The sequence below is a fragment of the Anopheles nili genome, chromosome 3 (genome assembly GCF_943737925.1).
Source record: "Anopheles nili chromosome 3, idAnoNiliSN_F5_01, whole genome shotgun sequence".
NCBI classification, from domain to species: Eukaryota; Metazoa; Arthropoda; class Insecta; order Diptera; family Culicidae; genus Anopheles; species Anopheles nili.
The window spans coordinates 49,471,625-49,608,392 of NC_071292.1; the positions used below are offsets into that span (position 1 = coordinate 49,471,625).

The window sequence follows — 136,768 nt, forward strand, 5'->3', positions numbered from 1 at the left end:
GTCACGACGCGGCTAATGGAGCGGAATGAAGCATTCCGGCAATGGGGATGGAGAAACGGTACGTCGTGGCCCTTCATTTCCCTTCCCCCTTTCGCACAGTAAACACAAACAACGGCGGCAATATTGGTAGAATATTGCGTTTCCGGCCGGTCGGCGGAAGACGGAAAGGATACACCGGCACGGTGGGGGCGGGGTCGGGGGTGAACAAAAAGCTTTTGATCGAAAGAAGAGAAAAAAAAACACACACACACACTCCATTCCCCGGGGGAAATCAATTGACCTTTTACCTGTTCGGCGATGGAAGGGTCTGGCTGGGAAGGGGGGGGGGGAGGGGTGGGTGGCGTTTCGGAAAATGGGGAAAGGTTTTAGTGCGGGCGAAGTGAATTCCGCACGCGTGGCTGAGAGCTGAGTATCCGCTTTTTCCGCCACGGCTTTTTTTTGCCACCGTCGACTGCCGGCACAGCAAAAGGACCTGTTGAATGTTGCGTTAAAGGATGCGTGCGAAGGGTGCTTGCGGCACAATTAAGAGCGAATTTGGTACGCGGGGAGCGAGCAATTTAAAGCTCACATAAATGGCTGCTGACTGAAGTCGATTTGTTTCGAGTCAATAGCTAACTCTAGCCGCATTTCTGTCACGCATTATTCGTACATTTAATAAACCTCAACTGGCCAAATCGAAGAGCCATTTTTGTGCGAAAGTTAACCCATTGAAATGAGCATTTTTTCCACCAAAAAAGGGCTTATCTTCAAGTCGCTTATTTGCAAAAAAAACGAAACGTCTCATCGGTGAGAGCGTTTACAACATTGAGTTTAAAAGTGAGAACAAAGTAGGCTGCATTTAAAGAAAACACCCACGGACTGCCGTCGTCGAGGCAGTTTAATTAGCAAATGAAGACAATTCGTCTCCCACTTTTGTTTTTGTTTAATCTTTTTTTTCTTCCTTCGGAAAAAAAGCTGCCTATTAATTCCCTTCCCACTCGAGCCATTAAAAAAATGCCGCACAAATTCGATTACAAAGACGCGCTTTTACAGCAACCGCGCGTTCTTACACACAAACACATATTCCGGAACAAACCGACGAACACGTTTGATTGACACTTTTACGACTCGTCGCGATATTTTACGGCCCACAAAGGCAACAATTAACGGCTTTTCCGCGCAAACCCAAGCAAAAAAAACCTCCCATCGCTCCACCGTCTGTGGGGCCGAATCAAATCAGGTGTGTGTTGAGAGGTCCAGCCCTCTGCTCTGTTTGAAGGTGTTGGCTTTGCGATTCTAGCCGCGATCGTGCTGCGATTATTAGCGCACTTCAGACCGCGGAATTTATGTCTGGAACGCTTTTGAAGGCGCTTTTCTACGAGCTCTGGGCCAATGTGGCAGCTATCGACATCTTCCATAGCTTCCTTTTACGCTCGTTGGGCAGAAATGCAACCCATTTTGGGGTCTGCTTCACGGTCACGTTTATCGTTGCTTCTTCGTGCGATCTTTTCGACATTCCCAACTGCTCTAAACCCCAGGAAACCAATCACACGCCCCAAGGGAGCGAGCGAAAACCCGCGTTTGTTTGCGTTTTGCAGCAGAAATCGACCCATTTTCCATTGGCGACGATGACGACGACGCCGCCATTGGATCGAATTTCAAAAACACATCACCATCGCACGCACCGGAACGGCTGGAAAATTCGAAACCCGCACGTGCCATCGATGCAACCGAGACATCAAAATGCAACCACACGCAATAGGGCAATAAAATTGCTGCGGCTCTTCGTGGATCTTCCTCTCGCGATCGCTTACAGCTGCCGGGATTTTAACGATCGACGGCACAAAATGTGCTGCCAGCGTTTATAGTCCGCTGCTGCTGCTGCTGCTGGATTTTCCCGCTGACTCATGCTCAGCGATCGTAAAATCGTGCGATCACTCGTTACTTTGGTGCTACTGAGATGCCTTTAAAGCGCACGCTTGTTTGGGGCATCCATTCGGTCATCCATTTAGCTCCTTCGAGGGCAACCAAACTCCACGCAGCAGTTGCAAGCTCTCCTGCAACGACGAGCTAGCTCTGTGACCCACCGTAAAGACATTCCCGTTCGGGTGACCTCAGCAGCTTCATCTCCTGGAACGATTTCGTCTGCCCCGTGGCGAGTGTGTTTTCTTATTTTTCCGCTTTTTCTCTCTCTCTCTCTCTCTCTTTGCTGTGTCCTCGCTTCCGTTAGACGTCCCAGGAGGTTACCGGTCTCGGAAACCACGCAGGACTGTTGGGAAGAAGGACCGAAGAAAAGGGCAACCAAAAAAAAAAGGGCCAACACTCCACGCCACTTCTAACGGAATGACACACGGCCAGATGTTGGAACCGCACACACACACACACACACACACACACACACACACACACACACAACACGACAGAGTACGATCATCTCCCCTTCGAAGAAGGGCTCGCGAGACCGCACCATGGCGCAAGGCTCGGCAGACGGGAGGCACGGGAGACAAGACCGCGGGAATCGCTTTTAGCACTCGAGCGCAAGAGGTCGTAGTCCTTTCGGTAGCTGAAGCGATAAACATGTGTTGTCGCACGGTCGGTCGCCCTTTTGGCCTCGGCTTGCGCTGGGAGTGTGTTGTGCAAACCCAGGCTTTGCCAGAGAATGGTTCTTCACGACTGGCGCGTCGTTGATTATCGCGGCCCTGGCGGGCTTTCTCGCTATCACAAAACCAGTGCTCCGCGTGCAGCGTGCTGTCTTGGCCAGCCGGGTCTATCAATCGGCCTACAGCAGCCGGTCCGAGAGTGTTTCGCAATCACACTTTCGCAGTTGGACGTTGTCGAGTTTTAATCGAACGCATTTAATTCGCATCATCCGCAGCCAGTAATTTTGATTTTGAGCGTTCATTCGACAGCCACTACGGCTTAATCCATTGTTCTAGACGCAGATTTAATGATGATGATGATGGTGTTGATGATGATGATTCACTCCGGAAGCTGGCCGAAGCAGCAAACACCGGCAGCAGCAGGCGGCGCCAAACGAAGTAGAACGAACGGTTCTCGACCGGGCGGAGTACCGTAGCGAAAAGCGCAAATTTTTCTCTTTCTTTTTAATACCCCCCAAACCCGATTGCCGCATTGGAAATTGGGGTTTCGTTGGGTATTGTTTATGCAAAGCAACAGCATGTAGCATATGCTCAAATTACACTGTCCCGCGCAGAGAAGCAAAAGCAAAACGGGGGGTAATCTGGCGTGGTTTTTAATGAAGCATTTCGGAAGCTGGAGAAGAATAATAGCTTCGGCCGATCGAGAGATGCGAGAACGAAAGCGAGAATGACGAAATGTACTGGCTGGAGCAAAACAACTGGCGGAATAATGTGCAGTTTGTGGTCTCTGTGCGTGTGTGTGTGTGTGTGTGTGTGTGTGTGTGTGTGTGTGTGTGTGTGATGAAACAACACAACGGGGGTTGTGTTTTGACTTTTCCTTTTCCCCGATGGGATGTTTGAGGTTTGATGCTTTTTTTTCAGATCAATAGCTTAGAAACAGGCGTAAAACGAAAAGTAGTAGGATAGTGATCGTAGCGAGTCCATCGAGATGTGTTCTTTTGCGAGGATGGAGGATACGAAATGGGACAAATTTAATGTCACTAGATAAGAGCCAAACAGTTGCTTTGAAAATTTGTATGATAAAAAAAACAAAAGCTAACTATTCTGGTCTACACCCAGTTCTAGTTTCTAAATTTTGCGATAAAAATATCTCAGTTGCGGAAACTAGCAAAATCAATTTCTGGCACATAATTGTTCACCTGAAAAAAAGGTCAAAAACAACGATAAATGCATTTCGAATTACGGATTAGAAAGGATTACATTATAAAGGTTAAAGTGCTCTAGTAATTGATCATAATATATTATATATTATGAAATGTATGAAAGGGTTTTTGCTCCTATTTTTGTGATTCAGGCTAGATTTTATTCCATTTTTTAAAATTGATCCTCTTGCTCAGTTTGTTGGGATTTGACAATTGATCTTCTACAGCTCAAAAGCCCGCAGCTTAAACTCCAATGCTTGCATTTGCTTCAAGAGCCTAATGGAATGCTTCTCTTCCTTCTCTTCGTGAAGTAAGTAACACTAAACTAAGAAGCCCACTTTACATGTTACGAAATTTCAAAGCACAACCAATGTTTATGAACAAACAAGCATCATAATTAAGAAATCCTTGCTAAAACCGCCGCTCTTTCGCTCAAAAAGCTGGAATAAATTAACTTCCACATCCCTACGTTGTGTGCGTTGATCCGTCCAGGGGGGAGGGATTTTGACTTTGCCTTTTTTTTGGGCACCCCCAATCCAACCCCACATCCTGAAAACACCCTCATTTGCAAACGATCCTTGCCTGACGCTTTTTTTTTTCCTCAACGCACAGTCCACGTCAGGGAAAATCCTCAAACCGTGCCCCATTTGCTGGGCGACTCAAAAACTTTTCACCACCCACACGCGGTGTGTGCGTCTGTGTGTTTGTTCGACAGGCGACACCTTTCGACAGCTTCTTCTTGCGCGAGATTTGATTGCGCAACTAAACAAACCAACGCGTCGTGTGAGGGAACCAACCCGTGAGGAGATCGGAGGTCAGATGGGTTGCGCACGAAACGGCACGACCGCAAGGAAAAACAAGGAAAATTAAACCCGTGGGCCGCGAAGCGCGTGTAGCGCGAGTGAACGAATTAATATTTCACAGCCGGCAAGGTTTTCGAGAAAAACCCCACCGAATGACAACAGCACGGTTCACGACGAAGCAACAACAGCCTTAAAGGGATGTGTTACAGACAATTCGGCGCGTGTTTGTTTGTTTACCTGACGTAACGGCACTGACAGGTAAGAGACAGGATAAGAGTGCCGTTACCGAAGGGACAGGGAAACATCGCAGAGATGACGCGGTAAAAAACGGCCATCGCGAGGAGGCCATTGGATTTGAACCGATTTCAACGGAAAAACGCCAGAGAGAAGACGTGAATTTTTTTAACACCATCGCACCATCGCACCATCGCACCATCGCACCGCGCGCGTTTAAAGAACGACCCAACCGAATTAACTTGAATAAAGTGTTAGTGGAATCAGTTAAAAGAACACGTCAGTAGAATTTATTATTACGAACTTTAAGTTGGAGCCGAACTCCAACATTTTAAAAAAAATCACTCGCTTTCTACTTGTGAATCGGTGAACACCAGACTGAGAATGAATCGCGAAAACGATGTACCAAACCCCACCGCGAATTCCACAGTGCGACAACTTTCCGCAGTTCAGCTAGTGGAAGACACTGTTTCGATTCAGGAGTTGGTACAGCAAGCCAGGGAAGCGAACGAAAGCTTCGTCAGGCTGACCGCGCAGATCGCTCAGTTGAGCCCAAGCGTGTCGAGAGGGCTCGGAGTGTCGCTGAACGAGCAACGTGTAGGCGCGATATCCCCGTGCATCCGCACAGGAACCGTCGAAGAAGTGACATTTCCTTCGGCCGCCACCCTGCCGCGGAGATCGACGCTTGGGACGCCTTACGTCGGCGGCACCGACCGTGAACCTGGGAGCGCATCGTCGCGACCGGCCATTGCGTTTCCAGATTTCCTTCGTTACGACGTGCAAGCCGGCCCGTCAGGAAGATCGACGCTAAGGACGCCATACAATACCGATACAGAGCGTGAAGCTGTTAACGCGTCGCCGCCACCGGCCTTTGCGTTTACCGACTCTTTGCGCTACGACGCGCAAGTCGGCCCGTCATCGGCTCAGCACAGCGAAGCAGAACGGCGTGGTACCACTGGGAGAAGGACAACCGTACCCTCCCAGGGTGAACGTGATCTTCGGCGTGCCCTGGAAGACATGGAGATCGAGCATCTTCGGGAGCGAAACCGCTTGATCCAATCCTTCGAAGCAACGGATCACCAGAGAAGGACTCACCCGCCATCACGTACCAACGCCACCGTGGACAAGGGTTGCGACGAACGGTGCCACTGCGAGGAGGACGGCAAATGGCGCTGCGAGGCCCGTTGCGGCCGGCCATTCGTGAAACGCGGCAAAACGGCTCTGGCAGCCGGTTGCTACGAGAATCCCTCCAAAACGGACGAGTGCTGTGCCACGCTAATCTGCCCTTCAGAGCGGTTCACCGATGGACGTGTCGAACCGACGCCCGTCTCGGAGGAACCGACCACCGCCAAGGCGATCGTGACGAGCTGCATCTACAAGAACCGCTCGTACGACATCAACGAACGGATGGAGATCGGTTGCGAGCAGATCTGTACCTGCAACAGCGATGGTGAGATGGAGTGTGCTCCACGCTGTGCTCCACTTAACTCGACCCGCCCAGAACAGTGCGTCGTCCTGCCTGACCCACACGATCCTTGCTGTAAGCGCGAGTTCTGCGATGTCACGCTGGACGACCACGAGCAGAGCAGCGGTGTGATGATGATGATGGCACCGGCTTCATCTTCATCGTCACCTTCGACGACGGTGGTGCCGGAACGGGATGGAAAAACACCCGGACCGGAAGCTGACCACCGGTCCACCGGATGTAAGTTCAAAGGCCGCACGTACCAGCTGAATGATCAGTTCCACGACGAGTGCAACGCGCTGTGTCTGTGTACGGAGGCTGGTGTGCACTGTGCCAAGATCGAGTGCCCGTCTGAGTTTGGGTTGGACGTGCTGGATCCGCACTGCCTCAAGTGGGGTCCGGATCCGGCCACATTCCGTGCGATCGCACCCCGCTGTTGCCCGGAGCGGATGCGTTGCATCGACAATGGGACGTGCGAGTATAAGGGTCAGTTCTTCGATAACTGGTCGGATATACCGAGCAATTTGACGGGTTGCGAGCAGCACTGTTACTGTGATACCGGCATCGTCGAATGTCGACCGGCGTGTCCTGCCGTGCCAGCGACGCCACCTTCTCATCTACCGTGTAGCCCACGGAACGCCCGGTTGATGCCGATTCCGGGTGAAGAATGCTGCCAGCACTGGACTTGCAGTGTCAACACCGATAACGGTCTGGCCAGCGGCAGCGACGTGTTGAAGCCGCTGCTTATGCCGGGCACGATCGGGCAATTCCTGCCAACGAAACCGCCTCGCACGGACGCGAAACCCCCACCGGACGCGCCCGGGAAGGAACCGACGCCCTTCTACCCGACGGTGGACGGAAAACCACCGAAGGTACCGCAGGACAAACCCCACAAAAAGTACCCCAAGGAGTTCGCCGGTAAGAAGGATCACTTCAACAACATCTTCGGTGGCGCCCAACCTGAGGAGCCCGAGCTGGACGATGGCAAGTACGATTACGGCAGCTACGAGGACGCGATGAAACCGGCCACGCTCGGTGTGCAACGTCCCGGTCCGCCCGGGTACTATGGGCCGGAAATCAAGCCCCACTACGGTGCTGATTTTCACCCGTATCTGCACCCGGCTTCGGCAGGCGTCCAACCGGCCGGACAACCCGTTCCGACGGCACCCGGTCAGCCGGGACTACATCCTGGCCAGCATCAGGCGAGTGCGCTCGATAAGCAGCTGTTGAACGTGCTGGGACCAAACGGACCGGGTAGTTTACCGCCCAACATCCGCATCGAGCAGCTGCTGCAGCACATCCACGGGCAGGATCCGAATCTGCCACCGCAAGGACCTCCATTGTTGCATGGCCAGAGCCTCCCGAATGGGCCGCCCTTTGGGCCGGTTGGATCGCAACCATCGACGGGCAACGGCATCAACTACAACCAGTACGGTGCCGGCACACCCGCTGGTGGGCTAGCGTTCTCCGGACTGCAAGTCGACCTGAAAGTGCTCGCCCTGGACGCGATCGATGCGAACACTGTGCGTGTCATTTTCCTCGTGCCGCAGGTGTACGTGGGACTGCATGGTCGCGTTGAGCTGCGATACACGCGCACTCGCAACAACGACACCGCCACATGGCAATCGCAGGTGTTCGCACCTCCGGACGATCTGATCGCGACACCACAGCTCGAGTTCGAGCTGCCAGGACTGAACGCCAACACGGAGTATCGCGTGAAGATCACGCTTATCCTGCGAGACGTCAACTCGCAACCGTCTAGTCAGATCTACACCGTCCGTACTCCCTCGGATCGCGTGATCACGCCACCACCCGCGATCGGTTCCGGACACTTCCCGCACATGAGCCACCCAACGAACTTTCTCAAGGAGATCATCCAGGATCCGGAGCTGCGAGCTGCCGAGGTGAACGCGACTTGGGCGAAGATCGCATGGCGCAAGCTGGATGATGAGGAGCTCGATTACGTGGACGGTATACAGCTACGGTACCGTGAGATCGACAGTGTCGTGTACCATGCGACCCCACTCATCCACCGGGCGTTGAGTGAATACACCGTGGAGGGTTTGCAGCCACAAACGCGTTACGAGGTGGGCATTTTCTTCATACCGTTTCCGGGTCACGGTGAAGAGGTGCGGGCTGGTGACATGCTACCGATCACCACCGCCGAGCGGATCGACGTGTACGGATTCGAGGTGGTGGTGAACGCCAGCAAGATCAAAGCCACCAGCGTCGAGGTGAGCTGGTTGGGTGTGCCCTACCCTGAGGACAAGTACATCAAAGGACCGAGCTTTCTATGGCAGACGGAAAAGGAATGGCCAACTTCCTCGACGCTACCGCATGATACGACGGAAGAACTACGCCGCAACCTCCTGCATCATTCCAGCACTAAATCACTTATTCAGATCGACCGATTCTCTAATTGGAACAGGCTGCTCAGATCTGTTGGATACGTTATTCGGTTTTCGAATAATTGTATGCACAGAAGAAACGGGAAAAAGACCACGACAGGACCGCTCACTAAGGGAAGAGTAGTGGCTGTCGTCAGAGCCGCCGACGGACAGGTAAGGCGAGCAACTGTGCAGACCGCTAGCGGATTGATGGAACGACCTGCAACAAAAATAGCGGTGTTGGAAGTACGGAAGTAGACCGAGGATAGGCACGGTACAACCAAGCTTACCAAAGTAGACGGACTGATAAGGCGATAGGGCGTGCTGCCGAATTGTTTATCGAACAGATTGCGCACTTGAAACAGGGTAAATTGCCCATCCGAGCAAAGTACCGGGTGGGAGAATGTTACAGACAATTCGGCGCGTGTTTGTTTGTTTACCTGACGTAACGGCACTGACAGGTAAGAGACAGGATAAGAGTGCCGTTACCGAAGGGACAGGGAAACATCGCAGAGATGACGCGGTAAAAAACGGCCATCGCGAGGAGGCCATTGGATTTGAACCGATTTCAACGGAAAAACGCCAGAGAGAAGACGTGAATTTTTTTAACACCATCGCACCATCGCACCATCGCACCATCGCACCGCGCGCGTTTAAAGAACGACCCAACCGAATTAACTTGAATAAAGTGTTAGTGGAATCAGTTAAAAGAACACGTCAGTAGAATTTATTATTACGAACTTTAAGTTGGAGCCGAACTCCAACAGGATGAGAGTCGAACGAACGCACTCTTTTGGTCGGTTTTGTTTTGTCGAAAAGTAAACCTGGGGGGGGGATGGCGTTTTCTTTTTAATGACCATACCTACTTCCCGTCGATGGAGGAAGATCACTTGAGGGCCGAAAAAAAAAACACACTCATTTCGTTACAGTTTCGTTCAACGAACTTTGCTTCCACCTTTTTTGTTTCGGGTTTCCCTCCCGATATCGGATCGGTCGGCTGCCTAAAAGAGAGCCCTACCAAAAGGGAAGAAAGGACTCTTCGGCCGGCGGATGGAAGAAATTTAAAAACCAGATGCACTCTTGGCGTCCCAAAGTGCGCGAGGCTCATTTGTGAGCAGCAGACATCGCATAAATAACGTGATGGCACGATCTTTTTTCCGCACGTGGTGTCTCGTTGCGGTCTGCTGGGGGAAAATCCATCCTTGCGAGTCCACCCTCGAAGCCATTTCCAACGGAACTAATAATTTATCATCAATACAACAACCGTGTGCCAGCGAGTTCGATCGCGATCGTGGGGTGAAATTGGAAAGCGAATTTCCACATTCAAACTCGCGACTCACGAGCACGTGCGCGCGCGATAATTTTATTACATTCCCTAACGGGGTTCGGAAGCGTGGTGTGCCTTTTTCCTCGTCAGATTTTCCACGATCCCACGCGCGGCCAGGTGACAAACAACACGCGAGCAGGAAAACGCGCATTTTCCACCAACATCCGGCGTGGGGATGCGTGTGTGTGTGTGCGGCTATTGAATTTCATGGAAATTGCCAAACCGAGCGGTTTTCGTTTTTTGTTTCGACAGTTTTGCTGTGACATTTTTGTTTTTCAGCATCTCCTTGTGGTGATTTTCCACCGACGTCAACACCGATAGCAGCCTGAGCGCAGGAGATTTTCCATCTCGTCAACCGCACACAACCGGCGCTGCGTTGTTGACTTTTCGGGCGATAAATATCGTCTCAGCCGCCCGGTTTGAGGGTTGAGAAAAACAAAACCCTCCCACAAGCTGCTTCTCGGGCTGCTGATTGGCATCGGAGGAAAATTCGAACCCCCGTCGACGCGCGCGGGAGGAAAAATCGAAACAGGCCTCCCCGAAGGCCGTCGTCCCGGTCGTTTCAGCAGCCGCTCGTTCTCGTGACATGTTTCATCCCGTTTGGTTTGGTTTGTGAGGTTCGCAGGAGACCATTTGCCACATGCCCCTCGGCCTTTGCTTCGTCCCACTCACGGGTAATTATGACAGCGCGTCGCTTCCCGTCACCAAACATCCTTTTCTTTTCCTTTCGGATGGGTGGTGAACGACACAAACGAGAAGGCAGAGAGAGAGACACGGATTGGCGGAGAATGGAAAGTGGAAACTTAAGCGCAACCGGAAAACGTGCACCCGAGACGAGAGCGTGGGTGGAAGTGAGAGGCAAGAAGCAAGAAGAAGAAGGAAAGAAAAAGGGAAAAGCCACACGACGGGGCGCAAGATCGGCGTCAATTTAAAACGTGCATGTCACATGAAACCGCCACCGGAAACGCATTCGTCGTGCGGCTGCAGCACGCGCCATCCTCGCGGGATGGGACATCGCATGCGGAGGGGCGAACATGAAAACGACCAGCAGCAGCAGCACACACACACGCACACACCCGCTCTGTTCCAGACGCTGAAGAAGGGCGACGTACTCCCGGTAAAGCCAGCACGGCAGAGATGAAGTAGCAATTAGGAGCCTCAAAGTGATCGGAAAGACGCACCCGAGTTTTCCGACTTTCCGCGGGGGTCTTGAAGGTGATCCAGGAGGAAGCAAGAGAGAGAGAGAGCGAGAGGGAGAGAGAGAGAGAGCAGTAGGATGTCTCGTCACTCGTCTCCGGCCCCCGAATTTCCCGAATTCACGATCGCTCCCTTTTTGCCCATCCGGCCTTTTTGTCTTGCTCATTAAAGAGTAGAAAACGCCAGAGAGGCGCACGCGCGCATTACACACGCTTTTCGAAAACCCCAAAACCCCGCAGGCTGTGTGCAGTGGGGTGGGGGGGGGGTTCCTTTCCACCCCATGGTGAAAAACAAACGCACGCTCTCGAGTGTTTCTCGAAAAACTCCTCACACAAACCCGGGCGAGGATGCGCTTTTTCTTCATGCGCGCAAACCATGCACTCTTCCTGCGCAAAGACGTGCACCCGCGCGCACGTGTGTGTGTGTGTGCGTTAATGAACTGGCCAACCCTCCGCTGGCTGTAGTTCCTGCGTCTGGAATGATTTACCGACGACCGCTGCACGCCACGGCCCTTCAGCAAGCAAGCCCTAGCGAGCCACTCGAGAGACCGCTAAAGCTGGCGCTTTGATTTAGTGAGATGGCACGCGTGCGCATGATCGCGTGCGCGTGTGTGTGTGTTCTAAATTCCCCCAACTGCCCCAGGCTGGCTAGCAGGCTGGGAATGGAAAACATCGGGAAATTATGCGCACGCGTGCGTACGTCCGCCTGTGCGCGTCTTTTCCTAAACCCCCCAACTTTTCCGTTTCGTACTGGGAGAAGACTCGCGTTCGTGAGATTGGAATGGATTAGGAGGTTTTTTTTTTGTTGGTGCTTCGTTTCCCAACACGATCAAGCGCAATGGCTGTTACGTGCATTTCCACCGGTTTGCGGGAGAATTTTCCACGGGGCTGATCAACGTATGATATGCGTTTCGAAGATCACAAATCGCTTGTTATCGGAACCATTTAAGCACGAACATTGATCACCATTGGCTCGATCATCTGGAACCGAATGGTCACAAACGCGCACGACTCTTAAAAGCCCGTCGAGGATGGGCAGAAGGAAGAAAGCCAAAAACAAAAAAAGACAACCGCCTCTAAGCCCTCGTGACCGGTGACGATCACAAGGGGAGAAATATTTCCCTTCTTTCCGGACAGCTGCACGCAAATGCCCAACGCGATCGCGCCAGAGATCGCAGACAGACGGAAGCGTGTGTGGGGAAGGAGACGGAAGGAGAGGAGCACTCCTTGCGTGTTCCTTGCGACAGCGTGCATATCTCTATTCTCTTGCCTTCCTTTTCACAAGGCTTAGCCGCGGAGGAAAGTTGATCCCCGATCGCAACGAAGATCGCCCGTTTTGCCCAAAAGGCGCATGCGATGCAACCGATCGATCCAGCTGCCCAGCGCTCGGGGGGTAGAAAATGGAAAAACACTCCCCGAGCGAGAAGCAGCAGCAGCAGCGCCCCTTAAGGTAGAGGTGGGAATGAAAAATGACGATCCTCGGTGGTGCCGTCGTCAGGAAGGCAGGAAAAAGAGACCAAAAAGGGGACGAGTGCACGTGAAATGAAACACTTAATGAGTCACCTTTCGCGCCACTCGGGAAGATGTAAGAGAAGAAGTTTTCCCAACCAAGCGTAGGAGCGCACGAACACGCAGTTTTCCAAAATGGTTGCGCTTGTGTATGACGCACTCCCGATGGTCTCTGGATCGTGGAAAATCGTGCAATCCAATACAGCCGTAATACCATGTGGAAAAGCCATTTTCCACGCACTCACACACACACACACATACAAACTCACTCACCTTTCGCAGCGCACCGCGTGGCAGGGCTCTAGAAAACCCCTGGCAAAACGATCGTTCTCGTCCTGTTCTCTCTCTCTCTGTCTCGTTTTGCTCACTTATTCATTTTCTTTTTGCTGCCCGCTCACTTCCCAAACCCCGCTTGCCATTTGACATTTCGTGCAATTTCGTGCGCCAAAGCCTGCGCGTCTCAAGCGTTTGCGCAGCTTCTCCTAAAAGTCACTTGTGTTTTTTTTTCCTTCACCGCTTTGTGTTGCGAGAGCAAGCAAGAGAGAGCGAGATAGAAGGCTCCCCCCCCCCCCCCTCTATGCTTCCCCTATGCTACCTGGCCACTATAACCCCACCACAAGCACACACCACCACCAACTGCGCTCACCAGGTTCTGACGACGACGACGACGAAGAAACGACACGGTAACGTGCGGGTCGAGCTCGGTACTGATTTTCCGTTCGATTTTCCACCGCTATTAATAGAACGCCGCAGATCTGCGCGATGCCCTGCCCGTGTTGCTGTTGGTTCGGCTTTTTCGTCGTCGTTCGATCGTCTGCCGCCGTTGGATCGTCTCCCCGCAGGCGGTTGGGCGCGCGTTTTTTTTTTCTTCCTCCCCCAGGGGTTTTTCGAGCGCGCAATAGAAAGACCAGCGTGAGGGACCGATCGGAACGAGCGGTGTGTGTGTGTGTTGTTTTCTGCGCCAGAAAGGAGTGTTTTTTTGTTGGTTCTTTCGTTCATTTTCCCGAGTCCCACACGACGCGATTTTCCCGCTCTCCTGATAGAGCTGGACCAACGGTGATCAGCTTGATCCACGACGACGATCGGAAAAGCTGAACAACTACACGACCTTAGCTCACCTTACTCTCTCTCTCTCTCTCTCTCTCATTTCCTTCTACGTCTCAGGCGATCGTTTCCACCCGTCACAAACGATTCGGTCCTTGCGAATGGGTCCCTGCTGCGCATGTCACATTCCGAAAGAAAACGTCCCAAAAACCCACCAACATCACACCGACAGATCACCACCACCACCACGACGATCGCTTTGGTGAGCCGGGCAGTTCGAGAATTTTCACGATCGCTCGGAAAATCACACAACATCTTGGTTTGGGGTGGGCAAAAGATCAAACCGATCAAACCTTGGGGTGGGGTTGAATATTTATCGCACCGGCGAGTTAAGGCGAGTGCGCATGTTTCTCCAACAAAAACACGCCAAACCGTGATGCATGATCGAGGGTGGCGACTTCCTTACTGGCATGGGTGAGTGACTAAGTCGTGAAGGAAAACGCAAAACATACCGCGTGCTGTTTCTGGCCGTCGAGAGGATGCTGTTACATCATTTCCAAAGCGCTGAAAATAAAGGGGAAACGAAATGATTACATTAGTAATAGATTTAAGGTATAAAGGTATTGAAAGGAATCAAAGATGATTAAGCGGAAAAATAAAGTCATATAGAAACATAAGGATTGATCAGGTTCATGTTTGAGAATCGATAAAAAAAGGCTTGCCAACTATTGCTCTAAAACCCCAGCAACCAAATGCTGATTTACGATCAGTTCAATTTCTCTAACCCTTGGTGAAAAACAAATGGCAAGCAAAACTGCATCATGCCTCTCGCTTTTTCGCATGTGAAAAATCTTCCTCCCAGCAACTCTTTACCATCCACCGAGCAACAGCTCGTGCTCTAAGCAATGTCTAGTTTAGAGACGGTCTTGGGCGAACATGCGGGGAGGGTGGACACGTCTAATTCAAAGCACCACCACATACGAAACACATCAGGGACTTTAGCGTGATGATGGCGCAATGCGCAATAAACACACGACCTGGCAATCCGTTACCGATCTGTACAGCGCAACGTTCATCTAACAAACATGATGGTCGGTTTTTAACGGAGTGCTGCACCATTGCTTTGACGCTAATTAATGGACGCTCATAAAAAAAAAAGGATGCGGAAAGGATGCGTGCTCTTTGGATGCACTGGAAGCTGTAGCAGCACCCAGTTTTGCATTTTCATGAGCAAACCCCGAGGCCCGGGATGCGCAACCTAATTCATGCGCATCTTGCGAACGGTTCGTGCTCATCTGAATGTCATTCGCACGTCTCGCCATTATTCCCGCTTCAACGACGAACCAAAGGATCTCTCTCTTTCATTTTATCGCTCTTTTTCGTTCTCCCTTTCGTTGTCTTGGGATGCTGCTGACGCACACGCGTGAAGAAGGAATCTCGTGACGAAGAAGGAAACACGTTGACATTTTTTCTAAGAACGCACCATCTCAAACGTCTCGCGTAGCAAGATGAAGCACGAATCAGGCGAACGCCGGCGCATGTTGGCATGCGTTCAGACGGGTTCGCTAAACATCCATCTCGAGGTGTTCACTGTTTTGTTAGCAAGGCAGAGAAAAAAAAGGACCCGCCATCATTTGAATCTCGCAGAACTGTTTTGTTTAAATCGTCGTAATATTTGGTTAATGTAATGAAGGATCCAAATTCGCTTGCTTCAAACGTTTGGCCTACTTCGATTGGTAGCGTGTCAAGCTTCCTTCAAAGGGAATTTCAAACGGTTACATTCCATTCCCGCACACGATATCATTCTCACAACGTTCTCAAAGCAGTTAAAGCATGTCACTTCTCGTGCGTATGGAAATATACCTGTTGCGATAAAACCCCGAGTGGAAACGCTATAAGAAGACGGAAGAAAGCCTCCCCTAACGATGGGGTGGCAGAAAGGTCAAACAACCGATGGGACAAACGTTGTTCCGACCTGACGTTCGAACGTTCTGCATCACGCCGATGTCGCAACCTTGAACTGGCTGTCAAGAAAGAGCAAATCTCGGCAGAGCAAAGCGACCAACGAGCGCAAAAGCTGCTGGAGGTTGCTATATGTTTTGCTGTCGGGGCGGTCAAACTGGTTGCTTATCGTGGCGTTTGACCGCTATGACCTTGATCCAATGGAAGCCTAATTCTGCGGGCTGCAAGATTTCGGCTCTGATACGGGTGGAAGACTAGTTTTGGAGTGTTTTTTTTTGTGGTCGCAAACCTAGTGATTTGCGCGTCGACAGCCGAGAGTCTCTTAGAGCTTCATGAGTGGTAGCTTTAGGAGAATAGAATGTAAAAATGCATCACTTATTGAGTGACACTCAAATGATCAGAAGCTCGATTCTCAGTTTTTGGCCCTAAAACATCCTTTTCCTTGCCATTCCGTCGTTATATGGAAGCTAATTAACATAAAAATAAATTTTATTTTGTCATAAACTCAAATATTCTTGTCTTTAGAAAGCTAACAAAGGTACTGCTTAATAGGTCCTTATCCTACATATCCTCAACGTACCCTACAATGTCTACTGTAACTCTGAACACGGGTAATTCTTAGAAGATGGTAGGCTTGGCTAAATTAAGAGGAGAAACGTTTCATTTACTTCAGGGAAATGCCATTTATGATCTTGGATTCCTCGGGAATTTAACCACCAAAGAAACAACACAACAATCCTGGACCATATGTGTGCTAAGATAAGCAGAATTCTCCAATTGACAATCGAGCTGATCTGCTCACATGTAGTGTTCAAGAAAATACTAAGTAAAAAGCAGCGCCGAAAGGAAGTGCGCCTATATGCCGAATTTTGTGTAAATTTTATTTGATGAACACATTTTCTTTACGACATATCATTGAATAAGGATATTCTATCCTTAAGTCTGTAATGTTCACCATGTGCCAATGGAATTTAAACTCGAGTAATTTGCGGTCAGAATCCGACACACCAATCATTAAGTTTGCTAACATATTAAGGAACTGTAATATCAATGATTGCATTTGACAATACTTTTATTCAATTTAAATTTTCAATATACAGCTGAATTTTGCTCACATACCCGGTGCACGCATATCTCAAACCTGCTGCTCAACCTGAGCTTGCCGCAAAGCACTTCTGTCGATGAAAAAAACGTTCCAAAAACAGCCTTAGAATGCTGCACCATTCTGCGTTCCCCGGAAAACTCGTACTTTAATAAGTCATCTACATTGGGCGCCTCCACCCTTGATAAGGGTAATAAACCACCAGCCCCCGAAAGGATAATCCATCCAGAAAGCAACCCCCCCCAGCAGGCGCTTTAGGCTTCGCAGTGTGGGCTATTAATTTTGTGTGTCTCTCGTATCAAATGCCACATTTTTCGTCCATCCCACAGGCGCGCTCCAATGCGAGCCTTGCTCTTGGATCTATTCTCGGCACCGGAGGTCACCATCGATGTGTGTGTAGCTTCTGACGACAGATGCCGCTAGCTATTTTCCTCCTTTTTTTGCATTATCCGGTTTCACTAGCTTTCCACCGAGCGCCGAATGCACGCGCTCTGTATCGAGCACCGTTGCTAGGGTTTTTGGATGTGATCCTTGATACATATAGACGCGAGCAGCAACGGGAGAAAGCGAAAGACAGAGAGAAAAGCTCCTACCAACCGTTTTGTATGCGTGCCCCAGCATCGGTCCCGAATAAATGCTAGACATCGGAGCCTGTACGAGCGCAACAGGTGAAAAACCGGACGCATGGAGACGAACCATTTCCCGGAAACGGAGGCCACCGTTTATTGTCCGTGTCAGCGTGCGCCAGGTGCGCATCACGCCCTCCCTCCTGCCCAGGACCTCTCCCTATAACAGGGGCGAGTGCTATTTTCTTTCACCGATGAATTCGGTTTCTTATTTGTTTTTTTCAACAACGCACGCTCGCGCGCGCTGTACGCGGCGTTGCGGAAACCTATCGCATCATTATCCATCTCGAGTTCGTGGAATGGTCTTGATATGGTCGCTTCGATAAGGGCAAGGATCTTTTGGTCCGTTGGTGCGCCGGCCACCTGAGATCGAGAGGTTGGAGTTGTTGGTGCGAAAGTGGACTCCTTCTTCGTCCTGCGATGGCGGTGAAATCTGCTCGCTCGCGTCGGAATGCGGATTTTTCGTGTCGTGGCGAATTCAAGCGAGCGCACAAAAATCGAACAAATCATGGCTCAATCGATGATGGAAAGAGCAGTGAATGTGAAATGAGAAATCGTGAAAAGCTCTGCTATATATCATCCATTCCGGCGTGGAAAAGCGGAAACGGAACACCTTTTTCGGTGGGTGCCATCGAGCAACCGGAGGAAACTGTTTCAATACAAACACACACACACGTGGGGGTGAAAAATCACATGTTCTGTCGCCCTCACACGCACGCGAACGCACACCGGTTGGCGGGCTTCGAAAGCTCCCACAACATCGAAAGCAACGAAACGCAGCACAACTGTGTGGATGATTGCTGCGACAAGAGATAAATGTCAGGGCGTATTTATGCTGTGCGTTGGCGTTGCGGTTGCCCACGGCAACGGTCGCAGGAGTTTGGAACATGAAGCAGCATTTATTTATACCCTCCAGACGTGTGGCGGTGGTGTGGCTGCTCCGAGTGATGGAAGAAAATGTGTACATCAATGCGCACCTTTCGGCAAAGCCCCCGGACATTATCTGCATACCAGCCTCGCGGGAATCGAGGCAATCGAGAGAGAGAGAGCGAGTGAGAGAGAGAGAAAAAAAAGGAATCTTCCACCCAGCCAGCTATTGAAAGCGAAATTGCAAGAAAAGCGGGAAAAAAGCATCAAAAAACGCGCGCCATTCCGTCTCCATGGCAACACGGTCGGCGTCACCTTGATTGTCTGTTCTGCCATATTGGGGGGATGTTTGATTTGGCACACGCGCAAACGAGCCTTTAATGCCTTTCTTGAGCCTCCTGGTGTCGTTATTTTTTTCTCTTTCTCTCTTTTTTTTCGGGCGCCAAGCGACCGGTAACATTGAACGACTAGAAATGGTTTCAATTTTGTGAGAGTGCTTCTTTTTTTCATTGGTACACTTTTCCGAGTAATGAGACGACTCGCGAGCACTTCAAACGGTTGCTTGCGAAATATCTCGAAATCGTCATGAGAACGAAACGTGGGCCAGGGGGTGTGTTTTGTGACTGCTTCTTCGTCCCTTTGAAGGGCACGGGCGGGCCAGAGATGAAGGTTTGGATGATGGATACAATCGCGGTCCAGTGCACTCCTTCGACATCGCATCGGAGATCAGGAGACGAAGGAAAAGCCAGAAAAGCAAGGAAGAAGGTTCAATTGTTACATTTTTCGCAGCGAATTTTCCCGACAGTAATTCCGCCCTGGGAGGAGGAGATGATCGCGAAAGGCTGCTTTTCAGAAAACGATCAGGACAATAAACGATGTAAAGTTGTTTTTCTTTTTGAAAGCTCTAATGCCCATCTTTCCCGGTTTTATTTGCCGTTCGAACACCCTGCACTAGACGAATGGAGCTTTTTTGGACAGTTTTCCGCACAATATTCATCATCATTTTCCACTCGAGCTTCTTGTACCTTGTATGCCCCGCAAAGACTCCGTCTCACACAAACTCAGCTCGCAAGAAAAGCTAACGCGCAACAAGTGCCTCGCTCAGGAGCCTAGGGCATGTGCGTTCGAAGGGAAAAAAGGCTTTCCTCTCGAAATGCGTGCAGCTCGATCGATCTGCCCAACCCAATAGGTTCAAATTCGATTGCCACCCTTTCTCCTAGCTACATGCTAACACTCTCTCACTCTCTCTCTTTCTCTCTGTTTCACGATCATTTTGTCTCCCACAACTCACCGTCCGCGGTTGACGTCAGAAGGAGGGAAGTTTTCCCAAATAAATTTTCAATGAACCAACCAAACGGCACATCAGCCCCAAAAAGCACACGAACGCGATGTGGTGAGGACTTGCGTCAAAGTTCAATTACCGTTAAGCGCAAAAGCGACCCCTCCTCTCGTTGATCGGTGCTGCCAATGGCCGCGGTCAGCCAGGTATGTTCCGCTGAAACGGAAAAAGCAGCATGAAGAAGCATCGGATAGCTTTCTTCGGGCTGTGGGCTTCGAAAATAAATGGCAACAAAAAGAATGGCAATGATCTTGCGGTCTCTTCTGGCCAGCCCGGGCTCGGAGTAATTGATGCTCTCCGTTTTGATGAGGAATCCGTCTTGACTGGCGTTGCCAGTTTCCGCGAAAGCAGAGCCCTACCATTGTTGACCATCGGGCGGTTTCGGTAACCAATCGGAAAAATTGATCCATTGATGGATGTTTTGGGGGGGGGGAAAAACATCCGGAAAAACGGATAAATAATCACCCAAAAAAGCCCCAACACCGCTCGGTTTGATTTTTTTCCAAAGCGTGAGCTGTTTTTCCATCCAAAGAAAAATTTTCCCCCTCCATTGCGTGCACGGGAAATCAATTATAACGAGCATAACGAGCTGGGAAGGATGTAATATTTCTCCCGCAATATTCCACCATTGGGGGATGCAATTTGTTTGTGTCTTTAACAACAACAAAAAAAGACACACCAAACCAGATACGAGTTAGATGCTCTCGCTTAAAGGCACCCAAAGGGCCAAAGGTCAACATATTGGTTTCGACGGTTCGCGCGATTCCTGTGATGGGTTTGTGGCATTATTCAACCGCCCCCTTCAACGGTATGTCACCCGTCCAGCTGTTGGATGCGATAAGATACAATAGACCGGGCTCTCTCAGTCCGCGGTTTTAACCATATCCGACTCAATCTGGTTCCGATTGCAAAGGGACCCAAGAAAAAAAAGGGCGCCCGGGAGAGGCAGTTTCCATTTGCACAACAAACCCTTTATTCTCATTGTTCGATCGGGCGCGACCGGTGGCCAGTTTTGGTGACCCTTTTTGGTTGGCCTTAGACGAAGAAGAGCGTTCGATTTTAACGTACAGATGGCCGTTCTGTTGGGTTGTTTATTATTTATTTATTCGCTCGTTTTTCGCTGTTGCTTCTGGTGATGTATTTTTTTTTTCGCCCCGTGCGCACCCGATAAGGACCGTGAAATGGAGTGATAAAAATAAAAGAACGTTTGGAAAAACGGCGGGTGTGTGATAAGCGATTTTGCGAAGCGCAACCATCGCGCAGATAAGCGAACACTCTCACGCTAGACGGTGGCACACGCTCGAGGTGCTGGGATGTGCGCGAAATAAACAAAAATAAAAGGGAGGGTTTGTTTAAATCAAACGAGATGGTGGAGCCTTCGTGCGACCTTAAAACCCTCCCCGAGACAGCTGGTTGGGTGGCTTAAGCTATCAAGCAAACGGGCGGTTTGTTGTGCGAAAATCCTGACGACACTCGCGTGGATTTAATAAAAGCCAACCTTCCCATCGTCCCCCCCCCCCCCACTGTCATACTCAAAATGGGGAATAAAAAGGTACCCGAATCAACCGGCACGAGATTAGGCGCGAAATTCAAACGCGCCCCGCGTCGGTGACCATAATTTTTTTTTGAGTGAAAATTTCATTTTCCTCGCAATGGAATTCGCACATTCCTTCCGTGGGCGCTGGAAATGAAATTAGCGCGCCCGGTGAAACAAAAAGTGACTCCCTCGCGCCGCCACTTGGCTGGGAATAGCATTCGCGGAATCGTCGCCTAGCGCCCTTCGCAGAGCGAATCATCAGAAGATGGTCTAAAGGTTGCGTTGATTCGTTTATTCCCTCTGTACGGAAGGTTTCAAATTTCGAAGGGCTCCAACCGAAAGGGCGCCACGACGGGTTTAAGGCACGTGGAAAATGGGCAAAGTAACCCCCCTCGGATTTACTGGGGGGGGGGTTTCCACGGGCTGTGGGTGGTGGTTTTGGAAATGAATTCGACAAGCATCGATGGCAGCGATTGGAAGCTAATGGTGATTAAATCTAATCTACTTCTCATCGTTTTGGAGCGACGAACGCAAGCAAAGGACATGCCTCGAATGTCCTCTTCCTCGGTTCGTTCGCGTGTGGGAGTTGTTTTTCTCGGAAGCCGCCATTTTTTGTTGTTGTTGTTGTTGTTGTTGTTGGCATGTGCGTCCTTTGGCATGCGAAGGATAAATCCCCACAACCCCCGGGGGATGGAGCCGTTCTCGATCTCGAGCAATCGTTAATGACCTTGGTAATGATTCTTTGCCTTGCTTCGCCCGCTGATGGTGGCCTCGCAACTTTTCTCCATCTCTCTTGCACCTCTCTCTCTCTCTCTCTCACTCTCTTACTCGCTTTTTGGAAAAAGTTTTCCCATCGACGGCAAATCGAGGCATGTTTTCGATTTCCTCGTCGTCACCTGGCAGCGCGGAAAAGCGCCAATTAGCAAATTACAATCTCGCTTGGCAGCGCGAACAGGTATTGGAGAGAGAAAAAAAAAATCACCATCGCAGGATATCGGCTGAAGGACGAAATGCTCACCATCCGGACGGAGGAGGGTAAACGTTTCGCATCGTTTGCTTGTTTTGATTTGCAAAAGATAACACTCGCTTAAGGCTGTTGGCCCTTCGCAGCCATCCTCGCTTGCGTTGTGCACGATGGCGAGCCATTTTCAAAACTATCGAGGGTCGTTTCCTCAACTAATCGCGTGCGCCTAGTAACAGCACTTAAAGTACACCACAAAACAACGAGTTTTTGTGTAACGAAGTTTTTTTTTTTGGGATAAATCACCCGGCTTTTTACTGCCAATTGTGTGTCGCGCACTGGACAACTTTTACATCGCTGCGGCAGATAATTGCTTTTTCCACACAATGTTGCGTTAGTTCGTTCGGTGGGGGTTTTGGGAAAAGCACTTACAAAAAAAACGATCACTCACAGGAAGCCACTTTGCGCCACTACACGCTGTATGCGTGTGTGACTAATTTATTATCTAAAAAACCGCCTCGAACCGGTGTCGATTTCAACCCCCCAAATGCATAGTATCTGGTTTTTTTCTTCTGTTGATGTTGCCAAAAAACGCGCGTCACCCAAAATCTGAGACGTGAGCGAAGGTCATCGATGCGAAATGTTAACATTCCACACTGACACACACACTCACACCAGCATGGTTTTTATGCTCGCCCGATAAGCGATACGCGATCGTCGTTTTTTTTTTTGCTTGGCTTGCCCCCCCATCACACCAGCCCCCACCAATCATCATCAATCTCGGGCGGTTCGAAAACAAATCAATAAAAATTGCCCAAAATTGCTCTCATCGCGCAGCGTCGCCGGCTGAAGTGCATTCGGAGGTGAAGGTTTTTTTTTTCTCGGTTGTACAGCATAAAGAAAAACTTTAAATGGTTTAAAAATTGTGTTACGAAATACGCGTGCTGTGGCAGGCAGCCAGTCAGCAAACCGATAGCAAACCGTGTTAGGTAGCTGCTTTATCATCGAATCTAATGAGCCAGCAGCATCTTCTACCCTCGAACGTTCGTTTTGAGGGTGATTGGAGGGGGGTGGAGGTGGGATGGTGGGGCATGAGAGCGCGCAAACAGATGATGATCTTGCGCGCGAGGCGCCGTACGCAAGCAAATACGCGCGCGCGGCAATGTTCGCCTTTTTTATGACGCGCGCGAAGGCAAATGGGATTACACGAGCCTCTACGGGGGGGGGGGGGGGGAAAGGGGGTGATGGAGATGAGAAGGGGTGGGAAGTCGGTCGCAGATGGGACGATATGATAAAACAAAAAGCCACACAACTGCCCCTCAGAAACACAACAACGCGCTTTTCGTTGGTGGTGTTGGCGCGCCCACACACACACACACACACACGCGCATTTTCGCGTGAACGTCCGCAACATCACCACACCATTTAGTGACGCATTCCTTGCAAACCTTTTTCACATACCCATCATCATCCAGCGAGTGTGTTTAATCGAATTTCATTGATGATCACACCACCCAGCTCAGCGTAGTGATCTTTGGTGAGCAAATTTGCTCACCATCCGCTTCTCACTGGTCACGGGGTTTGCGTCGCTTGCGAACGATCGGACGCACGCACGCACACCAGCACGCATCTCACCCGCGAAACACACATTTTTTTGTTGCTGCTCTAAAGCCGCCTCGCACCACAGATTAGTAACGCGTGTGTGTGCGCCCATGCTAGAGCGAGTGCGAACGATGCTCTCACTCTGTCTCACTCGCAAACAACGGCACTTGGACTTGGACTCTCGCTTCCTCGTTTGGTGCGATTCGAACAAATCAATGATGTCATAGCTACGCGATCTCCCCCACGAGGGTGGTGTTGGCCTTTTAGCTTGTTTGGGGTGCGCGCGCGCTTGTGTGCGCGATCGACTTTGATCGAGCTCTAGCCGACGAACAACGGGGGCCGATGCTGATGCTGGGGAAAATGAGGGAAAAAACGATGATGTTCCCCCCTTTCGAACGGGCTCGATAGAGCGCCGATCACTCGACTCGAAACGCTCAAAGAATACGCTTTCTTTCGAACGTAATAGCACGAATCACGCGCCTTACAATCACCCTCCCGAGAGAACATGCTCGTCCTTGTGGCTGATGATCGCGGCGAGCCAGCGACAACAGCGCGAAGAAAACAACACCCATCGCTCCCCCAGACGGGCGCTCATGGTGCTTTGGATTTGTTGTGGCCTCCCAGTGTGCTTGACACGACTCACACACGGAAGAAGAACAACAAAACTCCTCGCAAAGCGCGCTTTTATTCGGCCGAATGTGGTGTATGACGCGCTTGCGCATCTTTTTCAACACCTCGAGCAACGGCAGCGGCCATCGTCGCCGGGAAACGCTCCGGGAGATGGAAACAGGCAGCACTGGTAGGGGACCAAAATCGTGCTGACGATAAAGAGGACGACATGATACGTTCTAATGGTTGGTTTGGGGTTTTTTTGTGCTACCCTTCAAGATGAAATGAATGTCTGACGAAGGATGGCCGCTCTTACACGTGCACCAGGAGGTTGAATAACTCCTGCGACTTGCTGAAGAATCTCCTCCGATCGAGCGAAAAAAGGACTACGTGGAACGTTCCCGCAGAATCTCCGTTTCCATGATCAAACCCCCAGCGCAGCGTTTCGGTGCAGTTTCACTTTTACGGGTTGCAATTGCAATCTTTCCCATTGCACAATGGCGGGCCCCCCCACAAAACGTGGTTGTTGCTGAAAATCGGTCGGACGAAAAATTCGAAAGGACGTGAAAGTAAACCTTCTCTCGCAACAAGCGTTCCATTGGATAAGGTTCGACTGTTTCTTTTGCTACTCCTTCTGCTCCTAGACATCCTTTCCCAGGAGACGAGTTTTTGGTGGCCGGTTTTTGCGATGGCATTGTTGCTATTATTCGTGGCTTTTTGGCGCGACGCATTCGCTTTCCTTTGACCATGGCCAGGGAGAGGTTTGTACGGCAGTTGCATTAACGCAATATGTTAATGCTCCGTCCGAGACCGGCGAATGGAATCGTCTTCAGCACGCAACATCGTAAACGTTCGTCCACGGTTTCGGAGGTTAGAGCGCGATGAAATGTGGCGGTTGTTTTTTTTTCGTTTTTTTTGTTTGCCTTTTTACACCATCAAATTTCGATTTCTCGTTGGCGAGAAATTCGGCCACTCGTGTTGCGTAACCGACGACGACGGGGGTTTTGAATTTTAAGCTCATCCAAGTAGCCATTCTAGGTATTTTTTTTCCCATTACCTGATATTTTTTAAGCAGGTGAATAACACGTTTTACCCAACCTGTTAGCTTCGAGATCGTTCTCGGGATCTGCTGGAGCTGAAATAAGCACACAAGTGTCCTTTACCAGATAAATCATTCAATACCCTCGTGCCTGTGAAGGCCAAAAATTCGATTAAAGCAAAGCCCGGCCAGCTTCTTCTGTACGTCCGGTGCCCAAAAAAGGTAGCAAAACAACAGGCGCCATATCGCCAGCTCTTCCGAGGAAAAATGTGTCAAAAACACAAATTAATCTTTTCCCGCTAACTCCGGACCGCTTTGCTTTCGTTTGAAGATGCCAAATGCCTTCTGCCATTACCAAGACAAAAAAAAACACCTCAGCACGCGCGTGAGGATCCGCAATAAAACCCTCAAAGGAAAGGAAAAAAACAAGCGCGCGCCTTTCCAAACCGTTTTTGATCTTTAATCTTCAAACCCGGCCGGAACACACCCTCAATGGGCAACCGGCCGAGGCGCCATGACGACGATGGAAATGGAAAAACAACCGACGACGGTTCGCAAATAAAACATAAACCCACCGAACGCCAAAAAGCACCCTTGCAAAGTGGTGGAAAATGCTTCACCCCCAGCATGCATCCTTGAAGCGAAGGTGCGACAAGAAGACAGAGCGACATCCGTTTGTCGGTTCTATTTGCTCAGGTTCATATCATCGAAGCTAGACACATGCGTAGAGAGGTCAAAGCTTCTTCGAAGAGGCACTCCAATGCCTGGCAAAAAAGGGGCTCCTAAAGGACTCCAGCCACAAGAACTCAACCCAAAGCACCAGCAAAAAAAAAACCGGCCAACAATCGTACGCATGAGTTTGCACTTTTCTCCCTCTCTCTCTCTCCCCGGAAACTGGAAAAGCGAGATGCCTTCCGCGCACGCCTGTTGAGCACGATGACCTGTCCACTATCCATCATCGATCATTAAGCAAAGGCATTCCCCGATCCCGAAAGGGCGAACTTCTCGATCGCGATTATAATGAGCCTCCGACCACACGGGGGGAAGAAAAGAGGGGCAAGAGAAGAGAAGAAAAAAAACCAGGGGGGAGGGGGGTTTAATAATTTGCGCCACCACAAGCACAACCAACCCACCGGGGGGACGGCCTGACGTGTGGTCAGATCGAACCAGAAAGCGGGATCCTCCTTCCCAGCTGAAGCTGTTCTGCTTCTCGGTGCCGCGGTAGGGAAACCAGTCTTCGGGTTCTGATTTGGAACTGGTTCACGCATCGAGCAGGAAGATGGCAGAAGGTGGAAGGAAGTCGGCTGCTGAAACGAGATCGTGTGTGGAGAAACGCGACGACGACGACGAATAGTTTCATCTTATCGAGCGTGTTTTAATCTCGCACAGAGAGTCAACGCAAGCTTGTCTAGGTGGTGCTTGAAGCGAAGGTTTGAGACGCAACAGAGGATGCAACCTGTCGAACACCTTCTGCAACCTGAGCGTGTGTGTGTGTAAACCAAAGCACATTTCGAGTGCCTGAGGCAAACAAAAATTCGAAGGCAGGTGATTTTTCGTTCGTTCGTTCGTTTACGAGCACAAAACCGGTAGATCACCAAAACGAGTGGTTGATTGAAATTAGCCACTTTTGGGCCATCCATGCGCGCATGCTACCGATGTCCTTTCGATTTACCATCCACACGCAGGATCAGAAGGAATGAATGAGCCATTCTTTCGCCCCCAAAGGCCACCAATTTCCCATGATATAATGTACCAACTCTCCCGGCCGTCGGTGGCATCAATTGCACACAAAACATAATAGGATGCCTAACACTATCCCTCACTCTCACGCTTCGGTTCCCGGGTTCCCCTTTTTTTGGAAGGACACCAACAACCTAAAGAAGAAAATGGCACACACACACACATTGCAAAAGCGAGCGGAAGAAAGGCGAAATAAATAAGTAAGTGCCCCAAGGGGAGAGAGAGCACTCTCTAACGCCGCGTGTGCCGAGGCTTCTTCGCAGGGTGTAGGGCTTCGCAAAACGAAAGAAACGAGGAAGACTTATCTAAGGATAATTTTTCGTCCCCCCCCCCCCCCCCCATTGACCAATCGAGACCCCCGCCAGTAGCCACAGTGGGGGGAGGGGGAATGGAAAAAGGAAAAACCGCATCGCCAACGACGGCCTTGAAACTCTCACCATGGGGGTGGGTGGGGAATGGTGACGTTAGTATCGATACCGGGGGTGGGCCGGTGGGGGTGGAAGGTCAACAAGGGGGCGGGGGGCGCTCTCGTTTGGCTTCAGGCAGAATAATGCCATTCCGAATTGCGATTGTGCAAACACACAGGCACACACGCAACGTGCGAAAGAGAGAGAGAGAGAGTGTGTGTGGGAGTGGGAGGGTGGGGGTGACACGGAGAAAAGCGAAAGGAGCGGTTGATGGTCCATTTTTTTTTTTTTGTTCATTCGATCCACGAGTGAGAAAAGTGAGCTCCTGAGGAGGGTCCTTCTCTCTGCTGCAAAGGATGCTTCTCTTCACTTGCCGCCTGAGCCCTTATCACTCATGCCCTGTGAATGAACGACCGAACGAAGCCAGAGAAGCAACAAGTATTTGCATACGTTTTCTGCTCCTGGCGCGCTCTGTACTACCTGTGCTGGTTTTATGCTGCACTGCTGGCTGGTTGGTTGGTTGGTTGGTTGGTCAGCTCACATACAAGCGCGAGCGCGCACCTTTCTCCTTTTGCTCTCGAGGGAGGGGAGAGGGAGGGGGGAGAGGGGGGGCTTTTTATTATGCTGTGGGTTTTGTGTTGAGGCCGGTTCAGAACGTCAACCCACGGGGGAGGGTTTGTTCTTCTACACCCATACACTCAAAAGGTGCGCGCAGGTCGCAAAAAAAAACAACGCGAGCAAAATCCCCACGAGAGTCCTTACGAAAGAGCCAACTCGCTCTTCCTCCTCCACCCACAACAGGTTTATCGCCCCTTACCCCCACCCCCGCATGCTACTTACCGTAAAGCTCGCGAAGGTCCTCTTTAGTGGGGAGTTTTTTGGGGTCTCCCAAGAAACGGTCCAAAATCAAACCCCGGTGCGCCCGGGTTTTTGGCTCGCCAAATCAATCTCCGAGGCGGAATTTATGCTTCTCTCAGCCAAACTCACCCCCAAAATCCACACAATGCCAATCACCCGCGTACGCACACACACACACAGCCACACACGCACACAGCTGATGCTTGTCGACGTTGGTGGTGAAGGCGACTTTGCTTTGCTGGCGATTTCTTCACAGCATCCTGTTTCACTCTCTCTCTCTCTCGGTCGCGCGCGATCACCCGTTCGATGGCACACGCACAACGTTCACACACACACGCACGTTATCACGCACATGAGATGGAGCACCATCTCACGGAATATCGCCCGTCCCCAACCAGAAAGTGCTCCTGTTCGTCCTCAACGCCAAAAACCAAACCACACGCGCCGCCGGTGGCTTTTTGTTGCTCCTTCTTCCTGCGTGTGTACTGTTGCACACCAACGAGACGTGCTTTTGTGTGCTGTATCCCGGGGAATTATCGGACAAACTGCTGCTGCTGCTGCTGCTGCTGCTGGTTTGCCTATAGTAGGCTGGGCGCCCGTTCGCTTTTTCGCTTCCCTTTCGTGGTCCAGCTTCGTTGCGGCGAAGCTACGCTATCAATAATTATCACTTGAGCTGTTTCCTTTCTTCACCCACCACCCCGAGGAGGGTCTTCCTCTCTGATTACCACCCTCCCCCGCCCAACGGTCTCTCTCTCTTTCTCACTCTTTCGCCTCGGTGCTGTTCCTTCGGTGGCGTAAGACTCGCTTTCCGCGCGTTCACTGCACTTCCATTTGGCTGGCTTCTTTTCGCGTGCTAATTCATCTGCCACTGACCACCCCCCGCGTTTCCCACCCACGTCACGAAATCCTGCCACACACGCACGCACACAGCCACGACCACCAGAGGTGTGTTGCTTTTTGCGTTCGAGAACCGTGCGTCGCACTTGTTGTTACGCGAGCACACCGACGCGTCAAGTGCACATCCCAGAAAGAAAGAAAAAAACGGGGAGCCGTTTTCGAAAGGTGCACAAATTCGCACGGGTTTTTGTGCCGCCTTCAAGCAAACCCCCTTTTCGGGCCGACGATCCGCTGTTTTTTCGCGTCACTTCCGTCACAAAACAGAAACAGCACTTCATAAACAAACCCTCACATTGTGTCTGGCTCACCGCGTGTGTCTGTCAAAAACGCGTATCAGCTGATGCGACGAAGGGTGTGGGAGGGTGTGGGAGGACTATCGGACCCGTATATTATCGGGAATTTCCGTGATGCTGGGCACTGGGGGTCTCTGCTGCGATAACGAGAGAGGTCTCCCGCCAACGAGGTTCATGCACGGATTTAGCCTGAATTTAAGGACAGTTACCGCCCGCCAGTTACCGTTAATTACTGCTGCGAAAAAGGGTTCCCTAGGGTGCGATTGGTTTCCCCGCAAAATCGGTGTAGCCACAACACATTCCTCCACCTTTTGTAGCGCTATGTGCTGGATTGTGTTTTGCACTGCCTGTGGGAGGGCTTTGACGCATGGTTTAGAATTTGGCTTGAAAGGTCGACCCCTCGACCGGGGGGTGTTAAACGTCAGCGCGAGCGCACTGACAGCTTAAGGTTGCTAGATGACGTGTGCGCATGAGGTGTGCCGTTGCGTGATGATAACGATGAGTTTTATAAACAAACCGACCGACATGAACGTGGAGGCGGAATTGCGAGAGAAAATTGCGCAAGCTTACCGGATCGTGCAACTTTACAGGGGGCTGATAGATGCGTATATTGTGGTAATGGATTGCGCCCGTGGAATTCTGTGAAATTTTCTGCAATAACACTTCATAATTTTAGGATTTCTACCGTTTAAGCCATTGGAACCGCCTTCCGCCCTGTTGGAGTCGATGTTTCGCGGACATACCGATTCAGCAATTACCGGAACTGCTTTCGTTCGATCGTAGAGAAAATGAGGTTCACGTGTGGCCTTTATCGGTGCTTACGTTGAGAGCACTTTTCCGCCAGCTAGTGCACACAAGATCTCAACCAACGGAAAAACCTGCTTCACATTCGAACGTAGTGTTTCGGCAACAGACGGCTTTGTTTCAAAAATCGGTTAAGCTCAAAAAGCGCCACGAGGTTGAGCAATTTGCAATCAACTGCTTTCACGAACCTTTAGGTACCTGTAGAACGCTGGTCGATGTTGGTTCGGGTCAGGGGAATTTAGCGCGAACACTTGGCTATGGATTTGGGTTTAGAATGTGCGGGCTGGAGCAGGAGGCATCCTTCGTCCACGCAGCAAGGTGTGGTTGGGAAATAGTACCAAAGTAGCACATAATAGCGGGATGTTTTAAATGCAATTTCTCTTCTCATAGACAAAAAGATGCTGAGCTATGGAGAAGGCTAACGAAAAACGATCCAACCTTGCAGCAAAGCCTTATAAATCCGGTGCATCTGCAGGCACGAGTTGACCTGCAGAATATTGACCCAATCGGGTTCGAGCAGATGGTTCGAACTGCGCTGAATCTTGAAACCGACGGTAGCCCATTCCAATTCGGACTAATCGGTCTTCACCCGTGCGGTGATTTAGCTCCTTCCTTACTTCGACTCTTCCTTGCTTGCTCGGGGTGTCGTTTCGTTAAGCTCGTCTGCTGTTGCTACATGAAGCTTTCCGTCACCGATTCGGTGCTCAAAGCAGCCGGAAACGTGGATGGATTTCCCCTCAGCAATTTTTGCCGCAACTCCGACGTACGTTTAAGCTACGAAGCGCGAGAAATCGCCTGCCATGCGATCGAACAGTATCGCGAAAAGCTCCGTGCTGATTATCACGAGCTTAAAGTGCACGCTTACCGGGCCGCTATCGAAAGTATCATCGTTCGATCGCGTCCCGATTTGCAGCGCTCAGGGCTGAAAGGAGGCATTAAAGCCGCGGATGTTACGTTCGAGGAGTACTGCCATCGGGCGGTTGTTGGGTTGGGGTTTTCAATCCCTCCCGAGGAGATCCATTCGGAAGAAACCCTCGCAAACATCGCCCGGTGGGAGGATGTCGTGAAGTTCTACACGCTACGGTTGATGTTTGCGCCACTGATTGAAACGATCCTCCTGTACGATCGGTTATTGTTTCTACATGAAAAAGGTATTTTTGCGACCCAAGGAAAAGGGATCGTTTAGAGATTTCTTTCACACAAACTTTGTTCCACTTCCCAAACAGGTCTGAAAGCCCGCATCGACGTCCTGTTTGATCCTTACATTTCGCCCCGGAATCATGCCATCACCGCGTACAAATGACCATCGAGATATGGGGCGTTCAGTCAGTTCGTGAAATATATTTAAATAAACAACCGTTATCGCTATTAAATACCCGCATAATTGCACGCATATGCAATTGCACATTGCCAATTGTGTTACATTAGCCCTTTCAGTCCTTCTGCTCGTCGTCAAGTCGTGTGTTTGGAGTGTTTCAAGTCAATCGTCAAGTCAGTCTCGATCACAGATCATACTGTAAATATAGGTTAAGGGATGTTTTGTTGTTTGGGAAATGCTTAAGTACCTGCATCCCTCATTCGCCCATATTCCGCAACGGCACTTCATCAAACTGGGACGGTGAAGCTCCCGAACGGAAGCATATAACTCGCGCCATCAGGATCACCAACAAGCTGGTCACGATCAACGTACTTACGATGGAAAATATCCCAATCGATCCTGCGGTTAGATCACTCGTGCCTCCCATCGCTTCTTTGTATGAAGCTTCCGGTGCATCCACAAAATGTCCACTAGCCGTTTGTTGTTCCCGCGGGAAAGTGGGTGATGGACTCGACAACACACGCGTGCGCCGAAATTTATGCACCATTTGTGGATTTAATTCCGCCACATACACCTCCGCACCATCATCCGTCACAGCCAGCTCGTGTGGGTTGCTGAACGCGTGCACCGTGTTGTTGGGTTGAAAACGACCCACAACACGTCCACCCACCATTTCGATGATGTAACCACCGACGGGTTTCGCATCGAGATCGAACTGTGGTCCATTAATCGTGTACAACAGCCCACCCTCGATGGGGATGTATTTTACGCTAAATAGCCGGCTACCAATTTCCGGGCTGCTGTACTGCGAGTGAAACGTTCCATTGCCCGTGTGGAAACATTGTACACGTCCTTGTTCGCGATCAGCAACACACAGCAACTCGCGATCGTTTGCCAATGTTAGCGCGTGAGGGATAGCAAAAAAGCTCTCCGGCACTGGTCCAGGAGGCAACGTAAAAGTGCGGGTTAGGGCGAATGAATTACGTCCCCAGGATAAAATGGGCAACCCATCAGCGGAGTACTTCACGATCCGTCCATTACAATACCCATCTGCGACGAAAAACTCGCCCGTTCGCATCACCGCAACCGCTGTTGGTTTGCAAAAGTGATACATCCCATCTCCGGGCTCAAACCGAGTGCCCAAGGCTAGCTCGGGTTGCGTCACCGATTGGTTTAGATTGAATTTAAACACCTGATGTAACGCCACATCCGTTAGCCAGTAGTTTCCCTCATGATCGATCGTCAAACCGTGCGGCATGTAGAAAAGCTTATCGCCCCATTCCTGCTGAAGTTGGCCGGTTTCGTGGTGAAATCGCAACACCGTGTGTTGATCGATGGGACCACCTGTTGCTTCCAGGTATCTGTTGGCCGTGTCGAATGAGCTAAGTGTCCAGACGTGCGATGCGCGGTGGAAAATCACGATATCGCCTGCCCCATCGATGGCTACGGCTGATACGGAGCCGAGCTTTCGTTCTAAAATTGGCCAGCTGGATACGTAGGTGTATTCTGTGGGTGGTGAGAAGTGAGAGCAAAAGAAAAAAGGGCCACAAAATTACACACAAACCTGGTACCAACGCCCAGCACTATTACTAGAGCTAGCCAGGCGTGAACTGAGAAAAATATTACCGTTATTAGTCGCGTTGAGCGATTGTGGAACTGCCTGTGGTCTAGCGTAAACGGTGTGGGGGTTTTTCACGAGATAAATGCATAACACTTTCAGGAAGAATATAATTTTGCACGCATTTGCACCACTCGAGACCGAGGTCATTGTTTTCGCCTTGCGATGCTAAAAGCTTATCGGTGAATTTGCTTTTACACGATTTCCTTCGCAACCGGAACGATGGGTTTGATAACGAAGAACACAAACACGGCACTGCTAGACGGCACTAGCGACGGTACATTCGAACTGTTGTACTTTGGTGTGTTGTTATTGCGGTGAATCTGTATCACGAGCAATTTTGAGCGCTCCGTAGACTGCGGGAAAATGTCGGCTGCTCGTTGGAACGAATTGGAACATTTTTCAAATCAATCCCGCATGCGTTTTGTGCCGATCGCGGGCGTTTTGTGCGATGGGTTTGTTGTTTGTTCAACTGGTTGCAAAAATCTAGCAAGAATACAAAGCACAAAATGGCAGCAGCGAAGAAGTGTGATTTCTTTCGTGATGCGTGCTTATTGTACAACTTTTCATTCTTTTTTTAACACTATTTCACGGCTACATTTTTTGTTGATCAAATGTTTTTTCTTGGAGATATTCTTACGAACAACTATGCGTGTTGATCACTTGAGTTCTGAAGCTTGATGAATTCCAAATATCATATTTATGTACAGACCTGTTAACCTGTTTACAAGTTTAGTTTTGAACTCGTCGTTTATATTGCCTGGTTTGAAATTTACCACAGTGGTTGCTATTTACGATCGTTGATTTGGAGCTTTCTAAGCTCCGCCGAATGTATATAAAGATCAACAATAGGTAAAAAAAAACCATCAGGTTTTCTCCTACCATTTCAAATGATTTCTCCTGTAACGCTTTTTTTTCGGAAAAGTCATCCTAAACAAGGAATTTACGATACTTCCCGCCATGATTTGTGATAAAAATGTATTTCAAACAGCATTTATTGATCCATTCAGGTTTAAATTTATAATCATAAATTAAGATAACATTCTTCGCATTCACAATCCACTGTCTAAATAAAGCATGCTCATTGTCTAAAGGCTAACCGCTCATTACTGTAACATCACACTTCGTTCCATATTCTCTGGCGTTGAATTCCCCCTCGTAATTGTATTGCACCATCCATTCGTCCATCCATAGTGATGGGGAACGCGCGTCTATTTTCTTATTTTTTTTCGTTTTTTTTTCGACCACTGATAAATCGATGCACATAATAGTTATGAATCATAAATCACAATAACACACGCACACAGCCGTACACACACACACCAGACACGGCTCATGGGACTAAATCTGTTAGCCAAACGTCGGCTCAGTCGTTCAATTTAAAACACATTCCCACAATCCATTGCTCCACACGCGTCGATCGTACAACAGGACATTTTTAATCTACTCCCGCAACCGCATCATGAGGAATGCTGTATGCACTTTGCGGGTGGCAACTTCTGCAACAATTGTTGCCCACGGCAAGGAGAAAAGGATGAACTGACGAGAAAAGCCAACCTAAAATTAGCTGTTTTTCAGTTCATCAGAATTCGCAAAAAAATACTGAAATCAATCACGCATCGTATACTCGCAGCCTCTCTGGATAGGCTTCGATATCTCCATGACAGACTCACGAGTTAGCTTCAATATCGCTGCCATTACTACTTGGCGGAGGGGATTTTTTCCAGAAAGTCAAGCGCCAAAACGTACTCCACCTCCTCCAGGCATTGCTTGGTGTCCTTCTCGGTGTCGGTGTATGATATGTGCGATGGCCAGCGCATTGAGAGGGTCGAGAAAAATCCGTACAAGTCCTGCAGCGTGTTTATCGCTTGGCTCGTCAGCATTATGTGGCTGCCTTTTGTCGTTTGCGTTTTCTGCAAGCAATGTGGGTTGAAAAGCTCCATTAATGACTCGGTACGGCACCTAAAATAATTCTACAACTTTTCTACTAACCGGTGAATGCGATGTGTAGCGTAGATCCATTAATTGAGATATTCTAGAGACGTGTGGTATGAACGCCATTTTCTTCTCATCGAATCCACACGATTTGTGAAGGTTTTCGTTCTGGCTGCTCACGAACGCCCACCGGTACCTGTAAAGACGAAAATCGTCAATTAAATGAACTAAAATCGTATCTTTCAATCAAATTTACTTACATCTGGAAGTGCGGCAAAATGGTGGCCGGTAGAACGCACCCTAATTCCAACAATTTGGCCGTCTCTAGCTGCACCATTCGCCAATGCGGATGTCCGTAGGAATACAATCCGTTGCTTGTGTTTGTCACCCAGGCCGTATCCAAACCCGAAAGCATGCGAATATGTTGGCTAATGGAAGCCCGGGACGGGAAAGAAATGCGAATATTAACACCAGGCTTACTGCACATTTGCAGGACGAAACGCTTTTCTCGATATCCCTTCCCACCTCAAGAAAACTTGCTATTATAAACAACCTATCGCTGAACTTTGGCTCATTACCAGTAGTGAGTTTTTAACACCCAGGATGCTCTTACCTCGATTGGGACCTGATTTTTTTTGAAGTTTGGGGATGGTGGTGATTTCAGATTTCAAATGACGAAATACAAACAACCAATGAAGAAACAGTGATTTGGTGTGTAGGTATGTGATACAGTGAAAGAGACAAAGAAAAAATTCGCATATTTAGTTAACGATCGGTTCGTCCAACTCCAACAATCAGAGAGAGAGAGAATAATCAAACGTAAAACGAGGCAAAATAGCGTATAAACACGAAAAGAAAAGTGAGAAAATAGCAAAAGAAAAAAAAACAACAGAAAATCCTAATGTCTACAGTACTAATAGAGGGCTCTAAAGAGAAGCTTAAAGTAACACCACCGAAAAAGAAAACAAAGATTGCCGAGTTAGTAACAAAATGGCGGTGAAAAGAAGTTTGCAAAAACACGCATTAAATCAATTGGCACCATCGCCCGTATAGCTTACCTAAACTCTTCCGTGTCGGTCATCAGCTCCTGCTCGATCGATATGAACACCTGCACCATCTCGGCAATGATGATCGGCCACAAGCTGGTCACATGATCCGCCGACATTCGTAGCAGCAGCACGCGGAAGCATAGGAACACTGCCGATTGGATTAATGGTACGACCTGTGGCAGGCGCAAGCTGTTGGCAAGTTGTTCTATTGGAAGGCAAAAAGGCAGGTAAATGCAATGCACCTCATCAAACACACAAAACATCGTGCAGCTATACCTTGAATTTCCGGCATATATTTATGGTACTGATCGACTTCGCTGCAAAATATTACGAACGCCAACCGCTTCAGCAGCAGGGCGCGCTGTTCGTATTCCTGCTCCTTGGACGTAAATATGTTTAGCGTTCCCGTTTGCGCTAATGGTAAACGATCTGTAAAAAAACACACACCAGTTAATTAAAGTTTTCCAACACTATCAGGTCGCATGCTGATCTTACTCATTAAATCCCTAAAGGTAGTGTTATCACAGGTCATCAAACTATCAAGAATAGTCTTCCAGTACGGCAAGCAACGGCTGTCCATTTGAAAAAAGGCCGAATCCAGCAGCAGATCGAGAGCGTCCTTGCGCCAGGCTTTGCGAATATACTGTTGATGTGAAAAGAAGAAAAGAGGGATGTAAAATGCCAGAATTTCCTGTTGGAATTAAACCACCTACCTGATACGTGCTCAAACTGGCCAGCAGATTCGAGCAGGCGTGAAACGTGGGAATATTCTTCACCGTGTGCGTTTTGAGATAAGGCACGATGTTGTACATAACGCCGGTAACGATCGTCGTCACCTTGTCCTTCTCCTGCGAGCTGAACGCCACATCCAACAGCGACGCCAGAATCGACGCCAGGATCGACTGAGCCTGTATCGAATAATGCTGACTCGAAGGCATCAACAACCCATCCTTGCCCGTACTCTCGATCGAGCTGAACTCCTCCTTCACAGACAAATTACGCCGCAACCAGGTCGTTTGCTCAAGGCACGACCCAGCCACATTCGAAACGGCCTCCACCAGGCGCGACGTAACGTCATGCAGATCACGCAAATCCTTCTTGTCCGAGAACGGCATCGTGGGGCAACGTTGCACGAACTCATTCAATATCGAGAGAGCCACAAACTGAGCCGTTATCTGCAGCGCCAGACAGTCCTTCAGCAACGCATACAACGAGCTCCAGCAATCGGTGTACTGCGCCGGTGAAACACCCGATATAAGGAAGAAGTACAGCAGCTCCAGCGAGCTCACCTCCAAATTAAGCCCACACGGTGGCTGATAGATCGGTGGCGGATTCTTGATCACCTGATGCATCGTCTGAATGAACGAATCCACCGACATGATCCGGATGCCTGTGATCAACTTCACCAACAGCAGCTGGTTGTCACTCGCTTGTGGCAGCGCTTTCGTCATGATGTCGAAAAAATCAATATCTTGCGCCTCACTGCCAGCATCACCCGACGCTGAGGCTCGGCCGGAAGTGGCCGAATCTGCGCCACTTCGCTCGTACCAAGCGACGGCAATGGCGGTTAAAAAGTTCGTCCCATAGTGCATCGAGATTGGGCTCAGAAATTCCAGCAGTTGATGTTTGCCTCGCCGGAACTCGCTGATGCTCGTCTCCCACAGTGTCGCGATTGTGATGATGATCCTTGGCAGGTGGCTAAGGATGGCGGCTTTCGCTACCTCCTGGTGGTTCTTTTTCACCTGCTGATTGATGCCACCCGTTAACAGGGATGACGAGTAGGAGAGGAACACGTTCACGATGTTGTTGATGATCTGCCCCGATTGATTTGCGGCTGCTGCAGCTGCTGACGCTACCAAACCATTCCCTGTGGAGGCGTTAAACATGCTAGCCAACGAGATCTGCTGTGAGCTATCCAGCAGACAATAGTGTGCCAGCACAGTGATCGCTTCCAGCTGCGATACGATGTAATCGATCGACTGCACGAGAATACGATCCCGTCTCGTCACACGATCCAGATTGTTACACAGCTGATGGATGACACTGATCACGATGTTGGTAAGGTTACCAGGTGGCAAACACGTCAGACAAGCCGTGATCATGTCCGTCCAGTTCTTGTGCACGTGCTGAAGCCGATCACACGCCAGCGCCGAGAGAACCGTCGAGAGGAACATCGGTTGTTGAGCGAGCAGTTGATTCGGGGAGTACCGGTACATTCGCTTCGTTTCCGGTGCAACCTTTGTCGGGGAAGCACTACTTGGTAGTCCCGCAGCACCACTTTTACCACCTGAAGATCCTGACGATCCTCCTGCGGACGTTGTTGAGGATGCTCCTGCCACCGAGGCGGTCTCAGCTCCATCAGCACGCTGCAGCGTGATCTCGTGCTCGAGCTTCAACAAAGCCAGCAACAACCGCAACAGTTCGATTTGATATGCCTCCGCATTCTGGCGGGTACTCTCAGGGTCGCTATATCGCAGGACCTCATCCGCGGGGCACGTGTACGCGCCGGGACTCGCGAAATAGTTCACCGACGACGCCAGACAGTAGAGAACGATTTTCTGCACCTTACACTTGTCCAGCTGATCCGCGACGTAGTTTGCGAGGTTTTTGCCGACATCTCGCACCACCGCTAACAGCTCGCTGAAGATCGTCGTCATCAGCTCGATACACTCGAGCTGAATCTTCGCGTTCGTGTTGAAATCATCCCGCGAAGGTTGCCTGCCCTTTCCATCACGACCCTGGTCACTTTGGTAGCTGCGCATGTAGTACAGCAAGATCGTCAGAATCACCTCCAGGTACATACTGCCACGGTACAAATTCTGATGCTCCGAATCATCCCGAGCCTCAGTAAAACCTTTCCCAAAGATGTTTCGCCTGTGCCGCAGCAACAGCGATTTAATTTGCCCACTGGACACGGACGTGGTCACCGACAGGCACAGGAAAAACCGTGCATCATTCGTAAGGATATTCCGCAGCGTTTCGATCGTGTACAACACCTGCTTCGTATTAAACACCGACTCGTACACGAGGAAGTGCGTATGGAACGGGTACAGCTTGTTCCCATTCCGCCAGCTCTTGATGCGCGTGAACGTGACCTTGGGAAGGTCAGATTTATCATCCATCGTGCTCGAACCACACTCACCACTAGTTGTGGTGGTAGCCGTCATCGTGATGCTGCCATCATCGTTTAAAATCTCATCCGTCGTCATCGTACCAGTCAGCGATGGCGTCAGCCCATTCGTGAGTGTATAAGAAGACCCAGACAGGAGCGATTCATCACCGACCCCAGACAGGTTGCCCGATGAGATGAGATATGTTTTACGGTTGCGAAAGCGATCACTCGATTTACTGATAAAGTCCACTATCGGGCCATCCTCGACGTACCGCTTGATCGGTTCATTGTCCACGTATCCTTCCGATCCTCGCAGCCGACTATTGCGTTGCTTTCCCCGACCACTGCCGTGGTGCTGAAAATCTACCTCACTATCATTCGTATCGTCTAAATCCGACGTTGACCGGTGGAATTCCTTCTTTCCCAGTGGTGTTGCAGCACTTCCGGGTGTTGCGAGTGAGTTCGGTTCCGATATGCCACTGTCTGGGTCGCCCGCAGCCCCAGCCAGCAATCCCATTGAGTTGGAACGATTTCGCATGCCGAAAGCTTTCGCCGAGGCGCTCATCTGTTCCGATTCGAGGGGATTTATGATCACCGAGATTTTACCGTACTGACCACCATCGTCACCTTGATCTGACGTTGACGCACCACCGGTGGAGTTCTTTTTACCGACACTTTCGTTCGTGACGTAGTTCGAGACGATTAGTTGACCACCGCTTCCGGTTGTTCCGATGCGACCAGCATCACCACCTTTCGAGCCTGAACTTCCGCTTCCTCCGATCGAGACGCCAAAGATCTTCTTCTGGATCGATCGGATTGGGCTGCGCTTTTTCCCCAACCCAGCAGCTGGATCCATGTGGTATCGGATTTGGCCATCTTCAGAGCTTACGGCGAAGCATGCCTGATTCAACTGCACATCCGCATCTGCCAGGAGTTCCTTCTCCCATTCACTAACTGAACCACCAGTCCCATTCACCGTGCCATCGTCCTGTTCCATGCCCACTCCTATAGCTCTCAGACGCTTAGGGCAGAAAATGCTCATACGCTTCGTGCTCTCATTCAACAACGTCTTCAACAGAAGCTTCAGAATGCGCCCTATATCACCACGCACGAGCACCTCCCGAAGCCAGTTGGAGGTTTTCACCTGAATCGACACGTTCCTGGGCAGCGTCAGCGAATCCAACACCATAAACAGCAGCTTCTCGAACTCATTCCCGTGGTAAGTGTCACGACCGAGCTTCCACAACAACTGAAACTTGCGGAAACCCTCCGAATCGATCCTCAGCTCCGTCTTCGCCAACACCGGAATGTTCCACAGCGCGTGCAGCGGCGATGGTTCCTTACTCCGTCGTCCAACCGTTCGCTCCAGAATCCCCCGATAATGCCCATTCGCGGTTTCTTCATCTTCAAACATCGCCTGAGGCACCAGTATGCGATCGATGATGACATGCTCCGTGAACCGACTATCCAGACAGTTGTGGATGCGATACAACAGCTGACTAATTGTGCGCGCTTCTGGCCTTGCCGCGTCCAAATAATCCCACAACATCGTCGTCAACACCTGAAACACCTTCGTGCGCCTCTCCAGACAGTGGACGTGTGACATCTTCAACAGCGGCATCATAAGCACGATCGTTTTGCCATTACCCGGGGATTCCTTCGAGGACTTCTTGCCGTTCGTGCGCAACAACCCAATCATGTCGATCAGAGTTTGAGCCGCCGATAGTTGCGTGTCCAGATCACTCACGAAGATCGCCAACACGGTCAGGGCCTTCAACCAACCCGGCACGTCATCGAGTCGCTCAGCACCTCCTGCTTCATTGCGATAACTCGGAAACGAGGACATCTCCGTGAGGACGTTACACGCGAGCTTGAGCGCGTTCTTAAGCGCATCACAAACGGGAGTTCGCGACAAACGGGACACCTTTTCGTTGCACCTCACAAGCTGCGCTATCTCGTACTCTTGTCGGCGGTTGTGTTCCCGGTTCGAGCCCTTCATCGAGGGTGTTGATGAAGATCCTTCGACGGATTGAGCCAACATCGCCGTTAGCTTAGCCCTCGATGACTGAGAGCTTGTGGTGAGCGTTTCGAAGACCGCTTCCAACTCACGCGCCAGCTTGTTGATCACCACCAAGTCATGATCACTGGATAATGGTACACCTGCCTGTTGGTCACCACCCTTAGGTCCAACATTGCGTTGAGCTGAGGTCACTTGTTCACCACACGATTCCCCACCAGAACCAGACAGCAACTTCCGGCAAACGTACAGCTCAAAAAACGACACGTACTGCCGGATGCAACGATCCAGAATAGGACAATCAGGTAGCTGTGCAATGGCAGATCCCGTAGGTCCTCTTCCACCATCACTTTCCGACGCTTCCACCTGAATAATGATCCCTCTCGCTGCAACACCTGCTTCTTCAGCGACACTCCCAGTACTGCTGCGACTACGACTGCTATCAGTTGTGCTGCTGGTGTAGCCACTGTTACTACTGCTACTGCTGCTGCTACTACTGCTGCAGCTAAACCTCTTCCGACCCTCGATCGACTCCTCATCAGCACCCTCCCCAGACTCGTTCCCATTAACAACGGCGCCATTCTCAAGGTTCGGAGTCGAGCTTGCGCCAGTCATGTTCATCGCCGACTCCGCACGGTTGATCTTCTGCTTGCTGCCCTTCACCGAACCCTCGCGGCTCGAGTTCAGCTCACTCAGCTTCGTGTAGGATTTAGACTTTTTGTTCTTTTTGTTGTACTTCCCGCCACCGGAAGTGGATCCTGCCGTTCCTGGCGTTCCACCCTTCGCCTTCTTGTGCAACCCTTGGCTAGAGCTCGACCGCTGAAACGTACCATTCTCCTGCACGAGCAAAGAAGATTCGTGTATTTTCGAATCGCTACTACTCTTCTCCAAATTGACGCTATCCTTCGCGCTATCACCCTGCAACCCACCGCCGGCGTACTGCTGCTGCGGTGTCGCACTCGCACTCCTATTCAGCGACAGATCAAGCACCTTCTCCGACATGATCATCGGTTGGATCTTCGAGACGATCTTCACGCATAACCTCAACGACGCCGCGACCTCCACCGAGTGCATGTTGCTTTCGTACGTCGTCAGCATGCAGATCAGCGACAGCAGGAACTTTGGCAGGTGTACACGCGTCGTCTCGTTGTACATCTCCAGCGAGAGCGTCTCAAGCAGGAACTCCGTCAGGTGGCACACCTCCACCGTACTAACCGGCCCAGAATCAATCCGTATCGGTTCCGTATCACTCGCACGACATTCCGTCCGTACAGCAGCCTCACGATACAACCGCGACATATAGTTCCAGATGTACGCGGGATCGAACGTCGAGAACAGCAAGTTAGCGGACTTCTGTACGTCAAGATTACCGTTGCACAGGGAAATCGCCCGTATCACGTCACACAGCACGTCGTCGAGAATGCGCAGACCAATTTCGGCTTTATCGAGCAACGAAATTAGAATCCGATAAGGACTCAAATCAACCGGTGTGTGGGTGATGCTTTCCTTCAACACCATCTTGAAGGCGGCAATTAATCGCCTTTTCGCGAATCGCTCGAAGTAGGTGTTCGGGTCGTACGGTTCAGGTGATCCAGCGCCAGCAATCACACCAGCCGTTGCCGGTCCTTGCAGGTGTTTGCCCATGCTTGTGTCGGCTCCAAGCAACCACGAGTAAAGCCTCCTATTTAGCGACATATCACGCCGCAGGATGGTGTTGAGTGCCGTCTTAACCAACCGCGTTGTGTACGCTTCCGAAAGCAGTGGATCATGCATTGGAAACGCAAGCAGCAGGAACTCGAGCGTGTTTCGCTGGACAAGGATAACGCCATCATTCAGGCAGCTGCACAACCCGTTCACCATCAACTCAGCACTGCTTCCGAGCAGTTCACGTTGAGTCGCACAAGGAACCTTCTTGTCGTAGTGCTCCAGCACGTACGTAACGGCCGGTAACCTAACCGAAGCGTTCGTCACGATACACTCCCACAGGCAGGTGTAGAAGCACTCCAGCTGCACCGCAATGCACACCTTATCCAGCAGCTGATTCGTGCGCTCGAAATGATCCTGTCCAGCTTCCAGACCGGGAAACACGCCACTCAAAAACCCACTCAAAGCGGGCCGCAGTTTCTCACCCAACGGCACAAAGTACTTCTCATATATCGACAACAGCGTAGGCCGCACGTTCATGGCGGAGTAGCCCAACAACGGGAACAACCCGGCGCTGTAGATGAACAACTCCGACGCGAGCCGCTCCACACCGATGTTGCTGAAGATGACATCGTACGACTCGAGGGCTTTCAGATGCACGCCCGAGGGTAAGGCCGGATGCATGCACTGTGCGAGACGTTTCGAGATTTTGATGCGCCGCGGGATGATTTGGTACTGCGCGTTTGAGGAGATCACCTTGTTGAGCTTACCGAGGGCTGAGATGAGGTCGGCCCACTCGCTCGAGTATTCGAAGTTTTTGAGCGCTTTGTCGATGTTCGAGATGTACACGCGGTACTTCGGTTGCTTCATGAGGTCGTACTCCTCCATCAGGCCGGAACCGGTGGCCGAATCCATGTTGGGGATTGGGCTGGGTAGCGCTTTTGCGTTAGCTAAAATCGCTACAAATTGGAACGAGAATGAGGGGGAGAAAATTGACGGTTATTATTTGCACAATTCTAGCCAACACTCTCTCTCTCTCTCTCGCGGTAGGGGTTTTATTTGCATAGTTCCAGGGGGGGGTGCCTTTTCCCAACAAAAAAAAAACCATTACGCACATAAAACCACATGCTTCATTGCGAACCATCGAAACGGATAACTGCTGATAACGATACTCCCAAAAAAAAAAGAACCGGTCGCAGACAACAGATTCCCCCCGAACACTGTGCAGTGAATCCCGCACGCACCAAACACACTTTCGATACTGCCTGTAGCCGGATGGGTTGCAAAAAAACCTGCACATCACTGTGTGCGCTCCATGACGCTGATTGCACGAACGCACACACAACCTCCCTCTCCTCGGGGGCAAAAGATAAGTGGTGTTTGCGGTTCGAAAATTCAGCAGATACCTTTCAACCGATCGGTAAACACATCCTCCAAGCCACACGCTGTTCGATAAGGACACCCAAGACAGAGACTAGCGAACGGTGCTGGCGCGCGCGTTTTGGTCAAGGTTGTCCACGTCAGGCGTTTGCTCGTTTCTCAAGGCAACTTAAAGCAGCTCTGGGAGGGGGTTACAAATCACCGCATACTATGGTTTCTAGAGTCTCTCGCTTCTTTCACCTCCTTTAGGAACGTTTTCTACAAAACACAGCTCACTTTGCTACACACACCTTGCGCTTTTTTCAACCTCATCCTCACCGCAACGGGGCAGAACGTTTTCCTTTCGTGACAATATCACGGGACCACCCCGTGGCTCGGGAACACCGTGCTGTACATCGAGAGTTGGGGCACACGTTTAGCTTCAATTAACGCGGTTTTTTGCCCGAAAACAACACACACCCCAAAAATCTCCCGTTTTCTGTTGCGACAGACAGCGCGCAACCTAAACTGCGGCTCGACTAATAATCGACGGCAAGAAGGGCGACATACACAAAAAAAGAACAACCCCTTCCAATCGGTCACCGATTCCCCACGACCCTGGGGGCTGTCTCACACACACACGCGTGGTGGTAAGGAGGGGAGAGAGAGAGAGAGAGAGGTCGCACGGAAAAGCGGTGATTTACGCTCCTCCCATACGCCATTGTGTGTGGTTGATGCAATTTTTCGTGTGATTCAGCTCCTATCGCGCTATCGGGGGCGAGTCGGTTTTGGAAAATAAAATGCGCGATGAGGAGTCTCGGACGGGGAGGAGTTCCCCGTGTTGGAGTGTGGGGTGGCCTCCTTTTTTTTCTTTTTTTTTTTGCTCACATTGCCGGGTGAACAGCGTGATAACGTGATTCCAGTCGGTTGGTGCAGCATATGCAGCTGGTCAAATGTGCGGTTCGAATTGAGCCAAACATTCCGATAGTGAGTTGGTTCTCGCTCGCTCGCTCGCTCTCTCTCTCTCTCTCTCTCACTCTGGCAGGAGAACCCCAATTTCTGCTTAGAACACCCCGCTGTGGAAGGCGACGTGGAGCCTCCACTCGTTGTGTGCCAAATTCAGGCTTCAAAACAGTAAAAACCACCCCGCAAGTGTACAGTTAGTTCGTTCGCTGGCTGCTTTTCTTTTCTTGTTTTGCTTTTCTTTTTATTTCCCCCCCGTCGATTCCCGTGGCAAAAGCAGTGCCCAACCTGCCGATGAATGATTGCGTTATAATGCAACAACACACCCGCCCCCAAACTGCTGCAGCTGGCTAGCGTTTCCCGCAAATGCCACCATAAAGGTGGGTGGTTGGGTGGTGAAAAACTTTTGCGTAGTTGCGTACGCAAACAGCACCAGCGGCCAACAATTTGGTTGCGTGTGGGATTCTTTTACGGGAGTGGGATGATGATGATGGTCGTTTCCGTTATTCACACCCATTCATACTTACGTGTACTTTTGTTGCAAAAGCCCCTTCGGATGGGGCCGTTTTGGACGAGCGCCAAACCCTCCACCAACGTCAGCTGGAAGGCCCACCGCACACACACACACACGCGGACACACAGTCACACACGCACGCACTCGGCGCACCACGTCTGGCGTGTATGCTGCTTTCGCACTTGAGCTACTTCTTCTTTGTGCGGTTCACTTCGCTCATTGCTGCTGGCCCGTGTACGCCTTTGGCAAATGGTTCGCAGCTCGAACAATCATATCGGGGCGCTTTTCTTCCAACGAACGGTGTTTCTGCAAATCGTCTCCACACGACGCGAGATAACGCCACCACACCGACCTGAAGATTGCGCTGCTAGCGAGTTGATGGTTGGAAAAATCGATGCAACACGGGGAATGTGCGTATTTCACGAAACAAAAAAAAAACGAACCACAGCAGACCCCAAATAAACAGCAGAGGAACTTTGTGTGGTGCGCGTTTTGACAGCTCGCACACACAACCTCGGGCGCGCAGTAATAATTCTTGCCCTCTTCACGGTAAATACAAACACTCGCACACTACATTGTTTGACAAGAGACGCATTAATAAACGCTTGTTCCCGTGTGCGCCCTCAGTAGTGGGCCTAAAAAAATGCACCTGCAAATAGGTACTTTTCACATGCAACCCAACCAATCGCTTTGTTGACCTCCAATGTGCAGTGAATATTTACGTTCTCGATTCGCTCTCTATCGCTCTCTCGATCTCTCTCTCTCTCTCTTGCTCTCCGTCACTCAGCGCTGCACGGTGAAACGTCAAAATCGCACTCAGTACGGGGATGGTTTATAAACAAAGCCTCATCTGTCAAACGCGATGGAGCCCCGTCTGGCAGTTTGTGATTTTTCACTCGAAAGTCAACGCGAAAAAGCGGGGGGTTTTGGGGCTCAAAGAAAAACACCAAAAGACGGGGTGTGTGTGCGCGCGCGCGCGCGCACACAAGCACATTACGGGCTGGGGGGAGGCTGAGCAAAAGAATGCGTAAATGTCATCGACGGCGTGTGTGTGTATTTCTAAAGGGATGAAAAGAAAAAGGATGCCACAGGAGTGACAGCACCGAAAACACGGAAAACAACGGACGGGTGCGTTTGTTTGTGTTTTTTTGTTTCAAATTGCGCTCAACCCCGTGGCCACATTCTAGCGGACCTTCGTCCGTCCGCTCGATCGATACGACGGGATGTCGGCGTGCTGCTAGGATCGAACGAAAAACGGAACCAAAAAACCCACCCTCTGGTGCTGGTGCTGGGGCGTAGCATGAAAGTAGGTCCCTGCCGATCCATCCTCCCCCCCGTGTGTGTCTGTGTGTGCGGGTTTTGACTCGGAACAGAGCGTGATTGGTTGGTTGGGTGGTTGGTGGGGCGGGGTGGAGGAGGAGAAGGGCTGGCTATCGATTGGTGGCAGCAACGACGGCGGTGGCGGCCCACACTGCCCCGGTGCAGGCAGATGAGCATGAACAAGGCCCTGCTGGTGTTTATCGTGGCCAGTGGCTTCCTGCTGTTCATCTACGCCAACAGCAGCGTCTTCAACCGGCGGTTGGTGCAAAAACCGCCACCGGAACGCGTCGGACTGGCGGCGGCGCTCGTGCACCGGAACGGCAACCACCACCACGAGCGGCATGAGGCGCTGCATCCTGGTGAGAAGCGAAACGACACCCATGTGGGTCATCAGGATACCGAGCGGGCCGACGTGGCCGGTGGGAGCCAGCTGAAGCGCGTCAAGTACGTCTCGAAGGGCACGAACGACACGGAGTACAACATCTTCATCATCTACACGAAGGAGAGCCAAAATCTCATCCTCCACAGCCAGCTGGAGCTGTTCCTGCGCAGCTTGCTGAAGTACAGCGCGATCGAGCTGCACCTGCACGTGATCACGGACGAGCAGAGCGAACGTTCGGCGGAGGAGTTAATCAAGGCCCAGATCGAGCGGTTCCATCGGACCGCCTTCTACACGCTGTACGATGTGCGCGATTGTGCGGAGAAAGTCAGCGACATCGTGCATGGCATGCTGCCACTGTTTAACTACCGCACCGGGAGTTACTACAGTGATGCCTTATTTTTGCTCTCACTCGGGCTGCACCGCATCGTCGATCGGAACATGCGCCGGGCGATTCTGATCGATTGCGACGTCGTGTTTCGTGCGTCGGTGAAGGAATTGTTCGATCAGTTTGATGCGTTTGCACCGGATCAGTTGTTTGGATTGGCGCCCGAGTTGACGCCCGTTTATCGGCACGTGTTGTCGCGGTACCGCATGGCAAACCCCCAAACACTGTTCGGGAGTCCGTACTATCTGGATAAAGTACCACCGGCTGGGACGACTCCGGAGTTGCCGAAGAACCCGGCAAGAAGCAACAGGAAGCCAGCACCGAACGACAGCAAACAGCGCCACGGTTATCCGGGACTCAACTCGGGCGTCGTTATGCTGCACCTGGAGCGCATCCGACGGTCGCGATTGTTCGAGGAGATCGTTAAGGAGTCGACGGTGAAGAGTATGGCGGAGAAGTACGCCTTCCAGGGGCATTTGGGTGATCAGGACTTTTACACGCTGATGGGGTTCGAGTTTCCGGGGTTGATTTATCGGCTGGATTGCGTGTGGAACCGGCAACTGTGCACGTGGTGGCGTGAGCATGGGTATAGTGACATATTTGATAGGTATTTCCACTGCGAGGGTGCCGTCAAGATTTACCACGGAAATTGCAACACCAGGGCACCGGAGTAGGGTCGTCCAGGGTCTTTATTAGGACTCTGTCGAACGAAAAAAGCAAAAACACCCCACTGCTCATTACTTCGAATCCTCCGATCGTGTGTTCGTACGTTCGTACCTTCCCAAATTGTCCCATCTCTCTTACATTCTTAATCTCTCTCTCTCTACTCTACATTCCATACTAGTGATTCGTTGGCCATAGAAGTTAGTAAGTAACGTATTATTGTAGCGCGAAATCGATCTCAAAGCGGGAACATCGTCTACCTTTTTTTCTATCGTTTTTTTCTCAATTTTGGCTGCCCCAGTGACCGCTAGGTTCGGTATGCAAAGAGGACAAGCAGTTGTTTAACTTCCTTTTGTTTTAGGGTAGAATGTTCGCGTCTTAGACCTTTTAGACCTCTTCCCGCCAAAACCGCAATATTGGTCGGGGGATTTACGCGAGCGCGTGAAGGAGTTTGGAGAGGGTTTTTTTTAAAAGGAACAAACAAAAAACAACCACTCCACCGTGTCCGTGCAATAGCTTACCTTGCATGCAGAGCATTCGTTTTTTAAGGTTTAACCTGTTTTTATGTTACACGCGGAGTGATAGAGGACACGCGCATCTGTTCTTCGTTAGCGTTCGTTATTAGAGTTTAGTTTAGTAGTACCGGGCGGATCGATCGTGATCGCTCGCTCTCGTGCGCCCTAAGAGAAAGAGCGTTTCCAGGATTCCCGCTTCCAAACGATGCAAACAAACAAAACACCGAATCAAACTAGGTTAGGCCCGAACGAAATGAAACGATTTGACCCCAAAATTTACCCGGTTTATCGCGCGCATCGAAATAGAAGGCAACCCTCTTTACGCGAGAAGGACCATTCGCGAACAGTGTGGTATAAAAAAAAATGCCACCCGATAGCTAATCAACCCCCAGTTTTTCATCGCACCTGGCATAATCGGTGAATTGATCGAGTTTCCGGTGGGGGTGATATCATCCTGGCATGACAAAACAACAAACAATGTGAATTGATCGATTATAGCAGAAAGAGGAAACAAATAAAACCAATTTTCCTTTTTTTGATATCATTCGTTTATTGAACAAAGCTTTTTAGGATAGTGTTAAATGTGTTGGGCCCTGCTTTACGCGCTCATTCTGCTGCCCGCAAAATGGGTCACACTTCCAGGCATATGATTCATTTGTAGCGAAAATGGCTGCGTGAGCGAGCATATTCTCGACCTACAAACTTACAAGAAAAAGAACACAAACAGAAAGACAACCACCAGCACGGTGATGATGGCGTAGAAAATCTTTTGAATCGAGTACTTCCGATCGAGCGCCATCAGGTTTTGGCGCAAAAAGGATCGAACTCCACCACCGGTTTGTTTCGACGCGACCGTTCTCACACCGACCGCGGATGGGTCGAGAGTTTGGCGTCCTAAACGATGACGCATCGCCGAGGATTCGTAAGGATCACGCGAGGCGTACGGTTGAGTACGGGCCGATCCAGAGTTTCCATCGATTGTCGTCCTTCTTGAGGGTGAATCTCGTGATAGGCCAATGCTGGCAGGTTGTTGGGCTTCGGCGCGCAATCTCGAGAGGCGTTTTGTGAACTCGCTCAGGTACGGCGAATCCGTTGGTTCGTACCGTGATCCTGTCTCGTCCCGAACGACGCTGCTCGTGCTGGCGCGGTACGATGTAGGAGTCGCAAATGTTGGCTTAGGTAAAGCCCGCTCGTTGGTGGGATATTTCACCGAAAGTGGCTCAACAAACAGCTCCTCTTTTGCTCTACGACCCGCAGCAGTGTCGGTGGCCGTCGTCGAGTACGTTCGACGTGTCTCAGTTTGAGTCGCCGTTTGATGGTACTGATAGTCCTTCGCTACCGGTGCTTTCGGTTGCTGTGGTGGTGGCATTGCGGTCGATTGGAAACTCGACTCGTCTTCATCCTCCAGCACGATCACGTCCATTTCCTCGACGTTTTTCCCGACTTCCGGCACATCGACGTCCATCTCTTCGGCGATCGGTTCCTTGGCGATTCCCATCTCGTGCATGTACGAGGTGGTGAGCATTTCGGCCCGTGTTAGCGAAGGACTCTTCGATTTGCGCTTGCGCTGGGTGAGCTGCGTTAGCGGGATCATGTCGTCGTCGGAATCTTCCAGAATTAGCGGCACTTCCGGGCCGGGTTGTGTAGCGGGCAGATCCTTTACCTTCATCACGGGTGTAACCCGTCCCGAGCGACGCTTGGAAGCGGAAGATGGTTCCGCTGGTGGGGCCACTAATGGGGCCGTTTTCGGTGTCGGTTGAGATAATGAAACGGGTTTGGGAAGTTTTAATGCTGCCCCAGCGATCGTCGCCCGCCGGTTGGTGGTGTCCTTTTTGGCGGACCCTTTTTTTGAGCCCGTGCTTGCTGCCACCGGTTCTCGCTCGTCCTCGTCGGATGAGTATTTTGTGATGTGGATGGTTTCGCGGCGCGCTTTTCCGGCACCGTTTGAGATTTGATTCCGTAGCTTTTTTATCAGCACCTTGCGCGTCGTGCTCGTCACCGGCATGTTTGCGAGACCGTATTCGAGCAGCTTCAGCCGCAGCTGATCGTTGGACATATCGTCGAATTTATCATCCATCTCGTACGCGGCTTGGGGGGGATTTTCCACGGAAACACACAGACGGCACACGCACTTGAACGTTGGGTTTTTTCCTTTACAGCGTTCCGGTTTTACAACGCCTAGAAGAGAGCATAGAAAACAATCAATCTCGAGCCCATCGCTAACATGTTGGCTGAAAAACACACGCCAAAGTAGCGTACTCACGCACGTTTAAGACGTTCCTCTTAATATATTTTATTACACTAAAATGCCTTGCGGTTGAAATATGGTTGATTTAATTTTAAAATTCAAATGCTGTTTAATTTTCCGCCAACTTAATACGCTTCAAAACATTTCCACAAGCACAACGTACACACGCATACATTTCAACGTACACGTTACGTTGTCATGTCTAGCGTCAGTTGGTGTTCAAAATCGCAACCGTCAAAGTGTTTGAAATAATTTATAGCCCGTTTTATTTTCGCTACGTGAAAGTAATATTTTACTCATTTTTTGCATTATTTAGGTCTTGTTCTTCAGCTGGCCAACTGAAATCGAATTTATAATTAAATTAAGAGTGTATTGAATTTTTATTCCTCCTTTCTATTCAAAATTCAAAGGTACTGCTATTTCTCTGCCATAAACTAAGTGTAACAACTCAATGATACTTTTTATAGCACAATAAATCGAGAATTATTGGCATAACAAATTCATTATGTGATAAAGCGCCTTTACATAATAATATTTATTCGATGCTTTAATAATTTTTGTAGCTAATACAAATCATTTCATTTAATTTTATATTATCCATAGGGGGTAGGAATGCTCTAGTTTGCTATAACCGGGTAATCGGGAAAAAAAAATATTTTTACACATTGAAACCTTTTGCTTTAATTTGTAAATTATTATTCTATTTTGCTTCCATAAAAAAAAACTATTAACATTATCCTATCGATATCTCCAAATGCAAGCAGGGAGTAATGCTATTCATCATCATCTTTAAAATACATCTCACACAACCACAGCACGCACGTGGTTACTAGCAGCAGGTTCTGTGCGTGCAAATTCAGCGAATAGCTCCCGGTAAAGTCCGCAAACCATCCAAGAATTTGCCCAAGGCTGAGCACAAGTATGCCCTTCGTCACCATATTAAAACCGAGAGCATTTGGGAGCATTTTCTCCGCACGCCGCTCGCTGCAGTACTCCGCCACGGTGAGGTTCTGGTTCACGATCGTGATCGAGCGGAAAATGCCGTAGAATGCCGACGTGATCATCAGCGGAATGATCGAGCGCATCTCAGCCATGATTGATCGTGCCACTACCAAGCAAATGCCCGCCAGCAGAAACGTTGTCCGGTGGGAGAACTCCATTTTGTCCACAAATGCAGGAACCGTTATCCTTGTGAGCAAATCTGTCGTGGAAAGCATCGCCATGCAGTTGGCCGCTTCTAGCATAGTTAGGTTGGCGGATTTCTGGAAAAACAAAACGTACGACGTTCATCATATTCTCCACACAATTCTGGCTCACGTTTGTTCACAAACCTGTAGAAAGTACGGGAAAAAGAGCGAGAAGCTAGTTGATGCCGTGTAGGCAAGTCCCAACCCAACAATCAAGTTCAGGAAGGAAACCTGCTTTAGAATAGCAAAGTCCATGAGTGCGGCTAGCTTAGACCAGCCACAGGTTTGCTTATTACACAATCCATCCCCGTTTGCTTTCGGAGCTCCATGATCCACGGCCAACAACGGTTGACTTTCTTTGTCCTCTGCCGCTGAGGATTTACTCATATGCCATTCTACCGGTTGCAAAAGACATGCTCCAACTACCTGCAACACAACATTTCAATTTGGAAATTAAAATCCACCACCCCCCCCCCCCCCCCGATTGCGCAGGTACACGCCACTTCTCACCCCGTTGAACGCCAGCCCACCGATGATAAGGGTTGCATCCCGGAAGTTGAAGTTACTCAGCAGATATTGCACCAACAACGGCATCAAAATCTGACCGACACCGGTTCCAGCGAGCGCAAAACCAACCGCTCGTCCTTTGTGCAGCCGAAAGTATGAGTTGAGAGCGACGAAGGTGGACGATTGAATCAGTCCAAGCCCAAACCCAAATGTGACGCTGTACGAAAGCACTATCTGCCACAGTTGGGTGCTGTACGAGCAGAGTGTGAGCGCACTACCGGTTAGCAGACTTCCCAGGATCGCTGCCTTGCGTGGTTTGAAGTGGTTTATGATGGGACCGGTGATCAGGCCGGAGAAGTTCAGCGAAATGTTGCACACGTTCATCACCAGCGCAGCCCCAAACGCGTGCTCACCGAGACTTGTGAGGTAGTCAGCAAACATGAGCCCAAACACCGACACCAGTGATTGGTTAAACACCTACCGGGCGGTGAGGGAGTGTACGATTAGTGTCGTGTTTCTTGGAAGTTTTGGTACAGTGACTTACGTTAACTAGCGCACAACCCGCAACTACAACCCACCCGTAGCCACCATCGGGTGGAACTTGTGATGATCGCATTTTTGCGCCCACGTTTGTTTCAATGGTTAGACTTATATTAGTTAGAACCTTCTCACTAAGTTTCAGGGACTGCGTGCACTATTTGATGGAATCGCAGAGCTCCTCTGCCATGTCCGTACCAAGATGCATACTCTCGCGTACTGAATGATCTCGCGGTTGTATCCATCACGTACCGAGTCATCCGGTTGTAGATATAACTGAATGTTATCGGTAGCGTTTCTGCAAACATACGCCCGAAACTCAGCTATCTCAGCACCGCAACCGGCGCTTCGGAGAGGAGATCTTTCGTCCAGGAACAAAACAAAAAAACCAGTCAAATGCTATCTGCGTGAGTGCATCGTGTGAATTATCTGCTCGCGGAGGTGATGATACTCTGGCGAAACGTGCAACCAATCGTGCATGCTGGATAAAGGAGTGTGCTTGATTTGGTTTCGTTTTTTTCTCATCTTTAGGATAGTCATCAGATAAGCAAAAATGCATGCATTACGCCCGTTCATTGAACTTTTGTGCCCCAAATGAACTCGACATTCTTTTGCATATTTAGGATGATGAGGTTGCGTGTCCCCAACGCGCAATAATTAAGCTACAATTTGCTGTTACAGAGCAAATCCTGGGATGGGCGAGATATTTGGGAAGACTTTTGAAATGCTTCGAGTGCTTTCTTTACAGCATATCTTGTTTGCATGATAAAAGGTGTGATAAACTGTTTGTAAAAATATTTCAGGTAGTTTGAGGTAGGTTCCTGCAGTAAGTAAACGTTAATAAAGGCAGAAGATAAACTAAAGTTCATGATAAAAAAAAACGTTAAATGGTGAGGATTGCACAAGCTTAATTCGTAAAGTTTGTGGTAGATCTTCGTAAACCATACGTATTTTTCAAAGATAAACGTTTTGTAGTGTGATGTAAATGCACTGTAGAAAATAAAAGCATGAAATTTGTCTTTAATTTCGCTCCATTCTATTCAAATTTTTAGGCTCAAACTCAAGCCACGTGAAAAGGGCTAATTTCACGCACTTTTTTGTCACGGTAATATTTTTTTTTCTTTCCGTTTACAAAGTTACACTTGAAATAATATTCATATGATTTAACAAAAATGTGTGTCTTTTTATTAATAATTCGCATTTAGCCAGCTTATTATGCCGAATGATAAACATCAAGAAGAATCAAAAATAGCATGAAAATATCCAACCAATTTGACAACCTCGAGTAATTTGCCGACATTTGACGTTACTTTTGACATCACGAATACGCTACAGATCAGAGCGGAAAATGTTATACCGATCATAGCTACAACATCACGCATAGTTGCATTAATTTAAGATAACTCTCATTGTAGTCTAAAAAAATGTACATTTTGATGAGCCCCTCCGATTGCGTGATGCTACATCAAACAAACAAAGTTATACTCGCTCAAAAACGTCACCATCCCTAGCGCGTTTCTCTCGTCCCTCACTGTACATGCGTCCAGCTCCCGACGGCAGTGTAGTGCTCTGTGTGCGGGACGGAGCTACATTTTTGTTATTTTTACAATCAAAAGTGGATTGCGACGGCTTTTCGCTTTGCGAAACACTTTGCGGGCGCAATCGTACAGCAAGAGAAGAGCAAAAAATAGCGTCAAAGCTGAAAGATTGTCAACGATTTGAGAGCCTCACACCCTCACGACGCTGCCGCTGGACCCTCCTCCCCGAACCCCTAATGCTGATTGGTGTTGTACATTTCAGTATTTACGAGTGCACTGAAGCGACCGTGCCCGTGCACATATTGTGCGAGTGCATTTTGAGCGTAGGCCCCAAAAACGCGTAGTGTGCAAGTGGCGTTTGATCCTGCGGCTGGTCTGGTGCAAGTGCGAAACAAACGCTTGCAGCAACACCCCCCGAAAGCGCCAGAAAGTTGGTGACCAGCGTGGAGGAGAAGAAGCAAGAAGAAGAGAAAGACGAACGGGGAAAGAGTGCGCGAATTAATGTTTTCATTTCACGTAACGGTGGGGCGGGTATGCGAGGTCATGGAGTCGCCAATCGCGCGGTTGTGAACGTGTGTGCGTGCGTGCGTGTGCGTGTGTGCTATCTACCCGCGAAGGAGGCGGCGGGTGAGGTGGAGGTGTCCGGAAGCGAAAGAAAAAAAAAGTCCGACCAAAAAAAAAACCCCCACCGGAGGGCTAATAAACGTGTGCTGCTGGTGTGTGTGTGGTGAAAAACAGTGCAAAGAGTGCATTTCGCCTCACGGGCGTTGTGTAGGGGCGCGCACCGCTCACGCAAAAAAAAAAAGAAAGAAAGGGTCAGTCAAATGGAGCACCACCTAGTGCCGGATGTCGCGCCATCGTGCAAGGGTGCCACTGCACCCGGGGGTGTCAGCAACTCCAGCAACACGAGCAGCAGCAGCAGCAAATTGAAGCGAGCGTTTTCAATGCCGCGTAATCCATTTCAAGGTTCGCGAGGCGGCCCGACCAAGGCACCGAGCGGCAGTGCTGCCAGCGACGGTGGCGGCGGTACCAGGCTGCTGGTGGTTGGCAATGGCAACAGCGCCAGTGACGGGCAAGATTGTAATAATAAAATCGCACCGACCGCGGATGACGAGGCACGCGCCGATTCGCGGCTCGGCATGGCCAACCGGGACCAGCAAGACCAGCAACAGCAGCAACAGCAACAACAGCAGAAGGTGAAGAAATCCGCCACCCTGGGCGGGGAGAGTGGTGCCGGTGGTGAGAAGAAAATATTTCGCCGTTTATCGGTGAAAAAGTTTATCAATCGCATTGCACAACAGATGACATATGTCAACCGTACAGTGGTAAGTGGCTTGGCACGCACCTCACGTGTGTTGGTGGGGTGGGGGTGGGAAGAGGGAGGGAAGAGCGGAAGAGGGAGGGAAGGGGGAACTGTGTGACGATTTCGCGAAATCTCGAGCACAAGAGCCAACGTGGTCAACAAAGGCGTGTGTGTGGGATGGTCAAGAGAGGAATGTCGGTCCTTGGAGTGGGTCCTCTTCTCACGAGGAGTGGGGGGGGGGGGAGGGGAGGGTGGGTCGAACATCCCACCCCACTGTAACGCGCACGCTGAAATACAATTGACCTTCTTCCACCACTGATTGCTCTCAATCATTCAATCATGGAGGGTTCCATCGCTGGAGGGTGGCAAAATGCGTCGTTTCGTCGTTTCTGAACCGGGCACGGGCAGATGTGGGAGCACACGGGGTTGGCGGCTCCACACCACCGCCCGTTTTTGCCCCGATCGTCCTTTAGAATCGTCGATCCTCCCCGATCGCTAATGGGCCCCGTGGTTCTTTCTCGTTCTATTTTCCCCCCAGAGCAATCATAAATTCGACAAGGTACAATCGCTGCAAACCAACACCCTCCCGAATGGTACGGCGACACGGCCGGTAGCAGGTGGTGGTGGTGGTGGTGGAAATTTCGTGTGGCCACCGGACACCGTGCCCGGGGTGATAGGGTTGCGAAATCACGGCAACACCTGCTTCATGAACGCCGTGCTCCAGTGTCTCAGCCACACGGACATTCTGGCCCAGTATTTCGTTTTGGATCTCTACAAGGTAAGCAAGCGCTAAAGGAGGTCTAAAGGACGAGAGCAGGCTGGTTTCACGTTCCGTTCACTTCCTGTTTCAGGCCGATTTGAAACGTCGCAACAAAATTAATGCCAAAAAGTTCGGTACCAAAGGCGAGCTGACGGAGCAGTTGGCGCTCGTGCTGAAGTCGCTGTGGACGTGTAAGGACGCGCCGGATTATAGTTCAAATTTTAAGGTACGTGTGGAAATTCTGCCCACAAACTGCTGATTGCCCTGCATTGCATCATGCTCTTCTTTCGCGCCCCCCAAACAGGCGGTTGTCGACCGTTACGGAAGTCAATTCCGGAGCTCCACACAGCACGACGCGCAAGAGTTCCTCTTCTGGTTGCTCGACAAGGTGCACGAAGATCTGAACACCGCCACGAAGCGGAAATACAAAGCCATCAAGGTACTTGGCGGCAGCGCAGCAAAAACGCCCACCCGGCGCCCATTTTTCACGTCTCTCTGTGTGCTTCGTTTCAATTTTCCCCCAGAACAACGGCCGCTCGGATGAGGTGATCGCCGCGGAAACGCTTGCAAATTACGTCCGCTGCAACAACTCGTTCGTGCAGGCCGTCTTCCAGGCCCAATTCCGTTCATCACTCTCCTGCCCAACATGCGGCAAGCAAAGCAACACGTTCGATCCTTTTTACTGTCTCTCGGTGCCGTTACCGCAGCTCTCCCAACAACCGGTGCTGGTGAAGGTGATCTACTCCTCGCAGCAACCGAAACAGGTCAAGCTTGGGCTTGGCATCCCGCACGGATCGCCTGTACTAGCGCTGCGGGAGCAACTCCACGCTGACACCGGCATCGGGCTGGATCGGATGATACTGACCGAGATCTGCGAGTCCGGGTACAGCCGCGTGTTTTGTGACTCCCATCTGATGTCGTCCGTGCGTGAAACCGACCCGCTGTACTGCATCGAATGTCCACCGGTCGGTGTGGGACAGGACACCTCCAGCGGGACGAAGATTGTGCTCTGTTTGTGCAACGGAAAGCGTGAGTTCGGGGGTGCCGTAAAACGCTTCGGAACACCCTTCTGTTTGGTCGTGAACCGGGACATTTCGTACACCGAACTGCAGAAGCTGCTGCTCAAAGAGATGTCCGGTATCCTGCGGTCGGATGTGTTCGCTTTTGCCACACCCGCCCAGAGCCTGTTCCGGATGCGGTTGCAGGATCCGAGCTGTGATGCGGACACCTACCTAGAGGCGACGGTTGAGCATCCGCTGTTTACGGAGATGATCGATTTGGCGCTTTCGGTGCTACCCTCCGACGCTGGACCGGCGCACGTGAAGCTGCTGCTGGAGTGGACCGATCCGGAGCGGTTTTTCAGCGACACGGGCGACCCGTTCGTGGAGCACGAAAGCGTCACCCAGATGCGGGAGAAAATTCCCGCCAGCTCGGCGCTAACGCTTGAGCAGTGCTTCGAGCATTACACGAAAGCGGAAACGCTCGGGCAGGACAATGCGTGGAAGTGCCCGCACTGCCAGGAGTACCTGCCGGTGGTGAAAACGCTCGGTTTGTGGTCCCTTCCGGACATTATGGTCATTCACTTGAAGCGCTTTCGGCAGCAGCAGCTTCGCGCCACCACGCAAGCGGCAAAGCTCACGAATTTGGTGAAGTTTCCGCTGCACGGGTTCGATATGACGCCTCATTTGGCGCGAAATCCATCGGCCGGCCATCAGCAGGTGGGTCACGCGCAACCCAACGCATTGGATCACCCGGGGTACGGTGATGCGGACAATTGGAGTCCGTGGAGGAAAATCATGCGCAGTGGCCATGCCACGCAGACACATTCCATAATGGCGGGTGCGGGAAGTGGCCGAAGACAGCTGGCGGCGATGGACAACCGGTACGATTTGTATGCCGTGTGCTACCATCAGGGAGATACGCTGGAAACGGGCCATTATACGGCCGCTTGCAAGAACCCGTACGATGGGCAGTGGTATCGGTTTGACGATCAGCGAGTGTCGCATGTAGCGAGCGAGCACGTGGATGAGGAGATCATCAACAACGAGGCTTACCTGTTGTTCTACCAAAGACGGAAGTTGCCGGCCGATGGTTCCGGTGAGTGTTCCGGCAGCTCGAGCTCCAGTTCCGGTGATCATTGGGTGTCGAAAATAATCGTTCCACCGGCGGCGGCTAGCGCAACGGCGACGTTAGAGAAGCGCAAGCTGGTTCCCCCAGCTGCGGTGGTGGGCAGTAATGGTGAAACGATGGCAAATACCACCACCACCACCAGTCAGCCACCTGCACCGGATGCCGTGAGCAGTAGTGCGGCCAGTGGCGATGGTGGAAATGCGGGTGGAAAACCTTCGGCTGAACCGACGGTGAAAGCGGATGAAATCGCGGAAGCCATGTCCGTAAGCTCAGCGAACGAAAGCAAAGAAAAGCAGGGCGGTGAGGAGGTCATTGGACGAAAGGATTCTCCCGGAAAATCGGTACCGGAACTTCCTGCTTCAGTGGCGCGGAAAAGCCACCCGCCGGAAGATGAGATGAAATCGCAAACAAGCGGTACCGTGAAGGTGACCGCACCCGATAAAACGAAAGCTCAACAATCGTCTTCACACACCACCAAACCACCATCACCAGCAGCGTCATCATCCTTACCGGCGTCATTAGCTTCGTCAACTGTGCCAACGGAAGTGGAAAAAATCATTGCTCCAGCAGCCAAAGAATCAAGGAACAACGTGGTTGAACATGCGATTAAACAATCCCCGGAAGAAGCGCCCGCAACGGTCAGCAGTCCCAGCAGCAGGCGCGTGCCTCGTGCAACCGAGACGAAACCTTCACCGAAAAAGGACACCCTCAGGCCCGCCAGTGAGGCTGACGAATCCAAAGGCACCAGCGAGGGTGGCATTACGAAGCCGGCTTTACCGCTGGCGGTCGAGAAGCAGACGCAAACGCAAACGATGGAGCAGCAAAAGCTCGCCGCGTCGCTCGTGAACGGTGGGAGCCGCTTTTCGTTGCCCTCCTCGCAACAGTTTCAGGACATTTTGTGGCGCGAAAACATGTCGGAGTTGATGCACCACCGGCCGTCCTCGTTTGCGACGTACAAAGGTGTGCTCGATGCGGGCGATGCCGTGTCGCTGATTCGTGGTGCGAACACGTGCAGCAAGGATACGCTGCTGTTCATCGATCAGCAGGGACACGGGCTCGATCGGGTGGTGCTGGATGATGATGATGAGTCGGGTGATCTGCTACCACCAGGCAGTGGGAGTCGTGCATTGTGGGTGTGTATCAATCGATCCGGTGCGTGGGTAGCAGCGCTACTTCAGTGAATAATTGTACTTTTCTCTTGTTTTTAGATCTCCCCAGTTACCCCACATAAATTGATCACCGTTTCACCGAAAAACTAAAGCGGCCCTCCCCCCTGTGTTTCGGAAGTATTCGGAAGCGCGCCAAAGGGGAGTTTCCAGCATTATAACGCACGTGTTTTGTTAAACTATTCTTATCATTATTACTTCTTTTTTTTACCATCGATAGTGTGTTTTGTATGTTTTTTTTTTAAATTTTGCATCATTTTGTTCCATGTTATGTTAGTGTGTATTGTATGTTTTTTTTTGCTCGCTCTTTGCGATAGTATTTTATAGCTCCACTTTCCACGGATAATTTAGCCCCCTTCCTGAACCCCGTAGTGTATAGACCCGCGCCTGTCGTGTGATGTGAGCGTGCAATATGATTGCCGTAACCGCACATTCCTAGAGTTCGTGTCGAGGCGAAAACAACTAACCCGAAGGAAAACGGTAGTGAAATCGGTCAATTAAAAAAAAGGTCAGTTTGTTATGATTTGAAAAGGAGGAGCTTTGCGGAGCGCCCAAAATGGGTTTGAAATGAAACGATATTTAACTCCTGGAACCGAATGGGGCGAACAAGAAGAAGAAAAAGGAAAGGATGCAGATGGGGCCTAAAAACGAAACCGGTGTGTGTGCGAGTGTGCAGATGCAATTGTAGGTTAGAATTCATACGCATTTTAAAGTTAGCATGAAAAAGGAAAACAAATGTATTACTTCATAGTTCAGACATCACCAGGCGGTGAGGGGGCGATGTGTTGTGCTTCGAAAGCGCGCACGTCCTTCCGGTGAGCATAGGAAAGGGAGGAAAAATTAGTATAGAACAACAACAAAAAAAAGAAGCAAAGCGGAACAATTTCCGACAACAGACAGCAAACAGCAACAACGATCTACCTAGTTACTCTTGTTTTTTCATCATCGCCCCCTTTTCCCCGAGACGGACTCTTCCCGTATGGTGTGCCCAGCCCTTCTGGCTGCCTGTTTTAAACGTTCCGTATTTCCATTCGATAACGTTTGGCACCCGACGGGGGATTGTCCCTTTGGTGAGAAGGTTAGCCAGTTATCTCATCGCGCGCTGGGCTTTACCTAAAGGTAGACAGAAGGGCCCTTACACCGTCGTTTTTTGGAAGGGAAATCGTCAAAACCCCTGACCCTCGAAGGTCGGGCCGCCAGGGGAGGGCGCATAACACGGGCGGCTAACGGGGTTGGTATTTTAGAGCGAAAGTGACGCAAGTACAATTTAACGTTAGTTATAGTTATATGAGGTACGCTGTCCCCGTGTGTGCGGGCGTTAAAGTGCGCGCAGAAAGCGCGGGAAAGATTCCTCACAAATCCTTTTAAATTATTGATTGAAGATAACAGAAAATCGAACCACGAAATGAGTAACCGAAACGAAGCCACGTTGGAGTACATTCTTTCACGTAAAAATCCGAACGTCCGTTGGTGTTGCATTATCGACATTAAATGTTGTTACAGATACGGCTTTACTGCATTTCGCAAACCCGATAACACAGACAAACCCGTGCAATCGGAAAGATCCGCGATTGGAAATGAAGAACCGCGATAAATCTCGCTCATGTGCAGCGATTTCTGCGAGCTCCGTTGAACAAAAACAACCGCATCATGCGGTCGAGCTGTCATTTGTGACGTTTCAGCACACGGGCGCTACGAAAGAGAGCGTGAGAGAGAGAGAGAGCGCGAACGGCAATAAACACGGACTCCGCAGCGCCAAACAGCGAGAAGGTAAACATGTCAGATTGTGAACGCATAACACCAACACACACAAACACGGAGAACAGTGGGTTTTTGCTCGCAGTTTCGACAGCCCCACTAAACCACGATGCAGCAAAATAGTTAAAGTTCGCACCAGCAACAAACGGGGAATGAAAGGAAAACAACAAAAGCAGTCCAGCTTTTCCGCGCGCGCGTTCCAGACCATCTCGTGGGTGGCTCCTCTCGTTGGCCCACCCGTTTAGTGTGCGTTTTTTTAAGTGCTGGAAAACCACCGAAAAAAAAAGTCAGGCGCTCGTAATCGTCCCAAAATCGACCACCCCTCGACGTCACATGTGCGTGCGTGCGATTGATTGACGGCGAAGGTGTTCAGTGTGTGGCTGGAGGGCAAAACACAAAAAAAAACATCGATCCCCCGTGCGGAAAGCGTCCTTTTCCCCGTCGCATGAACCTGCACCGCCGATAGTTTTGCGGGTGTGTGTTTTGTTCCGTCCCAGGAGGGAAGGGACGTTCCAAAGGAGGACCAGAAAGGCGGCGGACGGCGGCGGCGAGGGAGAAGGAGGAGAGTTCATTTAATTAAATTAGAGGCCGAGAGACGCAATCGGCGAACAGCGATGAACTCGAAGGTAACAATGAACAGAAAAAACCTCCCCTGATGTGTGGCCCTTTTTACGGATGATTTTCCGTCGGCGGTCGAGATCAGTCTCCGTCAGTCGCGGTCCTCGACCGGTCACGGCGTGTGTGCGTGCGCGAGAGAGTCCTCGGCGCATCCCCGCAAAAGAAAACCACTTCCAACTAATCATGAGCTCGTTTCTGTTCAATTTGCTCCTGAAGCCGGCAGGTCCACCACCGCCTGGTGCCGTCCAGCAACCGCACGTGCCGTACAACATTGATTGGATTTTTCCCCGGCTAAGGCGCCCGAATCGGTTGTGGCACATCGCGAGCACCGGAGTGATCGGTTTGGTTGGGTTCTTCTCGAAGATCGTCATCGGTACGTATGTCCCTTGTGGATTGTTGTTCGCACAAAAACCGCAACAAACAGGAACCGGAATCGAGCGGAGGGTGGAATGTTGCCAAACTTGAAGGGAAACCTCAACGAAAGAGAAAGAGAGTGCGTGCGCATTTATTTCGGCCGTGCGAATTATGTAATTAACGTGTGTGCGCTCTTGAGTTCGCTTCAAAGCGCTTCAAACCTTTCAACAAGCGGCCTACTGTGATGCCGACACAGTGAGCCCGTCATTTTGACCCACTTACGGTGTGCGTTTAGTGATCGGATTCGGTCGTTAAAAAAAAAACCCCAAAAAAAAGGCTCCATTGCACAACCGCTTTAGTGGTCGAAATGAGCCGCCTCATTTCCAAATGCCCGATGCCTCAAGAGACCCACTTTTTCCGCCTCTCGCCTCGATCACCTTGACCACCGGGAGTTCTCCATCGTGCGAGAAACCGCGATCCACCGCGTTGTTGCGTTTCATTTCAGACTTTCAGCTGGCTTATTAGGATTCACCAACAACCCACCCCCCTTTTTTTGTGCAACGAATGTGGGGCTTCCATGTGCATTCTCGTGGTTCCTCGTGGTGCAGGGTACGCACACAAAAGGCGGCGCGATAACGTTTTGTGCATAAAGAAACGCCAAGACGGGGTGGGGCTTTTCTTACGGCCCCTTCGGGCTTATTTTTTTTTACTACAAGAGCACAACAATGCGCGCAAATCGCACTAGTAACACACAAAGCGTAACGCGGCGTGCGGCGAATGTCTGATAATGGGGTTGAAGGGGGCCCGGTGATGTGCCGGTGGGGTGGGAAAGGCACGCAAACGCAAAAACAACGCACAGAGGCGCGAGCAATTTTCAAGGTCGACCGGGTAGTTGTTGCACATTTTCATTTCCTTCCTTACTTTTCTGTTATTCGTTTTGCATTGCGCACAAAAAAAGCAGGGCGGCCGGTTGGGTGGATCAACACTCGATGTTCGATTGGGTGGAGGGATCGATTACAGGGCCGGTAGGGTGTCCTTGGGGGGGTTGGGGAGGGGGGGGGGGTTGTGTTGGTTTCCGCCTTCGTGCACATTACACCAACGCCGGCATGCAACCATAACTAATTTCACCTTGACGGACCTTTCCTTATATGATTATTTATCTCTCTCTCTCTCTCTCTCTCTCTCTCTCTCTCTCTCTCTCTCTCTGTCTGACAGTGTGGCTAAATAAGGCGCGCGTGCACAACATCGAGGTCCTGGAGAACGCACTCGAGAACCGGCCCAAGGGAACGTCCCTGCTCACGGTTTCCAATCACCACTCGTGCTTCGACGATCCTGGCATCTGGGGTAAGTGTATGCGTGGCCAACTTATTCGCGGCCAAATGCCCGGAAGGAACTTCCGACTTCCGGAAGGGGGCGAATAATATCAACCCACCCTTTTCGCTTCTTCTTTGTGTGCCACCGATTGCTTGTCGGATGATGGCACCTTTTCCACCTTCACGTGGCTTTGATTGTGTTCCGTTTGTTTTGTTATCGCTACTTTCCGGCTCGCAACACGACCCACGGTCTGTGGATGACTTGCCAGGACTTCTGGACACCCGTAATTACCAAACAACCAACCCATTTCGTGTCCAAGCAAATCTAAATATATGGCAAATATATACGTTTTTGTTTTCTTGGACACTCCCCGTAGCAGGCGATTGACGGCATTAAGCTTGACTAATTGGGGCTTTTGACTCTCTCTCTCTCTTTCTCTCTCTTTCTTTCTCTTTTTCCTCACAATCCCAACGGGGTTGTTCTCGCGGTTTTGCAGGTTTGCTAAAGCTTCGAAACGTCTGCAGCAAAAACGTCATCCGATGGTCGATGGCGGCCCACGACATTTGCTTCACGAACAAAGCCCATTCGCTGTTCTTTATGTACGGAAAATGCATCCCGGTGGTGCGTGGAGCCGGTGTGTACCAACCCGCGGTGGATCTCTGCATCGAGAAGCTCAAACTGGGCCACTGGGTGCACGTGTTCCCCGAGGGAAAGGTGAACATGACCAAGGAAGATCTCAGGTACGTGTTGTTAAGGATCTTCAGCGAGGTCCTTATGAGCCATTGTGCGCGTTTAAAGAGAAGTAGATCCGTTAGAAGTAACGTGTAAGGGTTCATTTCCTCCGTAGGTTCAAATGGGGCGTCGGTCGGATCGTGTACGAAACACCCGACCTGCCCATCATCATCCCGATCTGGCACATCGGGATGGACGATGTGCTGCCGAACGAGCCACCGTACTACCTCCGGATGGGCAAAAAGCTCACGTACAACTTTGGCAACCCGATCGACCTAAGCGCCCTTATGGAACGGTTACGCTCGGCACCGGTCAACGAGGAGGAAGCCCGGAAGCTGATCACCGATCGCATCCAGGAGGAGATGATGGTAAGGATCGCGAAGCGAACGGAAGGGGAGAACACGTTAATTTACCCTTTTTTTCAATTTTAGTTACTTAAACAAGAAACGGAACGGTTGCACTCGGAGTACGTGAAAAGCTGAGCCTGTGCTGGGCAAACGTGGAAACGGAAACAGATGCACAGCTCGCAGGCCTCAAGGAACAATGGTTCGGGAAGCGTCAATGTGTCTTCCAGACAGTCCTGACCAACTTAACTGCAAACACACCCCCACACACACACACCTACACCCAAAACATTGCTACTGTTGTTAGCTGCTTTACCTTCATCGAGAATCCCCCTCTATCCTGTTAGCAGAGCAGTAGAATAGGCGTGTTATTACCGATATACGATAGAGAGAGAGAGAAAAAAAAGAAAAGTATATGCATTTTAGTGTTGCAAGTTGGGGCCCACCATCCCCCGATCGATTGGTTTACGAAAAAGAAAATCTAGTCAAATAGAAACCGGCAGATGCTATAAACGTGTACCGCGGAGGGAATTAGGCAAATCAGATTTAGCGCCGATCGAAAGCACGACACACTTTCGCTACAACGCTTGCCAAGCGATAGGGCCCGTTGTGGAACGCAGGAAAACGTCCGTCACACCATCGTCGATCGATCGCGATAAGGGCAGAATGTTAAAAGGGTCTCATCTCATCGATCCGCGTCGAGCGAGTGATCAGATCGATCCGAGAAAAGCCACGTGCCTCGGTAGCGAGATGGCGAGCTGGTGATAGCGGCCACAACGTTAAATAGAGATAGATAGATAGGGGTGCGATGTTTCGCCCCGCGAGTTAGTATTTTCTTCACCTTTTTAAAACGTAGCTTTCTCGATTAAGGCGCGATAAGGATTTGCCCCGCGCGCGTGTGTTCCGGAAGGGGGTTTTGTGGATGAGTTCGAGTTCGCTTTAAATGCGCGTCTTTTAAGGTCCATTTTGAGGCGCGCTCGCTATGGAATAAATGATACATTCAGTGACACAAAAGCAAAGGCACGCAACGATGATTTTGTGGAGTTTTTTTTGTTGTTGCTGAATTACTAGCTAGCTATACACCGGCTGAGCGGCTTTATTTTAATTCTTTTTTTTTATAAGATATGTTCGCTTATAAAACACGGTGGCAACTTAGGTACTAGCGTATATTAATAATTTACTTAAATTAGTAAATACAAGTGCAGACACCCACGTGCATCCGGATAAAAATGACACACAAAAAACAACGAGGACAATTACACAATTTAAAACAAAAACGAAACAAAACTGCAATCGGCAGGATCGCATGCCAGCAGGAGGACTAATTCACGCACTTATACTGCATGATGTCCTGCAACGCCTGATGAATGGTGTCCCGAACCGTGGCCGCATCCGGTCGATCCATTGGCTCACTCACCCAACACTTCCGGTAAAGCGATCGCAGCGTTTGCTTCAGCTGAAAATGCTCGCGATCCGACAGCACGAACCGATCGCTAAACAGCACACCAAGCAACCCAGCAGTAAGCTCGCCCGATTGTCCTTCCGGCCAGCAAACACCCACCGGAGGTTTCTTCACACCCTTCCCGCACGCCCGTTGATACTCCACGGCAATGCCCTGCCGCTTGAGCACATCGTTTATAGCGTCGGATTCAAAGCGCAGCGGCCACGTACCACCACCGGAGAAGCCAATCGACGCGCGCAAACTCCCATGCAAACACCCGATGTCCCTCAGCACCGGCAGATTGGGTACACGCGGACAAAATGGCGGCCCAACACCCGCACCCGCACTATCCGGCCGCAAGCCCTTCTTCACGACATTGTACACGATCACCTCGTTGCAGGTGATCTCGTCGTACGGGAAGCGTTCCTCGTCGAGCTGCCACACCGTCACACCGAACGAGTAGATGTCGGCCCGATCGCTGATCCCGTCGCTGGTGCGCTGCTGGCCACGGAGCAGCTCGGGGGCCATGTACCGGATCGTGCCACGGTTGACTAGGGTTTCGCTTCGCTGCCACGGTGTGAGCCGCATCGATGAACCGAAATCGCACAGCTTGCAGAGGTAGTTGCGTAGTCGCAGGCAGGCTACGGAGCCGGGTTCTTCCACCGCGGGAGTGCCACCGGCGTGCAGGGTTACGATCACGTTCTGGGGCTTCACGTCGAGGTGCAGGATTTTGTGCCGATGGCAGAAATACAAGCCGTTGATAATGTCGCACAGCATGCTGTGGTTGCGAGAGACGATCACTTTGTGAGACGTTTAAACCGGAAACGGTAACCACGAACGGACACTTACAGCAGTTTGTGTTGAACCGCGATCGGGTGCTTGCGTTGGTGGCTGAGAATTCGCTGCAGGGAGTGACCATCGAACCGCTCCATCAGGACCAACCCGTACCGACTGCCGGCCACAATCTTCAGCACCGTTACGATGTTGTCGTGGCGCAGGTTCAGTGCGTTCGCTTCGTTCAGCAGCGAATCGTAGCGCTGCCGGTGGGCGGGCTTTTCCAGGATCTTCACCGCGACCGGGCGGTTCCGGTAGGATGCTTTGATGACGACACCGTAACTACCGCGGCCCAGGATCGCGTACGTGTTGCGGTTGGTACGAAAGTCGCTGCGCATAAATCGCTCCCGGTTCGGTGTGTCGAAGCTGAGCTCGAGCGGTGGCACCTCTAGCCCGGTGGTGGTTGTGGTGATGCTCGATGTCCTGGAAGGACGAAACGGATGTGTCTGTAAATGCGTTTTTAATCCCGCACACGTGTCGCCCATTTTTTTTTGCAGTGGAAGAGAAAAACCACGCGGTAAGAGCTTCACTTACATTGTCACCGAATAAAACAGCCGTTGCGGAAATTTGGTACCGTTTCCATGCAATCGTCCTGCCGGAATCCGCACACACTTCGCACGTGGTTTAATTACATAAAATACGCGCACAAACACACACACTGAGACGTACACAAACACGGAAAAAGGGATAAAAAAGCTTGCTAAAACCATGCGCGGGAGTTAGTGAAAACAAAAACTCCATGTTTAAGTAGCCTAGTAGGCCGCTGTTTGACAAATTAGCCAAATTGCGCTCAAGGTGTATAGAGTACAATAACAAACAAAAAAAAACATCTCATTTACAGTGATGACACTTTTGATTTGTTCCGGGATCAGTTGATGGACGAAAGGATCATGTTTTTCGTGGCCCTTTATCGTGTTGTGCAAAATTAACGCGCAAACAATTTCCAACCTAAACCGAGTCAGCCCGGAATAAGGCAATGAAAGAGGGAGGAAATGCCCTTTTTAAGTTATTCAGTGTCGTGCTTCGATGGGTCAATTTATGCTTGGCTATGCCCGTCATAGGAAGTAAAAATAAAAAAAAACACAGTTCCGGTCTATAAACTCTGAATCATACGAACGCTGGAACGCGTGCACCTGTTCAGTCCTTGTGCACGAGCAGCACCGTGGCGATGATGTAAAAGTGTGGCGTTTCGTGGTACAACCGCACGTAGTCGTCCAGCTTCGGATCGAGGATGTACTTCATTTTGTAGTGTATGCCTTGCTGCTGCTTTTCCACGATGGTCGCGATGCTGATGATGCGATGGCTGCAGTGGTGGATAAATAAATTATATGCTTACTATTATTCAATTCTTGGGTCTGTGTTCACGTGTGTCATGGAACCGGTGTAGAATGAGACGATGCTAGATGGTTGGTTTCCAAGGCATCGATGCTGGAACTGATAGAACCGACACATTTACAGGCGGTAAAGGTGGAGTTTGCCGGAGAAGAGTGTAATCCAGTTTTTGGAAACATTGATGCTAAAGTTTTTTTTACTGAAGTGTGGGAAAACTGTGCGGTTCATGTTTAAAATATTTATACCTTAAGCATTGGCTGTTTTGGACCTCAGAAAAGCACTTCTTTCATACCTCTAAGATTACGAAATATGGTCAATACTTGCCAATCCTTATACTAATTTGGGATGTGAAATAATGCATCTAAATCATGGTTTGATACAGAAGGACTCAGGAAGCTGGACTTCAGTGTAAATAGAAGACTCTAGAGAATGTGTTATGAACTGCTTTTATGAACTCCTTTCGCTGGATTTACACTTCCTTTTTGAGCTCTTGGTTGGAATCCCGGCCATGCTTACCAAGTTTGTGAAAAAGACCATAAACAACGTCACATGCAAGGTGATGGTGGATGGAAAATTTTCAAGGACCTTAGCTACCACCAAGGATCTGCGCCAGGACTATCTGCGGCTTGTCTGTCTTCTTTTCAGTCAGGCGCTAGAGAGAACCATACGAGACACAGGAGTTGGAAACCTCTGCGACCATATTCTACAAGTCATTCTAAATCATAGTGTAAGCTGACGACATAGACTTTGATGTGCAGATAGATGAGGAGACTTTCGAAGTCGTCCAAAACATCACCTATCTTGGGTCAAAAGTCAGCACCAACACCAATTTGATTTATGCATAAGGGTACCGTTAAAGCTAGATCTATATAAAACAATCATGTTCGCAGTACTCATATACGTCTCTCAGACTTGGGCTTCGTCGAATGCTGACGAAAACCCTCTTAGCAGCGTTCGAGAGGGTAAGATGCTCAAAAGGATTATTGTCCCCGTATGTTGTGGAAGGACAATAGAAGAGCCGATACACTGACGAAACTCAACGACCTGTATCTCACTATCGTTCGACGAATCGTAGACTCGCCAGGGTCTGGTGGCCTCTTCATGTAATTAGAATTGCCACAAGACGTCCCAGAAAGTCCTTTTAGTTTGTCCACAGGTCAGATCCAAACTAAGATGAAGTGATGGCGTAGATGCACCAAGCATTCTTCCTACACGAAATAGGTCCACTTTTTTTCGCTTATACTCCTCCTCCAGCACTCTAACCTCACAAACCGGTTCCATTTCCATGTCACACGTGTTCGTTACACACCAAGCGTCAACCACCTACCGCTTAAAGTTCATCGCCTTCAGCCGATCCTTGATCTGCTTCGAGATGTTCTGGCACATCTTCAGGTTCTTCGCCGGGTTGTACACGTACCGCATCTCCTCCTCGTCCACGTCGAACTGCTTCTCGATGATGCGCTCCATCATCCGGCGAATCTTGTCCGCGTTGAACAGCGGCCGCTGGTACAGCTCCTCCTTTTCCTCGCTGTTGATGTGCTGGTTCAGCTCCTCGGTGATGTCCTTAAATTTGCTCTTCCGTTTCCCCAGCGCCGCCGTCAGCGTCTCGCTGAACAATGTACCGGCTTTGCTTGGTGTTCGCGCCAGCGGTGCTTTCGAGCTTCAGGACGAAAGGACGACGATCGAGAGAGGGACGTTACGCAACCGAACGGGATGGTAAGTGGGAGGCAAACCCTTACGTGGTGGTGGTGCTGGCAATTTTCACCTTTCCCCAAACGGCTATCTTCTCGCATGCACACTTCGTGCGGAACTCGGAACGGATCTTCCCAAAATAAAATAAAAAAAAAACACGGAAGCACAGAACCTTCCGCGAGAGGGTCCTCAACGCGACTACCCGGATAAAACCGCGCACCGGGAATAGATCGTGGCCCTTTTGTGGGTGGCAGATTGAGAGCAAAGGTCTGCGAACACCTCTGAGCCCCTTTTAGCCCAGCCCGTAGCTGGGTCACGAGGTTGAAACGCGCGGCCCCGTTCGACACCTGGCAAAAAAGGAGCAAAAAAAAAAATAAATAAACACGAAGGATACGCCACCGAGGAGGCGTTGCTGGCGTGTTGTTTAATAACCATTGGCGCGCAATGCCCGTTGCATCGGGGGCGTGAAAAAGCCCCCAAATCAGCGCACCAGCAGAAGGAGTAACGAACGTTTCGGGGCACACCATCGCACGGGTACGATATCCTTGTGCAAGTACGCGGATCCCTCGCGGTGTATGACTTTATGAGAGGCAATTTTATGGCACCTTCGGCAGAGGCAGCAAGTCCTTTCGGACAAGTTGGTGCAAAAGTTAGGTCTTAGTTACGCCGTACTAACCCTAGGTTCGGGCGTTTGCAAGGAGCCCTCTTGTTTGCGCCTACGCTTCGGGAAGGAGGCACCTTTATGACGGTCATAGTTTTTCGCGTGGCGATACAATCCGCGTTTGAACGGTCGAGCGTGAGTAGAGCCGTTTCGGATCTTTTTTCTTCTTTTGTTTTTTCTTCCATTACCCTCCCAGGAGGGGGTTCGTTCTAAACGGCGCCAGCTCACGTACCCGACACGTAGGTCTTCCTAATGAGTGGCATCATGGGGGGGGGGGGGGATAGGAAAAAAATGGGTCCTTTTTTGTTCGTTTAAGGAGGGCTTTAACGCAACGCAACGCGCGCTGATCGATCGGTTAGGCTTCAGACCGAAACGGTGAAGGTCGTTACTTGTAAGCACCGGGCGATTGCGAGGTGCATTTCTTATCGATTTCACTGATTTCAGCCACCCAGAGATGTCCTCTAAGCTGCTACCGACGGTTGAAAAACGCAAAATGAAGCGATTGTGTGTACGCAGCTTGGGGTGTGATTTTTTTGCCATTTATACTCCTCCGTTCTGTAAACCTGAAACCAGTGATTTATCTCACAGCACACATTCCTTCTCTCGGCCGGTTTGCTGACTCACCGAACCAGAACAGGCCGCCGAAGGGGAAGGCTGTGTGCGAATGTTGCCACATGCCTTACTCTGGGCCCTTGACGAGAGGGTTCCGTTTGTATGGCCTTCTAGCAGCAACTCCGTTTTGGACGCACGTGCGCACGATCTTCTCTTATCCGGTTGGTTTGCTTGCGCGATCATCGTCTCGCCGGATATGTGATGCTGCTTGAAAATAGGGCCGTGATTAATCAGCAAGTGGCGCTGTGCAACCGAGGAACCGAGAGTTCATTGTGTTTGGGTTGTTTTCGAAAAAAACAGGCGCATTTCTCCCGCGAGAAGGTGTCGTGTGAAAGGGGGAGGTTTTTGGGGTTGAGCTAGGTTTTTTTTTGGTTCACCCCTAAAACCTCTCGTTGAACGAATCGTTTGACCGGTGGTAATTGAAGGGGTTCAAAAGTCCCCCCCCACACTCACCACGCAGTAAGGGTGTATCCAATTTCGTTCCAAAACACCGACCACACACATGCACGCGTGGCGCGAAAGAAGGTGCATGAAGACGCCTGTGGGTGTAACTGATGATAACCGATAAGGGAAGGGGGGAAGGTTGGCCTGAGGACCCTGATGTAAGGGAAAGGTATTTGGGACGAGAGTGAGAGAGAGAGCGAGAGGCCACCGTCATTACTCACGCGCGAAACGAAAGTTCATCTTGAAATATGTATTTGAGTCATTTAGCGTGCGCTTGAACGCCTTCTGCCACCTGCCGAAAAATTGAATTTAAAACATTTAATTTGTGAAATTTGTATGCACTTTTGTTGCCCGGCCGTTGTGCACAACAACAACAATAACGAAAAACCACTTTCGGTGATAAGCAAGACACAATTTCGCCTCTTAACGCGTGCGTTACGTACGAGACACGCGTGTGGCTTTTACACGCGAACAACGCGCAACACAGGCGTATTATTTATCCAACCGAAAACCGTTGAGTTTAAGCGTTTGAACCCCTCCCAATGGGGGCTTGGATTCGGTTGAACCGTGGCGTGACGTCACACATCGTACGCACCGCAAGCGATCGCGAGTGCGCGCACGGTGCGTACGGCAAGGGTGTCAAACCTGTCGATCACGTGCTTCGTAACGTTGGTAACACGCACAACAACTGTGCCTTTTTTTTGGATGGTTCATACACCACCAAAGCCCACTTGCAGCTAGTTTTACGAGTTTTTGAAGTGACAAATATTATCGCACACGATCACGCACTAGGTTTGACAGCCCTGACGTGGTGGTCGATTCGCCACCAACAATGGGGCTCGGGTTTAAGCTGACGGCGCTTAGGGCAGCTTCGTACAGTTTCATCGCTGGAGCAGTGCGGTTTGCTCGATCAGCTCACACACAAGGCAAGTGCTGGTGTTGCGCGTTTTTCGCGTGTGCGTACGTTAGTGTTGGGGCGTCATCGTGCCGTTTATTTTGTTGTTTCTCATCCCCTTCAAAGACAGCAAACGGAACATAAAACAAAACAACGTTTGCTCCTACGATTCGAAGCTTCCTTTTTTTTAAGGAAGACGGCTACGGGCGCTCGCTAGTGCGGTCCTGAGTGTGAATCCTGACATGTGCCCTCGCCCGCGTCCTGTTCAGTGTCCTCGGCGCCCGGCGATGGTGGTGGTGTTGGTGATGGTTAAAAACGACCCGACAGCCCACGAAGAACGCAACTCGGACAACCATCTTTGGGAGGCACGGAACGGCTTCCTGATTCTTGTTTTGCATTGCGTACCATTTTGCGTACCGCAGATGAGAGCGAGAACGAACGCGCGCGCGCGCGATCGTTTAGTTCCGTCTCGTTCTAACGCCGCTTGGTTTCGTTCTTCGTCGGTGGGTTTTTCGAGCCCTTGTCCGGTGGCTGAGTTTGTTTCAGTGAAGGATAGGAATAGAAGGATCCTTTTCACTCTCTCTCTCTCTCTCTCTCTCTCTCTCTCTCTTTCTCTCTTGCCTTTATTACAAGGCTCCCTTTGTGCCATTTACCGCGTGAAAAATTAACCCCCCAAAAAGCCCAAAACCCAAGTGTCCAAAAAGCGCACCACGCGCGACTCCTCCATTCGAGAGTGATTCGCCAGCATTTTGCCCGCTAAAATTTACGCGCTACTGTCAGTTTAAGCATTTCCCCATTCTTTTCGCAGCTCTCGTGATTTCGCCATTGATTTGTGCGTTCCTGTGTCTTCGTCCAAGTCCCCCATCCTTTTTCCCCAGCGCCGCGAGTTTGTCCCTTTCGTGCGGTGTTAAGTGGCTAGTGAGTGATCGCGTGCGTGTTTGTGGTGATTGTTTAGCTGCAAGAAAAAAAAGCCGGTGGTGCGAAAATAAAGCCACTCCAAAAGAGAGCTGGTGCTGCATTTCGTTCGTTCACAAGGCTCGAAAGGCCCTTCCGAGATTCGCAAATCAAACAAACAGAAAAAAAAACACTCGCCGGAGGAAAACTCACCACCGTATCCGCACACCATGACAACCCGAGCGGAAAATAAGATCACCCTCAAGATCGAAACCACTAAAAATAGCATGATGAAGTCGCGTAAGTAAATCTCACCGCCTTTCCGTTTGGAGGCGACAGTCCCGTTTTCCATCCCATTTTTCTTTGTGTCACATAAATGCAGCAGCAAGGAGAGTTTGCAAGCAACAACAAAAAAAAGCTTGCATTCCAATCCCAAAAGGGGGTTCTGCAGAAAAAAAAACACAAAGTGGCCCTCGAGCGATTCTCGCGATGTCTCGCGGTGGTGTAATTTGTCATTTATGCGTTCTCAGTGCTTGCCGGGGGGTGGGTTTTTTTTTTCTTCAAAACCTCCTTTTGTGCACTCCACTGCAACTGCAGCTGCACGCGCGTCGGTCCCTGCAATTCAGCTTTACTCGATGCAGTCTCGCGGTCACATATATCGATGACTAAAGCAAACCCCGGGAGACTCCTAAAACCCGTCCTCCGTCCGGCGAGGGTGTAAATTAGTTTATGTTTCTTTTCGCTCTAGCCGTGGCTAAATCAATGCGATCGCGCAAAAGCAAAAATCGTTCCGGTTAGCGAATGGTTGGTTGGATGTGATGTGTTTCGTTTGCTTCACGCGAGAAGCGCCTTCACTTGTTAAGCTAATCAGTTCAGCTTCCTGCTTGCATGAAGATGAAGATTGTGCTTTATCACGCGCGAGAAAAGACGGATAATAGCAACAAAAGAGCACAGGGGGAGGTTTGTTGAAAAACAAAGCCCCCCCTCCCCCCACGCGAAAGACGATCAAGAGAGAGAGAGAGAGAGAGAGAGAGAGAGAGAGAGAGAGAAAGGGCGTGAAACTGCAACGGTTCGAAATGATGATGATGACGATGATGACGATGATGATGAAGATGCACTAAAGATGGCCGGTAACTACACGCGTCTTTGTTTATGTGTTTACAAGCCACCCCCCTCTCGCTCCCCCCCATCCCCACACCGTAAGGTCTGGAGAAACTCCAGTTTCACTTGCTTATTTTCTTTTCGCTTTTCTTCTGCTTCTTTCTTCCGTTGGCCAGACGTTCCGGTGTTCGGTTTTTTTTTCTTGTGCGTGTGCGTTGTTTTTCTTTTTCTTCGCCACGGTTCGTGCGGTGTGAAGCCGCCCGAATTTGTAATGTAATTTTAACAAAACGATCTAATCTAAATGGCTTTCACCGGGCGTCCACCCCCCCCCCCCACCTCCATTTTCCATATTTTCCGGGCGTGTACCTTCCGGTCACTTCCGAGTTTCACTCGCTGCGAGTGTATGTGTGTGTGTGTGTATGTATTTTTTTTAGACGCCACCGACGAGATGAGGCCTTCCCCAAAGCCGAGAGAAAGAGAGACAAATTAAAAGGCCCCACGACGGGAAGGAGCTGATTGGGCGCGAGTGCGAGGGGCAGAGAAAAAGCTTTTAAATTTTCACACCCGCCGGTCAGCAGGGGGGGGGGGTCGATCCACCCAAAAGAGGGAGGGGGGTTTCCTCCACGACCACCCCCCCCCACCAGAGGTGTGTAATATTGAATTTTTGCTTTTAATTTGTTTTCCACCCTCCTGAGGGGCCCACTGGAACAACAAACGTGTAACGTAATCGCGTTCTAAAGACCCGCGAGAGATTCGATACACTCGTCGAGGCAATCGGGCGCATATACAAAGGGCGAGGATTCTATATGAGACGGCCTCCCTAAGCTGGAAGTCGTAGTAAGGCAAACTTCACTCGAGGATTGAAAAATCACTTCCCCACTCGTTTTTCCGATATACACCACCACTGCTCCCCTCTTTTTGAAAGGAAACCTTTCCCCCCCTGGTAACGAGAACCGACCATTTCGAAGCCGACCATGGACAAACTGTGCAAGGAAGTTACAAGGAAGCCCCCCCAGACACCGCCGGTAATAAACGCTGCCCGGAAACGGGGCTCCAAATTGGCTTGCGGTTGGTTTGTGGTCCACATGGGTCTTCCACGCGAGAGAGAGAGAAAACACCTCTTTTAAAACAAAGAAAAAAAAAGCCACAAAAATCGGTAATGAAAATCTTTACCCGCGGATCGGACGGAAAACAACAAAAAAAAAAAGCCTCACCCCTCGCTGGTGTGTTGATGTTTAGGCATTCCCGCTTTCAGCGTTTCAGCAGCCTCCAAACGTTCGGTCGTCTCGGGTGCCGGGTTGTGCTGGGCCACACTTGAAATAACAGCCATCAATCATCTGCGGCCGTTGAGAGACGGCTCTAACGAGATATCCGAGGGGGCCAGTTTGGATTGGTTTTACTCTGAAACCACCACCGTCACCCACCGTCATGGTTTATTTAATCTCCGTACCGTCTGGGTTTGTTGATACAATCCCGGCTCGAACGTGGGCCACATGATGCGCCCTTCGCAAAAGGGCTTGCGCTTGTGTAATGTGTAATTTCGTTACGGGGGTTTTCTTTTTGGGAAAGCCAGTTTTAGTACACGTTTAGTACACCTTTGAGCCATCGGTTTGTCCGTTAGAAAAAAAGCGCCTACTAATTTAGAGTGTTTCTCTCTCTCTCTCCTTTTTTTATTCCACATGCCTCATCGATACCGTGTGATACCGTGATTGTCTGCGCCTACTGCAATGCTGATGTGACGTACGACCATCGCTTTTCGTCACCATTTTCCACGGACGGACGCCACCTGTGTATCCATTTCAACACACACCTCGATGGCCCTTTTGGCGTAATCTGAACGCGTCACACACCGTAGCGGTAAGTACAGCTTTTAGTGCACCATAAGGTACATTCCCTGTAATTCCTCGCGCCCTCCCACCACCATCCTCTTTCGCTGCTCAGCGAGCTGGAAATCGAGCTGACGCATTCTAACCATGCTTGAGGTGTTTCGCTCCGGAGCGTGCCGGGGTAGTTTTTTTTTTGTTTTTTGCTCCCCCCTTTTTTTCTAAACGCAATGCACTTGCTGTTTTGGCATTTGTGAAGAGTGAGCGTACACTTGCATGCACGTGCACTTCGGGCGAGTGTTATGCAGATCGTGTGCGGGTGCATCGAACCAAAGGGCCTGCCCCGATGCGTTTATCACCGAGCGAAGAAATGACCCGCAACGACGTAGGCGATCGAACACGCGACAAACGATTGCGGGCGGTTGATTGGAAAAAAAGGGTGAAAAACCTCCCAATTCCACCCCCCAAAAATACACGCGGTGGTGCTGCTGCCGTAAGACAAATAAACCGTTACCAAACGCGTGCTCCCTTTCGACCGTTTGCGTATCACACGTCTTGCGCGCGTTCCACGTGACCGCACGATCGAATCGAACGCAATCGGACGCCACCGGTAGATGCATGTAGAATTTATGCTCGAAAAGAGGCAAACCCCCGTCCTAACGTCGTAACGTCGAAGGTGGGGTGGGTTGGGTTTTTAATTGGGTTTAAATATTTATCACACACCCACGCACGCGCCCGCGCGCGCTCATCCTGTGCGATGTCGCGAGGATCCTTTCACCGCGCACCGTTCGGATCGTTCGATCATCGTCAGCTGGTGGTGTAGTGGAACGGTTATTTGGGGGGGGTTTCGAAAGCACCTCATTGGCGTTTCGATGCCGGTTTGGCCAACAGGGAGCGCTCTAATGGCCATTTGTACCATTTTGGCCTCGTTTAGATTAATTTTCGTGTGTGTGCGCCATTAATAGCAATGCCAATGTGTGGCGATCGTGGACAGGAAATGGCGTTCCTTTTGGCTATCGTGTGATTGTCACCGTCAGTGGTTTGTGGCTTGTTTGAATGTGAAAAAAAAAAATATGCGCGAATAGACACGCGTTCGAGCACGTGTTCGAGGTTCTATTGGCTGCGTTACGCAAAGGAATTCCAGTCCAAAAATGATGCGCTCGTAAAAAAGAAACAATTTCCACCCTAAACACGGGCTTGCGCGAGCAGCGATCGAGAATATGCAAATGTGCGGCCCTAGCGTTCATAATGCCGGGCATAAATTCAGGAGGTTTCAAGGGGCGATGTGAACAGTTACTTGTGCTAAAAAGGAAAACGTGTACCATGGCGTACTTGTGCCCGGCGCGTAAGTGACCGATTGGCCTGATTGGCTCGATAGTATCGTGGCCGGACCTGGTTGACCAAATTTGGGATAGCCCCTTTCGACCCTGGGCAGATGGGCTGGCTTGTTTCACCGGATGGAGCCGAATTCCTATTACGTGTGGCCCTTTTTTTTTCGGCACCACCTGCAAATGGGGAGTGGATTCGATCTCTAACTAGCTATTGATTGAATTTGAAGGTATGCTTTTTTGCTGCTTTTCCCGGGGTTGGAAAATGGAAACTCCGGGCCTGAAGGTGCTTTGGGCGCAAAACCCACAAAACGTAACACAACACCGAAAGCGTAAGTGAGTAAGGCAGCTCGAAGCGGCAGCGTGCCGTGAAGGAAGCAGAAATCGTTGCGAATTGTTGGACTGAGCGGTGCGCAGCAAAACGTATATTGAATCAAAATTACGTCAGCCAAGGGGACGAGCGGTGTGTGCCAATACCAAAACGACGACGGGGGGGTCAGTTCTTCGATCTCTCTGTCGGATGAAAAATGTTTTAATTCGCAATTCCGCTCGCTAAAGGCGTGCCACCACAACAGTACGCGTTTAAATGGCCCTCGTGGTTTTTCCTTTCGGGTGACATAAGGTTTTGGTTTATTCAACGGGGTTTGGTCGGAAAATTCGAACTCACGGCCGGCCAGCCGTCGGATCGCCGGAGTGGACTTTCTCTCGGGCCGATTCGTTAGATGAATTTTTATTTGAACGCGAAAGTTGTAAGACAAACCGTAACTAGCGCATTAACTGGTTGCTTGCTTTTTTTTCTCATGCCGCTGCTGATTACCACACCGACAACCGGAGATTGTTCACATTATTCATGCGAAATGGGAAATGCTGTTGCTCTTTACGTCAGGATGGTGTGGCTGGGGTTGATTATGGCACGAAAATTGGGGGTTTTATTTTCGGTTTTTATTTGATACACAGCGCGATCTGCTGATCTGCCCGCGACGAATGGTGAACAATTAAAGCATTAAGGCATATGTATTTTGATTGGAGTTTTCGTTAATCCGTTTTTTGATGCATTTTGATGCGAATGCATAATTGAAACTTATTTTTGGGATTATGTATCCGTATGCGTTGTAGAAAGTATCGTGCCTATGTAAAATGCTGGTACTTTTGAAAAAACTGAAGCAAAACATGTTATCAATCGACTCATAAATGGAAAATGTTTTAACAAAAAGGTGCCTATTTAAAATGGCTTTCAATGTAATTGCTTTTTACCAGCTCCACGATAATAAAAGATGTTAATTTAACGCCAACATTGAATTGAAATCTGGAAAAACATGAAACATGCATAAAGGTTGCAAAAAAACATAGAATACGATCAAAATTACAATCATTTTTAATGCGCCATTCATCTATATTGATTTTTTGGCAACAGGAAAATCAAAGATACGAATTTAACGCATTTATGATTTTGAAATTCGCAAAAACATGAAACATGCATAGCGGTTTAAAAAAACATGAACGTAAATTGTTTACATCTGACAGTAGCCCATCGCGAAATGCATATGTTTGACGTTTCGTTCGAAAACCGTCCAACGACGGGTCGGCTCAGCTTCAATGTTTTGACAGCTTAGGCACACACCACTGTTTTCGAACTAGCTATCGGTGCGTTTGAGCAAAAACTCCTACCAAATAGCCCCCAAGTGTATCAGGTAAATTGAAATTCGCTGAAATCCTTCATTTTTTGCCATCAGAAACGGCAAAAAACAAACAAATGAAGCCACGGCAGTCGTTCGAAATCGCCAATATGGCGGCATGAAACGCAAACCCACCCCATGAGCCGACCTGGCGGCTTCCAAACGACCACAAGCGGGAGCATCACGAACGAACGAACGGAGAGAGAGCGAGCGTGCAGTGTTGATTCGCAGCAAGAGAGAAGAAGAATCGAGGGTCCCTTTCGTCGCGAAACAAAGTGCGTGTGCGTCGGTTCGATTCAGTTCCGTTTGCTGCAAAACAGCAAAAACCGTGCGTCGCCGGACGTATCCCGGCGTTACCCGCGCCAGTTTCCACCCGTGACGGTCAGTTTCGAGCAACCGTGCGAATTAAGGACCATGGCAAGGGACCACGAACGGTGCTTGTCGTAACAGAAGGGGGCATCCGCATCGCCGTGAGGCTCTCGTTTCCCGAAAAAGGATCTTCCCTCCGCCTTGTGTACTACCCTTTTTTTTTGTCAACTTCCACCGCTCACCAGGGGGAAGAGAAAAAAAAGAGGCGACAAAAGGAAGCGAGCTGTGCGGGTGCGGGAAGAACGGCACAAGCAGCGGCAGGAGAAAGAAAAAAGAAGTGCGTGCCTGCCTGGTGTGTGTGTGTGTTTGAGTGTGTGTGCGTGAGATCGAAAAATAGGAGGACTCCGCGCGGAGTCAAACAGGACTGTGTGGTTGGTACAAAAGGGTTTCTGCTGTGCCTGGCTGGCGTTTTGTGAGGCGAAGCTGAGGGGGAAAGCAAAAACCAGAGTGAAACCGTGAAGTAACGAAAAGCCCCCGTTACACGCCTTTAACGCGTCCCATAACCATCGTGTGTGTTTCAACTGCAACCGCAGCAGCGCAGTCAGAGCATCGTATCTGTTTTCCCTTAATGGGCCTAAAAGAAAAAAAAACACACAAAAAAATGACTCATAAGCCGCGACAAGCATATAATGCTTTGAATGCTTATGCTTCAGCTGTGTCCGAGCTCGGACTCGCGCGATTTGCCCCATTCCGGAAAGATGATTGTCGCAAAAGTGCACGAACTCTCCGAGCTTATCACGCGGGCGTCGTGAAAGTGATTATTTAATCTCCTGCCACACCAAAACGTTCCTCGCTCCATGAGCGAGAGCCACACAGGCTGCTGCGTGCATGCGTGTGTGTGTGTGCGCGAGAAAGAGAGAGAGAGAGAGAGAGCAAGTAAAAAAAAGAATGAAGCCATCAGCCAGGCTACTTTGTCCTTTTAGGGCTGGATGATTGCCTTCTCCCCGTAGCGGAGTGCTCGATGAAGGCGATGAAGTGCTTGTTGGATTGGGAAATTTGCGACAATCGCTACGGGACAACACGCCAACTTGGCGATGATAAAAGCAGGACTCCTCCTCGGGCAGGTGTGTGTTGTTCTCTTATCGGAGGTTTTATGAGTGTTATCAGGCTTTTTTTTATTCAATTTGGGTCACACTCAGCCCATATCATACGCCTCTTCGGTGAGGTGGTTCCAGCAAAAGCACCCCATGAACCTGGGGCTGACAGTCATTGTGGGTTGTTTTGGAACTTGCCAAAAAATGTCTCCATTCCTAAGGGTTTGGTAAAGGGTAATATTTTTCTTTTGCCTCATTTACGACCAAACCCCGAAACGCTCGGCTCACGGCGGTGTGTATTGATTACACAATAATAATGGCGAAAGGAAACTGCGCTCCAGACAAAAAACCGCAAAAGGGAAACCGTCACCGACATACGCCTGGTTTTTATTTTCTTTCCATCTTTTGATCGATGGCGCGGTTTCTCAAGTGGCACAATTTTGGCTTCCTTTTCCTCCTAACCCACCATCGCCATCGATCGAGAATCATGAATCACTCCCTCGATACCGTGAAAAGCGAGAGTCGTCATCCCCCACCAAGGGAGGTTGTAATTGTATTAAATCCGCGCCACGTTCCTGACGCCATTCCCCGCGAACGTCTCTTCTCATCAGCAGAGCGCTATCGATGCGAGCTGATCTGCTTGTAAGAAGCGCTCAAACGCATTCTCGCACAACTTCAATCCACGATCGGTATGTGACTTCGTTAGAGGGCTGTGTGTGTGTGTGTGTGGGGGGGAGGGTTTTTTTTGCCCTCAAATACGCACCCAACATGCTGCGCTCCTCTCCCACGGTCAAAGCACACGTCCAAGGGTGTGGAGTTTTTTTTGCCTCACTTCAAAGACAACAATTCTCGGTTCCTCCGGCGCGCGTCCCGTGTTTCATTGTGCCAATATGTGGCGCATTGAAGCAAAAGTTCGCTATCGTCGGTGCCCGCGAGTTGACCATGGCCCCTTCATCCCCCCTGGCCGCTCCGGGTCCAAGGCGCTGGTGGTAATGCTTATCGGCGTGGAGAATAAAGTAACACACAACACCCCAAAGGGCCAGAAGTATGTGCGCGCGTCACTCGCGCTTGGTCCACATTTCACGTAGCTGCAGGCTGTTGCAGGAAGAGCCACGTCAAAACAATGAGCCCCCCCCGGGGGTGGACAGTGTGATGGAGTCACCGGAAGTCCTTCCTCCCCTGAAAAGCATCAACAATGTTTGAATCAACTCGCACAACAAGCGTGTGTAAGCGAGCGAGCGAACTCTCTCTCTATTTAGGCAACAACTCGTAGGCCTTCTTTTCCCACTTTTTTTTTTCGTTCGTTCCTAAAAGCCCTCCAGGGAGTCACCGCACGATGGGTGAATTTCCCTTTGAAGGGTGGAAGGAGACAAACACACACACACACACACACACTTGAGTTCTAGCGGTCCAGCTCAGCATTTTCTTCCCAGTCCCTCACGGTGCGGGTGGGTAAGTGGTTGAGGCGGAAAGTAGGGAAGAGGGAGGGTTGCTTCAAGTTGCTTATGCGGCAACAATTCCACATGTGGCCGCCGGAGAAGTCGCGACTCTGCGTTCCCATTCGTCTCGGGGCTTATGGGCGACAAATAAACGAGAAACAAGTACGAAGAAAAAAAAAATCACGATCATACTCACACTCCGGGAAGGAAAAAAGGTGCGTGTGTCTTTTCCTGGCCAGGCCCTTGTTTATGTGTGCATGTGCATCGAACACAGAAAGGGTCCGAGGAGAGAGGGCATGTTTATCTCATCCAGAGGATGCCGGCACGTCGTTTGGATGATCGGAGATTTACTGGTTTATTTTTTCCACTTTTTTTCTCGTTCTCTCTCTCTCTTTCCCTGGCCGCTTGTTTATAATCGATCCTCACACAAACAGCCTACTACTTGGCATGGGCATGGGTACTTCGTTCAGTTTCCGCTGAACTGAACGCTCCACAGACCCAATGTGTAACAATTTCGATGGGAATCTTAGCATGCGTTGCCATGCTGGCCGCTTAATGGCTAGAGACGCGTGCATTCATTCCGCCTGCTGCCTAAATACAAACGGCTCGCGTTGTGTGCGATGGGTTTATGCTCACGCATAAATGACTCCCGGCGGAATGCTGAAACAGTGTCGTGGAGGTTGGCAATTTTTTCCTTTGCTCTCCAGCCAGGCAATAATTAAACCCAGACGACCGTTCGCGAGCTCTGGTCATCCACGTGTGTGGATAAACGTGGCCAGTTTGCGTGTCTGTTTGCACGCGCGAGTGCAGCAATCCACCGAATGCAGCACTTGCATTTATTATCATTCATTTTACCGACGAACGACGACGACGCGCCTGCGCAACAGTGTGACGCAAAGCATGCCGGAGAATGGCCAAGGAACCGGAGAAGTAGAAGCAAGAGAAAAGGAAGGCTCACCACCATCTGTTGGCCACGGTTGAAGCCGTCAAGTGGTCCATTCTGGGTGCATTGAAGCCAACTCGAGAGCCGTATGAATCTGCGTTCTGCTCATCTTCGCCTGCGAGTGTCCCTTTTTGGAAAATGGGCCAAACAAAGCCCTCCAAAAGACCCGTCAAACAGTTCATGGATGTCCCAGCTTGACGTATTAAATCCTCCCTCACCCAATCGTTCCAAAACCAATCGGTTTTCCACGTAAGGGATCGCACACCAAACGGTCTGTCTAACGGTTAAAAAAAACCCCTCTCGATGCCCATTTCCAAACGCGGCCGGGTTGATTCCCCGTTAGTGGGTGGGTGAAACCTCATTGCCCTTTTGGTGCATGACCAAATGCAAAAAAAAAAGGAGATCCTTTCATAAATATTAATAGTGCATCCAAAACCATCCCCCTGCACGTGGCTCTCTCTCTTACTCTTTTCCGGTGTGCACGCGAACAAGGGCCAATTTTCTAACCACAACCAACCAAGTTAGCCAGTCAGCCAGCCAGCCAGTTGGCCACCCCATCGGGAGTTAAAGCGGAATCATTTGTTTCAATTAGATATTACGATCTCTTCGAGCGCACATTCACGGTGAATTCACGAGCGGGTTAGGGTGCGCGCGGTTAGGGCACATAAAATTTATCGTTTTCGTACGCGTTTACGCAAAAGTGCACGAGGTTTTGCGCATTCCGCGTAATTCCCGGCCAAGGGAGGATCGTTTAAAGCTCTCCCATCCCAAGAAGGGTCTCGTTAACCCGCCAATTAAGTGACGATTGATTTCTCGGCTGCTCGCGGTGCAACGATCGATCTTCATTCTTTTGGGCCAAACATTAATTTCCATTGTTCTATCCTTTTGGGTGATACGCAGAACGTTACCACAGCATCGCTAACGTCTTGGAAATCTTCAGCGCCTAAAGAAAAAGAGACAAAAAACAAAAAAAAAAGGACACCTTTGACGAAAGTGCAACAAAAGTGCATATAAAAAAAAACAGGAGCCAATTGACCCTCTGCCCAGAAACCCCGGCGTCAGTGTGACAGTGTGCGCGTGTGTGTGTGTGTGGGTGCGCGCGTTTGTATGTTTGTCCTCCCCCCCCGTTGTTTGATCTCCTCCTCCCCGCGCGCGCGTGTTTAAGCAGAGTATGAAACAATGAGTGCATCGACAACACCCACAACGCAACAAACGGGTACGACCGCGGTCGGTGTCCCCCCCGTGCCCCCGGTGAAGCCGGTCCTCTCCTCACCCGGTGCCTACATGGCCAACTTTCAGGGTGTGGGGGCGGGCAGCGCAACGGGCGTGGTGCCCCCCATCACGGCCGGGATTCACGGTACGAACAAGACGCACGAAAAGCCAACGATCGCCGCCCGGCCAATACCGCCTCCGAAGCTGCCAAACTACTCGTCCTCGTTCAACAAGATCGATCGCGATCGCAACGAGTTCTCCAAAATCGACAAAGCCGAAAGGGAAAAGGTTAGCTGATGAATGCAGGAAATTGAATCCTTTTTGGTGGGGAACTTGCTCTTTCTCGGGGAACTTGCTCTTGCTGCTGGAACAGCTTCAGGATCATCTCAGATCGCGCGGTCGGGCAGAAACCATTTATGTAAACATCCAACCTGTGGGACGTGGAGGAACAGAAATTGAACCAGATATAGTGGCCGCTGATGGCGCTGTAAAAGCAAACAAAAGAGCTTCTTCTCCATCTCTGGGGGTTCTCTCCATCTCTAGGAATCTAGAGAATCTCGTTTTCGTTGCGTTTTGTTTATTAATTTGGCTCGGCGTTTTCGGGTGCGATTTGATCATCGCTTTGGGTAAAAAATTTCGATAACAATCCGGTGGAAAAGCGAGGCGAGATAGCTGCTAGGGGGTGCACCTGCAGTCAGTCGCTTTGCTTCGGTGGCTTGAGTGGCCACATCCCAAATGGAGGAAGACGAAAGAGAAAAAAAAAACCAACATCGCGCTAATGAAATAAAACGCTCCATTTAGCAGGAGGATGGGAGGGTGGGGAGTCTATTACCGAAAGGGGTTGGCGAGGAGGGTGCCGAAACCTCGGCCACTTATGCAATAAATGTTGCACATTAATGCCACACGCTGCCTTTTGTTTTTCGTTTTTCGTCTTCCTTGCGTTGTTGCGCGTCAGTTCGAATTGGTTGCTTATTGGATCTTTTTTGCTTAAGGTTCAGTTCTTTTCTTTTTTTGCGGTGTGATTTTGGTAGACAAATTTTATTTCTTTGCTGGACCTGAACCCCTATCCATCTTCTACACGCCACGCGTAAAAGCGGACGATGGCACGATCGCATTTCATTAGATAAAGATTTGTGGTCTTTTTTTTGCCCCCCGCGAAACCCCTTTCAGAATGTGGCTGTGGTGATTTCCGCATGTCCTTTTTCTTTTGCCTTTTTCACAACAAACGAGAGAGCGGCATTTTGAAAGGGAAAAACTATTAGCAAGCACTGAGAGGGTGTTGTTGGCCAAACCACTCGAACAAAAGAAAAAACCATGTCTAGTTGCCGTCATATTTTTTTTCTCTTGGTATTATTGTTTATTAATTCACGTTTCAGTTCTAACACCACGACTCCCCCCCCCCCCCCCCATCCCGATCGAAAGCGCATGTAATTGATTCCGTTTGTTTCCTTTTTGGTGTTTTATTCCGGTTCATTTTTTTTTCTTCTTTTGTTTCAGTTGGCAACGAAGCGTGAAATGTTCTTCAAATCGGAGAGCAACAGCCCGTCCGGACCGCCACCGAACCCACCGGTAGGGCTGAACAATCTCAACCTGGCTAACAACAACGTGATCGTGAGTTGCGCTTTTGCGTTGTGCGCCATTTTCACGCGCTTTTCGCGCGCGGTGCTCCTTTAACGCTTGCTCCATAAAAAAAAAGACAAAAGTGCATAGTCTCTCCTGCTTCCCTAATTCACGACGTTTCGCTAACGCACAAAAACACATGGACCCTTTCACGAACCACCTCCCCCCCGTTGGGCTTTTGGATGCTGGCTAATCCGCACCCCCGTAACTAAACTGGCTTTTCTGTCTTCTCTGCAGCATAACAACAGCGCAAATGCCGCCGGTCTCGATAAGCACAGTTCCGCCGCCGCAGCAGCAGCAGCAGGCATCACTAACTCGGTCGGCACTAACAACAGCTCCACGGCGTCGTCGGTGGCCGCGGTCACCAACAACAACCACAGCGGGTTGAATGGGTCCGCGGCCACGAACGGAAGCGCCGGTAATAACAATCTAACCGGCGGTGGTGGTGGCGGTGTTAACGGGCTCGCGACCACGATGGCCAACATCTCGCTGAAGGAGAAGCGGGATGCGCTGTTGAATCACCACGAGGGTGCGAATGGGCACCATCACCATCACCACGCGGATGTGGCCAACAACAGCAAGCTGGCGAATGAGCGCCATGAGAAGGAAAAGCCGGTGTTGAAATCGAAACCGAAGGAGCTCGATGGGTACGTTGGTTTCGCGAACCTACCGAACCAGGTGTACCGGAAGGCGGTTAAGAAGGGCTTCGAGCTGACGCTGATGGTGGTGGGTGAGTCCGGGCTCGGGAAGTCGACGCTAATCAACTCGATGTTCCTGTCGGACATTTATCACGCCGAGCAGCATCCGGGACCGTCGAAGCGCATCAAGAAGACGGTTGCCGTCGAGAGCACGAAGGTGTTGCTGAAGGAGAACGGTGTTAATCTCACGCTGACGGTGGTTGATACGCCCGGGTTTGGTGATGCCGTTGATAACAGCAACTGGTAGGTTGTTTCGCGGGGTGAAAGCATCAGGAGCGAATGAACGGAGCGTTGTGGTTAAAATCCTTTTCGTACCGCTTTGTCTTGCAGCTGGTTGCCGATCGTGGACTTTGTGGAGTCGAAGTACGAGGAGTACTTGACGGCGGAATCGCGCGTTCACAGGACAGCGTTGCCGGATTCACGCGTGCACGTGTGTCTGTATTTTATTGCACCCTCCGGCCACGGGCTGAAGCCACTGGATGTGGAGTTTATGCAGCGGCTGTGCGATAAGGTGAACATTATACCGGTCATTGCGAAGGCGGACACACTTACGCCGGAGGAAATAACGCTGTTCAAGAAACAGGTGAGTGGGGGTTGAACTTCTCGGGACCGAAACACTAGCTGAACTAACGCCGGGTCGCTTTTTGATTGCAGATCCTGAACGAAATCGCTCAGAACAAGATTAAGATCTACGATTTTCCGGATCCGCTGGACGAGGAGGAGGACTCGAAAGTGTTGAAGCAGTTGCGCAGTCGCGTTCCGTTTGCGGTTGTCGGTGCGAACGCGATCATCGAGATTGATGGGCGTAAAGTGCGCGGTCGACGCTATCCGTGGGGTGTTGCAGAAGGTATCCTTGTTGACGCGCGTGTTTGCTTTTAGAGCAATTGGCGTTTGCTAAACGTTTTCTAACGTGCCTTTCTTTGCACGCTCGCTTTCCGCACGCAGTTGAGAATCTGGACCATTGTGATTTCATCGCCCTGCGCAACATGGTGATCCGGACGAACCTGCAGGATCTGAAGGATGTGACGAACAACGTGCACTACGAGAACTACCGCTGCCGGAAGCTGGCTGGCCTGGGCACGGACGGCAAAGCCAAGCTAAGCAATAAGTAAGCGTTCGAAATTCGCGCTTTGGTGTGTGTGGACTTTAGCCGTGGTTTCGCAATATTTCTTTTTCGTTTTTTCGCGCTTTGCCTATTTGTGTTTATGCTGTATCCGGTGCTGGAGCATCCTTTGACCTTGAAACGTGGCACAGATGTGTGCTGTTTGGTCGCCGATATGTGACCGATTTCGCTAGACAGCATCGTGCATTGGATGTTTCCTTTATTTATTTAATTTCATTAATTGCAACACGCGCGCACCCCGCACAAAACACTGCTACCACTCGGTTAACACTAAATTCATTTTCATTTCTCACCCCTCTAAACAATCAAACCAAAACAAAATACGCAAATACCCCCATCACTCATCCAGCTTATGCAATATTGGAACTGTTAACACAAATGGTACTGGATGGTAAGTTGGCTCCCCAAAACGGGGAAAAAAACAATTGGTACAGTAGTAGTTTCTCGTTTAGTCGCTGTTTGTGTCTCTTCGAAACGGAAATCCCGCGATCGGTTAAGGATGGGTTTTCGCCATGCAACAAGGGGGTTGAGGATTTCTTTTTCCGCTAGAGCCAACAGAACCTAAACGAAATCGATAAAATCGAACATTAGTTCAGCGCAATCACACTCGCTTGCATGTGGCTTTGTTTAGCTATTAGTTTTTGGAACAATTTCATCATTTAATAGTTTATGAAAGCATCAGAAAAGCTCCTGGCATGTCGAAGCAGAAGTGAGAATGCGCACCCGCTTTTGTTGGCAATGTTAACTTGTGAAGGAAGATACTCATTAAGAAAATTGTGTATGTGTGTGCACAGGAACCCGTTGGCACAGATGGAGGAGGAAAAACGCGAACACGAGTCAAAGATGAAAAAGATGGAAGCAGAAATGGAGCAGGTGTTCGAGATGAAGGTCAAGGAGAAGAAGCAAAAGCTGAAGGATTCGGAAGCGGAACTAACCAGACGCCACGAAGAGCGCAAAAAGGTGAAAATCACGAAGGTCCTTCTCGTCGAAGGACACTCGGTAGAATCGTGTAATCTTTGTCCCTCCTTTTTTTTAGGCACTCGAGCTGCAAGTCCGCGAGCTGGATGATCGCAGAAAGGCTTTCGAGCAGGAGAAGGCTGAGTGGGAGCAACAAAATGGTGTCACGTTGGATGAACTGCGCCGCAAGAGCTTGGAAGCAAACAGCAAAGAGTAAGTATTGCGGCTTCCGACCACAAGGAGTCTTTTACGCTTATAAACTCTCGCGCAGTCTGTTACTTGTTACTGTTTTCTTCGGTACGTTTTTTGAGCCTTCTTTTCTCAGTTTGGTTTTAGTTTGGAGTTTTTCTTCCCTTTTAAGCAAAATAAAAACCGTAAAATTGACGAATCTTGAAGCTCGTACTAAACTTTTGCGATACGAACCATTTGCTTTGTGCATTAGAATGTATGTAAATGACCGTGGAGTGATTTTTTTGTCATGTCAAACACTGATTGCGAATTATAAAATTGCAAAGAAGAGTTGTCATATGATTTGGAATGGATGTTCCTGAAATTTGATCCACGATTAATGCATTAAAAATTGGGCCATCACCATTGTTACATACGAATGCTTTTCCTGAGGGTAGGACATCGCTAAAACTCACAACAGCTGTGTTTTGTGATTCAGCAAGTTGCTACAAAGCTTATTAATTCAGAACCACATCCCAGATGCAGCGCTCTTTCAGATGTGTGTTAGCTACTACTGCTCAGTTATCGATTGTTAGATTTTGTTTCTATGTGTGCCTTCGTGCTGAATGATTGGACCTTTTAAGTTGTGTTATGCTAACTGTGCCTTTTCTGCTCCTGTTTCCCGGTACCTCTCTCTTTTGCTTATCTATCTTTTAATTCATGTTCTTTCGAGATGATTCCCTATTTACTACGCTAATGTTTCTACGTGTTTCACTTGAAATGATCTCTTACATGGAATCAACATTTTCTTTGAATATCAAGAGTCTATCTCTTTCATAAAAGCGTCTTGTTAAAATGTATGCTTCCTTCTCTCCGTTATGTGTTAGGTGTTCAGGCTCAGTTTGTGCTTACTTTAAATTTCGCATTTGCTTTCTTCCGTCTTTAGTTGCAACATCGAGTTACGTTTGTGTTGTCGTTATCGAGGTTTCCCTATGTGAACGATTTTTGTTTAATAAGTAACAAGCTAGTATCAGATTACAAACGAAACGATACAGACTTTATTGAACATACATTTATTTGGTTGTTTTCTTCTTCTTCTTTTCCCCTCTTGTTTAACAATATATCCTTGTGAAACATACGAATGAACAACTAAAACCTATTCAAAACAAAACATAATATGCATTGAAAAAAAAATGAAATTATCCTACTACCTGACGTTACGTTAAACGTACCCGTGCGCTAATTGTGTTCCACACAAAAAAATAACATGCGTGGATGTTTTGGGCATACACTGTATTGTATCGCAATCGAAACGAAAACATAATACTCTGTCGAACAAATCGATAATATCAGGAAAAGAAATTTTTGTGTGAGTAAACTAACCAATTGTAAACTAAACTTTTTGCATAATCTTCACCACACTCCGTTTTTGTACATACTAACTGTAATACATATCCCCCTCAAAGCCGAGCATTTTTCTCAACACCTTCTAAGCAATCTTTTTCTTCATATATGTTGGTTTGGTGCTTTAATGCGCCTAGTTTAATTTATTTATGTTTTAGAACCATTCAACGCAATGTTTCTGTTCGTTGTATTCACTTTTACTCGTGTCGTGTTTATAATTTTGATTATTATACACAGATACTGCAGAATGTTCAAAATTATATGCCAATTGTACGACACCTGCAAAAACTCACACGTATAGCACAGCTACAATGTTGGTCATTTTACCGTACTCTTCACAACTGTTTTAGATGGTTTAAATTTCATATGATTTGAGTTAGCTGAAAGCTGTTTCACTATGTACATAAATGTTATACAATTTTCTTGCTGCGTCTGGCGTTATGTGTATTTATGAAATTTGTTTCATATTTTACCCGAATCGTCCGCATTTGATTTGTCTTTCTTGCTAAAGAACATAGCGTTAAATTTTGAAACTAAAACCCCACAGACACCTTAGACAGTAGACTTCAAATAATTGTGATTTTAATTGTAAAGCATTATTTACTCGATCGACCGATAGGCTTTGCTATTGCGTATGCAGTTCGAAGCAATTTTGTTTTTGCCTTCCAAGATGACGGCGAGTTGGATGGTATGTTCAAGGCTGTGTACAAATAATTAAAGGTGTAAAGTTTAGCATTCACATTTCAATCAAGACCGGTCGATTAAAATAGCAAAAGAAAAAGCACAGAACAATTTGGTGCCGCAGCCTGTATAAAACACTGTCTAGCTAATGATAATACTGTGTATGTGTGTAATGCGATAGAACACTTCCTGTGATGTCCAACTGATGTAAAAACGAATACCCCAAATGCTTTCCAGGACCGCGTCTCTTGCATCAAGAAGTTCCGATGAGTCGAAGGGCAGGCGCGTGTTCGGATCGTTGCTGCGTCGACACACTAGCTTCGGTGCACCGGACGCCGTACGTGGCGTGACCGGTGCGACGGGTTCGACTTCCACTCTCGTTAGTGCTAACAATAACAACGGCACAGTGCCACCCAGTCCGCAAGATCATAACGAATCATAAACGCGTACGGACGAGCGCGTTGCATTCGCTTACCGCTTCTGTAACGTGCTTCTCTATTGCGATTCCTCTCGAGTGCGTTGCGGAGGAGGCAACGCAACCTCCACCATCTTGTATTGCGATCCGTGACGACCGCTGAAGCCATCAATATATACTCACTAAGCAAACTCATCATCATTAGCACCATGGAAAGGCATCTCGTCACGTGTCACTAGTACTAAAACGATTCACTATTTACTCTTTTGCACCCACTATTTTACTGTATAACTGTGTCCCGACCAGTCGGGGGTGGGGAACTATCGTGGACAGCGTTACATTGCATTGCATATCCGGCACTGCATTGCCAGCCGCATAAATCACCCTATTATGTTCCGGAAAACAAACCATTCCCGCTCTAAATTTATCTCTATGATACAGCGCAGCACTATAGAACGGGGTGGCTGAGTTTATAGGATGAAAAAGCGCATCGGTACTGGCTCAGGCACATTGCACAATTAGTAAGATAGAGCACGGGTAGTAAGGCATGGTTATACTAGACATTTCGGGATCAAGCTGCTAACATGCGTCGAAAGCGACAATGTAGTCACATAAAAGGTGTTTTCCTTTGAGCATCTATCGGCAGGAAAAGACGTATCAGACGTGCACAGTCAGTCACTACTAGCGATATTCCCATACTGCGGTGTGCAGATAATGCAGCCGCTGTGTACAAGCTGGTGCATCAAGCAATGAAGTGTAGGATGTAGAATAGTCGATCAAATTTTCTAACACGTATAGGCAGTTTTCCTTTTTGGTATGAAACGGAGCAGTAGGGAGCACATTTAGATGCTCAGCAGTATGCATTAGCTTTGCAGGCCATGAGAGTTACAAGGGCATTGGCTGGTTAAGGTAATTTTAAGAAGCGACTCATCTCAACATTTTCCCACTAGATTACGAAGCATACTCAGCTATCGGCTATACATGTTCGAAGGCATTTTTGGGACGGTTTGTTTTATGTGATTTTTATGTGTGCTTTTATAGGGCTCTCTTATCAAACGCCTTCTGTATGTTTTGTGCTCGTTGCTACTAATTTTATGTTTAGAACGAACGGAACTAATATACACCGATGATGCTCGTGTACGAGCGGCATATTACAAATCATGAAAAAAGAGAAACATCCTCATTATAATCCGATGAGCATAAAAACCATAATCGATGGAGAATTATATAGATGAAACAAATGTGCTTGGAAAAACCAAAAACAATTGCTAAAATAATACGGAACAAATTTGATGGATATAATAAATACTACAAACAGATGATGAAAGTGATGTGAATCTGGATGAAAGTAAGACAAAACTGACATCTTTGCTGGCATTTTTCTTTCATTCTTTTCTCCTTCATTTGTCCTACATTCTACAATTCTCTTTAACGCACCTTCTCATCTCCTGTTCTGTTGGATCTTCCGTGGATTTCACTTTAACCGCATTGTGTGGTCTGAGGTACTATTAATAAACTATCTATATATCTATATCTACCGTCTTTGCTAGCATAACCGTATCCGGTATTATAACTCACCAACTCCTAACAATCAGCCCTGTTCAAACTAAGCGCACGTTTTCTGGCTCTTTATAGTAACCCCAAAGTTAATGTATGTGTTGTCCGTGTCTCTTAAACATTCCGTCGCATGCTATTCGAAGAGAATGTGTGATATAAATTCATTGAACGCAAAATGCTTGGTCCAGATTTCCCCGTGCATGTTGCATTTTGCAAAATTTCCGCACCATTATGCTATCGTTTCGCTGCCTACGATATGATATGATCTAGCGCGCTTGATCAATGTTGCCACATTAGTTAGCTGTACGCTTTATCCTTTCCATGTTTAAAGGTTTTTTTTATACATATTCTTTACAATGCTTAAATTCTTGACGTTAAGCAAACCTAGATAAATCCTTAAACAGCTTTAACGCACCGCAAGTGACACGGGAGAAGCTGAACTTGAATCAAAATTTCGATTTATTTTGCTGAACAGGGACCTGCTTTCTGTTGCGCTTTCCGTAGTTCAACTAAACGCACAACCGTAGCTCACAGCAAAGTAAAGCTAGTTAGATTCTGGCATCAAAATCCGTTTGCTGAAAACCAAACGCATCCTTCCCGAAACGATATAGTCCTTTGGTCAACATTTTAAGTAGTTAGAATCTCAGGATCCTTCGAAGTTTTGTAGAAGGACTTCTTTCGATTAACCACAGTTTACGAAACCACTTCGACTTCCGCCACCTTCTTCTCGTGTGTTTTGATTTGCGCTCCCTCGTTCCCCTTCTTTAGGCTTTTCTTTCCGAATCGTTTTCGTCTTTTTTTTTTGATCGAAATATTATGCTAAATCTGTTTCACACATCCTCATGTCAAACTTACACTCCCGTTCAATGACTCATTTTCAGAACTGTGGACGGCAAAGATAAAGGTAAGAAAAAGAAAGGCCTTTTCTAGAGTTTCGCTCACCGTTAGAGTGTGGTGTAAGAGGACACGGTGGTGAGAAAGTGTTGCGCTCGTTACTATCGAGGGTCCGATTGGATCGATGGTCGCGGAAGATGATGATGATGATGGATGATGGATGATGGATGATGGATGATGATGAGGACAAGCTGCCAGTGGAGCTGCAGTATGCAGGAAAACGTAGAAAAAGTAGTCGCAGACAGCTCGGGAAAGAACGATAAGAGGACACGCGTGTGAAGACGACGATCTCGTGCAAAAACTGCACGCCAAGGACGCGATAGTGCCTGATTTGCGCGCATACTTACTCTGATTACCGCTAACTACACTGTCTTCTGCTGCTACAACTCAAACGGCGACTAAACGACATTCCGAATGGGCGGGAAAACCGAATGCTTCGCTGGAAAAGAGAGCAGCGTGCGTTGGCGAGATGAACCTTCCCCACTACTCACTTCGGTAAAATTTTATCGTACGCTCCATATTCCCCCTATATCATCGCTCCATCATTTTCGGATACGTTTTGTCGCATGTCCTGTCGCAAGGACGACTTCCCCCCACCCACTCCTTTACCGTTGCGGTTGATCATCAAGCATTATTTCATTCGAGCTGATGATAGCTCGAAAGGACGATAGCCCCTAGACGAACTTCCTGCGTGGATTTTGTTTAGCACAATCCGCATAATACACAGCAAAGAGCTTCTCGTGTAGTCGCGTATGGGCGACTAGTGGAAGAAGATTTGGACGACCCTTCTCGGCGCGGCGTGTTGTGAGCTTGTATTACTGTCGCCGATTGGGAGAAGGCATAAGGGCTGACTATAGCAATTAAGGCAATAGCATGCCCCCCAATCATGCGTTTGTTCGGTGTGTTTGTGTGCGTGTACGGGAACATTATACTCTGGTGTAAAGTAAATTGAATTAAGCATAAACTTTGATTAAAACGAACGAGCACAGTATCACGATTTTTTTTTGTTTGCGGGATGGATAGAGGAGACGATAGCTTTATTTCTTCGTGCACAATTTTCTACATTATTTGCGTACCAGGGTATGGGCTAAGATTTTGTTTTTATCAAACGAAACGAATCGAATCGAAACCATACAGATCAGTTTTGTGCAATTTTGCTCACGATTCATCCCGGTTTACTTACGGCTGCTCGTATAATTGACCACGTACAAGTTGGAACCCTGTTGGAAGGTGTTAAATATCGGGCCCACCGCAAAATCCTTCACATAGTAGACCAGGTAGCTTCATTCTGCGAAAAAGAATGCTGCTCGACAGTATCACCAATCGGGCTGTAGAACAAATTGATAACAGTAAAAGATGGAAACCCAAACAAACAAAAACTGAAACAGCAGCGGCTCATCACCCCTTCCCCGCAGAAAGATATAAATGCCATATATATAGACATTTAGAGTATGTATATTTATTAAATTAATTTTAAGAAATATGGCTTATTTTTGTACGCAGATGAAGGGGTATTTGTAAAAGTGTTTTTTCTTTTAATATTTACACTGGTACACCATTTCAAAGGGAATTCTAGAAATAAGCGTATGATAAAGAAATCAAGAGAGATTGAGAGAGTTATAATGCGGCACAGGAAGATGATTTTGCTGAAATAGACAAACTCAAAGAGCAGCTAAGTGGGGTTCACAATATTAAATGCTAGATTATTCAAGACGGCGTGAAATGGTAAAATGGAAACAAATCAATCAATAGCATTATTAGCACAACTTGACGAGATAAATAAAATATGATAAAAGAAAAAACAGCAAGCGCAGTACAAGTTGGAACATGTTCCTCATCCATAGGATCATTTAAAATGATATACAAAAACGTGAAAATAGTCTAACGTGTAGCAAGATAGTTAACTGGAAGCAATTTAAAAAAAAAACAAGCGCATAGCAACAGATAAAGCAACAAAGATTTAAATGATATTTGCAAGTAGTTTTCTTTCGGATATATGATACATAAGAGGCATGGTTAGCATGGGTTTTAACTCGAAATGCACGGTCTCCTTTTTGGCTCACTTTTGCAATCATTTACATCGAATGCAGTTAAGTATAGCAGGTATTTTACATTGATTAGATAGATAATGTAAACAGTTTTTTGCAGAAGTAAACAGTTATCGATAAGAAAACCCACATCATCATTCCGCTTCGACGAAGGGCGGGAGAGGCACAGCTTAACTAGTCCTTTATTGTTTTTTTTTAAAGTAACTCAACACGCAAACAACGAAACGCCAACGGGAAACGGACTGTTGCAGGAAGGCATGTCATGTTTAGTCTAAACGAAACGAAACCTCTGGGCAGGAGAGCCCTGGAAATGGTTCTCTTTACCACGAGAAATTCGCACAGATTCACAGCCACGGGGAGCCAGGGTCCAGGCTTTTACCTTATCGTAACAAGGTTTTTGCTTTGCCGACTCAGTGGTTGAATTCGAGTGCTCGGTGCCGCACAAGTCCAATGTCAAATGATACTTTTTACTCGCGGAAAAGTATGGTTCTCATTTCGACCGTTGGCTTGTCGTGCTGAAAACAAAGTTTCCGCTGCTTCCTTCCGGATTTGGTAAAAAAAAAAAAGAAAAACGGTATTTTAGATCATTTTCGCGTATTTCCATTAAACCCGCGCAGTTTTGTGAAGCGAACTCTAGAGAGCGAAGAAGCTCGCATCTAAACCGAAACGAATAAATCTCAACGATGCTACTGATGAGCGCATCAATTTATCCAATCAAAATCTGTACAAACTAAAAATAGCATTAGTGGCACACTAGCGCAATCCGAGTTCAACCGAATCAATCGCGCCTATACGCACATTGCCTTGCGCATACGGCATGCAAGAAACCATTTACATTTCATGGAGTACTTCACTTTCCACTATTGCGCTAGAGCAAGTTAAAAAAATAGAAATAACAAAAAAGGTTAACTAGTAGACATTTGATTCCAGCATTCGCAGGGTCGGTGGCAGGAAAAACATTTAACTACGATTTCGAATTGTGGTCAGCGAGCTTCTGTTTGCTCACGAAGAAGACAATGAACATGTGCAAAAAACTTGTACTTCTCAACTGTGAAGGTTTTGAACAGGTAACGATCGCAGGAGGCTGTTTTGTGTTGCCGGTCCGGTAATGTTCGAACGTTGCCAAATGGGACGCGCGTGGCATATTACACTTTTCCTTAAGCCTGATCGCTGAGAAGCGTGGAGCTGTTTTGAATTACGCGCACCCAAAACGATTGAAATTGGAATAATCGGAAAAGACTCTCATGTCGTTTGCTCTCTCACTCTCTTTGCCTCTCTCTTCGCAAAATGCTTATCAAATTAGTCAACCGAGCAGAATAAGATTTATGGATTTACCAAATAAGAAAACATAAAAGCGTTTGCGGGCATTCTGCATCCAAGAAAACCGGATACTGATTTTGAAATATGAAAAAAAAGCTAAAAACACTCAAGATATGCCGGTTCTAGTAAAAACGCTTACTCGTGATGAAAGAATCATTTAAAAGGAAAAAAACGCAAAAGCATTAAAAAGCAGCCCTTTTGCGGGCGAAACAGTGTTGTAAAGATACACGAATAGAAGTAAACAAGACGGGACATTATGCTTAAGAATGCTATCGTTTCTTTTTTTGAAAATTGTTATGTATATCCGAAAAGAGGAACCGTGTTTCCACAATGTGTTGAACATATCAAATCACTGCGAGTTTTAGTTAAGTCATTTGCTCTTATGATCAATTTGTTCATCAATACGCTCGAAAATAAAAAATAGCTAATCTTCCATGGCCCACGAGGTTGTCCTACATTTAAGGACATTAGTTGAGCTTCAAAATTAGACATCATGCTTACGGCGTCTCTCCGTGAGTCCCGAACACACGTTAAGCTGACGATTAGGCCAAGTCTCGATAAAATGTGTACGCGCCTTGCTAAGAACCAAGGCTGTGTGCATCGAAGCTGACGCCACAAGGGGTTCACTTCATCTATTTATCACACCCGCTATCATCTACTAAAGGTGAGTCGAACGTGAAACATCTCCGAATGGCGGCGTACATAGTTGTACCGGTGATCCTGTTCACGATGCTTGCCGTTTGGCTGTTAGTGGTAAGTGCACTGCGTTAGTGTGGCCATAAAAACCATTCGGTAATGGCCAAATGGTGATTATTTGCCCGGTTGATTTGTGCACGCCATAATTTGTCAAGAATTTTCTCCACCTTTCGAAGTGAGCTAAACGCGTGCATGGTTACGTTTAGTCATCGTTATTTGGAGCACGTTCCGTATCGTGGCGTTTTCGGTATCTTATCGGTAGCTTAACAAATGGATAAAAGCGAATATGTATCACTGTCAAACTGCTAGCAGCAACTTTTTGGAGTTCCACGCCACAAAATCGTTTATTTTAATTAACATCCAACAGTTTAAAGTTTTAACAACATTCTATTTTATTACCTTTGCATCTCGTTTTTTGCATTTTTTGCAAATTTTCAGTACATGTACGACAAACGGTTTAAAAACCCGCTAAGTTCCACGCAATCCACGCAACCTGGTGAGTTAAATTACGCACCCGATTTTCACAAAATGGCAATTGCGTGAGGTGACCGCAATTCGGTTGCGTTTATCGTTGTTTTTTTTTTCATCTCCAGCAACTACTTGTACGAACGTAAGGCAAGAGGGTATAGTGTATACAATATCAAACACCCCCGCCGATGGTGCCACGAACTCCAACGGTGCTACCTATCCGTCATCAGGCGGAAATATACGCATTGAGACTGACCCACGGGCTCCACCGCCACAGTACGGTTACACCAATCAGAACCTGATCGTTGTGACGACAATCCCTAGGGGTGCGTGTGCATTGTGTGCTTTGGTTTAAAGGAAAACCGCACTAAAATGATGTGCTTCATTTACAGATCTTCCACCGTCCTATGACCAGGCAACTCGAACTTCGCTCTCGTGAAACGTACTTCAAATCTCATGTGATACTTTAGTTAAATCCTTCGATCGGTTATCTTTTAGAAAATAAACGCCTCTTTTATATTACATATGGTACAGTACAGGTCAGCAAGCGCATCTTTTAACAGAGGTGCCGCCTCAGGCCGAATAACCGTTTAAGATTTGATCGTTACTGGGACGATCTTGTCCGTACGGATCCGGTGTGAGAAAGAATTCGTTTCGACACCACGAGAAGGTAAGCACACGATTCAATATTAAGTGACGCCATGCTGAAAACAAGCAAAGTATCAAATGGCATTGAGCCAACGCTAGAATTCGTCTGTCAAACAAGCATAATTACCCGGAGATGCATCTAAGAGATCTCGAAAGTAGTCGTTTGATACGATAACACCGTCAAATTTCTCCGCTATCGCAAGTATTAGCCTTAAAAGGGCAATAAATGAATCGTTAATGCCACTAGGGATTATTTACAGAACACCCCAGCGCGTCAGAAAAGATAGTTACCGATCATCGTACGCGTTAGAAAATTGGCCTGGAAGTTTTTTGCTGGGCGCTAGCGTTATTTCCTCTTGCCGGTACAGCTTTTGTAGCAGCATCTGATCGGTGCTTTGGCTTCTGTTTAGCCTGCATGCGCGGAAGAATGCATCAGAACGGCTGAAAGTATTTAAATGCCCCTAAAATTTGACTTACCTGTACTGAGGCACTACGGCGACTACTTCATGGCCTAGCGTTTTGAAATAATTTAAACATATTTCCAACCGTTTTGCAGAGAACACTTTCCTGCTGTCAGGTTGTTCACTGAAAGTAAAAAATTCGTTGCGTTCAAACTGCATGCTCAAAATGAAGCAATACCTACATGGTCGCAACGTTGTTACCATCGATGACCACCATTCGCTTCTTCGGTGACTCTGGTGCGGGTATGCTGCTTGGTTTTACTTTGCTTTTTGTCTCGTTTTTGGCGGTTGGTGACTGTTTACGACAGGAATATTTCGTCGTTCGAGGCATTACTATGTCATATCCCAAGGGAATGCACACGTTGGGTAATACGGGACGGGAGGAACTGGTAGGTTGGTCGTCGGAGTCATCGCTTAGATCGATAACTTCTGACACAAGTTCTATGGACGACGGTGTAGTTGCTTTATTTAAGCTACTTGCGGTAGCCATATCATCGCTACTGGCACTCTTGCCGGCCTGGTTTTGCGTCGAAGCAGAAGTAGGGACACTTTCGATGTTGATGGTCATGATTTCTTCGCAAGCGTTCACGGATTGATCTATACTGCTGTCCAGCACAATGGTGCTTTCCTCGAATGCCTCAGATTTGTGAGTTGGATTGTTTTGATCGAAAACAACGTTGTACAGTGGAATCTCTCCCTGGTGTACACCAGGTTTTCGGTCAAGATAAAACAATTCGTGAGGTTGCGCTCCATCATTTGTGTTGGAACATGCATTCTCTTCATCTGAATCATCGATCACAATCGCATCCGCTACAGGTTGTGGTGGATTTGGCAGCTTGGCTTTTTTGGAGGTGACTTTAAAGTTTGTGTTTCTCTCTGATAATTTTAAATTATTTTCACTGGGCATATTGCAGAGCTGCTCTTGACCTCGTTCCTTATGGTCTTTCTTTGAATGTACAGGGATCTATAAAGCAAACGATCGAAAGTTTATGTGCTAGTTTCACATAGAGGAAGAGTTTAGACTTACATTATTTAGTTCGAGCGGTATCTGGCCTTTCCTCAGGTTCTTTGCTTTTTCCAGCCTTGGATTCACCTGAAAAGAGTTGATAAATTTATATTTTCAAATTTTTTGTTTGGAATTTCAACTGATTGCCTACTTGCTTAAATCGATTTAACTTGTTCTTTTGTTTCATATCGGGGGTTTTCTTCTTTCGCTTCATTTTGGCATTGGGTGTCTTGAATGGATTGACTTTCTGCATAGAGACTTTCCTCCGAACTGGGCTTTTCTTCATCGTCTTTTCACGCGCCATACTAAAATGATATGTACAAATCTAAGCATAGACTCATATGAAACCCTGCTACCGAGGAAAACAATGCACTTTTGAGCTAAACAATCGCATGCTTACTTTAGAGAAAGTATTTGAATGCGCATGTGCGATTACGGAAACAGCAAAAAGCCACCAACAAGCTTCGAGGCGTCATGAATGACATTAGTCACATTGGCGACCAGCAGAGAATAGTCACACAGGTCGTTTCGGGAAAAGACCATAAGAACTAGTGTCCTCTAAACGGAACGAGCCAAAGACGAGCGTGATCGTGAAGCAAAAATGGAAACGATATGGGAAAATATATGCACAGCGCTGGAGGTTTCACCGGAGCTATCGGAGAAGTGGCTGGCCAAATTGCATGCCCAGTACACGGAGCCCCATCGACACTATCACAGCGAGTCCGAGCTGATCCGCAGAAAAGTGCCTCATTTGTTAGGGGCCAGTGTATGTTTGCAGCTAGCCACCCTGTTCCAGTATTTCCATTTCGAGGCAGAAAAAGACTGTATGCCGCGAAACTGCGAGGTGGTCACCGAATTTTTCACGGAAAACAAACATTTGAGTGTAAATGGGCATCTGGCATGATCCGAAGCCACAGATTGTGAAACCACTTCTGTTCACTTTTACTTTTAGAAATCGCTGGAAAACAATGTAAAACGATTGCTTGGAGACCCGCAAGCGGATGCAAGCGAACTGACAGAAGATGATGTTCAATTTTTCCAAGACTTGGACCTGTTGGTGCTGGGGTATGTTACCCACATCGAACATATATCTTCTATTGCCAATCTTTGTTTCTTTAAGCAGCACTCCTCCAGATGAGTACAAGCAGTATACCGAGCAACTTCGTGCCGAATGTACCCCGGAAGACGTTAGTTCCTATGACAAAATGCGACTGAAGGTAGGTAGTCCTGGAAGACCGTTAGTTGTAAGCTGCATTGAGCCTATTTTCGTTTTTCAGTTGCTACAGACTCTTAGCCGTATACCGACCATTTACCTTACGAAGGAATTCAATGAACGCTTTGAGGATGTGGCGCGGGCCAATATTGAACAAGAAATAAAGGATTTGCAAGTGAAGTAAAGATGATTGTTGAAACTCACCTGAATGTAAGTATTAATCGTTCGCCGTAACGTGTTCGTGCGTGTTCAAATTACCGCTCGTCGGTCCTAGTTAAAAGAGATCTTTCGAACCGAGCTGTCGCTAAATAAATCAGTATAAAATGACGAGATTGACGTAGATGCAAATCGCACAACCGATCAAAATGTGTTCCCGCGTACATTGACCACATGCATTGTTATAACTACTGCAAATACGAGCGAAATAAATATAAACAAGCCATGTGAGAAATGTCACGAGTGACGTTCGGCTCACTGACAGCGTTGTCAGTTTGATCCGCAGGGGTACCCGTGTCGGGGTTGGTTATTTTGTTCAATCCATTGACTGTTGCGATTCCCTTCGTTTCGCTTGCGAGAACCGGACCCGTTCTAAGTAAGTAGCGCGTATTTTGCGGTTCAGACCAGCCGGTGACCACGGGGAAACGGTGTTGTGCGCTGTTTATATTGTTCATCGGGTTTGGCGATTGGTGTCAACGCATCTCCCGCTACAAAAATAAATAGAAACAAACACACACCCACACGTGGTCGCCGTGATCAGCCCAGCAGAGCTAGGTTTGGCGAGAGCCGATCCGAACCCGAACACCCGCGCTCAGTGTGTCCGTTGGTTGAATTCGTAATTCGTGCATTACATAAAGTCCGTTTTTCGTACCGTTCCACTGCCTATCAGCACAGCTTCCGACTGGTGATCCATTCTCTCGCTGCCGCTGCAACCGTCCTCCTGTTTTTGAGTGTTTTTTTCCGACCAGCACCGCACCATGGCTGATAAAGTTCGCGTTTGTATCGTTGGTTCCGGAAACTGGTAAGTGCACTGCGGAGTAGCAAATAGATATTTTTCCCTCGTATAAGTGCTCCCCCATCCGGAAGGTCCCGCGGCTGTCCTTGACCAAACAAGGCTGCTATGTTTGACAGTGCGGTAATATCCTGGCGCGAGCATGTGTGTACCCACCGCGGACGCATCCTGGATAAACATTGACCTAGTGCTACTCTCCATGCTCTTGTAAAGAACTGTCGCACACTTGCAAGGAGCAGAATTTTTCCGCGTGAAAAAGAAAAACCACGAGCGTTCGGCAGTTGCTCGGGTCAGGGTTACGTAAAGGGGGAGATAAAGAGAAACGGTTCTACGGTTGCAAATATAATATGGGGGAAACTGTGTGTGTTGGTGTAGGCGTATTTACACCTTATCACACCGAGAAACGGCAATCAAATGAAGCGAAAAAAAAGAGTCCCTGAACCGTTTTGAACAGGGACATCTTGTGAAGGTTACACTTCTCAACAATCCGTTGTTCTTTAGTAAACATGGTATGAAATGCAGGACGAAGGGATTTCGCTCGGGGAAATTTTTCTCTGGCCGATGTTTTTATTTACGTTGAGCGGCGAAATGTGCCAATGACTAATGGAAATGTGCCTCCTTGTTTTTCTTTTCATTTACTAGGGGTTCGGCAATCGCCAAAATCGTGGGTGCCAATGCCAAGCGGCTGCCCGCCTTCGAGGATCGTGTCACGATGTACGTGTACGAGGAGATGATCGACGGCAAGAAGCTGACGGAAATCATCAACACGACGCACGAGAACGTGAAGTACCTGCCTGGACACAAGCTGCCCGAGAACGTCGTAAGTTGGAATGTTCCATCTCAATCGAAGCATTTGGGGCGAGTTCCACGGACGGGTTGGCCGGTGTATTTTTAGTACGTGTACGCCTTTTTGTCCTTTGTCACGATGCCAAAGCCAACGGTCAACGATCAGCGCGATTCAACCGTCCTTGGATCTTGGAGGTGAACGTCCAAGGTCTGATATCGCAATGACCGTGAAAACTATGGGCCTCAGACCCAGAATATCGTTTGGCATGCGAATTGTGATGGATATTAATTGATAGCACTACACAATCTGCCTGTTATCTTTTGTTTACCACACTTTTGCCCTATCACCCTGTGCTTGCTTTGCAATGGAAGATTATGAGTGTTTTTTACACTTATCTACTCTTTATGATGGCGGTTTATCTTATCGCCAAGGGTCTATCGTGAATGTGTACCGCTGCAAGCGATTAATAATTGCCTAATCAACTCATGATGAAGTGCTTCCATTACTTTACCAAATAGGCAAGGCTTGCGCTGAACAGAACCTGGAGCAATTCATTAAATTGTTTCTAACTTTCTTCCACATACAGTTCCGCAACAGTTCCATTCCTTCTGAAATCTCTTGAGTCGATAATGTCGGGTTTTCTGTTCTGCCTAGCGTCATATGTGGGTCGGTTTTGGTCCGCTGGTTTCATTTATCTCCCATTAGGCTAGTGTGTGGTTGGTTTTGTGTGCATCGGGTACACACCATACCGATGGCGTTCCGTTTACGCTTATGCACTTCGGTCGATAGTTGTAGAGCAATTATACTTGAGAAACGTGCACGTGACCGCACGTGTATGATACGGAAGCATGCACTCTGTTGTCTAGATGACCTCATGTGTGCCATTGAACAACGTCTCTACTATCCGCTACGCTCCGTAAGGGGCCGTTGTAGGTTGTGCACCAAGTTGTGCTATATCTGCTTCCGCCCAATTGCTTCCTTATGATTGGAATTGTGGAGAACTTTATGTAGATCATGTTTCTATGAAGTTTACATGGTCCTCTAGCAGTTTGCGTCTATCAACTCTGGGCTCTGTTGCGATATTGCGACCCTAATTCTTCTTGCAAATATTATATAGTGATTTGTTTGTTAAATTGCCTTGTTTAAACAATGTATTTTTCTTCTTACTAAAGTTCTCAACACTTTTTATACATTTGTTTTTGAAAATTGGCCAAATCAAACCCGTCTAATAATCTTTCGCCCCCAAACAGACGTAATCTTCCGCCCCAAAATATTGTTTTATTTTGAGCTGAGCGGAAGCGAAGAAAAGCACCCCAAAGCGAAAGGTTATCGTGCTGTGCCAGTCCGGCTTAATCAATCAATTCAAATCATCGCCTTTCATGTCACTTCTTGAGTCGTTCGCAATGGAAAGTCGCTCGGCTCTTGTTGCAGCTAAACCTGTTTTCCTGCGAATAGGGCAGTAGAGCGTGGAAAGCAAGGGGTGGAAACGGGCAAGAAGGCGTAAACTTTTATCGCGCTTATCATTAACCTTTGAAACGCTCCGACAGTCATCGCATGTCTGTCAATCAGCTTGCACAGGCAAAAGACAATAGCGCCAATTATGTAAGACGATTGTTTGGATGTTTGAAATGCATACCGAAAAGATCGATGGTATGCACCTTTAACACGAGAAAAAAGAAGAACAATTGATCAAACAAACGAATGGAAATGATTAACTTTCGTATCAAATTTTTGATGAATGATTCCAACTACATATTTACCTGTTTTTATACCATTTTTGGTCATCAGAAATCTTTCCTATTTGTTTAACAATTTCATACATTATCCGATTGTTCGTAGCCGGTATGCGGCGAGCTATAGTTTCAACGCTTTCGATCGAAAACGGAGCGTCGCCCACAGTGGAAATCGTCCGCCTACGTGCGGGTTATTTTTAAACCAATCGTAACTATAAAACTCGCGCGACAAAAGAGGCGATCAACCATGAAGACGAATGGTGCTCGTTGTCGATCATTAGATGGAAGTCTCGTTGTTGTGTTGTTGATTTTGGCAAACCATTCAAGCTTATCAAATTATGAAAGTGAATGTTTCATATATAAGACTGTCAAAGTCACACGCAGGTTTAGACCTTAAAAATATTTTTAAAATTTGGAACTATTTTTTCTGCTTTGATAATAGCCAAAAGTAGAAGAGAGTCAGAAAAAGGTTCCATTCAATGCTAAATGTGCTTCAAAATTGTCTTCTTATTTTCCCCACTACCACTCGTTCCTTAGGTTGCCGTTCCGGATGTCGTTGATGCGGCGAAGGATGCCGACATTCTCATTTTCGTCGTGCCACACCAGTTCATCCGGGGACTTGGCACGCAGCTGCTGGGCAAAATCAAGTCGACTGCCGTAGGCCTGTCACTGATCAAGGGCTTTGATGTTGCGGAGGGCGGTGGCATGGAGCTGATCTCGCACTTGATCACGAAACATCTGAAGATTCCGTGCTCGGTGCTGATGGGCGCCAACCTGGCCGGTGAAGTGGCCGAGGAAAAGTTCTGCGAAACCACGATCGGATGCCGGGACATGAAGATCGCGCAAACGCTTCGCGATCTGTTCCTGACGCCAAACTTCCGCGTGGTCGTTGTTGACGATGTTGATGCGGTGGAAATTTGCGGTGCCCTGAAGAACATCGTGGCTTGCGGTGCCGGGTTTGTGGACGGCATGGGTCTGGGTGATAACACGAAGGCAGCCGTCATTCGGTTAGGGTTGATGGAGATGATCAAGTTTGTTGATGTGTTCTATCCGGGCAGCAAGCTGTCGACGTTCTTCGAGAGCTGCGGTGTTGCTGATCTCATCACCACGTGTTACGGTACGTTTGCACGTTAGCGATGCGTGCTACTTATTTTCCATACACTGACACAATGCCTTATTTTTACGTTCAAACAGGTGGCCGAAACCGTAAAGTATCCGAAGCGTTCGTCAAAACCGGCAAGACGATCAAGCAGCTGGAAGATGAAATGCTGAACGGACAGAAGCTGCAGGGTCCGATCACCGCGGAGGAGGTGAACTTCATGCTGAAGAGCAAAGGAATGGAGGACAAGTAAGATCGAGTCTATCACCTCCTCGGTTGAAAGGTATAGCTTCATTCGCATGGTCGGCTTTCATTTTCAGATTCCCGCTGTTTACCGCCATCCACAAAATCTGTACGGGACAGGTGAAGCCGCAAGGATTCTTGGACTGCCTGCGCAACCACCCGGAGCACATGTAAGTCGAACTTCTCCTTCTTCTTCTCTCTCTCTCTCTCCTTATCTGAGTTGTTAAAAAGTGGTCCACCACTCAAAGCGTTACTCTGTTCGATCAAAACTCGTTTTGTGCAATAATGCCTAAACATGTGTTAGCATTTTGTAGTCAGCAAAGTAAAAACCGAACCGTGTTTCAGTACAAACGGATGCAATATGAGCCAGAGCAGAAGAGGCAATAGCAGGGATCGCTGTAGCCGTTGATACGAGATTTGTTAAATTATTGTTGAGCGCAGGCGAAAAGCCTTGCGTGTGCCGACTGGATAAGAGCTTAGAATTGGCTATTAGGGTATAATTGAGTGTTGCCATAGGCATTAGCAAAAAAACTAACAAAACGGCACGGCACCCTGCTTGTTGTAGTGAAGGTTTTAATTAGAGAAAAAAAAACCCAAACCAAATGAAAGATTCGATAGGAGAAGCGGATGTAGATTGCATCCCTGATTATAGTCAGAAGAGGAAACTGTACTCGAACACCCCCGGTTTAGTAGAATTTCCAATTTTGCACTACAGTTTTCGCATTTCTTCAGCTCAGCTCTTTTCATGTCGTTTGAAATTTGTTTTTGTTTTCCTTTTACCGTTGTGTTTCCATTATCAAACGGGCAATTTTTCGTTTGTTTTGTTTTCTAATTTGCGTTATATGTTGCGGTTTCTTACTCCATCGAACCCTCTAGCACTTTCGCTTTATGTATAGTATTTAGCAGTTTATGTTTTCTTATGATATAGCGCTAGAAAATATGAGTTACGTGTACAGTTGATAATTTGCATCGTTTGAAAATGACACAAATTTCATCATCCGTGGGTCATTGTGCAAGTTTAGTTAAACAAAGGCGTATTCAGTTTGTGTTAACGATCGCATAATTTTATTTCGCTAGAAACTGGAAAACCAATGTGTATAGGCATGATTAAGTGATCGATGTATATTCGTTGTTAATATATATTTTTGCCACTGTTTGTATGGAATTATATAATTTTCTTTTTACTTACTTTCAGTAGGTGTTATTTTTCATGTTTTTTATCCACTTTTTCGACCATTTCCGAACCTTCAATTCGTCTTGCAATTCTAAAAATATATTTTTAATTTTTACATTCATTTATGTTGTTTTGCTTTGGGCAGCTTTTATGTGTTTGTTTGATTTAAATCTAATACTAACATAAGTGCCTTTTTGCTTCGAAGTTTTCAATAAATTTAATAACATGCGTTAGATTATTTAGACACAGATACTAATTTGCCTTCTACTGCGGGTTGAAGGCGTAGCAAAATCTTTAAATGCTTTATTCCAGATGTTGACGATATTACTTATTCTTTTTTCAGTTTGAGTTTAAAAAATTTATTTATTTTTTAAACCGCTTGAAGATTTCGAAGGGCCACTTAGCGCGTTAAATACAAAATTTTGATTGTGAAAAATTCAATGGCGCATGGAGCAATCAAAAATCATGTGCATGAAATTAATCGGTGTGTGAGTGTGCCATAGCCAAAGCTTAAGCAATGAATCCAACTTTCAAGCCTCGCCTTTTGGGTATTTAAGTGAAATAAATCATCTGTTTTAACTGCACCCTTTTATCACTCGCCGTTGAAGTATGTTTGCATGTTTTTTTCTCCTTATTGTTTCACATAACATGAATATATTTTACGATCTCTTTCACCACCCACGTGAAAGGGCTCAATAAGTGTGTTGATCACAAGTTTTATGTTTTTGTTTCTCTTTCTCCTTTCTTGTTCCTTCGTTTTAGGACACCTTGGGCAAAGCTCTAGAGAAACACTTGCTCACAAAGCCATTCTCTAATACCATAATCACCTCCCTCCCCAATAGCAAATCAATTGCATTTAATAGAGGCGTAAATCATAAGTCTTTTGCTCGAAAGATTCCCATAGCAATACGTTCTGCAGAAGCAGACACAAAATTTAGGTTCTAATCGGGGCGCTTAGGTTTACTGGGTGTATGCATTTATTTTGATGAAACTTTTAAATACGTTATTCAATTTAGTTTGACCCTAGAATAGGGTGGTAGTCACAAGTACCAAAAAATCAAACCAAGCTAACACATTCCATTCGAAGGTACTCAATACTTCCATACTAACAGTAACATATCGATTGTGCTTTTTGGGAATTTCGCTTTTTTGAGATGTTGAGTGTAGCTAACAGTTGAACTGAAACTCTCTTTATTCTATTTAGGCTATTTTTGCATTTGGGGCTTTGTCAGTTTTTTTGTACTATTACGGGATAATTTTAGATAGGTGCAAAGTTTTGTTACGGGATAAATTTATACTGTTCATCCAACGACATCACAACTGGTTCTGGTATGAAGAAAAAAATACTCAGAAAAAACAATCCGTCAACAAATGTGATAAGAAAGCTGATTGGAAAGTGAATAAACCTGAACAGTTATTGGGATCGAATTGGTGTTCAATTGTTGAGAAAAATAAGAAGATTTACATAGATAATTGGCCTTAAATGTGCTCCTTCTCTGATCCATGACATTGTGCTATTTAATCTCTCATCCTTTCGTTTTCCGACACGTGTGACTCGAATGTTCAACTGTTTTATGTTATTTTCCGACAATGTTGAGTTAGTTTTTGTCCTTATGTTTCGTTCTTATCCTTTCATCATCACTGCACTGATCGAAACTGTTATCTGTAGCGAATTGTTTTTGCGTATGACATTTAATCGGCAAGATAGTTGAATGTTCAAAATCTGCACCACAAAATATAGCTACAAATTCAGTTATAGTTTGAAATTGCCATTGGTTTTGTACCCGTGAACTAATGTATGTTCTTTTGAACTCGCTCTCTCTGCGTTGCGCGAACAAGGTAAGTACTGCACCATTTTCCGTTACCGTAACAAGTAATTTGCATCGGGGTGTGGAGATCCCGCGCAGAATTAATCGAAGAGTTTTTATTGAATTGCAGCAAATTTGACACAAAGTGCAGTAAGGTGTATTTTTGCTATATTTCTGCTATTGTAGGCAAACGTTTTCCTAAATCGATAACGGAGGCGGATGTATCGCGTGATGATGGAGGGCGGAAGCTTGAACAAGTGTGTGCAAATCCCGCGCTGAGTTCATTCGCTATGAGTCACGCTCGCATGCCAGCATACGCGATTCGCAGAACCAGCGATGATAACCAACGCGCTCGGTATTAGCAAATTCTAGCAAAAAAAGAAACGTTCCCAAGATGGAATTTAAATAACACAGAGTCACCGCCTCGATATCCCACCCTGATATTCCTTTTCCCGTGGAAGTAGAACCGAATCTTAAGCCAAGCGAATTTTAGACATTTCTATTTGATACATATTGTTATAGAAAAAAAAACAAAACTCAATGAAAGTATTGTACATAACCGCGTAATAAATTCGAAAAGCTAGTCAACGAAACAGAATCGTTTATTTTAATGTATTTTTTGTATTGCTTTGTTATGCGTTAATGGGTATTCACTTGAAAGATATTGAAGCATTTGGCTGGTTTGAATTCCAAATTTATATCTCGTTTATTTGTCTTTTTTTGTACCAAATTTAATGCACGCAATAAAATTCCAATACATATCCTTAACAAATTGGGTAGAGCAGCTATTGTCAAACGGTAACTGTCGGTGGTGTTTTAAAAAAATGCAAATGAGCCATCCCGTCGCCGTAATCGTTGACAGCACCCGTCGGGTTGATCGGAACTGTCAAAACGTCAAACACGGTGCAACCCGGAGCACTGCGTACTCGCGAATGCCAAGAGATGATAAAAGAACTTTGCTGTTTCTCTCTCACGCGCAGCGGAGAAATAATCGCTCGTTCCGCGAAGGAAGTCGTGTATCATGAAGTGGTGGCGACTGAATCCTTGAGTGAAGAAAAAACGGTACATCAATTTATCCTTGCTCCATTGCGCGATGTCTTCGCCACAAACACGGTGCGGTGAAATAGTGCAGTGTCACGAACCGAAACACAGGAATTGTGCGAACCAAAGTGGCTGGAGTGTGTGAAAGCAAAAGAAAAAAAAAACAACACCGACAAGTGCCCAGTGCTGTCCGGGTGAAGAACACGGAACGGCAGCAATTGTGTGTGGTGTGTGCAGTTTGTCGATGTGGGGCGGTCGTGAATGGCCAAGCGAAAGGGGGAACCGTGTGCGATCGTTCTGTATGGCAGGTGTTGAAATCACATAAGATATGCGTTGTGCGGGTGATTCTTCACCAAATCATTCGACCATCCGGTTGAAGAATCGTGCAAAAGAACGCGCAAGGTTGTTCTTTGTTGCGTTCGTTCGCATTTTGTTGAAGAAAAAGCCCCACCGCGGTGTATTTGGCCACTCTGACGAGGGAGAGAGAGAGAGAGAGAGTCCCCCCTGTGTGTCCATTGCGTCTACTCTGTGCGTATGCGTAACAATCCCCCCCCCCTTCCCTCCTAATTTCCCTTCCGCGTCCTTGTTGCGTGCGGTGTATACCCGAAGGTGTTCACTTCAGCGGCCAAAGTGCTCCAAAGTGCTCCCAATGGAGCCGTGCCATGCCGCGAGTCCGTTCACAGCGCACCGAAAAAAAAGCAAGATGGCGTGCTGCATTGAGCCCAATAAATCCTATCCAGTGGCAGCGGTAGCTGCTGGACGGGCTGTGGGCAGAGGGGGTTAAACGAAACGGGGGGGGGGGTTCCAGCGGAATCCCCCTAGCGCCTTCGTGATTCGACAGTGTGTGCGGTGAGCGGTGAGATTTTCATCGCCCATCCGTGCGGGCGCTCTCTTCCAGATGGTTTTGCATGGTACCATCCACACACACACACACACGTGCACGCACATACTCATGCTCCTTCTCACTCTCTCGCTCGCTCTCTCTCTCTCCCTGTACACTGACCGTTTGTTTTCTCCTGTTATTATGCTTCTCGCTCGTACACTGTTAATCAACAGAGCAGGCAGCGAGCGAGCGAGCGAGAGAGCGTGCGTGCGAGAAAGCGAAAGGGTGCGCTTTCTTGGTGGCCACTTTGCGCGCGTGGTTGCAAGTGTGTGTGCACCTGTATCCTTTCTTTGCTCTCTGCATCTTGGCACCCGCCCGAGTTAGCTGCTCTCCTGCTGGTGTGGGCTTTATTATTGAATGGTTTTTCAGTGATGTGCCCGACGAGCGTCGCGGGGTTGTTGATGAGTCCTTGAGTGTCGACGTTCGTTAGTGTTGGAATGCGCGCACCACCCCGGTATGCTTCCTTGCGCACTCCTTTTCGTTGGCCCCACGGTTGGTCGTGATGAATTGCGCGATCCCCACCCCCCAAATCTCCACGAGGTTGAAAGTTGCTTCGATGCGCGAAAATCCGAAAGGAGAAGCGAAACGGTGCAGAACGCACACACACACACACACACACGCGCACGTCTCTTGGGTTGCGCAGTGAAGGAGGCGAGGTTTCGCGAAAGCTGATCGAAGAGTGCGTCCGTGCACCTGTCAGCAGGGTTGCTGGAGCATACGAAAGAAGAAAAAAAAAACACCCACCAAAAAAAAAAGAGATAGCAAAAAAAAAGGAAATCAAAATACACACCCAAGCAAAGGGGGGTTTATCAGTGCCCAAGGCAAGTGGTATGAGTCACCGGTGGATTGATGCGTTTTGCTCCGGTTTGCTTCGAAATGAAGGTTCTTTTTTTTTCGAGTGTTTGTCCTTGAGAAAAGTTGCGTGAAAATCATATCCTCCCCCCCCCCCACGAAAGGAGTTGGTGCGCGCGCGTGTGACCGTGTGTGTGCTGTGTGTAAGTGAGCAACAGTGGTACAGTTCGTGGTGGCGGGTGCGATGGGTCGGCGGTGGTAAACGACGGTAGTTTTTTTTAAAGAATAATTACAACCCCCTTCAAAAGGGAAGAAAAAACGGCCGATCCTTTTCCCCTAAGTGACAGTTAGGTGCTCCAATGAGGCTTGATTTGTTTTAGAATAAAAAAAAAACAAATAATCGCCTCCCCCCCTCCCCATATGCGCCCGCATGTGTGTGGATAATTTCGTGTGGTGTCGTGGCTGTTTTGCGTTATCACTTTTTCCCTTGTATTGTGTGCAAGGGGACACGAGCAAAAAAAAAAAAAAAAGAAAGCAGAAAGAAAAACACCCGCGAGTGATTGTAACCAGCGTTTGTTATCACATTTCGTTCTTGTTTTCTCTCCCTCTGCTTCCCGCCCTGCGGCTCCCATAGGTGTGTGCTTTGTTTTTTGCATAATAGTGCTTCGCGTTAGTGTACTGCAGTGTGTGTGTGTTACGTGTGTGTGGTGTGTGCGCGCGGTTCGGTTGTCGCGTTGGGTTTTTGGCCAAAAAATCCGCGTGTCCACTTCAGAACCGGGCTGCCGCAGCAGGTTCAGGCACCGACCGGAAGGTCCATCAACCTGCACAATCTACTAGCCTGAACTTCTGCAACATCTACAGCTGCTGCTGAAAAAGAGCAAACACCCAAATTGCACGATGTCGGACAAAATCAGAGTAGCCGTGCGGGTTCGCCCGTTCAACCGACGAGGTAAGAACACTGACATTGTCCTCGTCATAGTAGGCCTGGGGACGATTGCTTGAAGAGAGCCAACAAACAGACTGAACCACACAAGTGCTGGGTTTGCGGAAGAGAAAACGTCTCTAATGTGGGCCCCCGATGGTGTACGCCAAGTCTGCGGGCAATTGTGTCGATAGGGGCGAAGATTACTCATGGCCAAACCAACGCAACCATCATCATCATCATCGTCATCATCGTTATGAGCTTCAACATCACGTCAACCTCAGCATACCGAGCGGCGGAACAAAGGACGAACGAAGCCGCCAATCGGTGACGTGTCGAGGGAAATCGTTAGTTAGCCTGCAAAGCCCACTATATGCCCCTTCCCAGCTGCCTATATGGCCGTGACCGATTGTTGGTTTGCAATCATAAATCGACGCACCGGAAGTCGCTTCCCGGCAACCCTCGGAGACCACCGCCCGGATAAGGGATTAATATTCTAATGCCATCTACCCGTGCGAAAGACACGGACACACGTTTTTTCTTTCAACCGCCCTTTTTCCATTGCTTAAACCTCAACCATTTATGGGTGTTTCTTTTTTTCCTTCTCCGTTTTCTTTCCAGAGCTCGAGTTGGCCACCGAAAACGTGATAGAAATGAATGGCACACAGACGATTTTGAAATATCCTGCCAGCCTAGATAAGATGGAAAGGTAAGGCCACATTCGCAGCTAAAATATGCACGTTTCATTCGACTCCTCGCTCGCTGGAGGACTCATTCGCAAGAAGGGCGAAGAAACTGCTTCGAAAACCGAAACAACTGACCAAAAAATCGTACGTTTGGTTGCGCTTCGGTTGGCCACACGCCTGAATGGGTTTTGGCGTGGATCAATCGTCCCCCGTGGGGGTTTTCCAAGCGCGTGCGTGTGTGTGAACGGTTGAGGTGAACGGTTAGAATGGGGCCGAGTCGAAAAAGCAAAAAGAAAAAAAAAAAACAACATGCAAACGGAAATCAAAACAGAGAATTATTTATGCCAGTTCTGCGTTCACGCACAGGCAAAAGAGAGAGGGAGAGCGAGCTTGCGTGAGCGAGAGGTTAGACGATCCTGCGCCGAATGGTTGTGCGAGTACGAAAGCTCCAAATGGAAAGCCCTCCACGCGAGTAGACGTTAGCTCGAGGACATTATAGCCTTGTTGCGGTGGCGGAGTCGGTCCCTTCTATTCTTGCACAATGGCCTTAAGGAAGAGGGCAGAGGGGTGGGTGGAGTGCGAGGGAGAGGGAGAGGAGGGAAGGGAAAATATAGTATAAAATTCTAATGTGGGGAAACTCCACCACGACGCAGCGACGTGCCCCAACGTTCAAGGAAGTTCATGAAACTAGAGTGATTGCTTCGATATTCTTGAACCTTTTTCTTCTTTCTTCGATGGAGTGCTGATGGTAGTCGCACTGGGGTTGAACGTTTAACCCTTCAGGAGCTGGCCTGAAACCATAAAGGTCTTACATTCTCTGGTATTAAAATGAGGCAAGCAAGGAAATGCATTTAAACTACCTTTTAGGGACTAAGAATTTGGTCCTCGCTCCTCGTTTCGATCGTCTGTTATCGCCTGTTATGTAAAGGGTTTACGCATCGAAAACTCGTTATGATGAAATGCCAGCCGAAAAACCCGCTCGCGCGCGTTCCGTTCATTGCGATAAATTCCCTCCGGGCGAGGTCCTTTTTTTTGCCACACGACGGACGCTTCCCCTAAATCTTTCGCCTCCATCGCGTTCCTGTCGTGGCATTTATATGACAGTGCCATAATCAGGTGTGTGTGTGTGGGTGCGTGATTTTGGGCGGCCAAAAACAATGGCACGAGCTTGGGAAAATCCCTTGGAAAAGCCCCCCGGGGTATCAGCCACCAGAGAGTGCCTTTTCCTCAACCCAACCCGGCACTAGAATGATTATATTTCCTTTGTTTTCTCATTCACTCGAGTCCTTCGGCTAGGCAAGGACCTCAATTCCCCCTTCCCGAAGGAATAAATGTCCCATTTTCAAACGCCTCGCGCAAGCCACGTTGGGGTTGCTATTGTTTCCGCGGAAAATCGATGTGTTTTCCGCTTTCGGTTGAGGGAACGAGTCCTTCTGCTCATCTCACCCACGTCACGATTTCACCACGCTGTTGCACTTGCTGCTTGTGTGCGTGTGTGTGTGTGCGTGATCCTTCACTTTCCGCTTCGCTATCACACCGATGATGAAGTCCGTGAGTCCTTGGGAAAGCGCGACTATATGCTGTGAGGCGTCAAACAACAAAAAAAAACGAACACTTCCGCCGGTGTAGTCAACGATTCATCGGCCGGTTGTCAGTGGGCTTTTCTTTTTTTTTTTTGAAGAAATAAAACAACCACACACGCACGCACGCAGCCAAAAAAGGCCCTCCCCCGACGTTTGTTGGTGCAACGACGGAAGTGCGCTTGTCGCTGCTGGGGTCGCTGGAATGGAACATCGCAATCGTGGTATTTTCCGCCTACGTGCGTGTGTGTGTGAAGGAAGGTGGTCGAAATCGAAATCGAAAATCGACCCACGGCTCTCAAACCCCCCGAAACAAACGTTTCGTCCCACGCGTTTGTTGTACAGCTAGAATTCAGTACACTTCACCGCGCGCAATAGCGGGTCTTGGCGTGGTCTTGTTCGCGACTCGTGCCGGCGGGATATCCTTGTGTGTGCGTCTGTGTGGGTGTGTGTGTGTGCGCGTGTGTACTCCCGTTTGGGTGACGTTTGTGAGCGATTGGATCGGTCCTTACCACGAGAAAGGACTCTTATTTGAGAAGGGGGCGGAGGACCCCAAAACATGGACGGTGGCGAGGATGAAGACGATGAGGTGGAATTTCGAGCGATTCAAAGCAATCATCCACCGAACGGCAGGACGAAACGGTGGATCATCCTTCTCGAGGTGGTACGACGCTGGATTCGGTCGGTGTTGGCGTTGGCACGGCATCGGATGGCTGCACTGTCACCTTGGGCTGAAAATAACAATTATTTATTTTCGTACAGTACCATAACTACTACCACGAGTAGCAGTAGTACTATCACAACGACCACCACCACCACCACCACCACCATGACGACGATCTGCACCGGAAATGGACGGTGAGTGTTGAAAAACACGGGTCGTGTGCAACTTTCCCGTTCGACAAACGACGGCCGCGTGTGTGAGTTACGCAAGGACGCAAGAGTAGAAGGAGTCGTCCTTTCATATCGCCGCGGATCGCAAGGATCGTGAAATCCCATGACTGACCACCGCAATCATTATCTCTAACCATCGCTCTGGCGTGAGGCAACGGTCATTTTTTCAAAAACCTTGAACTCTTTTTTTTTGTGCTTGTAAGCAGCCGTACTGCAACGATTGCAACCATTTGGGAGCTTTTGCGCCAGTCGTTCCCAATTTCCCAATCAATAATTCACCTGCGCTGGGGCTTATTACTAACCCGGGAGCATTGAAAGGCTTTGAAAGGCGGTTGAATTGTACATTTTGCTGATGCAACGTGTGTACGTTAACGAAAAGCACAATTTTTCGTTTATATGTGCCAAGGGCCTTTGCTTGAAAACGGGTCTAATCTTGCGCTGGATCATGTTTTTATCGGCCCTCCTCCGTCCCCGGGATTAAGCCCTTCTGGAGCCGGATATTTTTAGCTCCAGTGAGTCGCTGCAGCGCACATCAGGTTGACATCATTTTCTCGCCCCATCGAGAACCTCCAGCACGCAAAAGTGTGCGCGATCCTCGCACATATGGGAAGGTGAGGTGTCAAAAAGTGAACGAAATTAGCACGAACCCGTCAGTCAGTCAGTCAGTCAGTCGGGGATTGTGTGTCTGAAAAAGGGGGCCCCCATTCTTGGTGGGGGTGTTTTCCGCCAGGGTTATGAAGCTTGGGGAAGATGACAAAAAAACAACAACAGCAAATCAATTTCTCACCCTTATGGTGCACGCTCGCTCGCACCCCCCTTACGGCGTGACTGGCAGGATTTTCCGCCTTAACAGAAAATCCGCCAATTCACTGCAGCAAACTTTTGGACGGCTGCTCTGGTTGGGTGCAGTTTCGCTGCGTTTGGCTGAAGCGGCGCTGGATGGGCTTGGTGCGGGAAATTTTCAATTTCCACTTGGCAGCTCCATGACACAACTCGGCACTGTGCGGAGGAGATCTCATATTTTGCAATTCGATTACGCCTTGGTTTACGAACAGACAGGAGGGCCGCACTTAGACAGGACTCGTATCCTTTTCTAGGCTCCAGGAGGATTGCTTTTGTGGAACCACATCATTATGAAATGGGATGCCATCTTCCGTTCGCTGGCTTTGCGTCTTCGGTTCTGGAGAGATGGGGAATAGGGGCTTCTTTTTTCTTCTTCTTCTTCCCTTTCGACCATTTCTCTTACAACGCACCAGGCCACGTGGTGCAGGGAAAATGGATCGACCGGGCTTTGGTCGCCAGCAAGTCTAGCCTCGCCTCGCCCGTGTTTGCCAATATCCTGTGCCAGGAAGACGCTCCTGGGTACGGGTTTTTTGTCCTTTTGATTTTTTTTCTCCCAAAAAACCCACAACGAAACCCCCCGCACAGAGTCATTAAATCCTTTGGACCATGGCCCGCGGCGTGTTCGTTTGCTTCCTGCTTTTTTTTTTTTCACGCCACTTTTTCCGTTGCGAACGGTTGCGTTCGTTGGCTTTCCCTCGAAATCGGAGAAATACGGCGATACCTTGCCAAAAAATCGAGCTCTTCTATTGCCATCCTCACGCGGGCTAGCGAGAGAGGTGATAAATTTTCGAAAACTATCTGCCAATGGATATAAAAAAAGACAGACACCTCTTTCCGATGGCTCTCTCTCTCTCTCTCTCTCTCTCTCTCTCTCTCTCTCTCTCTCTCTCTCTTGCTTTGTTACACTCGATTGCGTCCTGGCGGCGAAGAGATGGCGACCCGACGACCCCAAAGTGTCTGATCGGAAAATTAAATACGTTCGTTTACTTGTCTTGTGGCCGCGATCGATCGGTCACGCTACCGTTATCGCGGACCTCGCGTTCCATTAACGGGCAAAAAAAAAATAGAAAAAAACCCCCCAAAGCAACGTCCAACCAACAAGCCGTTGGAAATCGATGCATCCGAGCGAGGTGTACAAGCATATATATATATACATCGCCGTTCGTTGGTGTCCGTGGTGAGTTTTCTCCACCGCGAGTTATCCGCGATTGCTCCAATTTCTTATCATCCAACCACCCTGAAAAAAAAACCCAACCCCAACCCCGTGTATGTATGTGTCTTTTCCGGGGGAGGATATCTGGATGTCTGTATGTCGTTTGTTATCTTATATATGTTTTTTTTTGGCTTTTGGGTGGGTACCCCCTTTTCCGACGTAGCTAACATTTACCCACGGCGGAATGGTTGTAGTTTTCGCAGAACCAGAGGTACCTGAATGGCGGCCTTTGGCTTTAGTCAGTCACACCACCAACATCGCGGTCAGCCGGTAGATGGACGGGTTCAGGTCGACCCGAATCGGGGGCTAACACACATTTTAAAAGAAAATGCCAACCCTTCTGCTTGTGCGCCATATGCTCTCTCACATGTCAGCAGGACGAGGGCACTACACTTTCAACACCACACCGTTGGTTTGCAACGGGAGCTTGGTTATCAGGTTCGATAACGACTCCGGTCAGCCTGAACCAGTTTCGAGGTGCCGAGTTGGTGGTACTTTCACGATAATGCAAAATCAGACAGGTTAGAGTGTAATATCACTCACGGGCCAGTGAGTCAGTTCAGTTTCGTGCAATCGGGGTTGATGTTGCACCACACACTGCTGACGTACAAATCGTTCGTAAAGGCGGTTTTAAACGCTTTTCTTGCGTGTGTCCGTTTTAGGGGAATGTCACCAGAAACGGCCGTCAGGGGGCAATTAAAGCATAATTGCTTTATATGATTCCAAAAGGGTGTGCTGCGCGTTCAAAAGGGTCACGTTTGAATTGATTGAGTGGAACCCGTTCTTGTTGTTTTACTTCTGGAGAGATGGATTTGGAAGAGCATACGATGCTACTAATTTCAAATATTGGTGTTCTCTCGCACCTACTCATATAAGTATTTCAATTAATGGAGCGAACGACCATTCAACAGGTCGAAATTGAACTCCCTCGCTTGTTTGGCTATTCTTCCTGATAAACCGGGAAGATAGACCAAGAGATCATGTTGTTCCTGCGTGTGTTTGCGAGCCTTTAAACGACCAGGATATGATTAGCGAACGAATTGACTCGTTATGTGAACATGCTCGAGCTTGAGCAGCCTAGGGCCCCATCTTCCGGTACTTCCGGGATCATTAATGTTTTCTTGTCACGGGTTTGAAGGCGTCTTTATGTGTGGCTTGTTCGTGCTGGCTTTTGTGAGGATGAAGAAGCAAAGACAAGCACATCGTAGCGCGGTGTCGAATCAAGATTTTCACCGGAAGAAGGTCCATATCCTTTGCCATTTGAACATCTAAACGAGGTCTGTTGGATGGCGCTCAGAGGGATTTAATTCAGACATTTTGGAGCTTTAGGAAAAACCGGTTCTGATGTTTCCTCTTCACGCCTCATTGTAAAATAAGGACTAAGGAAAAATCACACAAAACTTACGCAAGCAAATATGATGGCTGATTCCGCACGAGAGATACGCGCTCGATTGAAGGACTTGTGTCTTCAAACAAGAAAGAAGCCTGCATAAACCGACACCAAAAAAAAAGGGTGTTAACTAGCTTTCCGATTCTTACATCCTTTCGGGCTGGATATGTATATTAGCGTCCAATATTGCGCCCGATGGCGATCCAATGGAGCGCTGTAAAAACACCACCCCTTCCATTTCGACGAATAATATGCAAATTAAAACGATAAAAGAGAGATGGCACACCAAAAGCTCGGGAGCGCTCTTCCCACTTAGCAAACGTGTCGCAGAAAATCGGCCACTTTGTTGGGGGTGACTTTTCTGCCCACAAACAAGGTGCCATCGCAAGTGCGAAAAGTCCGACTTTTGCCGGAAAAGTTGCCACGAATTTCCACCACCACCACACACACACACCAGATGGTGAGCCTTTCACGCCGGAGTGGGCAAGCTTTTGGGGGTTTGTTTTTCCAAGTTTTATTTTCTTTGCAAAACACACGCGATCGCGCGACGGTGTTGAGGGGAGAGAAAAAGAAATGGACACTCGGCGCTTGTTTTGAGGCGCGCGCATTGGTTTGCGAAGAGATCATTTCGCATGATAACAGCTCGGGCAGCTCTCCTGACAGGGCCGGGAAAAACGAAAGCTGAGGAGTTGCAGGGCAACCTTCCCTCCTCTCCCCGAAACCTGATGGAAATGGGAAATCTGCTCACGCGGGTGAAAGACAGAGAGAGACCGACGTCACGTTTGGTGATGGGTGAGATTCCTTTTATAGCATTTCATCACGCAACCAAAGGCGGTGGCGCGTTTTCCCTTTCAAAAGGGGGGGGGGGAGGAGTGAATTCCAGAATGGGTGAAAATTAATTTGCACCAGCCGGCGAAAAGGACAACCGGAGGCGGAATTCGCGCCCTTCGCTCCCCCGGGCCGGGGTAGAAAAAGGAGCCACAGCGCGCCTAGTGGTTCGAGGAAATGATTTTCTCTGTCATTTCGCACCACCTCCTGATGGAAGCCGCCAGTTCTCGGGGACAAGAAGAAGGGCTCGCTCGTGTCAGCCGCACAGGTGTGGCTCCTGTGTGCGTGCGTGTGTGTGTGTGAGTGGTCACAGGAAACGACCCAATCGCACCTGTGGGGAGCTTTAGCGGCGCTGGTTTTGGCTCGAATGTGTGTGACTTTATTTGCCAACCGACGGAGGCGCAGCGATGGTGCTGGTGGTGAGCTAATATTTATAATTAGTTTGTCTCATAAATTTCCGGCACGTATTATATCCAATCCCCCCTCCCACGCCGCGGTTGGAGAGGATGCATTCCCTCCCATCCTTGGCCAGGACGATGGATGCGCGGGTTTTTCCGGCGATAAACGGGTGGCAAATAAATAAACCCATTAACAGTGGGTCCCTCGGTGGCTTTTAATCACCGCAGCACCAGAGTAGTGGTCTTTCAGGGCGAGGAAAATGGGTGTTTGTTTTTTTTTTCTTTTGGTTTTGTTTTGGGATTCGTCAGAGATTTTTCCCTTCAATCAGCGCACGCCCTAGGCATGCGATTTCGGCGCGTTGATGGTTGATTTGTGATGTGATTTGTGTGCCTCTCGTAATTTGCGCAGTGCTTTGAACCATTGAAACCAGGAAGGTGTTGAAGATCTCGTGTCAAGGTGTATCTACAGTGCGCTCGAGGAGTTGTTTGCTGCGAAAGGCTTGCGAGAAACTCGCCGGTGAGACATCGAAATTGGAACATATAAAAAAACAATCCAAAAGCGGCACAACTCTCGGTGGCCTGCGGTGCGTAACCGCATTAATTACGAGCATATTTGAGGGTCGAAATAAATGAAGAAAGATGAAGAAAGGAGAGAAAAAAAACAGAAAGAAGGATCGCACTACTCAAGCCCCCCAAGCAGCAGGGGTTGGTTTGAGAGCTTAAGCCGCTGCAAGTGGCCGTTACAGCTGTAAAGTGTTTCTCGTCGTAAAGATTAATAATTTGCGGTGGAATTGCGCACCACGCGGAATGAGGTTTGGGCTTTCCAAAACCTGCGCGCTCGATGTTAAATCTTCATAGTAGAGAGCTCTGCTATAAAGCTTTGAAATCAACAAACAACCCAACCAAACTCCCTTTATTACGTGGTGCTGGATGGTTAACTATTTACAGCAGCAGCAGTTGGGTGCTGGGTTTTGTGAAGGTGTAGATTTATTGGCAATTCTAGCCAACATACGGATGAGTTATGCTTCGCGGGAATGTGACTTGGGATTGTGGGAAGAATGAGGGAAATATAATTGTAATTTATGTACGGTTAAGTGAGAAGCATATAGCTGGTTTCGATTATCATTATCACGAAGCAAAGCTGTTGTTTGTTGAGTTGGAGATCAGATAGGAGAGAGAGCATAGCTTCTTTGAGCTCGATTACGTCGTCAAATTTCGATTTCCCTCAAGTGAGATAAACAAATCGAACAAATTTACAAGAAGCAACTGCAAACATACCCACTCGCATCCGTTGGGTGCATCAAACTGTTACATCAAATAGAAAAAAAGTAGCTTCCATACCACGACCCCAAACAACACAATCAAATAGCCATTACCCAGCAGCTACTCCATTAATTAACGAGGCTGTCGAGGGGGTGTGCATTGTGAAAATCTCTCCCCCCCCCCCCCCTGGTGGGTGAGGGTGATTCTTCTACCGTTTTCCGGATGTGTGCCGAAAGGTGAGCTTTGTTGAGTTTTTTTTTCTTTCTCCCTTAGCCTTGTTTGAGTTGAGGTTGGGTCGGCGGTTGGTGTGTGCGATGGGAAGCCTTGGAAGGAAACTCACGAACTCTCGAAAAAAAGACACGAAGCGCGCGCTGTTTCAAAGCGTTCCCCCCCCCCCACCCGAAAGCCGCGCGGAAAAACCACTAAAGAGCGTGAAGTGAAGCACATCATCACCCACCACCCACCGATCGAGGCGCAAGTAGCAAACGAATGAAGCAGAAAGCGATTTGTTTTTGGTCGTCTCCTGCGCCATCGGGGTGTTTTGGGTGAACTTTTCTGGCTTTTTCGTGAGCGCGAGCCGATGCTCGTCGTCGTCATCGTCTGTCCAGTCCAGCGCTTCACCAGGCACTGGTCTCCAGACCAACACCACCAACCCAGGGTACCGAGGGATGAAGCGCGAATAAAGAATATATTGAGAAGGGGGAGTTGCTTTTGGTTGGGCATGGGACGGGGCCGGCGTAAAAAGAAGCGCATTACTGGCGCAATTGCCCAACGCGCGCAACAAATAGCCGTGGAAAACTTATGGGCGCCCGTTGTTGTGTGGGTGGATGGGTGGTTTGTGGGGAGTTCACTCAAAGTGTGGCACGCGTTTGCATTACGTCGTTATTTTAGCGTTTTCAGGTTTTCTTTCGCTGGAGCCGTACGCCCATGGGCAAAGAAAAAACCATCGTGTTGCCATTTGATGACGACTGCACATTTCTCGTGCCTCGTGTTGGCGCGGCGTTCGTTATGGGGCCCCTTTTTTTCGCAAAGACGGCCGAAAAGGCGGCGAAATCGAAAATCGTTTTACCGTTGGCCCAGAAACGCGCGGCCCGGGGTTCGCTTTATTTTTTGTTGCTGCTGGAAAACTGCAGTTTTCAATGTATTTTAGGATCCATCAGCGCATGGGGTCGCTTTGGTGTGATAGTGAGATAGAGAGAGAGCTGTTGAGGAAAATATATATTTCCCTACTTATCTTCCCCATCCGTTGTCGGTTTTCAATTACGACAGCCCTAAAGTGTGTCTTGCTGAAAAGTGTGATGGAAAACTGTCACCTTCGCCGGGGGTTGGGCGTGGAATTTAATTGGGACCGACTTTTCGGGTTCGCTTGGGTGAGATGTTTTACGTCAAAAAAGTTTTGCAACTTCCAACCGGGAAGACACACCGGAAAGAATTGCGCTCTCGCTTGGAAACGCTCCGGTTGACCTTTTGGGAACGACGGTTTTTTCGTGCTTTGTCGTCACTTTGTATGCCACTCGAGGTGACGCTTTTGCAGGAAGATAACGCCTCTTTCTGACAGGAGGAGGCCCCGTGGTGTAGACGGAAAGACGGAACCGTGATCCCGGGGTGAGACCGATAAACGGCACTAAATGTGCTGTGCACAGTAAGCTGCTTTCGTTGGCACACGAACCACACCAGAACGAGCGAGCGAGCGGCACTCGTTAGCGATAATCTGTCTGTGCTGGCAGATGAAACGAGTTCTCTTTGACACACTGTGGCACAACGGAGTGTGTTGTATGTCGCAGAAAAAGCCCCCAACTTCTCTTCCAGCAGCAGAAGGTCTTCCGGCGTTCAAACGTTAATGGGTGTCATTGTGGGGGAGTTTTTCTTTCCCCACTTAATTGCACGCCGTAGATGCTATCCGCAGATCCAATCCTCACATCACTTGTTTCGTCTATTTGCAGGAAACCGCCCAAGATCTTCGCTTTCGATCACTGCTTCTACTCGACGGATGTGGACGCCGGTAACTTTGCGTCCCAGGAGCTGGTCTTCAACAACGTCGGCCGGGACATTCTGGAGAATGCGTTCCAGGGCTACAATGCGTGCATTTTCGCGTACGGCCAGACGGGTTCGGGCAAATCGTACACGATGATGGGCAGCCAGGAGAGCAAGGGCATCATACCGAGGCTGTGCGATGAGCTGTTCGCGTCGATTGCGGCCAAACAAACGGACGAGCTGAACTACAAGGTGGAGGTCTCGTACATGGAGATCTACAACGAGAAGGTGCACGATCTGCTCGACCCAAAGACGGCCAAGCAATCGTTGAAGGTGCGCGAGCATAATGTGCTTGGACCGTACGTCGATGGGCTTTCACAGCTGGCCGTTACGTCGTTTTTGGTAAGATGGACCAATTTTTTTTTTTGAGGTTATGGCATGGAACTGGCACTAAGGAGAGGAATGCGTGCATAACTAACGTTGTTTGCCCTTTTTTCTTCTAATAATCACTGTTACCGAGCTCTGCTAAGGACAGTATGCTTTAGATGCACTCGTTGATAGCATTCAAGTAGAGTCGATACCGTTTCTTCTAGTTATGTCGTTTTCTGTAGTCGTCCCATAGCTGCTATAGTTAGGGCTCCATAGCTTACTCCTTCCCCTCTCAAAGTTTGGGCGTGATTTTTAGCAGTTTCTTTTTTCCTTCCTCCTTTTTCCAGGACATCGACAACCTGATGGCGGAGGGCAACAAATCGCGCACGGTAGCGGCCACGAACATGAACTCGGAATCGTCCCGTTCGCATGCAGTATTCACGGTCGTGCTGACACAGACGCTGATTGACACGCTGTCGGGTGTGACGGGCGAGAAAGTGTCCCGGGTGTCCCTGGTGGATTTGGCCGGCAGCGAGCGTGCGGTAAAAACCGGTGCCGTCGGTGACCGGCTGAAGGAGGGTTCGAACATCAACAAAAGTCTCACCACGCTGGGTTTGGTCATATCCAAGCTTGCCGACAGCACCGGTGGCGGTGGAGCGAGTGGTGGTGGTGGTGGTGGCAAGAACAAGGACAAATTCGTACCGTACCGTGATTCGGTGCTGACGTGGCTGTTGAAGGACAATCTCGGGGGAAACTCGCGGACGGTGATGCTGGCAACACTGTCACCTGCGGCCGATAACTACGAGGAGACGCTCTCGACGCTACGGTATGCGGATCGTGCGAAGCGGATCGTCAATCATGCCGTGGTTAATGAGGATCCGAATGCGCGTATTATCCGCGAGCTGCGTAAAGAGGTTGAGACACTACGGGAAATGTTGAAGCACGCGACTGGAAGTAGCTTCGGGGATATGAAGCGAGTTGACATCCACGATAAGCTGGCGGAAAGCGAGAACCTGATGAAGCAGATCTCGCAGACGTGGGAAGAGAAGCTCGAGAAGACGGAACAGATCCAGAGCGAACGTCAGCAGGCGCTGGAGAAGATGGGCATCAGTGTGCAGGACAGTGGCATTAAGGTGGAGAAGAACAAGTACTATCTGGTGAATCTGAACGCGGATCCATCGCTGAATGAGCTGCTGGTGTACTACCTGAAGGAGGAAACGCTTATCGGTGGTCGGAGCAGTGGCGTTGGAGGAACCGGTGGCACTGGAGGAAGCAGTAAGCAACCGGACATTCAGCTGCTCGGGCTCGGTATACAATCGGAACACTGTCTCATCACGATCGAGGAGGGTGAATTGTACATGGAGCCGATCGAGAACGCGCGTTGTTACGTGAACGGATCGGTCGTGAGTGGCAAAATGGCACTGCACCACGGTGATCGTATCCTTTGGGGTAATCATCATTTCTTCCGCGTTAATTGCCCAAAATCGGCGACAAACAGTACGGCCCTGGGCACGTCGGAACCGCAGACACCGGCACAACATCTTGACTATTACTACGCGCAGGAAGAGCTGATGCAGAACGAGCTGAGCAACAATCCGATCCAGGCGGCCATTTCGCGGCTCGAGAAGCAACACGAAGAGGACAAACAGGTGGCGCTCGAGAAGCAGCGGCAGGAGTACGAGAAGCAGTTCCAGCAGTTGCGTAACATCCTTTCGCCGACGACACCGTACGCGCCGTACGCACCGTATGATCCGTTCCGGCTGGGAAAACTACCACCCAACACACCGACGGCACAGCTGCGCGTGGAAAAGTGGGCCCAAGAACGGGATGAAATGTTCAAACGATCGCTTGGCCAACTCAAGACGGACATCGTGCGTGCGAATGCGCTCGTACAGGAAGCGAACGTGCTGGCGGAGGAGATGGACAAGCAGACGAAGTTTAGCGTAACGCTGCAGATACCACCGGCCAATCTCAGCCCGAACCGAAAGCGTGGTGCGTTCGTGAGCGAACCCGCCATCCTGGTGCGCCGCATGAACTCCGGAAGCCAGATATGGAGCATGGAAAAGCTGGAGAACAAGCTGATCGACATGCGCGACATGTACCAGGAGCACAAGGAGCGCCACCAGATCACGGCCGAGGAAGCGAAAGCGAAATCCGACCCGTTCTACGAGTCGCAGGAAAACCACAACCTCATCGGTGTGGCCAACATCTTCCTGGAGGTGTTGTTCCACGACGTGAAGCTCGACTACCACACGCCGATCATCAGCCAGCAGGGTGAGGTGGCTGGCCGGTTGCAGGTGGAAATTAGCCGCGTTGCGGGTGCTTTTCCGCAGGATCGTATGTGCGAATCGGCCTCGGAAAGCTCGGCGGACAGCCACGAGGATGATGAGGAGTCACCGGATACGCCATCACCGCCACCGCAGACGAACAGCAATCAGATTAGCTGCCGTATAAGCATCAAGCAGGCGTCCGGCCTTCCGTTGTATCTGTCGAATTTCGTGTTTTGTCAGTACTCGTTCTGGAACCACGAGGTGGCTGTGGTACCGGCGACGAACCAAGAGGTCGCCGGTCACAACCAGAACATTACGTTCAAGTTCGAGCATGAAGCCGACTACGTGGTCACGATGAATGAGGAGTTCCTGGAGCATTGTACGGACGGAGCACTGTCGATCGAGGTGTGGGGCCACCGGTCGGTTGGATTTTCGCGCATGAAGGACTGGGAAGTCGAACAGCAGCAGGCTAAGGCTCGCTCGTTGGCCGATCGTTGGGCTGAGCTGTCGCGAAAGATCGAGCTGTGGGTTGAGATCCACGAGCTGAACGATAACGGAGATTGGGCTCCGGTTGAGGTGCAATGTGCCCGGGATATGTTGACCGGTGGCGTGTACCAGCTGCGCCAGGGATTCCAGCGGCGTGTAATGGTGCGCGTGAAACCGGTGCAAAACTCCGGCACGTTACCGATCATCTGCCAATCGATCATTAACGTGTCGATGGGTTGCGTTACGGTTCGTTCGAAGCTGCAGAAACCGATGGATTCGTACCAGGAAGAGGACCTCACGGTGTTGCGAGATAAGTGGAGCGAAGCGCTTGGCCGTAGGCGTCAATACCTTGACCAACAGATCCAGCGGTTGATCAACAAGGACGACAAAACGGAACAGGAAAAGGAGCGTGAGCAAAGCTTAGTCAATCAGTGGGTTTCGCTGACGGAGGAACGCAATGCGGTGCTGGTGCCTGCGCCGGGTTCCGGTATACCGGGTGCACCTGCGTCCTGGGATCCACCGCTCGGTATGGAACCGCACGTACCGGTGCTGTTTTTGGATCTAAACGCGGATGACCTCTCGACGCAGGGTCTCTCGAACGATGAGGTGCCGCTGTCCGGATTGAACTCCATCCTGCCGAAGGAGCATGGCAACAAGTTCTACAATCTGCAGATCATCCAGCACCTGGATAAGGACATCTGCGCCATCTGCAGCTGGGATTCGTCCATACACGATTGTGCGGCGCTGAATCGCATCACTGAACCCAATGAGCGGGTTTATCTGATCCTGAAGACGACCGTGCGGTTGTCACATCCAGCACCGATGGATCTGGTGCTGCGCAAGCGGTTGGCTCTCAACATTTACAAGCGCCAGAGCTTTACGGATCGGTTGAAGAAGCTGCGCATTGGAAGGGCCGAATCGTTGTCCCTGCAGTCGGGTGTCACGTATGAGGTCGTTTCGAACATACCGAAGGCCTCGGAGGAGCTGGAGGATCGCGAATCGCTTGCACAAATCGCTGCCACCGGTGACGATTGTTCGGCGAGCGATGGCGAAACATACATCGGTACGTAGATCTTGCAGATATAGAATCTATAGAATATATACTAACCCGCGAATGTGTTTATTGTAGAAAAATATACCAAAGGAGTGTCCGCGGTGGAAAGCATCCTGACGCTGGACCGGCTGCGGCAGAGCGTAGCTGTGAAGGAGCTGGAACAGGTGCGCGGTCCGGCACTCTCGATGCGCAAGACGGCCAGCGTGCCCAACTTCTCGCAGGTATGTCCCGTCGCCAAATCGCAACCATCGCTGTCCTCGAGCCTTTCGCAGCCGTCGTTTTGCGCTCCGTTGTGCGCTTTGGCTAGTGTGTTTCGATGTGCGTGCACAAGCGTGCCCGCCAGCATATATATATACATCCGCGTTTACCTAGTGCTAGTTGCTTTCTAAAGCTACGTTTGACTTGGTCGTGGGCGCTCGCAGCAGCTCACTCTCTGGACTCTCTCGCTGGCCGTGTGCTCTGTGGTTGACCTGACCATCCGGGTGCGCCATCGGAATTTGGACAGACGATTAACTATAACTTGCTTTTTAAAAAAATGCACATCCCCAGATCGGCATATATACTCATTGTTGCGTCAAAAGTGTCACCCTTTCATTTATACGCTCATGCGCTTTTCACACCGTGCGCCCGCTGGTTTTGCTGTTGCCTTTCGTCGCATTCATGCCATCCGATCTGCTGCTGAGTTAGCTCCCATGTTTATTCCCAGCCAACGGGTGATTTTCTATCCATGTACTGCAATTGCGCGCTGCTAAGAAAAGCGAAGGAAACCCTGCTAGTGGTTTGCTGTTTGAAAGCATTATCGTTGCTGGAATTATATGCGCTTGAATCGATGCCAACATCATTTTTGCTATTGCTACTATTAATCCGCTAGTCAGCTCGTTTCGGGCTCCATTAGCCACATCCTCTATTCCCTGCATAGATATGACCTATGTCAATTTTTAAATCTTTTTTCCTAAATAGTACCTTTAAACGTACCCGACCATTTTGTACAATCCCAAATTTTATATGCCCCCCTGCAAACTGAGAAACTTCATCTAACAATCGTTTTCGTCTCTTTTTCTCTTTCTCTCTCTCTCTATCTCTCTTTCTCTCTCTCTCTCTCTTTGTGTCCTGCAAAACTATAACTATGCCTCGTCAATGTGTGCTTTTGCTCTTAATCTTAAATTAACTTCATTTCATCGCAATCTCTCTCGTGTGTGTGTATGTTTTTGTTAACATTTCCGTATCAATGCTTTAACGAAAAATTTTTTCAATCAATTACATTACATTTCTTCATTGTGCACGCCGCAAATATACTACTAAATTTCACGTTTTTACAACGCTACCGACACACGATAATACTCAATACCCAAACCATCAAAATTATGCTGCATTTTGTACATTCGCTCATCGATAAAACACCGCCGCTCCCTCCCCCGTTCGACTTCGTGCGCTTCAATCGCGAACCAAATGAAAAACCGTAAACCAAATTGACACGCATTCAAATTGAACAAAAACAACCACTGACTAAAATCCCAAAGGCCGTAAAAGATGCCAGGGAGCTTAGTGCGAGTCTCACCACGTCGAGGACAGTAAGTAGTCGGAAGTCGTTAGACGGAAACCTCTTTCTCTTAGTATGTCTCTGGTTGTGTACTACTGCCTAGTGACAGTTTTGATGATATTCTGTTTCGCTTCGTTTTTTAAAACCATATTTTCAAAACCATCGTAGTCAAGACGTGGTAGTAGTGAAAATAAGCCGTACAATAATGAGTATGATAGTTTACGTGTCGTGTTACTTTTTAACTCTCTTAAGCTTATCAGTTTCATAATTAGTGTACGATCGCATCGTTTTCCCAAATTGCATTTCATTGTATTGTTTTCCTTCTTATTCCTTCGAAAAGCTACCATCGTGAGGTTTGATTGAGCTCTGCTGCTGCAGGTTCTAGTGCAACGAACGATTCTCGACTTAACGTTGACTTAACGGCCTTTGAATGGAAGCTCTTTTGTAGTGTGTTTGTGTATGGTTATGTAGTGAATAAGATTCGTTTATGTATCATGTTGTATTTTTGTTTTGTTCATTACATAAGTAGAAACGCGACTGTTGTATATTGTCTGAGATGTTGTGTGAATCATTCGATTCGGAAAATTGTGCTTAAAAATGAACGTCCGATATGGTATCGGCGATGTACACGACGTTTCTAATTGTAGTTCTTTCATCCGTTTCAGATGAGATTCTTCGATGCCTCGTTTGAGTCCCTGTTAAACATTGGACGATCTGAATCCTATGCGGACTTGAAAATGGGCCTTAACAATGGTAGGTTCTTAACTAATACAAAAATGGATTTTACTTTTCGTAACTAATGGCCGTTTTGCTTCTTACAGCGCAAAGCACTCGTGAAACAGCCGGAACCAGGCAAAAGTTGAAAAACAACAACGGCGAAGAGTTATCCAATTCTGGCTACAGTGCAGGTTCGTAAAAGGGAGATACTTGCTTTACTGGGGGTGGTTGTTTTTTCGAGGTCCTTCCATTTAGAGCAATGTTCCGTGTATGGAGGAATATCGTATAACCATCTATTTTCTTCGAATCTGTTTGGTGTACCGCTGTACTGTGTGTAATATGTTACATTCGTGGAAAAAGCCACCAGGCCTGTGCTGTGGCATCACTTAAGCGTTCTATTCTAACCGTACTGTTTCTATTCTATGCTAGAAAATATGTGTATCTTTTAGAGTGAGGTTAAACTAAGACGTTTCCCCATATTCTGGTGTAACGTTATAATTGAATTTCATTTCTAACCTGGGTTCTTTTTCACAACACGCACCGCTTAACAATACTCGATATTTTACATTACACGCACTCACAAATGGGATGCAGCTCGACCCACATTCCTCAATCTCAATATCAATCTGAACTCCCTGAGACTGCAGCCAACTAAACGTATGTAGCCGTTGTGCGCTCTGTATATTAATTTACTTCACTTTAGTACACTATTAGTTAATTCTAATTTCTAAACCTCAAAAATTGTATTTCGATCCATCCACATTGTTTTTTGCGTTAAGTGTTTTTTGTTTTAGTATCGCATTTGAGCACCGTTTACTTTGTCATGAGTTGTGATTTCTCGTTATGTGCTGCTTATTTTTTCTCTCCATGTGATAAGAGGTTCGAACGTTCAACTAACATACGTGTGTTCTTCATTTTAGCGTCCCCAGCTGCTAGCAAGCTAGCCCAACGGATGACAACCTTGCACGAGGAACCTTTGATCAAGCAAATCTGCTACGAGGAAGAAGGCGAAGATCGGTTCAGCGAGCCCGAGTATGCGGATTACAACGATTTCTACGAACAACCAATGGGCAAGAAGCCGTCCCTGTCCAAGATGAAGTCATCGTACACGGTGGAGTCGTTTATCGACATCGACAAACGCAGCCAATCGACGGTGAACGATACCATGGGCTCGATAGGTGCTACAAGTGGAAAAATGACCAACAAGGCAAAGGCAGAATCGGCTTCCCTTGGTGGTATCTCATCGGCACCAGTGTCAGGGGGCAGCGGTGGCCACGCAGCGAAATATCAAACCATGACACCGAGCATGAGCTCGTCCACCTCCAGTGGATACGGTTCGCAAGCGGTCTCGTGCAGTAACCTCACAAACGACGACACCTACTCCATTCGATCGCTCAGTGTCGGAGAAACTCCAGGTAAGTGCTTTTGGAAGCGAATGTAGGCATATCCGCTTCCAACGAACGATGCACTCACGAGCATCTCTGGGTTCTCTGCCTTCCAGAAACAATGTCACCGTCCAACAGAATGCAGGAACAAATCATGCCCACTAGCAGCGATGCCAAATCGGAGGAGGAATCCGTAACCTCTCCATCGACCTCAACCACCGCTTCCGAGAACACGCTGATGGCGGCGAGCATGGATGGTTACAGCAGCAGTAGCCCATCAGCTCCCGTCCCGCCCGTGGACTACTCAAAGCGCATCAATCCATTCCTAAAGGATGCCAATTTGGAGGCGTTACACGACAGCAGATCTGCGGAAGCTTTCAGTGATGCGAAGCCACCCCAGCAGATTGATGAAGACGAAGGATTTGAGGCCGATTCGCGCCAATCGGACTCATCGGCGATGGACGATTCAACGCAGATGAGCGAGGAACACGACCAAAGTTCGACGATGCCCAACAAGGCAGATGGTAAGACGAATTGTGGTGAGTTCCTTCGCGAACAGGAGTGTGGCTAATTTCACTTACTTTTGAATTTTAGTAATGGAAAGCAGTTTCTCCTCAACACCGGGCAAGCAGGAGATAATCCCCGAGTGGGTGCTGGTCGGTGAATCAGTCCTGATAAGACCGTATAATACCAGCGGAGTCATTGCGTTCGTCGGTGGTACTCACTTTCAGGTAAGAAAAGCTTGAAAGACGTTTCCATTGCAATCTGTTACATCAAATCACTTCCCCGTAGGGAGGCACTTGGATCGGAGTGGAATTGGACACGCCAACCGGCAAAAACGATGGCACTGTGCAGGGCATTCAGTATTTCGATTGCCGATCGAAGCATGGCATATTCGTGCGCGTGGATAAGCTTATCCTTGACAAACGCGGCCGAGCGATGCGAGAGCTGAAAAAGGCGGAAAAGATGAAAGGTACGTGATGTCGCTGCCGATTTTCTGGCCAAATATTAACGACTCATATTGGTGGTGTTTTTTAGCTGAACTTGCCGCCGGTGCGAAGGGTGGCAAAGCGACGTTAACCGGTGGCACCGGGTTGGCAACGAACGGTCCGCGCAAATGATACGCGTTCAACCGTGTCCTCACCAGCGCCCAGTGCCAGTCGAGGCCATTTACTGGCCGGAAGCGGTTTGTGACAAAGTCTGCCTCCGTTGCAGCATTTACGCGCAGTAAGTAGAGCGGCGCACGCGTCCACAGCTTTTGATCAGGCGTCGAACACGAGCAGTCAACGACGATGGGAAGCTACAGAAAAACACTCCTTCGCCACACGTCCTTGTGAGGCCCAAAGTACCTTGTGAAGACCATAGACCTGTGAGAGGACAAAATCGCTGCAGTAGATGATTGAATGTGAGCAAGGTGCAATCGATGGAAAACTCCCACTTTTCCTGACGTTAAGATGAGATGCTTGTTTGCTGGGCCCGTTCTGGGAAGACAGACATGTGGCGTTCGACACCCAACCCACGTTCGAATAGCTCATTTCCCAAATACCTTTTTACACGGGCTAGCTGTAAAATTGCTCGCTGCTACTTTCGTCTCAATCGTGATTAAGCGTGATGCGCATTATGCAGCATCAGTTAGCTGGAACGGAATGCCAGGATACGAGGTGCAAAATCAAAGTAACACACTGCAATATAACTACTCGTACTATTAACGCGAATGCTGAAGTTTGTAAACTATGGAGCGTTGTAGCGGAGATAGCTAAGTAGTCTAGAATATGGCGCGTAGTGGCCAGCGGATCTATTCTCTGGCCGTTTTTTCCACTTGTAATGCATGCAACAAACAAACAAAAAGCAAATCTGTATGTAAACGGTGCACTTTGGTGTGATCACAAGCTTATACAGTCCAGCGTAGGATCGCTGAACCGTAGGGAGAGGCTAAGCCCTGGAATCAATGCACAACTCCCCCTTGGCGGTTGGGCGCAAACCGGCACAACGATTCTCCCCAGCTGAGCTAGTAATATTGACAACAAAACAACACCGGAAGGTTTGTCCGGCGTTTTGAACTGTTTGAACCCGATTCCATCCCGCTTTCGATAGAAATTGAAACACAATCTCTACACGTTTTTCGTCCGTTCAATGTGAATGCTGTTGATAGTCGATAGTCGATAGTCGAAAGTAATGCAAACAAACAAATGCGGTACCGGTGGTTTTCTGAGCGTAGCAGTGTAGCGTTTTTTTCTATTTACGTTTAGGGAACGCAAAATCTAATATTGCAAGTAAGGACGGTAGTGCAAGTTCCGGTAGGCGCTCGTGCGTGACGGAACCCTTATGATGAAACGATAGCACCCGATAGCGCTGGTTCCTTCGAGAAAATCGGTCCATTTAAAGTATATCGTGTACACGGCTCACAACGGGCTTGCTGTGCCACCTCGAAACCCATCCATTCCATTGTAACAAAAATGCGATTCCTTCCGCCGTAGCAGAGCTCTCTCTCTCGTGGGCTAGCGGCAGGTTACAACATGCCATGGTATACTAATTCTACAACAAGCGTCTTCGCAGCTCCCGAAGCATACAAAAGAAACACGTCCAACGCATCAAAGGAACGTCCTGCCAGGAAAGAATCGTAGCCCGCGGGTGGTTTGTAGTAATCAGAAGTGCGCGAGCACAAACCGTATCAATCAGTCCATTCCGTTTTTTTGTAGTATTGCAGCACAGGGAGAGTCCTGCTGATGGGGGTAGGATCGATGGTAAAACGTGTAGCGGAAATAGAACCAGCAGCTCGCAGCTTGATGTATCACCCGTCTACGCGATAGCACAAGGCAAGCTTAGTACAGTACGCAGAACTTTAGTTTGGCCTCGGGACATCCCGTTAGCGTTAGCGATCACACAACACCACACACACACACAAACCTACCCCGGGAAATGGTGGAGGACGACGGAACGCATTCCAGAAGCTAGGCAGTGCCTACTGCGGGCAAATTTTCTCACCCACGGATTGTGGACGAACGATCGAACGGGTTTGGTTGCTTTGGTCGCTAAGGGATAGTATTGCGGCAACCAGCGTGCGGCAGTGCTTCTTAGCTCAACCGAAAGCGGACCGTATACGGAACGGAAAAGCAACGATTGCGGAGGGGCCCCCGGGAAAAGTGCGCCTTTAGTTAGCTTGGGAGTTGCTGCTTTGATGTTTTCGTTTATTCGTTACCCTTTTGCCTAGGGGCTGTGGCAAGCTTTCCAGCAAGAAGCGGCCTAAAGCATGCCCAAAGCATGTCGAAATTAGCCATACACAAGGTGTGAACGGAACGAGCGCGCTCGCAGTAGGCATTGCTTTGTTTTTTGTTTTCTGACAAATCGATGGTGCAAAAGAACGAATGAAGTAGCGAGTAATAGGACGTCCTTAAGGGACCCTTAGGTCCATCGAACATCAGTGAATTTTATCGATGTACGTGTGCATGTGTGTGTGTGTGTATGTGGGTAGTGGCAGAATCAACTGGAGAAAGTGTAGAGCCCAGGTTGGCTGAGAGAAACAGGCATGATTTGTGAACATTCAAAGCCGAAGGAGGTACGGTTCATATATTAGGTACGGTAGAATTCTGAGGCTATCTGC

At 48.7% G+C, this 136,768-nt stretch overlaps 17 protein-coding genes across 21 annotated transcripts; 10 read left to right on the forward strand and 7 right to left on the reverse strand.

Annotated features, from left to right (window-relative positions):
- The first annotated feature begins 5,835 nt into the window (after window positions 1-5,835).
- LOC128724517 (putative epidermal cell surface receptor) lies at window positions 5,836-14,648 on the forward strand. The gene is made up of 2 exons (XM_053818242.1): window positions 5,836-8,618; window positions 14,609-14,648. The coding sequence occupies exons 1-2, from the start codon at window positions 5,836-5,838 to the stop codon at window positions 14,646-14,648; spliced, it is 2,823 nt and encodes a 940-aa protein (XP_053674217.1).
- A 15,462-nt stretch (window positions 14,649-30,110) lies between these two features.
- LOC128724518 (methyltransferase-like protein 25B) lies at window positions 30,111-31,692 on the forward strand. Its single transcript, XM_053818243.1, has 4 exons — window positions 30,111-30,200; window positions 30,262-30,707; window positions 30,780-31,540; window positions 31,616-31,692. The coding sequence occupies exons 1-4, from the start codon at window positions 30,111-30,113 to the stop codon at window positions 31,690-31,692; spliced, it is 1,374 nt and encodes a 457-aa protein (XP_053674218.1).
- A 24-nt stretch (window positions 31,693-31,716) lies between these two features.
- LOC128725199 (peptidyl-alpha-hydroxyglycine alpha-amidating lyase 1) lies at window positions 31,717-33,524 on the reverse strand. Of its 2 annotated transcripts, none has more exons than XM_053818924.1 (2): window positions 33,334-33,524; window positions 31,717-33,213 (listed from the first exon to the last, which is right to left on the reverse strand). In XM_053818924.1, the coding sequence occupies exons 1-2, from the start codon at window positions 33,473-33,475 to the stop codon at window positions 31,964-31,966; spliced, it is 1,392 nt and encodes a 463-aa protein (XP_053674899.1). In that variant the 5' UTR covers window positions 33,476-33,524; the 3' UTR covers window positions 31,717-31,963. The 2 variants fall into 2 exon arrangements, with proteins under 2 accessions (XP_053674899.1, XP_053674898.1); XM_053818923.1 differs by having other exon boundaries at window positions 33,298-33,524.
- Window positions 33,525-34,534: 1,010 nt separating this feature from the next.
- LOC128722813 (protein dopey-1 homolog) lies at window positions 34,535-44,000 on the reverse strand. 2 transcript variants are annotated; one of them, XM_053816494.1, is made up of 9 exons: window positions 37,023-43,997; window positions 36,805-36,952; window positions 36,586-36,738; window positions 36,319-36,514; window positions 35,874-35,885; window positions 35,521-35,688; window positions 35,318-35,456; window positions 34,999-35,238; window positions 34,535-34,892 (listed from the first exon to the last, which is right to left on the reverse strand). In XM_053816494.1, the coding sequence occupies exons 1-8, from the start codon at window positions 43,995-43,997 to the stop codon at window positions 35,026-35,028; spliced, it is 8,004 nt and encodes a 2,667-aa protein (XP_053672469.1). In that variant the 3' UTR covers window positions 34,535-34,892; window positions 34,999-35,025. The 2 variants fall into 2 exon arrangements, with proteins under 2 accessions (XP_053672469.1, XP_053672470.1); XM_053816495.1 differs by having other exon boundaries at window positions 34,535-35,238; window positions 37,023-44,000.
- A 3,407-nt stretch (window positions 44,001-47,407) lies between these two features.
- LOC128726441 (xyloside xylosyltransferase 1) lies at window positions 47,408-48,891 on the forward strand. Its single transcript, XM_053820254.1, has one exon. It carries the CDS (start codon window positions 47,408-47,410, stop codon window positions 48,677-48,679), a length of 1,272 nt encoding a protein of 423 aa, XP_053676229.1. The 3' UTR covers window positions 48,680-48,891.
- Window positions 48,892-49,791: 900 nt separating this feature from the next.
- On the reverse strand, window positions 49,792-51,260 carry LOC128726614 (otefin-like). Its single transcript, XM_053820429.1, has one exon. It carries the CDS (start codon window positions 51,258-51,260, stop codon window positions 49,887-49,889), a length of 1,374 nt encoding a protein of 457 aa, XP_053676404.1. The 3' UTR covers window positions 49,792-49,886.
- A 944-nt stretch (window positions 51,261-52,204) lies between these two features.
- On the reverse strand, window positions 52,205-53,741 carry LOC128724519 (monocarboxylate transporter 12). Its single transcript, XM_053818244.1, has 4 exons — window positions 53,670-53,741; window positions 53,129-53,602; window positions 52,763-53,044; window positions 52,205-52,693 (listed from the first exon to the last, which is right to left on the reverse strand). The coding sequence occupies exons 1-4, from the start codon at window positions 53,739-53,741 to the stop codon at window positions 52,205-52,207; spliced, it is 1,317 nt and encodes a 438-aa protein (XP_053674219.1).
- A 1,658-nt stretch (window positions 53,742-55,399) lies between these two features.
- LOC128722459 (ubiquitin carboxyl-terminal hydrolase 31) lies at window positions 55,400-60,658 on the forward strand. Its single transcript, XM_053816122.1, has 7 exons — window positions 55,400-56,525; window positions 57,042-57,281; window positions 57,355-57,489; window positions 57,568-57,702; window positions 57,788-59,734; window positions 59,819-60,526; window positions 60,602-60,658. The coding sequence occupies exons 1-7, from the start codon at window positions 56,025-56,027 to the stop codon at window positions 60,650-60,652; spliced, it is 3,717 nt and encodes a 1,238-aa protein (XP_053672097.1). The 5' UTR covers window positions 55,400-56,024; the 3' UTR covers window positions 60,653-60,658.
- Window positions 60,659-63,118: 2,460 nt separating this feature from the next.
- Window positions 63,119-66,683, forward strand: LOC128727309 (tafazzin). The gene is made up of 6 exons (XM_053821204.1): window positions 63,119-63,308; window positions 64,505-64,633; window positions 64,872-64,886; window positions 65,100-65,343; window positions 65,451-65,703; window positions 65,767-66,683. Exons 1-6 carry the CDS (start codon window positions 63,119-63,121, stop codon window positions 65,815-65,817), a joined length of 882 nt encoding a protein of 293 aa, XP_053677179.1. The 3' UTR covers window positions 65,818-66,683.
- Window positions 66,684-67,000: 317 nt separating this feature from the next.
- On the reverse strand, window positions 67,001-68,547 carry LOC128724521 (mitogen-activated protein kinase kinase kinase 7). The gene is made up of 3 exons (XM_053818245.1): window positions 68,489-68,547; window positions 67,970-68,377; window positions 67,001-67,898 (listed from the first exon to the last, which is right to left on the reverse strand). Coding segments are annotated over exons 1-3 (1,308 nt in total). The 5' UTR covers window positions 68,491-68,547.
- Window positions 68,548-69,091: 544 nt separating this feature from the next.
- LOC128724522 (uncharacterized) lies at window positions 69,092-73,580 on the reverse strand. Its single transcript, XM_053818246.1, has 4 exons — window positions 73,485-73,580; window positions 71,026-71,108; window positions 70,614-70,946; window positions 69,092-69,257 (listed from the first exon to the last, which is right to left on the reverse strand). The coding sequence occupies exons 1-4, from the start codon at window positions 73,578-73,580 to the stop codon at window positions 69,092-69,094; spliced, it is 678 nt and encodes a 225-aa protein (XP_053674221.1).
- A 7,073-nt stretch (window positions 73,581-80,653) lies between these two features.
- Window positions 80,654-92,502, forward strand: LOC128727230 (septin-7). The gene is given in 11 exon segments (XM_053821117.1): window positions 80,654-80,793; window positions 85,098-85,733; window positions 86,907-87,020; window positions 87,267-87,970; window positions 88,058-88,310; window positions 88,382-88,574; window positions 88,673-88,835; window positions 89,200-89,241; window positions 89,645-89,810; window positions 89,887-90,020; window positions 92,298-92,502. Coding segments are annotated over 10 exon segments (2,331 nt in total). The 5' UTR covers window positions 80,654-80,793; window positions 85,098-85,376.
- A 6,482-nt stretch (window positions 92,503-98,984) lies between these two features.
- On the forward strand, window positions 98,985-99,897 carry LOC128724523 (uncharacterized). Its single transcript, XM_053818247.1, has 4 exons — window positions 98,985-99,047; window positions 99,429-99,486; window positions 99,584-99,784; window positions 99,851-99,897. Exons 1-4 carry the CDS (start codon window positions 98,985-98,987, stop codon window positions 99,895-99,897), a joined length of 369 nt encoding a protein of 122 aa, XP_053674222.1.
- A 78-nt stretch (window positions 99,898-99,975) lies between these two features.
- LOC128724524 (endoribonuclease rege-1) lies at window positions 99,976-101,135 on the reverse strand. Its single transcript, XM_053818249.1, has 5 exons — window positions 100,750-101,135; window positions 100,584-100,676; window positions 100,398-100,517; window positions 100,234-100,316; window positions 99,976-100,162 (listed from the first exon to the last, which is right to left on the reverse strand). The coding sequence occupies exons 1-5, from the start codon at window positions 101,133-101,135 to the stop codon at window positions 100,032-100,034; spliced, it is 813 nt and encodes a 270-aa protein (XP_053674224.1). The 3' UTR covers window positions 99,976-100,031.
- A 1,039-nt stretch (window positions 101,136-102,174) lies between these two features.
- On the forward strand, window positions 102,175-103,177 carry LOC128727231 (uncharacterized). Its single transcript, XM_053821118.1, has 5 exons — window positions 102,175-102,456; window positions 102,526-102,638; window positions 102,697-102,790; window positions 102,851-102,996; window positions 103,061-103,177. Exons 1-4 carry the CDS (start codon window positions 102,175-102,177, stop codon window positions 102,968-102,970), a joined length of 609 nt encoding a protein of 202 aa, XP_053677093.1. The 3' UTR covers window positions 102,971-102,996; window positions 103,061-103,177.
- Window positions 103,178-103,285: 108 nt separating this feature from the next.
- LOC128725098 (glycerol-3-phosphate dehydrogenase [NAD(+)], cytoplasmic) lies at window positions 103,286-111,226 on the forward strand. Of its 3 annotated transcripts, none has more exons than XM_053818817.1 (7): window positions 103,286-103,378; window positions 103,678-103,804; window positions 104,438-104,615; window positions 106,853-107,432; window positions 107,510-107,663; window positions 107,735-107,827; window positions 109,594-110,254. In XM_053818817.1, exons 2-7 carry the CDS (start codon window positions 103,761-103,763, stop codon window positions 109,613-109,615), a joined length of 1,071 nt encoding a protein of 356 aa, XP_053674792.1. In that variant the 5' UTR covers window positions 103,286-103,378; window positions 103,678-103,760; the 3' UTR covers window positions 109,616-110,254. The 3 variants fall into 3 exon arrangements, with proteins under 3 accessions (XP_053674792.1, XP_053674793.1, XP_053674791.1); XM_053818818.1 differs by lacking the exon at window positions 109,594-110,254 and adding an exon at window positions 110,826-111,226 and having other exon boundaries at window positions 103,354-103,378; window positions 103,673-103,804; XM_053818816.1 differs by having other exon boundaries at window positions 103,354-103,378; window positions 103,673-103,804.
- A 3,026-nt stretch (window positions 111,227-114,252) lies between these two features.
- Window positions 114,253-134,288, forward strand: LOC128727186 (kinesin-like protein KIF13A). Its single transcript, XM_053821067.1, has 14 exons — window positions 114,253-114,304; window positions 114,899-114,986; window positions 125,316-125,748; window positions 126,063-129,534; window positions 129,601-129,746; window positions 131,046-131,096; window positions 131,731-131,818; window positions 131,887-131,973; window positions 132,377-132,439; window positions 132,703-133,197; window positions 133,284-133,691; window positions 133,762-133,898; window positions 133,960-134,140; window positions 134,206-134,288. The coding sequence occupies exons 1-14, from the start codon at window positions 114,253-114,255 to the stop codon at window positions 134,286-134,288; spliced, it is 5,784 nt and encodes a 1,927-aa protein (XP_053677042.1).
- Window positions 134,289-136,768: the final 2,480 nt, after the last annotated feature.

Coding starts and splice junctions, on each gene's coding strand:
- LOC128724517 (XM_053818242.1), top strand. CDS start 5,836: ATGGAGATCGAGCATCTTCGGGAGCGAAACCGCTTGATCCAATCCTTC. Junction 8,619..14,608: donor CCAACTTCCTCGACGCTACC/GCATGATACGAC, acceptor TCTTCCTCCCAG/CAACTCTTTACCATCCACCG.
- LOC128724518 (XM_053818243.1), top strand. CDS start 30,111: ATGAACGTGGAGGCGGAATTGCGAGAGAAAATTGCGCAAGCTTACCGG. Junction 30,201..30,261: donor TGATAGATGCGTATATTGTG/GTAATGGATTGC, acceptor TCATAATTTTAG/GATTTCTACCGTTTAAGCCA. Junction 30,708..30,779: donor TCCTTCGTCCACGCAGCAAG/GTGTGGTTGGGA, acceptor CTCTTCTCATAG/ACAAAAAGATGCTGAGCTAT.
- LOC128725199 (XM_053818923.1), bottom strand. CDS start 33,475: ATGACCTCGGTCTCGAGTGGTGCAAATGCGTGCAAAATTATATTCTTC. Junction 33,214..33,297: donor TTCACGCCTGGCTAGCTCTA/GTAATAGTGCTG, acceptor CACCACCCACAG/AATACACCTACGTATCCAGC.
- LOC128722813 (XM_053816495.1), bottom strand. CDS start 43,997: ATGGATTCGGCCACCGGTTCCGGCCTGATGGAGGAGTACGACCTCATG. Junction 36,953..37,022: donor CCAGTTTGAGCACGTATCAG/GTAGGTGGTTTA, acceptor TCACATCAACAG/TATATTCGCAAAGCCTGGCG. Junction 36,739..36,804: donor TACCTTTAGGGATTTAATGA/GTAAGATCAGCA, acceptor GTTTTTTTACAG/ATCGTTTACCATTAGCGCAA.
- LOC128726441 (XM_053820254.1), top strand. CDS start 47,408: ATGAGCATGAACAAGGCCCTGCTGGTGTTTATCGTGGCCAGTGGCTTC.
- LOC128726614 (XM_053820429.1), bottom strand. CDS start 51,260: ATGGATGATAAATTCGACGATATGTCCAACGATCAGCTGCGGCTGAAG.
- LOC128724519 (XM_053818244.1), bottom strand. CDS start 53,741: ATGCGATCATCACAAGTTCCACCCGATGGTGGCTACGGGTGGGTTGTA. Junction 53,045..53,128: donor GTGGGCTGGCGTTCAACGGG/GTGAGAAGTGGC, acceptor GTTGTGTTGCAG/GTAGTTGGAGCATGTCTTTT. Junction 52,694..52,762: donor TTTTCCCGTACTTTCTACAG/GTTTGTGAACAA, acceptor TTGTTTTTCCAG/AAATCCGCCAACCTAACTAT.
- LOC128722459 (XM_053816122.1), top strand. CDS start 56,025: ATGGAGCACCACCTAGTGCCGGATGTCGCGCCATCGTGCAAGGGTGCC. Junction 59,735..59,818: donor AGGATTCTCCCGGAAAATCG/GTACCGGAACTT, acceptor GGTACCGTGAAG/GTGACCGCACCCGATAAAAC. Junction 60,527..60,601: donor GTGGGAGTCGTGCATTGTGG/GTGTGTATCAAT, acceptor TCTTGTTTTTAG/ATCTCCCCAGTTACCCCACA.
- LOC128727309 (XM_053821204.1), top strand. CDS start 63,119: ATGAGCTCGTTTCTGTTCAATTTGCTCCTGAAGCCGGCAGGTCCACCA. Junction 63,309..64,504: donor CTTCTCGAAGATCGTCATCG/GTACGTATGTCC, acceptor TCTGTCTGACAG/TGTGGCTAAATAAGGCGCGC. Junction 65,344..65,450: donor ATGACCAAGGAAGATCTCAG/GTACGTGTTGTT, acceptor TTTCCTCCGTAG/GTTCAAATGGGGCGTCGGTC.
- LOC128724521 (XM_053818245.1), bottom strand. Junction 67,899..67,969: donor GCGGTTCAACACAAACTGCT/GTAAGTGTCCGT, acceptor TCGCAACCACAG/CATGCTGTGCGACATTATCA.
- LOC128724522 (XM_053818246.1), bottom strand. CDS start 73,580: ATGAAACTGTACGAAGCTGCCCTAAGCGCCGTCAGCTTAAACCCGAGC. Junction 71,109..73,484: donor CGTCAGGGCTGTCAAACCTA/GTGCGTGATCGT, acceptor TATTTTGGGAAG/ATCCGTTCCGAGTTCCGCAC. Junction 70,947..71,025: donor ATTGCCAGCACCACCACCAC/GTAAGGGTTTGC, acceptor TTCGTCCTGAAG/CTCGAAAGCACCGCTGGCGC.
- LOC128724523 (XM_053818247.1), top strand. CDS start 98,985: ATGGCGGCGTACATAGTTGTACCGGTGATCCTGTTCACGATGCTTGCC. Junction 99,048..99,428: donor TTGCCGTTTGGCTGTTAGTG/GTAAGTGCACTG, acceptor GCAAATTTTCAG/TACATGTACGACAAACGGTT. Junction 99,487..99,583: donor CACGCAATCCACGCAACCTG/GTGAGTTAAATT, acceptor TTTCATCTCCAG/CAACTACTTGTACGAACGTA.
- LOC128724524 (XM_053818249.1), bottom strand. CDS start 101,135: ATGACCATCAACATCGAAAGTGTCCCTACTTCTGCTTCGACGCAAAAC. Junction 100,317..100,397: donor TCTAACGCGTACGATGATCG/GTAACTATCTTT, acceptor TGCCCTTTTAAG/GCTAATACTTGCGATAGCGG. Junction 100,163..100,233: donor TCTCTTAGATGCATCTCCGG/GTAATTATGCTT, acceptor GCTTGTTTTCAG/CATGGCGTCACTTAATATTG.
- LOC128727231 (XM_053821118.1), top strand. CDS start 102,175: ATGGAAACGATATGGGAAAATATATGCACAGCGCTGGAGGTTTCACCG. Junction 102,457..102,525: donor CGGAAAACAAACATTTGAGT/GTAAATGGGCAT, acceptor TTTTACTTTTAG/AAATCGCTGGAAAACAATGT. Junction 102,791..102,850: donor ATGACAAAATGCGACTGAAG/GTAGGTAGTCCT, acceptor TTCGTTTTTCAG/TTGCTACAGACTCTTAGCCG.
- LOC128725098 (XM_053818817.1), top strand. CDS start 103,761: ATGGCTGATAAAGTTCGCGTTTGTATCGTTGGTTCCGGAAACTG. Junction 103,805..104,437: donor ATCGTTGGTTCCGGAAACTG/GTAAGTGCACTG, acceptor TTCATTTACTAG/GGGTTCGGCAATCGCCAAAA. Junction 107,664..107,734: donor AGCAAAGGAATGGAGGACAA/GTAAGATCGAGT, acceptor TTTCATTTTCAG/ATTCCCGCTGTTTACCGCCA.
- LOC128727186 (XM_053821067.1), top strand. CDS start 114,253: ATGTCGGACAAAATCAGAGTAGCCGTGCGGGTTCGCCCGTTCAACCGA. Junction 114,305..114,898: donor TCGCCCGTTCAACCGACGAG/GTAAGAACACTG, acceptor TTTTCTTTCCAG/AGCTCGAGTTGGCCACCGAA. Junction 131,097..131,730: donor GTCTCACCACGTCGAGGACA/GTAAGTAGTCGG, acceptor CATCCGTTTCAG/ATGAGATTCTTCGATGCCTC.